This window comes from Tasmannia lanceolata, unplaced genomic scaffold (genome assembly GCF_043159265.1).
Source record: "Tasmannia lanceolata isolate RefF3 unplaced genomic scaffold, GAP_Taslan_0.1 ptg000013l, whole genome shotgun sequence".
In the NCBI taxonomy this organism is placed as follows: domain Eukaryota; kingdom Viridiplantae; phylum Streptophyta; class Magnoliopsida; order Canellales; family Winteraceae; genus Tasmannia; species Tasmannia lanceolata.
Genome location: NW_027518690.1, coordinates 50,434,645 through 50,555,356, shown reverse-complemented (window position 1 = coordinate 50,555,356; position 120,712 = coordinate 50,434,645). Strand labels below are relative to the sequence as shown.

Sequence of the window (120,712 nt, the reverse complement as noted above, 5' to 3'; positions counted from 1 at the left end):
AAATCCACAATTAAAATCCAATTCTAAATCTCACATCCATATGAGCTGCCAATGCAAATGTGACAAGGTGAATTCTAACACACCAAACATGAGCTGAAATACATGAGAGAATATAACAATGGGATGTTACAGATTTTACCTGAGTGGCGCGGATTTACCTTGCTGACAATGAAGATCGGAATTGCGAGATGGCAGAAGTAATGCTCGACGAAGATGAGTGTCACCGACAAGATTTTCGAGAAGGAGACCCGAACCTCTCTGTCTGTGGATCTCCCTATTTCTAAGTGCTCAGCTCTCTTCCCGGAGTTGTGGCTGGAGAAGAAGGAGTTGCCGGATCTCGGATCTGCAGAGGTGATCAAATGTAGATGATCGGAGAGAGATATAGTTGCTGGATTCCGGCATGAATCGCCGGAGAAGATGGAAGAGATGGAGGACGCGGCTGCCGGAAAAGGATCGGATCCGATCGGATTTGATGATCGGAGAGAGATATAGTTGCTGGATTCCGGCATGAATCGCCGGAGAAGATGGAAGAGGTGGAGGACGCGGCTGCCGGAAAAGGATCGGATCCGATCGGAAAATCCGATCGGAGAAAGATCGGATCCGATCGGAAAATCCAATCGGAGAAGATGAAGGCGAAAGGAGAAACCCGATTCCCTCTCTTTCTCTCTCTCTCTCTCAGTGCTTCTCTGCAAATCCTCTTTTCCCTCTCACTTCTCAGATCTGAAATTTCAGATCTGAGATTTCTCCTTGGCGCAGCGATGATCTATTGAAGCCTTGAGGTGGGAGAGATGGAGTTGGCCGAAGGGAGGGTTGACCGGAGATGGTGAAGAATTTGGGAAGAGGAAGAAAATAAGGCCGATCGGAGTTGCAGAGATGATGGCTAAGGTGGTGGCTGGGCGAAAATGGGGTTTGAAATGGGTTTTTGGGAAATCTGCAAAGGATGGTGGATGAAAGGAGAAGAAATGGGGTTGGGGATGATGGCTTGGTGGAAGATGGTGGCTCCGGTGATGGCGGCTTTCTGGAGATGGGTTTGGCCTCGTCGGATTCCGGCTGGCCGTGGTGGTGGAGAGGATGGTGATGGGTTTGAGGTGGTTTAATGGAGGTTGGGTGGTGGAGGCAGTGGTGGTGGTGAATGGTGGAGGTTGTTGTGGTGGAGGAGGAAGAGGGAGAGTGGCTGTGGGTTTCCCTCTCCCCTTCCCCTCTTTTTTTTTTTGGTTTTCCTTTGGTTTTTTTCTACTGGTTTCCCTCCCTCTTCCCACTGTCGTTTTTTTTTTTTTTTTTTTTCTTCCCCCTGGTTTTCTTCGCGAGAGAGATCAGAAGACCCATCATGAGTCATCATGATGGGAGAAAATGAGAATTTTTTGTCCCCCTCTTGTCCCCCCCAAATTCCCTTAAATTTTGCAAAAAAATAAATAAAAAAATAAAAAACAATTTTCAAATGGCATCGGATGCCATACGAAAACCAAAATTACTCATTACGCCCATTTTTAAAACCAAGAAAATGATGACTGTCCTTATTCTCTCTTTGACCACATAAGCGGGTCCCAAAACAGCGGGCCCCACACAAGCGGGCCCCACGCAAGCGGGCCCCACACAAGCGGGTCCCACACGAGCGGGCCCCACACGAGCGGATCCCACATCAGCGGGCCCCACACAAGCGGGTTCCACACAAGCGGGCCCCACACAATCGGGTCCCATATCAGCGGGCCCCACATTCATTCATTTTCCGCCTGACCTCGGGATTTCATTCGAATACGCGGGTTTAGGGTCCTGTCAAAATGGGGTGTCTACACTTAGCTCGTTCGCTAGGCAAACGTGGTCGGATCTTGACGAAATTTCACAAGGACCTTGGTGGGACCCTAAGCTAGCTCAGGGTGCAATTTGGGACCCTAACGCACTGATTTGGGAAAGTTAAGCACAAAACATGGAGGTGCAGGGCACGGTCAAAATGGGGTGTCTACAGATGCCCCTCTTTGGCAGAGTGTGCTTGTCACACGATTGGCAAAGCTGACAAGACAACACATTTTGGCCGACCCGATTGTCAAAACAAAATAATTTTTTTGGGTTTTGATTCTAAAATGGTATTCACAAAGGTAAAATATCAAAGTAACACTGTGAAACTCAAAGACTAAAAGCAAAGGGGAGATAACTTCTCACTGACTCTTAACTCGGTGCTTGCATTGAAGAATGAAGATTTTGATTGACAATTTAAACCAAGAATCACTTGGCTAATTATCGGGTGCTAAAACGGGTAAAAAATATTTGAGAAGACTCAAATTATCAATACCGGAATACAAGACGGGTAGAGAATGTTTGAGAAGACTCAAACTTTCAATACCGGATTACAAGACGGGTAGAGAATATTTGAGAAGACTCACATTTTCAATACCGGATACATCGAGTTTTTATCCTGGAATCGAGAGCCAGATCATTCAAAACGGGTAAAGAAATATTTGAGAAGATTCAAACTTTCGATACCGGAATACAAAACGGGTAGAGAACGTTTGAGAAGACTCAAACTTTCAATACCGGAAGGATGATGATATATCGAGTTTTTATCCTGGAATCGAGAGCCAGATCATTCAAAACGGGTAAAGAATGTTTGAGAAGACTCAAACTTTCAATACCGGATTACAAGACGGGTAGAGAATATTTGAGAAGACTCACATTTTCAATACCGGATACATCGAGTTTTTATCCTGGAATCGAGAGCCAGATCATTCAAAACGGGTAAAGAAATATTTGAGAAGATTCAAACTTTCGATACCGGAATACAAAACGGGTAGAGAACGTTTGAGAAGACTCAAACTTTCAATACCGGAATACAAGACGGGTAAAGAATATTTGAGAAGACTCAAATTTTCAATACCGGATTTCAAAACGGGTAACGAATGTTTGAGAAGACTCAAACTTTCAATACCGGAATACAAGACGGGTAGAGAATATTTGAGAAGACCCAAATTTTCAATACCGGATTTCAAAACGGGTAAAGAATGTTTGAGAAGACTCAAACCTTCAATACCGAAATACAAGACGGGTAGAGAATATTTGAGAAGACTCAAATTTTCAATACCGGATTTCAAAACGGGTAAAGAATGTTTGAGAAGACTCAAACCTTCAATACCGAAATACAAGACGGGTAGAGAATATTTGAGAAGACTCAAATTTTCAATACCGGATTTCAAAACGGGTAAAGAATGTTTGAGAAGACTCAAACTTTCAATACCGGAATACAAGACGGGTAGAGAATATTTGAGAAGACCCAAATTTTCAATACCGGATTTCAAAACGGGTAACGAATGTTTGAGAAGACTCAAACTTTCAATACCGGAATACAAGACGGGTAGAGAATATTTGAGAAGACCCAAATTTTCAATACCGGATTTCAAAACGGGTAACGAATGTTTGAGAAGACTCAAACTTTCAATACCGGAATACAAGACGGGTAGAGAATATTTGAGAAGACCCAAATTTTCAATACCGGATTTCAAAACGGGTAAAGAATGTTTGAGAAGACTCAAACCTTCAATACCGAAATACAAGACGGGTAGAGAATATTTGAGAAGACTCAAATTTTCAATACCGGATTTCAAAACGGGTAAAGAATGTTTGAGAAGACTCAAACCTTCAATACCGAAATACAAGACGGGTAGAGAATATTTGAGAAGACTCAAATTTTCAATACCGGATTTCAAAACGGGTAAAGAATGTTTGAGAAGACTCAAACTTTCAATACCGGAATACAAGACGGGTAGAGAATATTTGAGAAGACCCAAATTTTCAATACCGGATTTCAAAACGGGTAAAGAATGTTTGAGAAGACTCAAACTTTCTTTACCGGATTACAAAACGGGTAAAGAATGTTTGAGGAGACTCAAACTTTCGATACCGGATGGGGTGATGATATCTCGAATTTTTTTATTCTGAAAATGACGGTCAGATCACTCCTAACATAACCTCCTAGAGGTCAGAGAGGATGAAAAATAGTTAAAACATAGCATAGCTAGAAGCGATTAGGAAAACATGACTTTTACCCAAAGTACAACTCAAAGAAATTTGATGAAATCTTGCGGGCACTGGCCCCTTTAAACAAGTAAACCAAAAACTCTGCCTATATTTTGAAAATTGCAAATCTGAATTCCAAATTCCAATGAGGATTTTATATTTTTTTTATTTTTTTATAATTGAAAAGAAACTGGAAATCGAGGGCCCAGAGTAATAACCATGAAAAGCCGCACAGGGAATATCAAAAGTCCGTGGCATTATGCCACGAAGAGCCAAGATGACAAAAATCGAGGGTCCACGGTAATAAACCATGAAGAGCCTAGCAATAAATCTGAGGTCCATGGTAATCAACCACAAAGAGCCCAGCTGGAAAGGAATCGGGGGTTCCCAACAATAAACCGTGGAGAGCCAAGCATTAAACCCGGGGTCCGCAGCGATGAGCGACAAAGAGCCCAATAGGAACAAAGATAAGCAATGGGAATGAATGGAATGATCATGGATAGTGGGTCCATGATATACCTTAAAGGATATATAACAAAGAGCCACTCATAGAGCAAGGGTCCATGGTGTACCTGACCGGTAGACCATGAAGAGCCAAGAATGAACAAGGATAATGACAAGCACTGGAGATGGATAGAATGAGTATGGATAGTGGGTCCATGATACAACTTGAAGGGCAGATCACGAAGAGCCACTCGGGAAGCAAGGGTCCATGGTATACTTGAATGGTAGACCACGAAGAGCCAAGAATGCATAAGACCTACACAGAAGACTTACTGATTGGAGAATTGATTTTTCTGGGATTAAACGTCTCTTGCTAAGAAAAATGGGAGTACGAGTTCCTTGCTGAGGATCGGACTTAAGTACTTGACGGGGCTTTCAGGTGTTTACCCTTCTTTAACAAGTGAAAAGCATTCTGCTAAGGTTTGACGATTGTGGGAGCAAATTCTAGATTCCGCTGGGGAAATTGATTTTCTTTAGAACTTGACTCTTTTAAGAAAGAGGGCTCATCTGAAGAGTTCAAAGATTTGGCTCAAGACGTGCTCGCATCTCTCTTACTTCAACTTGTTGTAAACACTGGCACTGATTGCCTTTGTATGCTTGATATCTTTTATGACGCAAGTCATAAAAGATGCCCCTAGTGTATTGTACTTCCATGACAAGAGTCTCAAGGAAAGTAGAACAAGGATAGATAAAGAAATTTTGGATTTGCATGGGTTCTTTCTTTGGAATAAAGATGGGATAATGGCTAAGCTCAAAGACTTCTCCTCTCATTGACCACTATGTGAGGTTCGCTCTTTCCCCTACCAACTGCATGAAACTTGACATATTCAGTCTGTCAGAGTAGGATACCTAAACCAGGATCTTTCATTTTGGAAGGTATACACCCCTTCCTTCCAGTGCCATACAACTTTTTAACCTTGAAAGAAAACAAATATGAATGAGGAATAGACTCCCAAGGACTCTATCAAAGAAGGTATAGATTATTCAAGGGACTCGACTACATTTTGATTCACTTTTAGATAAAATATGTTATTTTTTTATGGTAAGGCTAGCCACTCCTACAGTAATCTCGAAAACTATGTCAAGAGGCACTTCCTTCCGTCATCGGGATTTTCGTCATGGTTATTAACCCCTTCGGATTGCTCAGTCTTAATGCCCCTAGTTTAGAAAAGTATCAAAGCAAGTCTTGCCGACACTACTCGGATTCTGGGATCCTGCCTTGTTTGAGAATGCTTCTCCGTCTCCTTGATTTCTCTCTTCAAAAGAAGTCACTACTCAAACTTTGAAAATTCTGCACAACTGAAGAACTCCTTCGGTATCTCATCAATTTTCTCTTCATGGGAATTCTTCGCCTCTGACTAGATTGCCTCTTCAAAATTTCAATCCAGCAGACCGCTACCCTTACTTTGCATAAGCCAATCCCTTTGGTTAATGACTTAGCAAGCACATGATTTCATTTAGGCCGCCCTTTCGGGTTTTCAACCTAGTGGGTCTTCAGACTCTCGTTCTTTTTTCTGTTTTTGCTTTCATTTGCCTTGAACCTTTGCTTGTTTCACCAGAAGGACTTTCTAGGTGGGCTTGGGTTCAAAAGGGGTGGGATATTTAAAGTTCAAACGATTTGGACCGAATCTGGTCTTGCCAGACTACCTACGTACCCCAAAAATGGAGGATCAGATCCGCGTAGTTCGCTGTGGGATTTTTCAAAGAATGGTTTAGCATTTAGCTTCAAAATTTTGAAAGGGATTTTATCCCAAGGTTTGACCGAACCTGAATTAATCAAGTTGCCTACGTACCCCTGAAGAGATGGGGATCAGGTCCGACGTAGTTCGGGCGCATAAATGCCCCGGGTTTATAATGTGTTTGAAAAGAAGTATTGGCTTTAAATTGTTGGCCCAAAGGGTTCTCAAAAGGCTTTTAAAACGTTAGGATTTTGGCTATTAAGGCTCAAACGTCCAATGATGGCCTCCTGATATATTTGATGTACAAGCTCTTTTGCTTAAGGTTCAAAGACTTTGATTTTTTTTTTATTTTTTTTATTTTTTTCGAGGAGTCTGGCGGTTTTCTGGCAAAACTTCAACCACTGTGCTCCACTCCCTCTGAAAATCTTCTCTCAATATTTCATCAGCTCCACAGGATGTCTGACGCTTCACTTTCTAAAATTTTCACTTTCAACTTGATGTCTAAAGATGGTGGAGCCCTGTCTTGGATCACACCAGAGCATTCACCTGGTTTATCCTTGTAGGATCAAACAAGACTTCCTTGAACCCCTCTAAATAGGTTTATCAATTCCTCACGCTCCTCGGGAGATAACGTTTTGCCAATCCATCTTTCCCGAGTTTCGGATTTCGATACCACTATCGATAACTTCGATTTCTTCTTCAAGTGGCTATGCTAGACGCTCTTCCTCTCGTTTGACCTTTTCAGATCTCGAGGGGAATTTCGTCTGCAATCTCATCCAAGAGGGCGTCTTTAGTTGTTTAAACATTAGATCTAAAGAGTGAATCACAGAACATCGAAGACTTGAAACCAAACCAAAAACTTTATTGAATCGAAGACTCTTAAGTACATCAGTAACTCTCCTTTTTTTTTCGACGCGCCTCAATGGGCTCTACATTGAACTTGACAAAGGATGAAAACAACAGACTATGAATGAACACGACTGACAAACATGACACACTTTTTTTTTTTTTTGACATTGATACTACAAGGCTCAACAACTTTCAACCTAGGAGTTGGCATAGATTCAACAAAAAGACACTCTAAAAACTGTACGAATCTTCATGAACAAAAAGGTGGCACTGAAAGTTTATGGGTAACCCGCCTTCCTTCATGATGATAGCTACTGAGTTCGATCCCGTAGTAGGAATCTCGGAAAGGGAAACCCTACAAAGTCCGGGTTAAATGGGGCAACAAAGGCTTATGTTGACAATGTGGGTAAAACAATGGACTGCCTGGATCAAATGAGTTCAGAAATGGTCAGTCTTTTGAAAGAATGGTCTTTCGCTAAATACAGACTGTTGACTTGGAAGCACACACACTAGATCAATAATCATGGGATAAAGATTCTGAACAAATAGAGATAGAGTAATCTTGAGCACATCAATGGGCATGTTAATCTAGAAAGAATCCTCAATCTACTCCTTAAGGTGTTCTTTGGGTATAACTGTTCTTCTTTTGGGAATGAAAGAGTCAGGAACGATAAACGTCCCTAATCAAAATAAGTTTCGATCTCAGCAATGATCATGCACTCAAAGAATACTGGTAAGATCAAACTTTTTCATCAATGATTTCGATATGATCCAAAGGTAAAAGATATATGATAGGTAAACATGGATCAATGAAAATCAATGGCTCAGATAATAGACCATGGCCATAAGAATGACAAAAGTAGGGTCAAAGACCAGATCTAAAATCTGAATGATGAATATCAACAACTGTATGATCAATATGATCAGAAATGATAGATCATGGTCATAAGGACAGCAAACGAGCTATCGGCCAGATCTCAAGATAAAACAGGTAAGGATCTAATCCTACTGAGCCATGTATATATGGGAATCAAGACAAAGTAGACTGACTCCAAAGGATAGCAATAATGACTGACATGTGTTGCGAAAAATTCGGCATCACAACGGCTATACAAGGAAGTCAAAGTAAGGCAAACTCATGGTTTTCCTAATTCTAAGAAATATCGGTTATGCTAAAAAATATTCTGGATAAAATCCGGCAGCATAACGACGCTAAACAAGGAAGTAAGGTAGGGTAAACTCATGGATTTCCTAACTCTAAGAGATAGCGGTCATGCTCAAAATATTCTGGATAAAATCCGGCAGCATAACGGCTAGACAAAGGATTCCCACAGCTCAACCAAAGGTACGAATAATGGTGGTAAGACAAGCTCGAATTATGGTTACCTTAGAAAGGTGACCAAATGAAGGACCGACCGAAGGTGAGAACATATGACAACGGGTCAAATCCTATAAACAACAGATCAAATGACAGATCATGGCCAAGGTAATGGCAAGCAAAAGCCACTGACTAGGATCTGAACAGAGAATGGATATAACCAACTGAAATGAATAAGGAACTCTAACTAAGAGGAGAACCCTAATATACATAATCAATATATATAGGTATATACACATACACACAAATCCTAACCAGGGGCACCAGCCCTAATCTAATCTAACGGAGTCGAGAAAGTCTCGACTCAAGACAGACTGATGAGTGTACTAGGACCGTGTTGTAGCCATATAAAATGAACTACCCTAGTCTACAAAGGGGACAAGGCTCCTAACTCTAGGCTCCACATGTGTGAGCAACACATGTTCGACCCTTTATGAATGCAATACAGATGTATATAAACACAGGTACTTCCTAGTTGGATTTCACTAGGCCAGTAAGTATATACATAATATATAAAACAAAGTAAGGCTCCGGACTCAATCTAAAGGGTACTATGCGTATGAAACATACCTAATATGTATAACACAAGTACGCCCCGTGTCATACATAGTATGCTTCATTGCTCATCGGCTGCTGTAGACAAAAGTACGCCCAATGTCTACGACTGCAGCACCGGCGCATAGCTTGGAAATAGATTCAACAGTACCATCAGGGTGTAATGACATCCCAGTCGGGCACGCATTCAATCTATCCCGTGGAGCCAATAATAATGAAAAACAATGAAATAAGTAAAGAATAAACAATATGATAACATATGATGTGCAGTGTGTGAATCCCTTGTTTTAATTACGCACCTACCTGGTGCCCCTGGATTCTAACGATAGAGTTCCCATTTAAAATGATTTTAGCTCAAATTTCTCCAAAGTTAATAAAAATGGCATTTTTAAAGAGTTAGGCAATGTTTCAAGAACTCCCCAGCAGAGTCGCCAGCCTGTGGACCCCGATCCGAGGACGGTGCCGAGGGACGCGAGATCCCTCCTGCGATCCTCTAAGATCTCCACAACGTGAAGGAGAGCTCTACCAAGGAACTCTCGAAACGGATGCCACCCTCACAGCATAGCATGAGTGGCGATATAAAAAGAAAGAGATGCATCCTGATCCGGAGCCAGGGCTCGAAACCAAGATATATCTGAAAATAACTCAGAGTCGCCATCCATGGACATGCCATGGAACCAAAACAAATGCTCTGTTTGCAATGGATAACCAGAGATACAAAAGGTCCGTGCCTGATGACGAATGGGGAAGGGGTTAGGCGCCCCCAATTCGCCCAAGTGCAAGCACCTGGTCTCTTATGCCATTTATTATTAACTCCAAAGAAGTTTGGGTAAAAATCATGTGAAATGGGAACAATCCTCAGGATTCGTCTACCTAAGCATGCATTTCCTGAGGATAAAATAATAAGCACACATAAAATAAAATGAAAGATGTGGCACCTAAGCATAGCTAGGTTATGAGTGACATGCCTAATGGGTGTCTAAGTTCTGATGTGCAATCACATGCAAGCTATAGCTAAAAGGTATAGGATCAGTACTAGAAAATAAGAAAAACACATCAAAACACACAATAACAATACAACAAATCCTAAGACTCTAAATTATTAGCCCGAGTCCTCGGATGGTCTGGTATTCATCCAAAGAAGCCTACGTATCCCCGCCTCCACGAGAATCAAGGCAACGTAGTTCTTCGCGCCTATTCTAAGCTAGGATGCCTAAGACACCTAGACCTCTATCCTAGACTCGATCTAAAAGACCGGACTAGTTATTAAAGTTTATTGTACGATTATTTAAATTCCAGTGAATTGTGAATTTTAGGACACCCTATATGCCCTAACTAAATGCAGATTAGCCCTAGGCTAATGCAGGTGGTTCCTACAACCTACGTGTAACTAGGCTGTATGCCCTAAGGAAAACAATAGGATTGCTAACGTATCCAAGACCTAGTCATCGGTCGGCGATGTGAATCGCCAACTGACCGGACGGAGGCGCTCCTATAACTCTAGGACAAACCCCTAACTCTAAAACAAGCACACAACAAACAAACAATCAAACAACCTATCAAAAGAAAAACCCTAACTCTAAAACTCTCTATCTAGGAGAAACTCCTAACTCTAGAGGAAGATCTTTTGAAAACAAGATTTTAAAGGTTTTTTGAAGAAGGTTTAAAACATTTATTTACAAAAAAAGTTTGGCTGGACTTGGGATATGGATCCCAAGCTGCACTACGTACCTCGTGAGAGAGGATCAAGCCAACGTAGTTCGAAACGAACTCTTAAACTACGCTTCTAAAAGAAACACTCACACTTCAGATTTTTTAAGGTTTTTTATATTTTCAAATGTTTTTGATATTTTTAAAGTTTTCACATGTTTTTGGATTTTAAAGCTTTTCCAATGCTCGGGACCTTTAGATGAATTCACTCTTAAAAGGAACACGCAAGAACAACCACAAACTAGGGCAAAGCCCTAAAGCAAAAGGAGAAACTCTGAATAAGCAACTAGCGTCTCAAAGAGACAAACCACAACAAGAAAGATAGCGTCCCAAGAAGAGAGAAAACGATCCAAGATCCCAAGCAAGCAAAGCTCTAATAATACTGAGTTAGTCTCAAACAAGGATGAATGACAACAAATCTAAAGGCGAACTACTAACTAACACACTAAAAAAAGGAGCACAAATGAGTCAGAGACTCACTAAAAACACTACCAAGAAAGGGGTAAAAATGAGTCAAAGACTCGCCAGGAGGAAGGGTTATTCTAACATGAGGCTAGGTAAGCCTCATAAAGGGGAAACTCTCTATAGGAGACAAGGCTTGTCTCCGAGACACAAATGACGTAAAAAGGAATAAGAGACCCTGTGCATATTTGGCAAAGGTAAAACACCCAACCGGGCCGGACAGCTACCTAGCCCTAGGGTGCAACAAATGTGCGACCCAATACCCATAAGGGTAGGGGTATGAAGCCAAGCCGAGTAGGATGTTCTCCCAAAACCAACCGGCGTACAAAGAGGAGGTTAAGCAAGAGAATGAGACTGGGCAAGTCTCCTATATACAAAGGAGGGGTATGCTACTTGGACTGAGCAAGTCCCCTAAGGATGGGCTTGGGCTAGCGCCTTCATCGCCCTCGCGATGAGAGGGGATTCTAGTATCTAAAGAAATTTAACAGAAATCTATAAGACTGTGTTAGTCTATCAAAGAGAGAAGAAAAAGATAATCGCAAACCCATTCTATTCTTATAAAAATAAAACAAGTGTTAAGCAAAGAAGAATTTTCAATTAAAAAAATACACAACCTATAGCAATCATAAAATGATAAACAACATAAATTAGTCCAGACCAGCCGCTGGATAGCCTAATAAAGCAAAAAAAATAATATCAAACACTTCTATGCCCAACCACAACCACCAATACGGGGACTCCAATGAAATCAGATGATGCCAAAGTAATCATCTGATTTCCTACACGTATAATATTTCTACAAACCGCCTTGAAATCAGACGATATTCGTGTCAAGGACATCGAATAGTGCAAATCATCTGATTTCCTTCTTCAATTAAACAATTTATAAAATTAATTAGCCCAGACCAGCCGCTGGGTAGCCTAATGAAATAAAAGAAAGTATGATAAGGTTTCAAGATAGTCTCACCTGAATAATCCATTCATCACCGTCTTCAAAACCTGACTCAAAGGCTTAGTATAAAAGACAAGCATTAAATCTTCAATATATTCCAATGTATTCAATGATATTTCCAATATATACAAATTTTAGTGCATAACAACTTGTGCAGATTCAAATGTAAACTAGGGGTAGATTTGTGCAGATTTTGGTATCAAACAGTGCTGACATGTGCCGAACAGGGAAGTTGATATGTGAACTGATTTTAATGCCAAACAGGGAGTTGATATATCAAGAAGAGTACAAGGGCTGTTTGTATCAAAGGGGTGTGAGGGCTATTCAACATGGTAGGATTAATGTCAGTTAACACAAGCATGGAAAATCATTCTATATGTTGACCCAAACCCAAACTACTATACCGAATGAGATTTAAACATCAGATCCCACACATATTAGACTATAAACATGATAAATTCAACTAGAAATTTAATCTGAGTCTAAATCCTAGTACTCAAAATGAGCTGAAATCTGAGAAATCCAAATCCACAATTAAAATCCAATTCTAAATCTCACATCCATATGAGCTGCCAATGCAAATGTGACAAGGTGAATTCTAACACACCAAACATGAGCTGAAATACATGAGAGAATATAACAATGGGATGTTACAGATTTTACCTGAGTGGCGCGGATTTACCTTGCTGACAATGAAGATCGGAATTGCGAGATGGCAGAAGTAATGCTCGACGAAGATGAGTGTCACCGACAAGATTTTCGAGAAGGAGACCCGAACCTCTCTGTCTGTGGATCTCCCTATTTCTAAGTGCTCAGCTCTCTTCCCGGAGTTGTGGCTGGAGAAGAAGGAGTTGCCGGATCTCGGATCTGCAGAGGTGATCAAATGTAGATGATCGGAGAGAGATATAGTTGCTGGATTTCGGCATGAATCGCCGGAGAAGATGGAAGAGATGGAGGACGCGGCTGCCGGAAAAGGATCGGATCCGATCGGATTTGATGATCGGAGAGAGATATAGTTGCTGGATTCCGGCATGAATCGCCGGAGAAGATGGAAGAGGTGGAGGACGCGGCTGCCGGAAAAGGATCGGATCCGATCGGAAAATCCGATCGGAGAAAGATCGGATCCGATCGGAAAATCCAATCGGAGAAGATGAAGGCGAAAGGAGAAACCCGATTCCCTCTCTTTCTCTCTCTCTCTCTCAGTGCTTCTCTGCAAATCCTCTTTTCCCTCTCACTTCTCAGATCTGAAATTTCAGATCTGAGATTTCTCCTTGGCGCAGCGATGATCTATTGAAGCCTTGAGGTGGGAGAGATGGAGTTGGCCGAAGGGAGGGTTGACCGGAGATGGTGAAGAATTTGGGAAGAGGAAGAAAATAAGGCCGATCGGAGTTGCAGAGATGATGGCTAAGGTGGTGGCTGGGCGAAAATGGGGTTTGAAATGGGTTTTTGGGAAATCTGCAAAGGATGGTGGATGAAAGGAGAAGAAATGGGGTTGGGGATGATGGCTTGGTGGAAGATGGTGGCTCCGGTGATGGCGGCTTTCTGGAGATGGGTTTGGCCTCGTCGGATTCCGGCTGGCCGTGGTGGTGGAGAGGATGGTGATGGGTTTGAGGTGGTTTAATGGAGGTTGGGTGGTGGAGGCAGTGGTGGTGGTGAATGGTGGAGGTTGTTGTGGTGGAGGAGGAAGAGGGAGAGTGGCTGTGGGTTTCCCTCTCCCCTTCCCCTCTTTTTTTTTTTGGTTTTCCTTTGGTTTTTTTCTACTGGTTTCCCTCCCTCTTCCCACTGTCGTTTTTTTTTTTTTTTTTTTTCTTCCCCCTGGTTTTCTTCGCGAGAGAGATCAGAAGACCCATCATGAGTCATCATGATGGGAGAAAATGAGAATTTTTTGTCCCCCTCTTGTCCCCCCCAAATTCCCTTAAATTTTGCAAAAAAATAAATAAAAAAATAAAAAACAATTTTCAAATGGCATCGGATGCCATACGAAAACCAAAATTACTCATTACGCCCATTTTTAAAACCAAGAAAATGATGACTGTCCTTATTCTCTCTTTGACCACATAAGCGGGTCCCAAAACAGCGGGCCCCACACAAGCGGGCCCCACGCAAGCGGGCCCCACACAAGCGGGTCCCACACGAGCGGGCCCCACACGAGCGGATCCCACATCAGCGGGCCCCACACAAGCGGGTTCCACACAAGCGGGCCCCACACAATCGGGTCCCATATCAGCGGGCCCCACATTCATTCATTTTCCGCCTGACCTCGGGATTTCATTCGAATACGCGGGTTTAGGGTCCTGTCAAAATGGGGTGTCTACACTTAGCTCGTTCGCTAGGCAAACGTGGTCGGATCTTGACGAAATTTCACAAGGACCTTGGTGGGACCCTAAGCTAGCTCAGGGTGCAATTTGGGACCCTAACGCACTGATTTGGGAAAGTTAAGCACAAAACATGGAGGTGCAGGGCACGGTCAAAATGGGGTGTCTACAATGGCTTGGATCATCCTATGATGTGGAACAATGGTTTGTGCGTGAAGAATCCTACTTGTTAGGAATAAGAAACCTATAGTAGATGACTGGAGAGGACGAATCACCATTCCATATGCTTTGTCTATCCCAAGTTTTTTGGTCTCTCACGTGTTTTGAGTTACGGATGACATCTTGTGCCTATGAACGTAGCATCTTTTTCTTTGGAATGTTAGTCTCCTAGAAACTTTGTGGGTCATTTGGAAAGAAAAAAACGATTCTTTGAAGGTGTGGCAAAATCCTTTGTGTTTTCCTTTGTGAAAGTGATTGGGTGAAATCTCTCCAATCCTTCAACTTTGTTTCGACTTTTGATCTATGGAATTGGTGGAGGGAAATCTGCTTAAGCTCGGTGGATCGTCTGGTGATTGTGAATAATTGGAAACATGCTCCCAAGGCTTTTTAAAGCTTAACTTTGACGGGCCTAGCTCGGAAAACTCGGGCCGTGCAGGTATGGGTAGAGTTCTTATAGATGATGTAGGAGCAGTCTTGTGGGCTTTTTTTGTAGGGCTACTGGAGTTGCAGATGCTAGCGAGACAGAGGTTTTAGTAATTCCGTGACACCAAGGTATTAAGTGTTTGGATTGTGGAGGGAAGCTCCCTCAATGTCATATGTTGGCTTAGAGGTTATGGTGTGTCTCTGTGGAGTTTTGCACAGTACTTGGATGAAATCCAAGATCGAGTGGCCAAATCTTTGATTGTTGTTGGCCAAGCTAGAAGATTTGCTAATAGCGTCGAGGCTAGCCTAGTAAGAGCAAGGATAGGCAAGGAAGGGCTTGAGATGTTTGATTTTCTCCCTCTTTGACCTTGTTTTTCCTTATGATGCCATTGTTATTTCTCCTTATGATGCCATTGTTGTTTCTGTCCTATGTTTATTTTATGTTGTTATTGTATTTTTCTAGGGGTTGAACATCTATATCCTCCCCACCATTTGAATGAAAAGTTTCATACAGCCAAAAAAAAGTAAAAAAAAAATAAATGCATCCCCTAACAATGTTCACACTAGCCCTTATCATTCCTTATTGTAGGAATTGACGTTTGTTTCACATGCAACTGCATAAGTAGGGACAATTTAGTCATTTTTTTATGACTAGTGTAGTATTGTAAAGACTTTTTATAGGGTTATTTACAGTTAGGTGTCAGAGAGTTGCATTATTGACTTAAAAATGTCACTTGTTGAGAAAAAACGAATAAATGCTGATTTATAAAAAATCAAAAGTTTAGGACCAAAATGCCCCTCAATACATTTATTCTGCTTCCCTTCTTCTTTTTACAGTTTTACTTTTACCCTGGTTTTAACCTAGTTGAAGTGCTTCTTCTCGGCGAAACCTACTCTTTTCTCCGGCAATACGTAAGAAGGTAAGCCTGAAATCTCATTCTCATTCTCCCTCTCTCTCTATATTTCTATTTTTTTTTCAAAACTCCATCTAAAATCATCTCCTTCTCTCTCTCTCTCTCTCTCTCATTTTTTAGGGTATTCAAAGGTTTTTTTGCTAGAAATGCACAAAATTGGACCCATCAGTCTTCTGCCTCGTCAAATCTTTCTCAAAAAGGGTTTCGAATCTCCACCTCTTCTTCTCAATGCAAAAACAGGTACTCGAAGCCAAAATAGGATATTTGAAGCCAAAAATTACTTGGTCGAAGTGAAAAATGTGTTTCCTGTAACATTCGTTGTTGTGTTTTTTGCTTCGACTAAATTTTTTTAAGCTTCGAATAACTGGGTTTTTGCTTCGACTAACATGTTTTTGGCTGCGACTAAAATTTTTGAATTCCAGTAACATTTGGAACTTTTTTCGTCTTTGACTAATATATTTTAGGTTCGAGAAATATTTGTTGGCTTCGACTATCACGTTTTGGGCTTCGACAAACTTCTTTTTTCGCTTTGACTAACACGTTTTGGCTTCGACTATATTTTTTTTATCTTCGACTTCTTTTTTTGGCTTCAACTAACATTTTTTTTGCTTCAGGTAACTTTTTCTGGCTTCGAGTAATTTGTTTTTTGGCATCGACTAGTTTTTTGGCTTAAGTAAATTTTTTTTTGGCTTCGACTATTTATTTTTTTGCTTCGACTATCATTTTTGGCTTCGAGTAACTTTTTTTTGGCTTCAACTAGCATTTTTTGGGCTTCGACTATCATTTTTGCCTTCAAATAACTTACATTTTGCTTCGAGTACCTTGCTTCTTATTTTGGCTTCAACTATCACTTTGTGGGTTTGAGCTATCGATTTTGGATTCGAGTTACATTTTTTTAGCTTCAAGTAACCTATTTTTTGGATATGAATAACCCGTGCGAATACCATTTTGGCTTCCACTACCCTTTTGCCTAGTGAGAGCTCTTTGGACAACTGATTTTGGCTACAACCACCTATTTTTGGCTTCGACTAACTTTTTTTGTATTCGAGTAATATAGCTTTTTTTCTTCGACTTACTATTTTGGATTCGAGTGACATATGTTGCCTTTGATTAAACTATTTTGGCCCTAAGCTAGGAAATTTGGAATTCAACTAATCTATATTGGAATGGATTAACAACTATTTTCTCTTCCAGTAATTAAATTTGCCTTCGAGTAACCTAAGTGTAAATTTGTTACAGGTTTGATAGGTGTGAAAAATGGTAAATGGCTTCTTTTATATTGCACTATGATGGGAATTTGAAGGATAATATTTCGTATGACAATGTCAGTGGGGAGAGGAAGTTATTAACTGTGAATCGCCCAATTAATTTATGGGAATTTCAATCTCTAATTCACCGTAAGATCAATACAGAGGAAAGTGAGGGTTCGTTAGCAATAAAATACCGATATGTTGTTGATCAATTTCAGACCACTTTGTATGATGTTGTAGACGAAGATGACCTCCAATCAATGTTTAGGCTTTTTTATAATAGTAGAGGGTTCAATTCTTTAAGTCTATATATAAGTAAGTCTAGTAGAGATGAAGGTTCTAATTCCCTGAATGTAAATTCACCTGTATTGCCCTTGAACGAAGTTTGTGTAAGTGCACCCTCTTCTCCCCCAAGCATGTCTTCTACTTCAATGCCACATCAGATAATGGTTCCGTGACACCAACGAAATGCTAATCTTTCTCCCATTTATGAAGTCGACCTAAGGAAGGATCATGAAGAATCATTTTGTGGGAAGCACGTCATAAATGAGGTCGACATTAACATTAGAGAAGATGATTCAGCTCAACAAATGAACAATGGCCGGTACTGTATTTCTTAGCTGATTGTTTTGCAACTTCTACATTTGAAATTTGAAATATTAGTTAAAGTGTACTAACTTTGAGGAGTCACAACTATGCATGTGTCAATTGGACCTAAATAATGCTACTGAAGATGACTTTTATGTGAGCCATGTCAGAGAAGGGATCAATGAAAATATTATGCAACACGAATCATCCCAACCCATGAACAGTTGCCAGTACTTATTAATAGATTGTTTTGCAACTTCTTTATTTGTAAACTAAAATTTAAATTCATTCCATCCATCTTGTTAACTTTCATGACTCTGAACTATGCAGGTATGATATGGACTTAAACAATGACATAGGAGATGATTTTGAAGATGATTTGTATGATATTCACAACTATGCAGGGGAGGGTTGGAAATAGATAATGGTTTTGAAGATGATTTGTATGTGAACCTTAACAATGATGAGGTCGATGCAAATTGTACAGAAGATGATAATGATGATGATGACAGGACGTTGGGTGCAGATGTGGCGCTGCAACCTATCAATTTGGGTGACCCATTATTTTGTAGTTTTACAAGACAACCATTGGAAGTGGATGGCATGTTTGTCGGAGCTCATGAAACAGATAATGACAATATGAACGGTGATCAGATAATTGTGGGGGCAATTTTTCCTAATATGAAAGAATTCAAGAAGATTGTCCGAGAGTATGCAATGCGAAACCAATTTATGTATGTTGCAAATACTACGTCGCCTACAAAGTATGATGTTAGATGCAAGGAAAGGAGCTGCCCTTGGCGTGTTAACGGTACTAATCAGTTGAATCATGTGAGGGTTAAGACGTTTATCCCCAATCATACATGTTCACTTAGATTGAGTGGTGACGATCATCCACTTGTCACAGCGGCCTGGTCTGCTGAAACTTGCTTAGGCTTGTTCAGTCGACCTGAAGAAATCAAGCCAAGTCTGATTATTAACCATATCAAGCTTCATTGGGGCATAATTATCAGTTATCGGAAGGCACACATGGCGAAGGAAATTATACTTGAAATTAAGTGTGGAAATGCAGAGGACTCATATCGTATCTTGCCTGCATACGCACATGAGCTGGTCAGATCAAATTATGGAAGCATTATTCATATTCTTCGAGAAAGAGAACTATTTTGGAATGGAGATGATTCATTTCTTCGGTTATTTTGGGCGTTCGGTCCTTCTATACGTTCTTTTAATCGTTCACTTAGACCACTTGTTTTTTTCTTGATGGGACACATCTACGAGGCAAGTACCATGCCATTTTGTTGGTTGCATGTGGTGTAGATGGAGACGGTGGGTTATTTCCAATATCATTTGCTGTCGTCGAAAATGAGAATGACGATAGTTGGAATTGGTTTTTAACACACTTTCATCGCAATATCATGTCATCAGAAGATAAAGTTATTACGGTTTGCTCCGATCGACAAAAGGGGTCGATAAAAGCAGTACCTACGGTGCTACCGAACTCATACAATAGCTTTTGCATGCGTCATCTCAGCGCTAACTTTTACGACAAATTTAAGGATGACATGCTTTATGCGTATTTCTGGGCTGCTTCAAAGGCGTTGCGTGAGAGCCATTTTAGAGATGAAATGGACAAAATTAAAGCAAGGAATGAACGCGCACACAAATATATAATTGAACATTGGCCAAAGGAACATTGGGCAAGTTGCAATTTCCAGGGCGGTAGGTATGATGTGTTGACAATGAATAGATCGGAATGCTTCAATGCAATTTTAAAGGATGCGAGGACATTGCTGATTGCATCGTTGGTAGAACATATTCGATGGAAAATATCTGACTTCTTCCAGCATCGTTGGAAGATGGGTCATCAGTGAAAGACAAAGTTGACTCCAAACGCAGAGACACGTTTAGATTTTTCACGTCGTAAAGGTTGTCACCATATGTGGACCCCGATCCCGAGGACGGTGCCGAGGGACGCGAGATCCCTCCTGCAATCCTCTAAGATCTCCACAATGGAAGAGAGCTCTGCCAAGGAACTCTCGAAACGGATGCCACCCTCACAGCATAGCATGAGTGGCGATATAAAAGGAAAGAGATACATCCTGATCCGGAGCCAGGGCTCGAAACCAAGATATATCCGAAAATAACTCAGAGTCGCCATCCATGGACACGCCATGGAACCAAAACAAATGCTCTGTTTGCAATGGATAACCAGAGATACAGAAGGTCCGTGCCTGATGACGAATGGAGAAGGTCCGAAGAGCGCCCCCAATTCGCCCGAGTGCGAACACTTGGTCTCTTATGCCATTTACTATTAACCTTGAAGAGTTTCAAGAGAAAATCATATGAAATGGGAACACGCATCTCCGAGAAAACGTCTATCTAATCATGCATGTCTCGGAGATGAAAATAAGCACACACAAAAGAATCGAAATAAATGGCACCTAATGATAACTAGGTTCTGAGTGACATACCTAACTGGTGTCTAAGTTCTGATGGACAAACACATGCATGCTACTGCTACAGGTATAAGGTTTGCACAAGAAAGTAAGAAAACACAACAAAATATACAATATAACAACACCACAAATCCTAAGACTCTAAACGATTTAGCCCGAGTCCTCGGATGGTCTGATATTCATCCAAAGAAGCCTACGTATCCCCGCCTCCACGAGAATCAAGGCAACGTAGTTCTTCGCACCTATTCTAAACTATGATGCCTAAGACACCTAGACCTCTATCTTAGACTCGATCTAAAAGACCGGACTAGTTCTTAAAGCTTATTGTACGATTATTTAAATTCCAGTGAATTATAGATTTTAGGACACCCTATATGCCCTAACTAAATGCATGTTAGACCTAAGCTAATGCAGGTGGTTCCTACAACCTATGTGTAACTAGGCTGTGCGTCCTAAGGAAAACAATGGGATCGCTAACGTATCCAAGTCCTAGTCATCAGTCGGCGATGTGAATCGCCAACTGACCGGACGGAGGCGCTCCTAGCTAGGACAAACTCCTAACTCTAACACAAACACACAACAAGCACACAACAAAAGACAAACTCCTAACTCTAAAACTCTCTATCTAGGACAAAGTCCTAACTCTAGAGGAAGATCTTTTTGAAAACCAGGTTTTAAAGTTGTTTATTCAAAAAAAGGTTTAAAATGCTATTTGCAAAAGTTTGGCTGGACTTGGGATAAAAATCCCGAGCTGCACTACGTACCTCGTGAGAGAGGATCAAGCCAACGTAGTTCGAAAAAATCGAACTCGCCTAATACGCTTCTAAAAGAAACACTCAACACTTTAGATTTTTAAAGGGTTTTTATGTTTTTCCAATGTTTTTGATATTTTTAAAGTTTTCAAATGTTTTTGAGTTTTAAATTTCTAATGTTTTTGGATTTTTAAAGCTTTTTCAATGCTCTAAACCTTTAAATGTTTTCAATCTTAAAGGGGACACGCAAGTAATACCATAAACTAAGGCAAAGCCTTAAAGCAAAAAGGGGAAACCCCAAACAAGCAACAAAGGTCTCAAAGAGACGAACCACAACAAGAAACCGGCGTCTCAAAGAGACAAACCACAACAAGAAAGATAGTGCCCCAAGAACAGAGAAAACAATCTAAGATCCTAAGCAGGGAAGGCTCTATATGACTGAGTTAGTCTCTAATGGAAAAACTCCTAACTAATAACACTAGGGAGGAAGTACAAATGAGTCAGAGACTCTAATAACACTACAAAGGATGAATGAGTCAAAGACTCTCTAATCAGGGCTGACTCCTATGCGAATGGACTATCGAATAAGGAGAAGCTCACAAGTAAAAAGGAATAAAAGACCCTGTGCATAGTTGGCAAAGGTGAAACACCCAGCCGGGCCGGACAGCTACCTAGCCCTAGGGTGCAACAAATGTGCAACCCAATACCCATAAGGGTAGGGGTATGCTGTCAAGCCGAGTAAGGTGTTCTCCCAAAACCAAACGACGCACAAAGAGGAGGTTTAGGAAGAGAATGAGACCGGGCGGGTCTAAAAGGAATAAGAGACCTTGTGCACATTTGGCAAAGGTAAAAACACCCAGCCGGGCCGGACAGCTACCTAGCCCCATGGTGCAACAAATGTGCAACCCAATACCCATAAGGGTAGGGGTAAGAAGCCAAGCCGAGTAGGGTGTTCTCCCAAAATAAAAAAGCACACAAAGAGGATTAACGAGAGAATGAGACCGGGCGGGTCTCCCAAACACACACAAAGATGGGCTCCAAGTAACCTTATCATTGCCCAGAGAAGGGTTCTTTTAAAAAAAATGGTTAAAAGAAATCCAAAAGGTTGGGTAGGCCTACTAAACAAAAGAGGGGGCGCTACTTGGATTGAGCGAGTCCCCTAAAGATGGGCTTGGGCTATCGCCTTCATCGCCCCCAAGACGGTCTTTCTCCTTTCAAAGTATATATTTTATGAAGGAGAGACCCTTGCGGCGCAAACCTAAAAGGTGACAAGTAAGCAACCTGAACGAGGTCCACCAAACAAGGAGACTAATATGCTGCGAACAAGAGCGAAATGCGGCATCGAGGAATAAAATGCAAGTTGGCATTAGAAACCAAAATATTGAAATCATGATATTGGAGCAAATATCTACAAAGGAGAACTAGAAAGACATAAACGGGCCATGAACACTCTGAGGGCAAGTGACCTTTGGCTTCACAGCAATGATATGAGTAATTCCCAAAGCTAAATACATATGATAGTCAACACCCCTTTGTCAAGTCATGAGAGCAACACTTGTGCAGTGCCAATTTTTCTATGAGTGGGGGGGGGGGTACCTAAAGATCCCCTTTGAGATTAAATCTCTCATGAGAATCTGAATTTCAAGAATGAGAAAATGTGCAAGAATATGCAGCCGAATTCTATTTCTTTTCTGTCATGAAAATTCAAAGCATGCACGTGACAAAGCCAGATCATATATGTATAGTTCGGACATAAGCATATAAGGTCAGGCCAAGGGTTTAAAATGACTATCGGGCAGATGGCATTAACACTATCATGCTTTGATAATTGTACAAACTCATCTTGTCTTTCCTTCTTTTGATTAAAGAGGCTTTGAAAATTATCACTACCTTGGGCAGCTATTTAAAAATAAATAAAAATAGAAGAGACAAGATGGGTTTGTGGGATTATCAAGTCGCAATACAGTCAAGATCAACTACTTCTCCTTTATGGTCTTTGGGGAATGCTTACAAACCAATTAAGGAAATGCCGAGGCAAACATTTCAGTCAATCTGCCTCCAAAAGAAAACGTACCAGGGAGATGAAGCTAATACCCATGCCAAACATTTGTACCAACTCCCCTTTGTCTTTCAATATTAACATAACCATAAGTAAAGATACTAAAAAGAATCATCAACATGCTGTCACTTTTACCAACCAATAATCACACAAAATGAGCTTAAATTTACATTTGAGATTAAAGGAATAAGATAGAATATCTTCAACCTTCCAAATACCCCGAGCTTTCAGTCACTTAACAATAAATAAAAAAATTTGACAAATTTTCAAGAAAGGAATAAACGAAAATGGCTGCAGGGTAGTCTATACAGAGAAATCAAAACATGATTGGAAAATTTGAACAAGAGCAATTAAATCAAATACCATTATGCATTAGGATGAAGAAAAAATTAATTAAAGCTCAGTAAACTTTAACGAAGCATTCTCCTAGAAAAATTGAGGTGAAAAGAGGAACAGTGGATCAGAATCAGCATACCTCAAACATACATATCACAAACACATTGCATTAGTAGGATGAAATGTTTAAAGAATTTAAGACATAGAAAACTGAATAGATAAGAAGATAAATAGCTACTTGCCTGAGCTACTACCAAGGCTTTCAGTTATAGACACACTCAGAGCTCAAAAGACAAATGAAAATACCGATGCCTCAGCCCTTGCCAGATTCATTTCTAAAGTTGGAAAGGGGTCGAGAGTTTGATTGACAAGGGTTGGAGTGGATTTAATCAAATGAAGAAGATGATGGAAGAAAGGGTTGGGGTGGAGAAATGATGGCGATGATGGTTGCAAGGGGTGGTAATGGTTGGATTCCGGCAAAGGGGTTGGTCGGAAAAAATGGTGGATATTGCAGAGGTGAGGATTTTGGGTAAGAGAGGATGGAGTTATAATGGGTAGCGAGTGGGTTTGGGGTGAACAGAAATGGGTTTGGGAATTTTTCTAAAGGGGGTTTGCAGATATTGTGGATGCCGGATTCCGGCGAGAATCCGACCGGGGAAGGTAGGAGGTTGTGGTGGGTTATGGCCGGCGGGAGGGTTGACCGGAGTTGCAGAGGAGAAAATGGGGGTTGGTTTTGGATATGAGAGGCAAGGATGGAGATGAGAGGTGGATGATGGAGGTTGCCGGAATTAATGGGGGAGGGTTTAGGGGAAGATTGTGGTGGGTGAAAGAGGCAGCAATGGCCGGTGGGTGGCTTGCCGGAGAAGGTGGCTGTGAGGAGAAGGGGTTTGCTGGAGGTGGAGGTGGCTGTGAAGGGTGAAACTGAATGAACGAGGAACCAAATGGGTTTTGGTCTGGAAAATGGTCGGTGGTGGTGGAGGTTGGGATTGTGGCTGAGATGGGATGGGAAGAAGATAGTGGATGGTTTGAGGTTGAAGAAGATGATGGGAAATGGAAGAAATACAGGAAGATGGTGGTGGTAAAAATGGGGAGGGCCGGATTCTATGGTGGTGAAGATGGGTGGCGAAGGTGGAGGTGTAGGTGTAGGTGGATTTAATGGAAATGGAGGTGGGGATCGGGTCTTGCGCGCGATGGCCGGCGGCAACGAAGAGTGCCGGAGAAGATGACCGGCTCCTCCCTCTGTCGTTCTTGCGGCTGCCCCTCTCCCCCTGCCGAGAGAAGAAAAATAGAAAATCCTCTTTCGCAAACCCTAGCTCGATGGGTTTTATTAAAAACCAGATGATGAAATTGACCCCCTCTTCTCCTTTGGACAACCCTCCTCTATGTAATTTTTAACGAATTATGACCTACAGGGGGGCGTCCAAGTTAAAAAAAAAAAATGGGGCAAAGATTCCCCTCTCTACATGATCCTAACCCTCTAATTTGATCCGATAGCCCTTACTCATTGCTTGCGAGAGAAGCAACATAAATTCCCAAAAATCCCCTTTTTTTACATGGAAAAAGACGTATTTCACCTCCGCCCTTCTGAACTTGCACCACGACACTGCCCTGGCTCGTTCGCCAGGCAAACGTGCTCGGATCTTGACGAAATTTCACAGGGACCTTGATGAGACCTAAGCTACCCTAGGGTATAATTTGAGATCTCAACTCACTGATTTGACGAGGCCTTGCCCAAACGACACGAACTTGGGTCTGGTCAAAATGGGGTGTCTACACCATATAGCACGCCCGATTGGGCAGTATTTATTTGAAGTACTGTCGTCAACAAATGTTGATATCGTGGACTTAAGGAAGAAAATCTGTACATGTGGTGTATTCCATACAATTGGACTACCATGCTCACATGCAATGGCAGCCATAAACAAGAGGAATTATGATGAATATGATTTCTGCCAACCATGGTTTCTCACCGAGAAGTATCAGGACACTTATGAAGAGGTGGTACTACCTACATTAGATCGATCCCAGTGGCAGATTCCTCCCCACTCTTTGATGATTGTATCACCTCCACACCCCAAAAGGCCACCTGGAAGACCTCGTTCAAGAAGGACCGAGCGAGAACTGCAAGTTGGTGTACATCATAATTGCAGCACATGTGGCCAACTAGGCCACAATAAAAGGTCATGTAAAAATCCTCCCAAACGAACTGAACAAGTCAACCAGACTCCCTTTGGGCCATCTGCTCCTATGTACAACAGGTATGTGACATATACGGTTTGAATTACTATATAGAGTGCCTTTTGTTCAGAAATTCAAATATTAATTGGTCGTTGTCATATTTTCGGCAGGTCCGGTGTCTCCTGTCAAGCTCCATTTTTCTTGTAGGTGCATTCGACTACCCCCATTTTGGAAAGCTTCCTTTTGAACTACCAACACTATGAGGTGTTGTGGCTGCAAGAAGTGCGCTGGCTATGCCCATCAATTGCCATTCTTTTGTTCTAAATGTTTATGTAAAACCTCTTAAGTTTTTGTGTAGCTTTTGCTCCAGACTTTACCATTGAAGATAGTATTTAATGGCTTCCAAATTGCTTGGTCGAATAACTGTTATTTAATGGCTTCCAAAAAAGCAGTTGTGTTTTTCGCTTCGACTAAATTTTTTCGGCTTCGAATAATTGTTATTCTCATTCTCGATGCAAAAACAGGTACTCGAAGCGAAAACAGGTTATTCGAAGCCAAAAAAATACTTGGTCGAAGCCAAAAAACATGTTGGTCGAAGCAAAAAAATGTGTTCAGTAACATTTGCATTTGTGTTTTTCGCTTCAACTAATTTTTTTAGGCTTCGAATAACTTTTTTTCTCATTCCCGACGCAAAAACAAGTACTCGAATGGAAAAAAGGTTATTCGAAGCCAAAAATATGTTTCCAGTAGCATTCACTGTTGTGTTTTTCACTTCGATTAAATTTTTTTAGGCTTCAAATAACTATTTTTTGCTTCGACTAACATGTTTTTGGGTGCGACTAAAACTTTTGAATTTCAGTAACATTTGGAATTAATTTTTTTTGCTTCGACCAAGCAATTTTTAGCTTCGAGAAATATTTTTTGCCTTCGATTACCACCTGTTTGGCTTCAATTAACTGTTTTTTTGTTTGACTAAGACGTTTTGGCTTCAACTAAAATTTTGAATTCCAGTAACATTCGGAACTCTTTTTGCCTTCGGTCAAGTAGACCTCGTTCAAAGATCAGACGGTGGTAAAGATCACCTACCTTGGACCTAAGACTCTTGCAATCGAAACAAGGTAGTTTTACAAATTCTAGCATGAAGATTTTGTCCTCTCTGAAAATAACTAATCATTTGATTTCCATTGGATAGCACAAAAATGATAAACATATGACGAGCCATAGCATCTCTTTTAGAAGTTTAGAAGTTAAGAGAGGTACCAGAGTTTTTCATTAGCCACAATAACACAACAAAAAATTATCAAATGGGGTTTCTCAACATGTCCATAATCCAATTTCTCCTTCTCATCTTCCCATTCTATTTTCTTCCTCTGCTCACATGACGATATAAACACCAATCGATCGGTGCTCTTGGATTTGAAGAAAGGCATAGTTGTTGATCCTCAGAATCCCTCACAAGACTTCTCTATGTACAATATGGGGCAAATGGGGGAGATCTGAAGCTTCATCCACCATTTGAAAAGAAGACATTGTGCCTGCACAAGCAATGCTTACATATTTAAGGGGAGAATTCAAAAAGCTTCGCATACACTAATGAGAAACTTAAAACACAGAATTATATATATATATATATATATATATATATATATATATATATATGAGAATACAGTTCCTGCAGGTGCCCTCATATAAGCTTACCTGCGGTGGCTCTTTCAAAACATAGGGGGCCCACATTGTTAGGATGATCTGAAGCATTCATTTGAAAGGCCACATCATAGATAGGGTGTGTACAAAAAATCAGCTCCATTGGATCATCCTAACCCCTCCAAAAGTGGGGGCAAAAATGGGCAGATTTGTGGACAAAATGTGTCTATCCATTTTTGCCCCTACTTTTGGAGGTGTTAGGATGATCCAATGGAGCTGATTTTTTGTACACACCATATCTATGATGTGGCCTTTCAAATGAATGCTTCGGATCATCCTAACAATGTGGGGCCCTTATGTTTTGAAAGAGCCACCTCATATAAGCTATATGAGGGCACCCTTAGGAACCCTTCTCTCTCTCTCTCTCTATCTATATATATATATATATATATATATATATATATATATATATATATATATATATAGAAAATTGGGTTTCTTTCTTAAAACAAAGAAAAAAAAAAAAAAGGGGGGGGATCCAGAACCCAACAAGCAAGAAAAGTGCAAGGATCAAATTGGGATTCCTTCTTTGTATAGAAAATAAAAAGAGGTGGGCTTTCTTTCTCAAAACAAAATAAATAAATAAATGGGTTTCACTCTCCTAGATTGAATAGAAAATTGGGTTCCTTTCCTTTCTTATAATATACAAATAAAAATAAAAAGGGATAAATACATTTACACCCCCTTTAGTTTCTGACACATCCACTTCGACCCCTGTAGTTTAAAAAGTGACAAAGACATCCCCTCTAGTTTCAATTTGATTAAGGTTTGCCCCCCAGCTGAAGGTTTGTCCATAGATTGAAGGGTTAGGATGATCCGATGGATCTGATTTTTTGGGCACACCCTATCTATGTCAGGACCCATCAAATGAACGCTTTGGATCATCCAAATAATGTGGGCCCATACCCGAATCCAAAGCGTTTGGTAGTGTTTGGATTCGGGTATGGGCCCACATTATTTGGATGATCCAAAGCGTTCATTTGATGGGTCCTGACATAGATAGGGTGTGCCCAAAAAATCAACTCCATCGGATCATCCTAACCCTTCAATCTATGGACGAACCTTCAGTTGGGGGGCAAACCTTAAACAAATTGAAACTAGAGGGGATGTCTTTGTCACTTTTTAAACTACAGGGTCGAAGTGGATGTGTCAGAAACTAGAGGGGGTGTAAATGTATTTATCCCAAATAAAAAAGAACAGGGATCAAAACCAATCATACATTTCTCCAAAAAACCAAGGCAAGAGGTGGGTTTCTCTCCTAGAACCCGGAAGACCAAACAATATGGTTCAAAATCCATTATGAATCATTGGATTCTCCCTTCTCCCCAAACCCACAAAATCAAGAGCCACAAATAAACTGATATTAGTTTCCTTCTGTAGAAGCCACAAGACCTCAGCATGACAAACCCAATAAAAGAAAGTGCCAAATGTCTAGATGAATGAGAAGATTATAAACCATAGAAAAATATTACAAACCCTAGACTGAGAGAGGCAAAAATATGTCCAATAAAAAATCAAAGTTATAGGATTACAAAATAGAAAAGTGGAAATACTTACAAAGATAATGAGATTTTGGATATTTGGAGGAGGAAAAAGAAAATGAGAAAGGGGCGTCTCTAGAGAACTCCTTCTACCCTCTCAAGACAAATGAGCATATGTCGGAGAAATGAAGATGTTTCGCCGGAGAAGAAGGCTTCTATCGCCGGAAAATGGGCCGTTTCACACAAAAAGGGTCGGAGTAAAACCTAGAAATGAAACTGTAAAACTTGAAAGTAAAAGTAAAAAAGTGTAAAAACAAAGAAGAGAAAGATATAGTAAGGTTAGGGGTATTTTCGTCCTAAAAAGTCAATTTTTTAATAAAATAGCATTTCTTAGAGTTTTTTCAAAAGTCAACATTTTCTCGTTATTTTTTCAAATTTGCAGCATGTAACAGTAAATAACCCCTTTTTATATGGTGCCCGACCCTCATGTACCATACTAGCGGTACCGCATATTTGATCCAACAGCAGACCACTTTTTAAGAGGCTGCTGTTGGATCAAATATCAAATATGGTACTTCCATCGTACCACCTACAAGGGACTTGACGGTCGGCCACCATATAATTTCTGGTATTGTAAATTCCACTTGCATCTGAAATTCAGCTGTAAAAAGACCTTTCCCTCTACTGGTTTCATCTCAACTTTGATTTGTTTTTCTTTTGATACTTAGGGAGAAATAAGAATTGAGAGAATTTGGAGGGTGTTAATTTTTTTTTCTCCTCTGCAGAGAGAAGAAGACCTTCTCTTTATGATTTTTGTTCCATTCAAAAAGGGATCACACATTCACACCCAAATGCCAAGCAAAACCCAAGCCATCCCGGCTTCTGTGCAACCAAACACAAGAATTATAACAAATATAGAAATAGTCCGGATTACAAAAGCTAGGCCCGAATCTTAGCCTGTGGGTTGGCCTTCAAAGCCCACTATCTATGGTCGGCCCACGAGCCCATATAAGTGCCCCACGCACACGCCATCAGCGTGCAATAGCGAACACCAGAGTCAACACTAGCAGAACACACGAGGAGATTTACAGAACCTGACTGCCATTCCCTCATCGCCACGTACTTAAGCAACAAAAGTGTAAGATATGGCCCACGTGAGGGGCGAGCAGTATGTAGTGGCTGTCACGGCTTTGCCGTCCTACTTAGCGTCCTAAACTCATTTTCTTATTTCTTTCTCAAAATAAATAGCCTTGACGATCTCTGCCACACTTACTCTCGTCTCTCCCAAAGACCCTCTGCGCAAAAAAGTCTTCATGGCAATCTCCTGCTATTCTCTCCTCCTCCTCTCCCTCCTCCTCTCCCCCTTTCTCGTCAAACCCTCTTCCTCAGAATCCGATTCCGACCGAGTCGCAGAACTCCTCCACCTCCAATCCCGATCCAAATCCGGCATAATCCACCTCGACGACCACTCCCTCAGCCGATTCCTCGCCACTCCACCTCGCTCTTACTCCCTTCTAATCTTCTTCGATGCCGAACAACTCCGCGATAAACCCGATCTCCACCTCCAAGAACTCCGCCACGAGTTTGCCCTAATCTCCCAATCCTACATCTCTCACAACCAAAATCTCCCTTCCAAATCCAAAGTATTCTTCTGCGATCTCGAATTCAAAGAATCTCAATCCTCCTTCGGCCTCTTCTCCGTCAATTCCCTCCCTCACATTCGCCATGTCGGTCCCGATGTTCAAAACCCTAAAGACTCCGATCCCATGGATCAGAGCGATTTCGCCCGACTCGCTGAGTCCATGGCCGAGTTTGTCGAGTCAAAAACTAAACAGACAGTCGGTCCGATTATTCGCCCGCCGCTTTTCTCCCGGAATCAGATTCTTTTCCTTGTCCTTTGTTTGGTGATTTCCTCGCCTTTCATTGTGAAGAGGATTATTGCAGGGGAAACTCTTTTACATGATCCGAAAATTTGGTTGTCTTTTGCGATTTTCGTTTATTTCTTCAGTGTTTCTGGTGCGATGCATAATATAATTAGGAAGATGCCTATGTTCATGACTGATCGGAACGATCCGACTAGGCTTGTGTTCTTTTATCAGGGTTCAGGGATGCAGCTTGGAGCCGAGGGGTTTGCGATAGGGTTTTTGTACACTGTTGTGGGGTTGATGTTGGGTTTTGTGACACATTTTCTGGTTTATGTGAGGAATGTGAAGGTGCAGAGGGTTTTTATGTTCGTGGCGATTTTAGTGTCTTTCTGGGCGGTGAGGAAGGTGATTTACTTGGATAATTGGAAGACGGGATACGGCGTACATGGGTTTTGGCCCAATAGTTGGAAGTGAGGTTGAATGAGTTTCTTCTCCTTTTGTATTTGATAATGTGGGCTTTCTTTTTCAGGTAAGGATTTTGAGTAATCTAAACTATTGCTGTTTACCATGTTGTCAGGAACAATTCTCTTCGTCATTTTTCTTCGTTGAGTTTTTGGATAATCTTTATTATAGGTGTTCCTGATCACGAAATATATGATGGAAAATCTTAAATGCTTTGATTTCTGAACTGTACTTGCATTCCGTTTAATTTTGCAGGAAAAGTTTTCAAAGTTGTTTCTCATATGTGTAACGGGAACATTAGAATTAAATGGATTGGTTATTAGTTAGAAAATCAAGAAGAATTGCTCTTGCGTTGTTGGTATACGAGTATTCGAGCTTGTAATTTTAGCATCAGAAGTAGTTTTGACGATATCTTGCTGCTTTTTTTGATAATTTATTGGGTATATTTTCAGCAATGATTTAGCCGACACTTTTAAATGAACCGTTAGAAGTGTCAGACTTAATGTGGGCATGTCGACACATTTTTTGTACCGTGTCATTTGCAAGGTTTATCATTTGCAGAATTCAAATGAGGAAATTAGTTGTGTTTCTTCTAATTTATCATTTGCAGAATTTCTTGAGGAAATTACTTTGAAAGGTTTGGCGCTGACAATTATTCAATGATTGGGTAAAGAAGGGGTATTGGGTTGGGAATATACATGAATAAATGGGTTAGGCCGCACTGCAGTGTGAAGGCGTTAAGATTGAAGAACTAAAGACAAAAACTCTTCTAACATCTCAGTCTGTGATGGGAGCTGAACATACACATTCATATCACAATAACGCGCAACCCCAATCACTACAAAAAGAATTTGTCTGAGTGTGATTTCAATTAAATATCCATCTATTACTATTGTCTGCATAAAACTATGTTTACTGTATGAATGTGTCAGTGTGTCAAATTTTTAATTGCTGCCATGTCGAGCATATCATCTCCTTGTATTCTATGTGATGGATGCACGAGTCCGTGTCAAGATTACATGGTCTCGGGAGAATGAGCAGCTGTTTATAATAACTGATGCTATAAAATAACCATATGAACTCTTACACCATGAGTTCTTTCTTCATCTAATTTTCCAATGAAAAGAAAAAGGCTACCAAAAAAATTGTTTTTGGTTAGATTGGGAGTTAACGATATGGACACCAGATCCAGGTTTGTCTATGGTGGAAGATACATGCGCGCTCATCATCTCCAGCATCCGTCGGCAAGTCAAATTCGTTCAAGAAATCTCACCTGACTTTTAGGTCGAAAACCTGACTGTGAGGAAATTCGTCACGCATCAGTGGGATAGACGGTGCAAAGAAACCATGAGGGGAGACAGTCTGAGAAGGTTGTGTGGAAGAAAAGGTGACTAAGGATCTGCTACAGATGCTCATTCTAGAATTTTAAATGTCGCATTAATTGCCATAGGTGTGGAAAGCTTTAGTTCTGTTCTGATTCCTCTGCTATTGGGCAAGTGGGATGTGGCCCTGGCAGACTCTGTTCAGAAGTCCAGGTTTCCCCGTGCGAGGATTCCAAGACCAACCAGGCCTATCTATCACTATGTAAGGTCCAAGACGCGATCCCTCACTAGTTCCGCATTCGGTGGCTTTGCCTACTCTATCAATGGATGATATGCTTGCTTCTTTGAGCACATCGAAGGGATGGTAGCGGTTAGGTCTTGACATGGTTTTCAAGTCGGCTTGTGGTGTATTTCCTTTAGGAATTGGCCTTCGATTCGATGCTTGGAGGAGTGGTGAGCTGAATGTAGCGGGGTGAGGGGTCGATTCCTTGTTAGACCAGTCAGCCTGAATGAGGTTTTTATTTTGCTTCCTTTGGAGTTTAGAAAGGAAGATGTGGTGCCTACGTGTTTGGAGAGTCCTGATTGCCCTTTCAACAATTCGTCGGCTAGGAACAAATTGTGCGGATCAGGACTGATTGAAATTTGGTGGGTCCCTTGCAGAGTTGGGCTTTAGATATCTTTCTGGGAATAGGAAAGAGAGTCGGTGATGTGGTCTCCTTGGATCAATCTTGCAGCTCTGGTTTTGGACGTGAAGCAAGGGTTTCTTTTCTTTTTGTTTATTTTTCCTGAAATGGTACGAGCGTGAAGCAAGGGGATTGTGTAATAGAACTTTGTAGTTCCGCCAAAGGAGCTGGTTTCTCTGATTTGGGTGGATAAGTTAGTCTTTTTGGTTAGCTATGTGATGTAGGACGATCCAAGGAAGGACTGATACTTCGCTTTGATACCAAATTTGATGCCGACAATCATAGGAAAAACTAATACTTGGCTCTAATACCACATCTGATGTAGGATGGATTTATAGAAGGGATGTTAGGGGTGAAAAAGATGGGTAAAATTTAAGTGTTTGGGTCCTAAAATTTGTGATTAAATTGGAAAAATATTTCTACTAGGTTTAGGATAGGTCCGGAGTGGTGCATACATATGCCGGGAAGCTGTCGAAGGATCTTGGAAGGTGTAAAATTAGTTTTGGGACAAAACGAAAGGCACACATGGCATGATTGGGTTTGAATGATGTTTCAAAGGTTGAAAAAATTAATTAATATTTTAGGGGTTTTGGGTTGAAGAGGCTAAAAATGATGAAAAAGAGCGATTTGGGTGAGACTAACAGAGGTTTGGGGTTTCTTGGAAGGCGGTGATCGGTGAGAGAAGTGAAATGGCTAATATCTAAGAGGGAATTGTGTCTTTATATTAGGAGCTCTACTCTTCGGATAATAGACTCCTTGCTCTTTGGGTATTTATTTGTAGTGGTTGGATGGGACCTCTAGATGTGAGCTTGAGTGTCTTTTCAATGAGGAGGAAGTTAGGATAACTCATTTGTTCTTAAAAGGATACAAAGCTTCGAGTCCAGATGGTTTTTATTTATCATGTTTCCAAAGTGTAGTGGATTCAAGGTGATTTTATGGCTTTCTTTAATGATCCTCAACTGAATGAGCACTGATGGTACGTCCATCGCCCTCGTTCCAAGTAAGGATGGCGCAAATAGGTTTATTTAGTTTTGCCCCATACCTAAGAGGGATATCTTTCGCTATCTTGGTTCAATCCTACATAAGGAAGAAGAGATTGAAGAGGATGTTAACCACAAAATAAGAGAAGGTTGGTTGAAGTGGAAGCATGCTTCAGAAGTTCTGTGCAATCGTAAAATACATACCAAGTTGAAGGGAAAGTTTTATAAGACAGCTGTGAGGCCAGCCATGTTGTATGACTCAGAATGTTGGGCCACGAAGAAGTAACATGTGCATAAGATGAGTGTAGTAGAGATGCGAATGCTTAGATCAAATTAAAAATGAAGACATTCGTAAAAAGGTGGGGATGGCACCAATTGAGGAGAAGATGAGAGAGCACAGCTTAAGATGGTTTGGGCATATCCAACGTAGGCCTTTGAATGCTCCAGTGAGAAGAAGTGACTCGTGCCAAGTTGATGGAGTAAAAAGAGGTAGGGGCAGACCGAAAACAACTTGGGTAGAACAGTGAGGAAAGACTCGAGGGCTAGGAACATAACAGAGAACATGACCCTGGATAGGATAGAAATGGAAGAAAATGATCCATGTAGACGATCCCAACTAATTTCAGGATTAGACTTAGTCAATTTGAGCTGGGTAGATCCTTTCTCCTTCTTCATGAAAATTTTCTAAAGGATTCATTAGCCGACCCCAACTAGTTTGGGACAAAGGCTTAGTTGAGTTGAGTTGAGTATCCTGTGATGAGCTAGAGAGTAGAAAGGTCTGATTGGTGTTAGAAAAGAAGAACTGCTCATGGTGATCAAGGAGCTTGATCGTAAGGAAGAGATCGATCCACCTTCTCAAAGTGAACTATTGAAAATGAGTTCTTGAAGAAAGAGTATAATATGCTAGATACTTCTGGAGTAATTAGGGTGGAGGCAACGTTTTAGATCCGAGTGACTTAAAGGGAAGGGGGGGGGGATTGACTATTTACACAATATTGCCCGTGCCAAGATATCTAATGGGATCTAGACGTTAGTGATTAACAGTGAGAGAAGTGAAATGGCTAATATCTCAGAGGGAATTGTGTCTTTATATTTGGAGTTCTACATCTTTAGCAAATGAATAGAGAACTCTTGAGCGAGAATCTGCCAGTGTCCTTTTAGCTAGTGTCCTTTTAGCTAGAATCTGCTCTTCCTTATGGTATTTATTTGTAATGGTTGGATGGGACCTCTAGATGTGAGCTTGAGTGTCCTTTCAGCGAGGAGGAAGTTAGGATAACTCATTTGTTCTTGAAAGGAGACAAAGCTTCGAGTCTATATGGTTTTTGTTTAGCGTTTTGACAAAGTGGAGGGAAATGATTCAACGTGATCTTCAGTCTTTCTTTGATGATTTCTTTGACGATCTTCAATTGAATGAGCATTGGTGCAACGTTCATCTCTCTCATTCCTAAGAAGGATGGTGAAAATAGGTTTATTGATTTCTGCCCCATTAGCCTGGTGGGAAGTGTTTATAGGATTCTTGCTAAAGTGTTGGCTAATAGATTGAGGAAGATTTTGGGAGGCCTGGTTTCAGAGAATCTAAACGCGCTCATTTTTTGAAGACAAATTTTAGATGGAGCTACAATTGCTAACAGCTGCTTGGATTCCTATCACACAAGTGGCAGAAGATGTTTGTTGTGCAAAGTAGATATGAAGAAAGCTATGTTTGAGTGGGTGAAGGTGTCTCGAATTGATCACATTATGACCATGATCGGTTTCAATGATTGGTGGAGTTGGATGGGCAATTATGTTTCATGTACTTGGGCGTTCTTGCAAATGCTTTAAATATGATTCTGGAGAAGGCTAGAAGTCTTATTTTGATTGAGGGTTTCAAACTTAGACTGGAGGGTGCGAAAAATCCTCACCTTCAGTATGCAAATGACACACTTTTGTTTTGTGAGGCTTACATTTGGAAAGTCAAAATTTTGAAGGTTGTGCTTAGATGTTGTGAATCAATCTCGGGTCAATGTATTAATTTTTCCAAATCAGTTATGATGGGGATCCATTTGAGCGAGGAGGAGAAGATCATTTTGTCAGAGGCCTTTGGTGTAGGAAGGTCCGATTTTGAATTCCCATATGTGTCTTCCTTTATGCATTATTCGGCCTCCTAGAAACCTTTGGGACCCGATTATTGAAAGAGTTGAAAGGAAGCTATCTCCTTGGAAGAAGAAATTGTTTTCTCTCGAGGTGGATTACTCCAATCAAGTCGGTGCTTCCCAATCTCCTTTATTATGTATTCGTTTCGATGTCCATCTCTGTTATTAATCGGCTAGATCAGTTGCGAAGGAATTTTTTGTGTAATGATAAAGAGGAAAGCATGAAATTTCACTTGGTCATCTCAGAGGAGGTGTGTCGCCTTAAGTTGCAAGGCAGGATTGGCATTTGGAAGCCCAGGTCTATTAATAATGCTTTACATGGTAAATGGCTTTGGAGAGTTGGAGAGGATACAAATTTTGTTTTGGAAATAGGTGATTGATGAGAAATATGAGTTGAGTTATGGGGGCTGGGAGTCTAGATAGTCTTAGATGGAAGGGCATAGCAATTTAGAGAGAGATTTTGAAAATTTCTATCTAGTTCCTATAAGTTATTCGGGTCAGAGTTGGTGTGGAAGGAGAATTAAATTTTGGATGGACCATTGCTGTGGGTCAAATGCTCGTCCATGAAGATTGCCCGATCATGTCATAGTGACTTTTGTTCAAAATGCTTTTAAGTGATTGAATGGAACGGTGGATTGAAAAAAGTTTCACAGGAATTTCTTTCCCAGAGAGATCAATAAAGTTGCAGCTTCCTTGAATAGGTTAAACTCGGTTTACATTCGAAGAAGCAGTATTGATAGGAGAATCTAGATTTGGGAGCCAAATGGGAAGTTCTAGGTTTGATCCTTCTACTAGCATCATGTTTGTTGTGCTTCCTACTCCCTCTCCTATTCAAAGAGCTTGGAAGGTTCATGTGCCTCATTGGTTTGTGTATTTTGCTGTACCATATGCCTTGACATAATCCTAACGGCGGATCATCTGTACAGCCGAAATGGCCTGATTGTTAACCATTGCGCCATATTTGTGGTGGATGGGGAATCTGTGGATCATCTTTTGTATTCATTGTCAAGTTGCTAGAAAAGATTGGTCCTTTCTACTAAACATATTTGGAATCACATGGATTTTCCGATGTCATATTGTGGAGCTGTTGATTACTGGTCTTTTGCCTCTTAACCAGCCAGGGCTCGTATTCTTTGGGGGGCTTGCGATTGTTGCAGCTATTTGGATTCTTTTTTTGGGGGCTTTCTTTGGAAGTATAGAAATGGTGGAGTTTTTTAGGGTGTCTCAAAAAATGTGCGGTCGATTCATACACTATTGCCCAGTTGGCGACAATCCTTCCCGAGTTCTGTGGCTACTCTGAATCCTTCCCATTTCAGAGATATTAGGATGGGATTTGTCTCAGCAAAGTCACTATGGATAAAGCAGCTCCTAGGCCATGTTACATGGATTCTTCTAAATGGGCGAAGAATCTGTGTCGGACACGTCTCAGATTCCATTACTTCAGGATTCTCTGAGACACTTCCGGTTCTCTTTTATCTGTTTTTTCTGCATACCACTACCACAGTTTCAATTACCTCATGTTTTGGGTTTTACCCATCCTACTAGTAAGTTTCGTAAATAGAAATAAAATATTATATCTACTTAACCAATTAAAATTTTCAATATATATATATATATATATATATATATATATATATATATATATATATATATATAGAGAGAGAGAGAGAGAGAGAGAGAGAGAGAGAGAGAGAGAAAACGGTTCCTACACATATGTGTAGAGAGTTCTCTACACACTAGCTTAAAATACAGTGGGGGCCCACATTGTTTGGGTGATCCAAGCCATCCATTTTAAAGGCCCTCACATAGATAGGGTGTCTACAAAAAATCAGATCCATAGGATCATCCCAACCCTACGATTTGTGGAGGTAAAATGGATGTCTTTAAACCTTCACAAATGAGTCCATTTTTTGCCTCCACAGTTCGAATGGTTAGGATGATCCTATGGATCTGATTTTTTGTGGACACCCTATCTATGTGAGGGCCTTAAAAATGAATGGTTTGGATCACCCAAATAATGTGGCCCCCAATGTATTTTAAGCTAGTGTGTAGATAACTTATCTACAGATGTGTAGGAACCGTTTTCTCATATATATATATATATATATATATATATATATATATATATATATATATATATATATATGAGGAAATGAAGAGATAAGCTATCTATGCATGGCTGCACAAACCATAGTGGGGGCCACATTTTTTGGGGGACCCAAAGCATTCATTTGGAAGGCCCTTCATTGGATAGGGTGTGTACCAAAAATCAGCCCTTTAGGATCATCCTAACCTTGCCATTTGGGGGGGGGGGGGGGGAGAATGGGCAGAAACAGTCCGTCCATTTTCCCCTCCAACTTCGATTGGGTTAGGATGATCCTATAGGGCTGATTTTTGGTACACACCCTATCCATGGAAGGGCCTTCCAAAGGAATGCTTTGGATCTCCCAAAAAATGTGGCACCCACTATAGTTTGTGAGCCATGCACAAATGGCTTATCTGTGCAGCTGCACATACTATATATATATATATATATATACACACACACACACACACACACACACACACACACATGAGGAAACTGTTGGTGAGCTCACCAAACTTATGGTGAGCTAGCTTGCCCAATCACATGGGGTCCCACATTTTGGGGAGTGATCCAAACCATTCATTTGCAAGGCCTTATCATAGATAGGTGGTGTACCAAAAATCAGCTCCATAGGATCATCCTAACCCCTCCATTTGTGGAGGACAAAAATGGGGCAGATTTGTGTCTGTCCATTTTTGTCCTCCACAAATGGAGGGGTTAGGATGATCCTATGGAGCTGATTTTTGGTACACCCCCCATCTATGTAAGGGATTTTCAAATGAATGGTTTGGATCATCCTAACAAAGTGGGCCCCCATGTGATTGGGCAAGCTAGCTCACCATAAGTTTGGTTAAGCTCACCAACAGTTTCCTCTCTCTCTCTCTCTCTATATATATATATATATATATATATATATATATTGTTAAAACCATAGTATTATGTAAGGAAACAAAATTTGAAAATTGATTAAAATATTTTGGCGAATCCACGAGTCGTTCTTTTTGAGGTTTGCCGAATCCGACACTCGATACCCTTGTTGGATTCCGACACTTGTATCTGTACTGATGCAATATAGCTCCTAGGTAGTCCCCTCCGCCTCCCGATTTCTTTAAGGTGAACTTTGACAGGTCCAATTTAGGAAACTTGGATCTCGCTGGCATTGGGAGTTTATTGTGCGATGCTAAGAGTGAGGTCAGTGTGGCTTTTGTCTGATCCCATTGGGGGTGAAGAATCCAATACTGCAGAAATGCAAGCTCTCCTTACAGGATCTTATGGATGACGAGTCAGTACCTTCTCGTTGCCCTTATTATTGAAGGTGATTCTCTCAATGTTATTAGGTGGGTGAAGGGAGTGACTAGTTATCTGTGCTTTTTGGATGTGGTTGGAGTAGTCAAGGATATAGTGGAGTGTCAGTTGGTGGTCATATCAGCACATGTGGCGTTTGGCTAATTCCGTGGCCGATTATCTTGCTTGCTCTGTGGTTGCTTGGATGGGGCTTGAAACTTTTGACTTACTCCTTTATGGAGGGTCTATTCTTGCCTGTTTTCTGCTTTTTTTTTTGTACAAACTATCTTGGTGGCCTTGTTGCTCATTTTAGCTTATATAATTTGCCATTCAAAAAAATATAGATGTGGCATCCTCTTGGGGTAGTCTACCTGTCCCCGCTGGGTGCTCCATGTTCGTAACCGAGGGATAGTTTGGATTAATTCACTATTTGACGATCCATCACCATGGACGTATGTTGATGAAGATATGAGTATATGATCACCACAACGGACAATATTGATCAACGGACAGTCCTATTGATAGCAGTGCTCCACCAATATTCCTAATCCTATTGGTCGACTTTTAATTCATTCGCTTGGTACTGATTCACCACCTTGTTTCTTTGATTGCTCCGATGATTTGGGTGGACCCACAAAACTTGATTTGTTTCAATGTTTCAATACTCATGTTAATTACTTTGTTTGGCAGTGTGTGAATTACATTGATCGTATTGATCACATAGCCTCGTTAGTTAGAGAGGGTTTTGGGTCTAGAAAAAGTGCATGGAATTGCATTGGTGCCCAAAAGGATAAACAGTCTTGAATGAATTGATCTCACTTTGGTATGAACCCCTGCTATACCTTGTTGAGTAAGAGGAATTGATCCTCTTGGTGGGCTGAACTGTTTCAAGTTGATTGATGTCCTCTTGGTTGGCTGAACTGTTTCAAGTTGATTGATGTTATGAGGGACACGACGGCCTGGATGATTTTGTCGATTGAAGTGGAGAGCATGAATAAGTGTTCTTCCGGAATGGATGGTGAGGCATGTGTAATGGGTGGCGAAGCATGTCTATGGATTGTGGAGAATGTTGGATACTTATTGGAGATGACACCCCTATTCCCTAGCAGTTAAATGGGAATAGCGATGGGGATGATCGATCGATCTAGCAGCCTAACCTTTTCCAGATGTTTATGTCATGGATTGAAGGCCGTGATTGCCAGATCTAAACTTTATGACCAAAGAGGGTTTGGATCTGGCTAGATATTGTTAGGTTTATCAAGATGCAGGTGATCTGAGGAGATCCTTGGTCCTTTGATTGAAAGATCGATGCTTAATCTTGAAAAAGAAAACACATGAAAAAATAGGAAAAACGGGGGGATATGGATCTTTAATGTAGATTTCATGGGGACCAAAACCTGAAAACTAGCGTCCATCGACCGCTGAGCAGTGGCACTCTCTACCACTCAAACATTGGGGGTATTGGAATTTCTAAATTTTAACTTTGCCTTTACCAGCCAATGAGTAATTTGTATTTCGCTATTTAAGCCTAGGCCCTAGCAAAGTTCCAGTTTCAGGCATCCTTGATTCTAGCCCCGCGATGAAACTTGAAATACTCATATGTTGAAGACTTTGAAGCTAGGCTGCTGATGGTTTGGGGATGCCTTAATTGAGGTTATAGAAATTGCGTGGTTAATCCTTGATTCTAGTCCAGTGATGAAACTTGAAATACTCATATGTTGGAGACTTGAAGGTAGGCTGATGGCTTGGGGATGCCTTAATTGAGGTTATAGTAATCCTTGTACGCTACTGTTCCTATGCTTCAAAGAGCTATAGTTTATTTAATTATAAGTTGGAGGATGATTCATCCTCAACTAACATTTGACCAATTTCTGCTTGTTTTGGGGTCATGACTCATGACTACTCAACAACCATTTTGCTGTAAAAACATTAAGATAAAAAACATTAAGGGGCCGTTTGGATACATGAATTTTAGAATCTTGGATTTCCTCCAAATCGTAGTTGAGACTCGAGGCCATCAATAGTTTTCTGTTTTCTCGCCCTTCTTTCCGTCAGCAAGAGAGCAGGAGATCATCCCATGTTTCCAGGTTTTAGAAATCTCAGTATGTGGGAGAGATTTCTAAAACCTGCATTTCTTACTTAAAATCCAAGATTCTAAAGAGAAGAGAAGTGAAGCAGTCGGTCTCTTTCTTCTCTTGTCTCCCAGCTACGATTTTAAGGAAATCCAAGATTCTAAAATTCGTGTATCCAAACGGCCCCTAAGATACGCAGATTTTAGAATCTTGGATTTCCTCGTGGATGAGAGACAAGAGAAGGAGGAGACTGTCCGTTTTGCTTCTCTTTAGAATCTTGGATTTTAAGTAAGAAATCCAGGTTTTAGAAATATCTCCCCCATCCTAAGATTTCTAAAACTTGGAAACATGGGATGATCTTCTAACTCTCTTGCTGGCGGAAAGAAGGGTGAGAAATCAGAAAACGACAGCTGGTTTCCTTCTTCTCTTGTCTCCCATCTACTATTTTGAGGAAATCCAAGATTCTAAAATCCTCGTATCCAAACAGCCCCTAAGATATGAATAATTTTGGAAATAATTGCTAGTAAATTTGCTTATGAAAGTGATGATCTATTAGTGCCATTATAAGGTTGTAAGGCAGCAAGGCACACACATTATTCTTCGTCACAGTCTATAAACTAATATTTTTTTCCGCAAGCCCATTAAACTTCTCAAGTTGTACTCCTGTTAAAAAGCATGCCATCTTGTGTAGATATTAGCAACTTAGCCAATAGCTAATTGAACAGCCGGGTTAATGCCCCAGTTGGAATCTTATGTCAAACGTTCTCTTACTTATCGAAGAACTGGAAACATTCCTTGTTGTTGGATATCATGGCGACAAGGTGGGCTATCTGTACATTCAACTATGATAAAAAATAAATTTTTTTTTATTTTACCGCTAATGTCTTTTTTTTGAATGGTTTTACCACTAATAAAATTAGCCATCTGTACATACAATTTCCCTCTTATTTTGTGGTAGATAGACATAATTTCTCATTAATAAGTATATGATTGTGATCGATATATTATATCATTGGGGTGGAAGACTTGAATAAACCTTGGAAGAAAATCCTAGGCATAACAGCGATTATTCTGAAAATCAACCCAATGGCAGAGCAGATGGTCCCAACATTTATTTGGCGAAGCAGTGATGGAATTTTGTACTTCTATGAGAACCTTTGTTGGAGAAAGTGAGTAGTTTCTAAGCAGCAAAGGAGATTTTGTGTTTGCGATAATATGTGTTGGCAAAGGTATAGATTAACCATGGAGGGTTAGTAACCCAATCCATGAAATTTTAGACCTTCACACATCTCTCAAGTTGTCTTCAGGATACATGTCCATCGGGTGGCAAACTCGGAGGACAATTCCCTTGGGGGGGGGGGGGGAGTAAAAGTTTGGATGCACCAAAGAGTTGGCAAGTAAAAGTTCACATTTTCCATTTCATACCTATATTTAGGTGCCATTTACTATTGAAGTGTCAGTCATCGTCGGCTGAAAAATTTCCAAATACAAACCGTTTTGAAAAGTAAACAAATGGGAATCCATATTCCTTTCTACCCTTGGGGAAGAAGGGGCTCATAGACCGCTCTGTGTTTGTCTCAGTCTCATTTGCATGTGATTAGTAAAAGAAGGCCCAGCAATGGCCCGTTGATTAATATTTGCTCCGTGATGGAGGATCTCCTTGTCATGCGACACCAAAGTATCCAGATGCTCTTCCATACTTAATAAGGATCAGGAGCTGTCTTGAAGGAGGAGACTATTGAAACACATTGAATCATGATATCTACCCATCATGTATTAAAAACCCATACTGAATAAGGATCTGTCTTGAAAATGACTATTGTCTGATATCAATACGGGATAATCTAATTCTGGATGTAAAATTGGAGACAAAAAGGGTCTGTTATCTGACTCTTTGGGCATTCAATTCTATGCGACAGTAGAAGTTATGGGCCTTCTCATAGGACTTCAACTTGCAGTTCAAGTGGGAACTTGCCCATGTATGGGTGGTGATTCTTTGTCCACTATTATAATGCTTCTCGGTAGAATCAAGTTGATTGAAAACTTACCCAGATTCTGTATTACCGCCCGGAGATTTGAGGCTAAGTCGAAGAATAGCGAGTTCAGCGGTTGTTATGCGAAGGGTATCAGGAGGTGGATTGGGTAGCAAAGTATGCGATCAAATGTGTAGAAAAAAAAGAAGCTAAGATGCGGCAAAGAAGCTTACAAAGAGGAAGAAGATTGATAGTGTCATCACTAGGGTGCGACCCTATAAAGGAAAATTTCTCTATGGCTCCGTTGGCAGTTAGGAACAGAGCTTCGCAAATAAATACCTTACACTTTTAAACTTTGGCTCTATTTACCTCCTAAATAGTTAGTTATGAAAGCCCTTTAGTTTTGCATGAATAGTGCTTGCTCACAATGCTTTGCTGTTTTGTTATTACAAATAAATGGCCTGATATTTTGGGGGTTTCATTTAGGGAGATGATATTTTCACCCCCCCCCCCCCCCCCCCGCAGTATGCATTCGCCCCCCTTTAAACGTGATTTTGATGCAAAAAGCATTAAAAGTTGCCCACTGTTCACGTTATAAGTGGGGCGACCGGGGCAGAATGAAAGACATCTTGCAACAAATAAAATTACGATTCCTCACGTTGTCGGGCAAAGAAAAGGCATTTCTGTTGGGTAATTTATATTAGGATTTCGATGTTGACATACCATCTCTTTAGTTTCTTTTATTTTTTGTAAAGGGGATGTAATAACTCTTTACCATTCTGGAGGACTGGGTAATTTTACACTACAAAGGGGTGGCCCAGGGAAGAACAAAGTGCGAATATATCATTTCGCTGTAAATATAACATTATATTACTTGAATACGTTAGTGACTGGTGTGAGAGGAGGATAGTGGTATTTAAATACAGGCTTCTCAAAGGCCAAATTACTGATTTGCCTCAAAAAATTTCTAATTCCTAGTGTCTGAATTCTGAAATCACGGAGGCAATGTGAGTCCTTCTCGCAAATGGTGAAAGCAACGAGATCCGATCACCCACCTCTGACCCGCAGCTGACTCTGAGGTGGGGCGCTTTTTGTCATTTTAAAATGGGAACAGATATATTAACCCCCTTTTCTTCCCCGGCCACCTCATTCTAGTGTACATATGAATATTATTTTTAAACTAGAAGGGGTTGACGGGGGTGGGGATTATATCATTTCTCGTTATATATTTGCCTCATTTTCTTCCACGGGCTACCCTTAGTGTAATTATGACTGCTATTTTACAGTACAAGGGCGGTGGCCTTGGGAGGAAAATGGGGTGAATGTATCATTTCCCTGAAACAACGGCAATTTTAACTAGGGGTGTAACTCAAGTCGGGTTGGGTCTTTTTCCAAAAACCCACGATTCCCAAACCTAGCCCCTACCCATGATAATTCTCCGGTCGAGTCGGGTCGGGTCAGGTTTTTTGACGTTGACGCGTTGTAGAAAGAAAAAAAAAACACAAATCTTCACACCAAAAATCACTAAATTTATGTAATTAAGTGTATAGATTTAAGAAGAAAACTATATTTCCACATCATAAACATGATCACCTCAATGAAAACAATTATATCAATGTATTGAAAATTAATTTGCTATGTTATTCAAGAGATAATTAAAAATTTTACAGTACACCTACATAAGCTGAGTCGGGTTTCGGGGTTTTTTTTCTGTAAACCTGACCTTACCCAAGACCCATGATTTCTAAACTCGACCCATGCTATTTTCGGGTCGGGTCGATGCGGGTTCGGTAAAACCCGATCCAAGTTGCACCTCTAATTTTAACTCATTGTTACTTTTTGATGCCAAAAATTATAGTCGTGCCTAAGGTAGGACCCAGTAATTAAAGGGTTAGGTTCTTTCAGAAAGTGGTTCCCACCTGTAAGGATTGTGTCGGACGCCACACAATCCCCTTCATCAATCCTTCTTAGTTTAGACTTTCACAGTTTAAAGACAAGAACACCATCGACATCGTAGAAAAATAACGGCACTGTTTATTCCGTCGAACAAAACCGTGAAGTGTGAATGCGATGGTTTTACAGAAGAGTGGCACTTTCGAAATTTTAACCAGAGAAATGGTTATTGTTGCAGTGGCAGAAGACTAGAGTGTAAGTGTGTAATACACTAATATTATAAAGAAAACCGAAAAGCGGGGACGGATTTTTCATTTTCTTTTCTTTTTATATGCAATTTTTTTTTAGTCAGTGTGAGTCGTGTGAGTGATGAGAAGTAGCTTGGAAGCAAGGTAGCAAGTTGTAAACTTGTAATCACTATTTTCTTCTATATCTCCTCCTTTCCTCAATTCTTCTGTCTCTGCAATTCTCTTCCTCGGAGCTCTCTCTCTCTCTCTCTCTCTCTCTCTCTACGAAATTCTCTTATTTTTTTGCAGAAGAGTTTCTTCTTCGCAGCTATGCCTGGTCTAGTTTCCATCAAGACCCCTCCAGACGCGCCACCGATTCAAATTCTCGTCCCAAACGACAATCCCCAGATCCGGAACCCAGAAGAAGATTCAGAGAGCCGAAATCCTAAAACAAGATCTCCAATCCCTAAGAGAACCCCTTCCCCCTCCCCCTCCACTTCCCGCACCAAACCCTCTCCAAACTCGAGTTCCGGCAAGAAAAAAACCCCGGAAAAGCCAAAACTCGACGAATCGGCGCTCGATAACCCCGATCTCGGTCCCTTCCTCCTGAAACTCGCTCGCGATACCCTAGCTGTGGGTGAAAACCCTAACAAGGCTCTCGATTTTGCGATCCGGGCTTCACGATCTTTTGAAATATGCGCCGTCGAAGGGGAACCGAGTTTGGAGTTGGCTATGAGTTTGCATGTTGTGGCTGCGATCTATTGTAGCCTTGGGCGTTTTGAGGAGGCGATCCCGGTGCTGGAACGGGCGATTAGGGTTCCGGAGGTCGGACTAGGGCCAGATCATGCTCTCGCGGTGTTTTCAGGGTATATGCAGCTTGGAGATACGCATTCGATGCTGGGGCAGCTCGATCGCTCGATTGCCTGTTATGAGGCTGGTCTCAAGATCCAGATCGAGGCGCTTGGAGAGACCGATCCTAGGGTTGGTGAGACTTGCAGGTCAGTAACACTCTCTCTCTCTCTCTGTGTGTGTGTGCGCGCGCGCGCGTACGTTAGCCACGGGAGATTAACGTACGCCGTATGCGGTCCCTATTTTCGCTCTGGGTGATCCAGGGCCGCATCGGGGAGGTTCTTTCTGTAATAGCGCACGTTAGCAACATGAAGTTCATCTCTCTGTCTCATGCGCACGTTAGCTACGGGAGGGTAACGTATACGCTGCATGTTTTCGCTCTGGTGTGTGTACACAGCTGCACAAGGGCGCCGCCTCAAGGAGGTTCTTTCTCGTAACAGCGCACGTTAGCAATACTAAGGTTAACGTGCGCTGATCCAGAGCCCCTTGTCGGCAGCTAACAATGGCGCAAATTAGTGGTATCGTTTTGGGGTAATTTAACGTGTACCGTGTACTGCTGACTGAGGCCACGTGATCCAAGGGAGGTTTGATTAGATGCCCTCGTGATTCGTGCATTTTCAATTTTATTATTGTTTTCTGTGACCGTGATTATTGGACTTGTAAATCGGGCTGTCCTGTTTTTTTGAGAGCGTGTCGCTCACGGCGCATGTTAGTAGGTTTTTGTATTCTGTCTTTCTCAAAATTGGACGGCTGCATCCAACGGCCATAGATTAGGAAAAATTTCATTTAATAGAATATCGTTTCTTCTTCTGGTTTCTCTAGCATTACTCTTTGTCCAAAGGTATCACGATTCCAAAAAAGCTCTCAGTAGCGCTTTTGAGTCATTGGCTTTTGCAATCCATCTTTATCCTCATATAACAGAAATGAGAGAAGAAAACCGGAGAGAAAATGCATAACAGAAGGGTTATCCCCTCTATTTTCCCCTTCTATTAAAAAAGTTTACGTGTAAAAAACAAACAAGGACCAATTTTGGTTGCATCCAAAGATCCCTTTAATAAACATTGGCGCCAAGATACAACTGATTTTTTAAAATGACAGGTACTTGGCGGAGGCCCATGTTCAAGCAATGCAATTTGATGAGGCGGAGAGTCTCTGCCAGAAGACCCTTGAAATCCACCGCGAGCATAGCGCCCCTGCCTCCCTTGAAGAAGCCGCTGACCGCCGGCTTATTGCCCTTATCTGTGAGGCCAAGGGCGAATTTGAAGCCGCCCTTGAGCACCTAGTCCTTGCCAGCATGGCGATGATTGCCAACGGTCAAGATAATGAGGTTGCTGCCATAGATGTCGGCATTGGTGACATCTACCTCTCCCTCTGCCGCTTTGATGAGGCTGTCTTCTCGTACCAGAAGGCTCTAACTGTTTTCAAATCCATTAAGGGTGACAACCACCCTTCAGTTGCCTCAGTCTTTATTCGACTTGCTGACCTTTACTACAAAACAGGGAAGCTTAGAGAATCCAAATCCTATTGTGAGAACGCCCTCAGGATCTATGTGAAACCTGTTCCCGGGACCACTGCTGAGGAGATTGCCAGTGGATTGACTGAGATCTCGGCCATATATGAGTCTGTGAATGAGCCCGAGGAGGCATTGAAGCTCTTGCAGAAGGCCATGAAATTGTTGGAGAATGCACCTGGGCAGAGTAGCACTATAGCGGGTATTGAGGCACAGATGGGTGTTATGCTTTACATGGTTGGGAGGTTTGGACAGGCGCACAGCTCTTTTGAGAGTGCTGTGGCAAAGCTTAGGGCTGGTGGAGAGAGGAAGTCAGCGTTCTTTGGTGTTGTGTTGAACCAGATGGGATTGGCATGTGTACAGCTTTATAAGATAGACAAGGCGGCTGAGTTGTTTGAAGAAGCGAGAGGGATTCTAGAGCAGGAATGTGGGCCATACCATCCAGACACTCTTGGTGTGTATAGCAATCTTGCAGCAACTTATGATGCCATGGGCAGGTAAGAACACTTCCGTTAAGAGCTTTCTGGATTTCATTATTTCTTTGTTGTTTGTTTGAATTCTCCCCACTTTGAGAAGTTTTATTTCTTTTTGTACTTGCCATTGTGCCTGCCTTTGTATCCTATTATTATTACATTTCCCCCTTTTCCTGTTTGCCTCAATGGAGCTGCTATGCTAGGCAGAATATTCAATTAAATGTGCTCTCCTGCTTATTGGAACCAATTCCTATGTATATGATGATTTTGTGTACAAAATATGGTTGGTGGTGCATATACAAACGGTTAGGGATCTAAAATACAGTTGGTGGTGCATATGAAAACGGTTGTATCCACTTAACTTGTACCATGTGTGATTTAGACGGTTTGTTCTGTATTTACTCAAATGCATTTGTGTTGACTACGGAACACTCATTTTTTTTTTTTTTTCAAATGGTAAGGAATACTCGTTTTCATTTTCATTAGTAATTGTTGTCATGATAGTTGTATGTGGGTTCTGTTTCTGTTTTTGTTGTGGAGTGAAACATTTAGGTATTATGCCTTTGTTTTGGTGGTTATTTCAAAAGATATGCAACATAATTTCAAATAATTAGAAAGATTAAAAACCTTGACATACAAACATAAACACATATTTTGCTGGATGCACTTTTTATTAATATCATGTTAACATCTATTTAAACTTATCGTCAACATAATTCACTTAAGGAGAGCGTTTTGATATTCGTAAACCCCCAATCTGATGGAGATGTTTCTATCAATTAAATAGGTCCTTGAGGCATCTGATTTTTTCTAGTAAAAAAAAGGTAAAAAATGTAGAAAAGGGAAAGTCAGAGCTGGCTTGAACAACCTGAAACAGATCATAACAATCCAAATGACTAGAACTCAGGTTCCATTTCAGTATTATCCTACACAAACCGGATGTTTAGGAATATTCGTCATTTTGTCTTGATCGGTGCCAAACTTCTTTTTAGGTTGTCATCTCCACACAGTTCCTACCACTCTTTGCTTGAACAATTTGTCCTACCTGCACATCATAAGATTATGGGCTTGCACAGCCAATTGATGCCAATGTCGCAGGTGTGGGGGACTAGTGTCAAACGATCATGTTGCGGTGTGCATATTTGTCATGTGCACCTCATTATGTTGTCACTTATTTGTAACAAGGTTCTTCTGGCTGGGGAGCAGAGTCTGGTTGGTGCACTAGCAGCTGACTGGTGAGAGGGTGGGTAAGGGTTGGGTCTTTAGTTTACTGTGAAGGGTGTTTGATCTAATGAGAGCGGACCTCACGTGAGGAGAGGAGTCAACAGAATGGCATTTTGGTGTCTGAATCTATTACTCTATTCTGAGTATAAAGACTTATGGTTGTGGTACATGCTTTAAACAGTATTCCTTTTTGGAAGTCAATGTTCAGTCTCTTTTATCCTATGTTACATTTTATGTTTTAAGGGAGAGCTAATCACGCTCAATATTTAATGCATCTTGCAACATGATTGAGAAATCACTGTAGAAGGTCAAGGTCTCTCCTTTCATCCCTTTTCACTTAAGGCTCTGTTTGGTTGCAAAAAGCCTGGAAGACGGCTGAGCATTTTTAGGAAATATGAAACACCAAATGTTGTTTGGTTGTCAAATTTTAGCTCAAATTCCATTGGACTACTAGACATGGAAGAGACATCATTATTAGCTTTTTGCTTAGGTGTGGCGCCTATGTGGAGATTTTGTCCCCTCTCCTACTTTTCCAATGCAAAACCTTGTTTTTGGTGGATTTTAGAGGGGAGAAGAGTAGAATATGTCTTGTCATGTGTAATCATTACTTTTTTCTCTCTTTCTCTCTCTTCTACTATTTATTTTGTTAATGACACCCCTCCATTCTCCACATGCTTTGACATCCAACCAAACACACTACCAGAATTCCCCTACTCTTCTCCAGACAACTCTACACATATCCCACCCTTGTCACCTCCTTGTTGACTACTATTTCCACTAAAATCCCAGCTAACCAAACAGAGCCTTAGGGTCTGTTCGGTTGTGCAGTGGAAAAGGAAAAGAAAAAGAAATGACGTGGCATATGGAAAAGGAAAAGGATAAGAAAACAGCACCAGAGTGCATTCAGTTGCCAGGAAAAGAAAAAGAAAATGTAATTAACAAATCTAACATAACCCTATTTCCGTTTCAAAATTCTAGCAACCAAAAGACGTAATTAACAACCATCAAATGCATTATCATCGCAAAAACCCTAACTAGGAGGCCTAAAAAATCGAATTTATCTTTGATTTCTGGTTTGGGGTTTTGATGGGGGTGCTTTGAATGGCGTTGGCTGCCATGAAAGAAGAGTGAGAGAGAGCCAAAACGAACCAAAAAGACACAAATCAGTTCTGAGAAAGAGAGATCCTAACCCCCCCAAAAAATCTGAAATCACAAATCAGAGAGGGAGATGGTGGAAATGTTGAAAACAATGGCACAAAAACCAAATAAAATTGACAGATCTGAACCCCATATGAGAAAACCCTTCTGAGAAAGAGAAAGATGGGTTAAACCCACAGATAAAACAAGAATGACAGATCTATTCACAGATCAAAACCAAAAGAGGAAGATGGGTTAAACCCACTCTAAACAACCCACAAATCACAGGTCTATTTACAGAGAGAGAGAGAGAGAGAGAGAGAGAGAGAGAGAGAGAGAGAGAGAGAAGATGGAGACCAACGAGTCTTCTCGCCCGAGATGGAGGTCTCGCCGGAGACGATGGAGGAGGAAGATGGAGGGAGATGAAATGGAAATTGCTTGCGAAGATGAAATGGGGTTTCGCCGAGGTCTCACCGGAGACGGAGAACGTCTCGCCGGAGATATGGACATCTCGCCGGAGACGATGGAGGGAGATGAAATGGGGTTTGCTTGTGAAGTTGAAATGGGGTTTGCTTGTGATTTTGTGAAGAAGCCTCGAACCTCGGTTGGTTTTTCCGCTCCCCGATAAAACAAGAATCCGAGGAATTTTTTATAAAATCCGACCATTTTGGACAGATTTTGAAACGCGGAAAGTGAGTTGACACGTCACTTGTGACGGATTCCACGTGGGATGGTGGCTTTCCAAATCCGCACAACAAAACGTTCATTTTTTCTTCTTTCCACTGAAAAAGGTGTGCTTTTCCTTTTCCTTTCCGCTAATTTGGCGACTCCAATTCAGAAAATAATGCAGCGATCATTGTTCTTCCTCTGCATTGTGCTATAAGAGGAATGATCTAATCTTTTTTTTATTTTTATCTTGGATCAAGGCTTTGTTTTTCAACCTAGAGGTTGGACATTCAATCCCAGCTTAACAACTAAAAAAATGTAAGAAGTAAATCTAAAAAGAATTTGTTAGATCTCAAACCACATGCATGTTGATTCTCTCACTTGATCACAACCCGACTTAAGCTCATGTTGTTTAGTAATGTCTATGGAAGACTGAAAGTTCCCACCAAAAAAATAGAAGAGTGAATAATTTACTGAATTATGTTGATATTCACAACAAAAAGAACTTGACATGGCTATATGGGCCTAATTCAAATGTCCGTGCAAAATAAACTTTCAAAGAAAAATCGGCGAATGAAACTGTAGGCTATGAAGTTTTCAACCTGTTGAGGAACATGGCATTTCTTTCAATAAAGATCAAGACAGTTCTCAATTAAAATCTTTACATACTGCTGTTGGATCTTCTTCATTAATATTTATCGTGTTCTTCTGACAGGGTTGAAGATGCCATTGAGATCTTGGAGTATGTCCTTAAGGTGAGAGAAGAAAAACTTGGGACTGCAAACCCCGATGTAGATGATGAAAAGAAAAGGCTAGCTGAGCTATTGAAAGAAGCTGGCAGAGCCAGGAACAGACAAACTAAATCGCTTGAAAATCTCCTCGATTCAAACTCTCAGAGGATGAAGAAAGAGGTAACAAAGAGGTGGTCTGGCTTGGGTTTCAGAACCTAACAAAATCTCTCTCTCTCTCTCTCTCTCTCTCTCTCTCTGTAACATAGAAGAAACATGTGTAAAGGTCAGGTTGGGAATTTGGTGGGTTTTCTACTATTCTTCTTCTTGTTTTTTTTTTTCGTTTGAGCTTCTAATCCTTATTTGCTTCTCGTATTCCTGATTGTTCATTTGAGTATTTGTGTTGTGATTGAAGCTCCTCATTGTGAAAAAAAAAGTTCAGGTATGTTGGTTAATAAATATTTATATCTACGCCTTATTTACCATTGTATATGTTTCTTTCCATGAATGAATGCCTACTACTTTTCAAATCCTCTGAGCAACGAGAAAAAAAATACCACATTACGTCATCCTCTTCTAACGTTACCGGTGCCATTGGATGATGTGGGTCCAGTGCCATTATAAGATCCATGTTTTCCAAACAGCATCCTTTTTATATTGAACAAATCAAAGGATTTTAGAACTTTTATAAAATTGGACCATACATTATAAGAAGGGAGATGATTTTTTCGCCCCTACAGGATAATGCGCCCCCCTGTTAATGTGAATTGTGGGCAGACTTTAACGTGGTTCTACGTCAAATCACGTTAACAGGGGGATGCATTATCCTTCGCAGGGGGGGGCGCGGGTTTGGGTGAAAAAATCATCACTCTATAAGAATTATTCAACTTCCTTACAAGATATATAAAAGACCAGTGATATCAGCATGACAATATTTTGATAATGGGGCTAACTCACCTTGTTTTACATTTTTAGCTAGCGCTGAAGGCAATTACAATTCCGACTTTTTTGGAATTTGAAGGCATTTGGTAAAGTCATTTTCCATGGAAAATTCATTCCAAATCGGAAATATCCCCTGTTTTCAAGAAAAAATTGCTTACCTACGAGACCCTTGAAATTTTGTTCCATCAAATATATTTTCCATAGAATTTTCCATAAAATTTTCCCTGCTCTCCCTAGTCAATTTATAACATCCCATGGTATTTCCTATGTGTTAGTCAAATAATTAGAGTAGGTAGTGGATCAATCATGCATCACAGAAGTTTATCTTAGTATGTGATTTACCATCGGCAAATTTTTCCAGGGTTTGCTAGGTTTGCAATTTTCCTTTCAAAACGTGGGAATTTATTTTTTCGGGAAAAAATCCATGGAAATTAATGCCGTTTTTTTTGGGTTTTTAAAACAAAAAACTAAAAAACAAGGGAATGATTTTTTCGCCCCACTCTTGGATAATTCGCCCCCAATTTTAAGATGATTTGACGTCAAAAAGCGTTAAAGTATGCCACAATTCACCTTACAAGTGGGGTACCTTATCCTACAGTGGGGCGAAAAAATCATCTTCCAAAAACAATGTTTGGCGCATGTAGCGCAATCGATTTTATCGCTTTCAATTTCGATTCTGAATCGAAAATATTGGAGTGAATTTTTTACGTTTCCCGTGGGAAAGGAAACGAAATCGGAAACCCGGGGTTGTTTCCAATAACTTCAAACCTAGGTTTTCTCCAAAGCCCAGCGCCATCGACTCCCAGGTCTCTCTCTCTCTCTTTCTCTCCCCTTAAACTGATTTAAGCTGCTGGATATCGTTCCCTTTTCTGAACTGAGAATTGAAGAAATGTTCTATGTAATGCTTCCTGCATCTTTCTTTTAATATCAAGAGCATGGTCTTGTAGCACCATGTTTTTCCTCCTCCTCTAACAGAATTTGTTGCAAGATACTGACCATGGGTCTCATCTGATACGAACATTTTCAGATTTTTTTGCACAATTTTCTTCTTCTTTTTATATATCAATCGCATTGTAGTGCCTTGTATTTCTATTTTTTTTTTAGAACAAGAGGATTGTCTGACTTTATTTCTTACATTGTTCTTATTATGCATGCATTTCTATTGATTCTCTATTATTTGAAGAGGATAAATCTTATCAATCAAACGTGATTTTGCTCAATAGTGCTTATTGGGACAAAATCACGTTTGATCATTATTGCTGATTCTCAATAACAATAGATGGTCTCTTTACACCCCTCTTGGCTACACTAACTGTTTGATCATTACTGCTTATTGGGATATGTCTAAATGATATGTCCGCAGTTCACTTGGAAACCAACAGCTTATTTTCATTGATAAATAGGAATAGGATGCTAGTCTTCTTTTCATTAAACACTGTTTTTCTCTCATTCTAAATCGTCACAAGCCATTATACTCTCCCAGTGTGTCCCAACTCTTTTAGGTTCTAGATCTTGAGAAGCTCTTTGATGGAGACCTTTCCTTTCACGGGTGAAGGCAAACTCACTATTTTCCTTTCCCAGTCCTCCCTGAACAATGCATGGGATAGAGAATCAAGGGCTTGAATCAATTCCTCTTTCTTCATAAGACCGAGTTGAATCCAGCCCAATCTTTGGGAAGGCTTGCCGACCTTGCCATCCCTTGCTGCATTGGTTCAACATTCGCATCCGACTATGGACAGCCTGATTGGGCGCAAGGAAAGTTTTTTTTCCCAATGTGGTACTTGGCCTTCCACTCCAAGTAAGATCCTTACATGAGAGGAACTTGAAAACTGTCTAGGTTTTTTTTTTTTTTTTTTTTTTTTAAATTTTTTGGGAAAGGCTGATACAATTCCTTTTATTGTCTCTGGCCTTTGAAATCTGGGGATATTAGCTGAACAAAATGATAGTATTTATAATATATATATATATATATATATATATATATATATATATATATATATATATAGAGAGAGAGAGAGAGAGAGAGAGAGAGAGAGAGAGAGAGAGAGAGAGAAATTATATGTTGAAGGGTCATATAAACACGTAAATGTGGTACGATAAAGGTACCGCGCTTGATATTTGATCCAACAGCAGCTCCTTGATATTTGATCCAACAGCAGCTCCTCAAAAAGTGAGCTGGTGTTGGATCAAATATCAAGGATGGGATGATGAGTACATATTCATAAGGCTCTTCATCATATAATCTCTCTCTTTCTCTCTCTCTCTCTCTATACACACACACACACACACACACACACACACACACACATGTATGTAAGAAAGAAAAATCATTCATTCAATCAAAACGTAACTGAAAGAATGAAAAGTATTCAAAGCAACCTCCTATGGCATGGGCTTGGTGACAAGAAGAGGAGCATTTCAATGTCTAGAATGAGGTATGGCACCCCCCAAAGGCCATAAATTAGGTAAGTTCATGATTCAAGTTTCACTCTTCTTCATAGTGGTGGTGGTGGATAACTGCAAATTCATTTGATTAGCTACTGTATCTAGTTATGTGAATGATAGACATTTATTTCAGACCGAGAAGTACTAGTTCTTGGTTAATTAAGCTTTTTGTTCAACTCCACCTATCAAACTTTCATAAGATGCAGTTTCATATTTAAGGTATAAGGCATAGCATTTCTTAAGCTGCTATGTTACCTTATTTTTTAGCTATTCTTAAATATTCTTTTGTAGGACTTCCACATAACAGGCATGGATGGAGATGTACCTAATATAAAGAGGTGGACTGTATTTTATCCTGTTTACATAAATTCAAAGAAAACATTAGCTGAAGGGCGACGAATTAGCACAAGCAAAGCATGTGAAAATCCTACTTGTGTTGAGATTGCGGACAGCTGCAACTTCCTCAAGCTTCCATTCGCAATTGAGGTCTGTTACTACTATGCTTATTTTTACTATCATGCCTGAAAGTTCAAGATGTGAATTCAAATTATTTAATATGGAAAGAGACACTAGAGGCTTAAACGTGTTGGATATGCATTGTTTTGATGATGACATTCCTCATGTTATTTAACACTTCTTTTATTGTCTGGTATATCATTTTGGAAATTGTATAATCCTTTGACGGCCAATAGAAAAGAGTAAATTCAAGAGAGGAGTGTCATTATTAAAACAGGGGTGTTTGGATATCATTTCCTTAAAGACATTGAAGCAGGTAATATTTGCTATGTTTTTAATATAATTAGGTTACAGGAACCATAGTTTTAAATTTCGGCCGAAATCCGAAATTTCGGCCGAAATCCGAAATTTTGGCCAAACTAAACCGAAATTACATTGAATTGGATGTTTACATGATTTCCCCGAAATTTCAAAAATTTCCCTGAAATTTCGGCCAAAATTTTAACCAAAATTTCTACCCGAAATGTATAAGATTTCCACCGAAATGTAAAGATTTCCACCGAAATGGCCGAAATTTTTACCGAAATTTTGTACTTTTTGGTGGAAATTTTAAGGAAACCAAAATTTTTGTCAAATTTTTACATGATTTTGGCCGAAATTTCCACCGAAATCGAAATATTTCGGTTTCCGTTGTGGCCGAAACTGACACTTAAAACCTTGACAGGAACTCTACACACATACATGCAATATAAGTACTTTTCTTATATACCAGAATATTTTAATCCACATTATGTGGCTATGAACTTATTGTTATGGGATTTTGTTGGCATAATTATAGGCTTATAGCACCCTTGTTGTCTGAGAGTCTAGTTTTTTCACATAGAAATCAATTCCCGCTTTCATCCTCTGACATATTTATGCGTTTTTTTAAAGTCTGCATCATTAGAGTTTTTCCCTGGCTTTTCATTTGCGTTGGTCTTCTCATAGGTTTCTCTAGTGCTTATGCATACTAAATGGAAATAGTATTCTTAGAGAAACTGGCTAATAATTTTGAAGCTTACACTTATGCATAGTGTGTCTTTTGTGTTTCGTGGATGCAGATTGACAAGGCATATCCACGTGATTTCATGCAGAGAGGAAGAGTGAGGGTGTCGCTGAAAAAGGAAGATGGAACTTTGTATAATCCAGCAATTAGTTCCAGTAAGTTCTTTTATGTTTGACAAGAAAAATTTTCATAACTAAACTAATAGGAAGAAACATTAGAAAATTTCCAAAGTTCTCTCATTTTTTTTTTTTCAAATGGTGAGATCTTCGCAAGATCTCTCAATTAGGTTTACAAAACATTTGCATGTTCTTCTCCTGCCTCATGAGTGGTGCCGTGGTGATCTAATGTGCAGTAAATCTGCCAAAGGCTTGCGTGATGTTGAACAACTTCAATCATTTTCCAACAGTTTTTTTGTTTCAATTTTCTGCTTCCGATTTATTTACAATTTCTTTTTTGTTGGAATTAAAGTTTTAACTAGTCATCTTGGATGCGGTAATAACTGCAGTGGGTGGATATCTAGTTCCGAGTTAAAGCAAATGGAATTTAGGACTTATATTTAAATAAAGTGTGGATGATTCTTATTTAAGGGTTGGAAGGAGATTTGTTTCAGTGTAGAGCATCGGCCTGCTATAGCACAACAGCGGCAGACTCCTCATGGGATCTTGAAACTCAACTTTGATGGCTCTAGTATGGGTAATCCGGAGCCAGCAGGCATAGTAGGCATTCTAAGAGACTCCACGGGCGATGTAATTTGGGTTTTTTTTCTGGGCTATTGGAGTAATAGATGCGAGTGAAGCGGAGGTTCGAGCTGCTCATCTGGGGATTATTCACCTCTAAGGGGAGTCTTTGGACCGTGTGATTGTGGAAGGTGATTCCCTTAATGTAATTAGATGTCTTAGAGGTTCATCGGTCCCCCCTCGAGGTTTGCTCAGTTCTTTTGATGAGATCCGTCATAGATTGAATGGTGCCTCTTTATCTTTTATGCAGGTAAGAAGATCGGCCGACGTGATTGCGGATAGGTTAGCTAGGGGAGGAGTAGATAAACAAAGTCTAGAGCTTTTTTATTTCCTTCCTCCATAATTGGGATGTATCTTCGTTTCGTTTTTTTGGTATTTTGCTTTTTATCTCGAGAAAACATTTCCTACACACTTGTGTAGGTAAGTTACCTACGCACTACCTTAAAATACAGTGGGGGCCCACATTGTTTGGGTGATCCAAACAATTCATTTGAATGGTCCTCACATAGATAGGGTGTCCACAAAAAATCAGATCCATAGGATCATCCCAACCCTACGATTTGTTGAGGTAAAATGGACGTGTATAAACCTTCACAAATTAGTCCATTTTTTGCCTCCATAGTTTTAATGGTTAGGATGATCCTATGGATCTGATTTTTTGTGGACACCCTATCTATGTGAGGACCATTCAAATGAATTGTTTGGATCACCCAAACAATGTGGGCCCCCACTGTATTTTAAGGTAGTGCGTAGGTAACTTACCTACACAAGTGTGTAGGAAATGTTCTCTCTTTTATCTTATGTAATTGTTGTTCCTATGGGGTGTACTTTCTCAGTCGCCCTTTTATTTAATGAAATCTCCTGCCATTCAAAAAAAAATGAGTGAAAGCTACAAATGAAATTTGAGACAAATAGGAGTAATTATATGTAATTGCTAATGTGATACTCCCTTTAAACAATGAAATAAAAGAACAATTTTAGCCACAGCCAAGATTATGTTAAGAAACAAGAATATCCATCCTGACATCTGCTGCCTCTCCGTCAAAACTATTTTTTCTTCTAACCATAGAAATCAAACTTCTGCAAAGAAATTGAGGTTTCATTTACAGAAGATAATCTCCAAGACGACCTTAGTCTGTCAGACATGATGGGGAGACAAGTCTCGATATACTCAACTCAACTCAACAAAGCCTTTATCCCAAACTAGTTGGGGTCGGCTAAATGAATCCTTTAGAAAAAAAAATTCATGTAGATAAAAGGAATCTGCCCATCTCTAATCCTGGTCCTCGTTGGGTTCTTCTATGTGGATCGTTTTCTTCTATTCTATCCTATCCAAGGTCATGTTCTCTGTTATGTTCCTAGCTATAAACAAGTCTCGATATCCTATAAACAAATTAGCACTTCTTAAAAAAATTAGTTCGAAGGTGCTAGGCATTCTCTAGAGATTTGTCACGGAGTGAGAAAAGGTAACTTGTGGCAACTTTCTCTTCTAAACTGATTTCCTATCAAAATTTTGTCTTCGATTGCAAGCCAAGTAAAATGGACAGCCATCACACCACACTTGCTGGAGTTGTTCCAGAATCTATATTGTCCCTATCCATAAATTTGAGTCATGGCTTGTTGGTAGATAGCTAGAAGGGTCTCATTGAGAAAACTTTTGAGTTAGGTTGTTAGGAGGGCTGTAGTCTGGGAGTTCGTGTGAGGTTTGTTGGTGATGGTCAAAGGATTATGGGTGGGCATTTGTTTCGTTGGTGGGTTGTCTTTTTAATGGGTTTATTAAATTTCTTCAGGAGAGAGCATGGGAGCGAATTAAATGATGAAGATCCTCGTTAAGTCTGAGAGACTTTTTGTCTTTCGCATATTGAGGCATTTTATTATTATTATTATTTTTTTAAATTGACAATTTTATTGAATAGTGTGGATGGGACAAGTTGTCCCCTCCATATTACAAAAGTGGATCCAAGATCCAAATACAGTCTTTTACTATGGCTGTCTCTGAGGTGAAATGATTGTTTGAGTTGCTTCATTAGAAATTCTCCGGAGGAAGTATGAGAGTGTGAATGACATGAGGTAGATCTTCACCAAGCTTCAAAGAATTTGGCCTTCACTTATTGAGGCATTGATTTGATCATGGAAGCAGTGGAGCTTATGAAACGAAGTAGATCCCCATCAGCTTGAGAGACCTTGGTCTTTCGCTTTTGGTGGCATCTTTTTGTTGAGATCATTCTTGTCCTCGGGGAGTATTGTGTTATGATGGAATGATTGATGGTTTTTTGGGGTGCTTGTTGGTTTGTTTAGATGGTTTTTTGCAGTATAAAGGGAAGGACTTAATAGTTATCTTTATTATGATAGAATTGCAAGTTACCAATAAAAAAAAATTGCAAGTAGATGGTCTAGTTTTGTTCTACCATATGGTTCAGGAGTATGCTCCTGACCATATATACTATGTAATGCAAGCTGGGACCTCTGGTCCCCAATGTAATTCTCATAGTATAAATATACTTTTGTCAACTTTAAAAAAAAAAAATGTAAATGCCCATACAATAATGCCTTTCACCAGAAGTCTTGGCACAGACCACCGCTTGCTTATGAGAAAAACCTCTTACTATTTGATCCTTTAGCATCTTACGAGACTGTTTGGTCCAAGAAGCCAAACCATTCCACCACGAGGTAGTTCAAACTTCAGAGCCTTAGCCGCCTCAAGGACAAGCGCTGCGTGCCACAACAAAACATCCTGTTAAACCTGTTACAAAGGATGTATGCATAGTAATATGGTGTAACCCCTTCTTTATTCAATTGTTTCATCTTAACTCTAGTTGCAAGAAGTGTACAAGACTTGACTGTAATTTGTACCTCAAGGGGAGAAAAAACTAGTGTATAGACGTAAAAAGTCCATCTATTATCTGAAATAATCCCAAAGCTGCTTTCGAGTAGTTCGCTAATGATCTCTTAAATATTGGATTTAACGTAGTGTAGATCATACATTTTTATGGAAAAAAGCATTATTTGTTGTTGTAGCGTAACGTGATGATATCATTCTTAAGGCAACAGTGAGGAAGGTATACATGAATTTCACCAATGTTGACAGAACGTTTATGACATCAAAGACCTTGGTATTATAGGATACTTTTTGGGGATTAAGTTGGCTAGATCTCCTCAAGGTATTTTCTTGTGTCAAAGGAAATATGTTTTACACATATTTATAGAGAAGTAATCTTGAATTTCTCTTGGCTTTTGATTCAATCATAGAACTTCAAGGTTGACTGGGTTACTTTTTTTGCTCATTTTTGTACTTCATGTATAGTAAATATTGCAATATGTAGTAAGCTTAATTCAGCAACTTTGTTAATATTTATCTGCTTCTCGTATGTTTGATTCGTATAAATCATTCAAAGAGTAGATAATTGCGTAAACATTTTAGTTAATGCTGTAAAATAGTAGCCCAACTCTTTCTTTTCCATTATATACACAGGCTTGAATACATCATTTACGCTCTGTTCGTTTTTGGATTTTGACAACTGATTAGTGGATTCAAAATTTCATATCATTTTAAGTCCAATAATCAGTTTTGGACTCATAATCAGTTCTCAAAATGAGGGTGAGCCTTGGCGCAACTATAAGGTTGCTCCATTGTGACCTGGTGGTCACGGGTTCGAGTCACGGAAACAACCTCTCTGCAAAGCAGGGGTAAGGCTGCTACATCTAGCCCTCCCCAGACCCCGCAATGGTGGGAGCCTCGTGCACTGGGCCGCCCTTTTTTTAAGCAGTTCTCAAAATCCAAAACAAATAGGGCCTCTGTGTGTGTGTGTGTGTGTGGGCTGCTTATAGTATTGTGATTTTAGATACACAAAATTTTCTTCCTGTTACATGATATATTTATTGTTTTTTTCAGTCCCACCTTGGGTTGTACAACTTAATATTTGTTTGAATGCCAGGGAAACAACTGATGCTCCAGGTTGCAGAGATGGTCCCCAGGCATCATGGGAGGATCAGGAAACAGGAGCCTTCAACTACTTCAACTGCAGCATTACCTTCCAAGTCTGGAAAGAGTGGAAGAAAGAAGAAATAATAAGATTCCTTTTGCAAATGAAGGATGCATTTTTTTTAACAGTTACTTTCTCATGCACATTGGTTTATAGACCAAATTGATCATTTTTCTCCTTTCTTTGTTTTGTTCTTCCCTTTTTAGTACTTATTTTTTCCCCTCTAGTGGAATGCTCTTGCCCCATGTCCTTTTACAAATTACAATGCAATGCCAAGATTAGAGACTGCTCCTAAAGCATGGCTGTTTAAACAGAGTGGTGTTTGCCTTAACATGTTTGTTTGGCTGAGGGCTTAACCTCGCACGGCCTCATTTTTTTTTTTTTTTTTAAAGTATTAACTCAGAAGCCCTCGCACGGCCTCATTGACACTGCAAAGAATAGGAGCACTGTACAAAATGATCTCACATTTACCTCGCGGTTATTCATGGCATTTTGAAGAGTATATATTTCAACTTCAATAAATGTTGTTACATTCAAAGCTACTTATTTTCATTAGCTTACTCTAAGAATTCAATGAATTTTGTACTTTTGATTCATGTATTTTCAGGTGATGCTTGTTGAAACCTGTGTTACAAAGTTTGCTCAATACCATGTATTGCTGCAAACCAGTGTGAAAAAAATAAAACGATATGGCTTGATGGCAGATTTAAACTACTAACTTTCAAATGTGTTTTTCAATCTTCCACTTTCGTGTATCTACCTCTCACAAGGGATTTGAAAAGGACTTAAAATGGTTTCCCTAAATATGACCAGACTTCAATAATGTACCAAGAGTGCACCTAGGCGATTTAACACATCAGGTTTTTCAGCCCCTCTTTTTCTCGTAAAATTTGTTTTATGTTCATTTTTACAGCATAAAACAAATTTTATGTTGATTTTACGTGGAAAGGAACGGAGCCTTAAATACATAACTTAAAACCAGCTATGAGCTGACTCTCCTCCAAAACCTGAATATTGTTCACAGAGCTCTAAATCCTTCATGGAGCAACTACAGAGGGCTAAAACTATCCGAAGCACGTATAAAACTTCCAGGTTTCATAATGTACTAAATCATGGTGAGTACAGGAGGGCGCCACAATAGAGGGATTTCAGTCTTTCGTTCGTTGCTTGTGATCTCTCTTAATCCCTCGATGGTCAACCTAAGGTGATATCAAATGGTCTGAAATTTTTTAATGTTGGGTTGTTGGCGGTGATAATTCTGTGTGATTCTAACTTTAGGGACTCTGAATCTAGGAATGGCCGCGACCTTCATATCTCTGCCGGCGGACTATTTTTGAGGCTACAATCGGGAGTGTTCAAGACTATACTCATACTGTTTTCCCTTTTTGGCATCCTTTCTACTTACGTAAAGCGAAGGAGAGGGACTTGTCCCCGATCTCTTGTAAATCTTGTTATTATGAATAGACTTTGTTTTTACTTGGGACAGTCGCCCCTACTCTTTTACACTAAAGAGGGCTGTCTCAAGTTAAAAAGAAGGGGGTATTTTTGTGATATTAAAAACCTACTAAAAACTTAAAACAGCATCTCCTTTTCTACAGATGGGAGGGTGAGGATTAAATTGGAGCCTAACAAATGAACAGTTTGGATCATCCTAAAACGTAGGGCCCCATCGAGGTTTTATACTTTTATTCCCCGAGTAGTCACATGTACGCGCGGACACCGTATAAAAATGCACCCTTTCCTTCCATCTTCTTTATATATATATATAGGCCTGCTCGTGTTGTTTCCCTCTTCCCATCTCTAGAGAAGAAGGAAAAAAAATGCAGGGGAAAACCAGTGGGAGTGACACCGCCACGGGAGAAGAAGAAAACCCCACGGAAACCGAAGATATCTCTGATCTCTTGCCACTAACACTCATCAAATCTCACCAAATCCCTCCATCACCCAATCGCTCTGAATCTGCCATCGATTGGTTGCCAGAGTTCCGTGGCTTCTCATGGATCGCTTATGGCGCGTCTTCATTACTCGTAATCTCACACTTCCCTTCTCCTCTATCTCAGGAGGAAACCCTAATTGGTCCTATTTTTCGTCAAGTGATTGAGCCGCCGTGCTCCGGAGGTGGCCCCGCCTTCGTAAAAGCGGTTGCCTGGTCTCCCTCGCATCTGTCCGATGGTCAGATCGCGGCGGCTTCGGAGAATTCCATTTGTTTGTATTCTATGGATCCTGGAAATGCCACAGGTATGCGACATTCAATGATTTTTGAGGATTTGTGAAACTTTATTCCATGGAGAATTGAAGTGATGGAAATGCAAATTGAATAGATGCGTTGATGATTGGTACAAAAAGGAATTCAACTGTTTAATTTTCACACACACACAAAGGAAGATTTTTTCTTTTTCTTGAGGAGTGATCAGCTGAATGAGCGATACTTATTGTTCACTTTATAGGAAATGAGTTGATGCGATTCTACATTGTTTAGGATCTCTAACTAGCATATAGAATGCGTGATAGAATATATTGAATTATGCCATATGATCACCTTATCGATCCTTGACTTGTTCGAGCCATTGGAAACTCTCCCTGATTGCTGATACAACACGTATCACTTGTTCAACTCAATAATTGCCTACGCAGCCTCGACTCACCCAGCTCATGGTCCAATTTTCTTTTTTTTTTTGGAAGAGAGTGACAGAAAGTTTTAATGGGCAGTTCACCAATGTTTAAAGTTTTTGGTGAGAGATTGCTGGGACAATGTGGTAGTTGAAGGGGACTCTTTGAACATTATCCCGTGGCTCAAAAGGGTCTCAGAAACACCTTTGGCTTTTTGACAGATTCTTCAACGAAATGTAAGATTGGATGGCTTCATCTTCAGTTGTGTTTGAGCATTTTCACTCTAGAGAAGGAGTCTCTAAAGAATCCTTGGCTCTTTTTGATTCTCTCCCACCTTGATTCTCTTATTTGTAGTAGCTCCAAGTGCTAATCTTATATTTGTATTGCATCTTTTATTTTTGACCATCTAGGTCCTTTTTAGTAATGAAATCGGCTACCATTAAAAAAAAAAAAAAAACCCAGAAAGTTTTAATAAAGAAAGTTATCAACCAGAGGTTGCCTGAATGTGTATTACAGTCCTATCAATACCGCTCTTTGTGGGCCTGTCAGCCATATCATTTGCAATTATAGGGACATGCGAAAAGCTATACCCCTTTCCTTACATCTGTCCACTCTTTCATCTATACGGGAAGCCAATTTCGAAGGGCCTCAATTCTCCTTTCCTGCCCAAGATATGACATTTTGTCAAAGCACCTTCTACTATAAGCCCCCCTTCATACATATCTTGCAAAAATAAGCAGTCCTGTTATCAGCGGACAAATCTCATATTCGTTACAATTAGTCCACCCAATTAGCCTAAAAAACTTGATAAGAACATTCCGGTCATCATCTCTTAAGGTTCTGCCAATCCTTGCAGGTTTGCGATTTCCTTTAGAGCATCCGTCAAAATTTAACTTGATATATTCAGATGGGGTAGTTTCCGTTCTCCCATAATCTTTTCATTCGAATGTTGCAGTCGAGGTAGTTCTTGCAAGTTTTTAAGAGTTCCATTACTGAGATACCCCAAAAATTCTTCTTACATCTGGCCCTATCAATCATCACCATCTTTATCTTCATTAGAAGGCAAGCTGAAAGTATCTTTTTATCTTAAAAGCAGCTGCTGCTTCGTTCTTTCCACATGGCCCAAATTACAGCAAATGTGACAGTATTTCATTAGATTCTGCGCATAGTGCCCATGCATTTTACTCTCAAGCCCTCAATTAGTACCCATGCACTTTACTTTCCATGTAAACTGAACATGGTGAAGAGCTAGCACCAGACATGAATCCTTGCATCCCAATGAGAAGACCATCTAGCCTTTTCAGACTTTTGAATATCTACTATGATTTTTCTCAAATATTTAGCAATAAGTACTCTTATAGATACTCATTCCATTTCATGATTTTATAAGGCATATTGGAATACCATATTGGCGATAGTTGATAAGCATGTATCATCCTCTTTGAAATATTTGTGCAACATAATTTTGAAACAGTATATTTTTCAAAGGAAAGATAATTTTGGAAATGTAGAGGATGCAAAGAATTATAGAATAACATTTAAGGAAAAAAAAGGATTGTGCTATTCTTTAATACTCATAAGAAGGTCTTTTGAAGGAGCGAGAAGATTACGTGGGCCTTCTGAAACATGAAAACCATCCATTGGGATATCTGCTGCATCTATGATTACTTGGTGGTTAATGTTTCCCACATGATACTAGGAGCATATCAATGAGACAGCCACTGACTAGATTTTTTATTTTTCGTTAGTGTGTGTTGGGTGATGTGCAAAATCGGCATTTCACGTGATTTAATAGTTCATTATGGAGAAAACCATACATGGGTTTGCTGATTGGTTATACTTTTTACTTTGGAAGCATTTTGAGTTGCTTTCTTATATCTTTAGATATCGTCAAACTAATTTGTGTCTCACGTTCACAGGTTCTTTTTGTTGGAGGCAGATTGCAGGACTTTTACAATCTTCCACAGTGGAGGCTATAAAATGGACAGAATCGGGGGATGGATTAATTGCAGCAGGCATTGAGGTGGTTTTGTGGAGAAAGAATAACAAATCCTGGGAAGTAGCTTGGAAGTCGAGACCAGAACTACCTCAAACTATGGTCTCTACAACCTGGTCTATTGAAGGGCCCACAGCAACAGCGGCTCATGGGTTGCTCTATTCCAGTGGACATCATTTTGAAGAAACATCCTCTCTGTCTAGGGAGGCAAGCAAACGTGTATTAGTGTGTTATGGTGGTGAAAAATCTGGATTCGCTAAAGTTGAGCTGTGCCACCCCCAGCCTGTTTCAATGGTTCAATGGAGGCCATCAATTATAACACAATCAAAGAAAGATCCTTCACATCCACGAAGGGATGTGCTGCTGACATGTTGCTTTGATGGATCTGTAAGGTTGTGGAGTGAGATTGATAGTGGGAGGGCTAAAAAATCTGGTAAGGACGTAATTGATCAGAAGATGAGGCGGTCATTCCATGTAACAGCAACAATTGAAATAAACCAGTTTTTGAAGGGTACTCTCGGCATAGATACATTTGTTACATGGGCAATGGAAATCCGGGGTCTGAGTGCTACAAGTGAAGGGGTTAAGCAGTGTTTTGCAACAGAAGATTCTGAGTATGAGACAGTTGGTAGGTGTGAGTGGCTGATTGGTGTAGGTCCAGAGACGTCACTTACTTTCTGGGCTATCCATTGCCTTGATGACATCTCCCCGTTACGGTTCCCACGGGTAACTTTATGGGAGAAACAAGATTTGCTTGATCTCAAAACTGGCCATTGTCCAAATAGCGACAATTTAAATTCTAAAAACCGACTTATTTTTGTGAAAGCTGTTATTTCGAGGAGTCGAGTCTTTGGTCCCCCAACCATATGCTCTCTGCTTGAGTTATTGCCTGATAATACCATCACCTGGTCACAATTACACAGTACATCATTAAGTAATGCGGAGGATGGATCTCTAAACCAACCTAGCAAGGAGAACTGTTTATCATCTTTAGCAGTTGGCCATCTGGATCAAGATGGGCACACCGGAAATATTTTACATGTTGCTGTGCATCCTTATGGTTATGAAGTTGAGGTTGCTGTTTCTTTGGATTCTAATGGTTTTCTTCTGTTCTGGTCTCTTTCTACCATTTCCAGTTCCATTTTGGGCATCCCAACACTGGTTCATCCTACATGGAAACTTATAGGTAAAGTCAGTACACAAGATCTGTCCCCAAGTGTTGAATATTCGACTTTGAGATGGGCACCTTCTATTCTAAATGAGGACCGGCTTCTTCTCATGGGGCATTCTGGAGGAACTGATTGTTTTATAGTTACAACTTCTGAAGGTAATAATGATAACACCTCATGCCACAAGATATGTACGATCCCCGTCACTACTCATACTCATAGAAATGGCCCTGACCATATTTTTGCTACATCTTTACCTTCCACCTGCAGCCAGAGTTTCACTTCTAATAGTTTCATATTGTTCGTTATATGGCTGAAGGAGTTTCGTGTTCTATCATGGAAAGTTGCCTTGCACTCAGATGATTTATCTGGAAGCAGTTGTGGTTGTAGTTTTGTTGCTGGAAACATTGCCACATCTAAAGCTCAGAGATACGAAAGTAATTTTGCTGGCAGAAGGTATTATGTTATTGTTGACCTTTGCTCATCAATATTTCCGGATCCTGAAATCCTTGACCAAGTTACTAGCATTGCTGTGGCCTGTCCAGATAATTTGATGCCATCTTTTCAACAGAAATGGACATCTTCCAATGGTTTGCATAGAGATGCATCTGTATATCATTTGGCCACAGGCTCCTCTGATGGTAGTGTGAAACTATGGAGGATTCCCCCTTCAGATTCTTCCACTGCACATTCTGAGCCGGTGCCCTTACCCTGGGAGCTTGTGGGTATGTTCACTCCACATCAGGGCCCTGTCTGTGCAATTTCTTTGTCTAGTTGTGGAAGTAAGATTGCATCCATTAGCATGGGGGGTCCTGGCAGGGTCCACAACCTTCAAATATGGGAATCGATATGCCTTACCAGTGCTGGGAATTTTTTGCTAGCAGATAATATATCCCTGGATGGGGTTGTTATTTCTTTGGAGTGGCTAGTTGTAGGGAATGGCCAATCACTGCTTGGGGTTTGCATGCAAAATGAGTTGCGCATATACGCCCAAAAAAGGTGCATTGGTCAGATTCCGGTAAAATCAGAGAAATCATTGGAGAGGCATACTTGGATTTGTATTGCAATTGGTCATTTCTCACCCACTGCTAGACACTTTCTATGGGGGCCCAGGGTGACTCCCATTCTTGTTCATGATACATATTTTTGTCTTTTTAGTAAGTGGGCATTCTGTACAGAGAGGAAACATCAACCTAAGTTCTACCCTAAACGTGCCAAAGGTCAGCCTGCTCATTTTATAGGTGAAATAGATGAAGATATCGATTTTGTTGTTTGTACTGACAGAGACTTGTGTAATATTAAAGAATTATCGATGGATGTGGTGAGTAATGGATGCAAGTTAACAGCTGCAAACGTCAGCATGAAAAGTGATTACGGATTCTGCAGTCTCTGCTTATCTATGTCTAAAATGCAATATGATACTGGTACAAAAGGTGGATTACACAGCATTCTAGAAATATTGGAGAAATTATGTGGATCTCTGCCCATCTATCACCCGGAGGCACTCTTTATTAGTCTGCATTCAGGTAGCCATGGATTTTTTTTATTTTTATAATACATCATAATCACAGGTCATGACATTATTAGTTTTATGGAAAGACCATACAGACACAAATTTCATGCTATAACACTAAGGACACAACATGAAAACAAAAACTACATGACATGTCTATAATTTCCTTAGAATTCCAGCTTTTAGTGCTGAGAACACAGGTATTACTGTCTGTTTGGTTCCTAGACTACAAATTAATTCTTCTATACCTTTGTAACTCTTCTTTGTTTCAGAACTATTCTAGGAAAGTTAGTGTGCAACAAAGCTTATATTTATTCATTATAGCTGTGCTTTGGATTTTTTTTTGGATGGCGTGCTTTGGACTTACAGTATCCAACTCTTGACTGTTTTCAGGGAATCGGAAACACACACATGTTGCTATGCGTCATCTTGTGGAATGTCTTAATTCTAATCAGACCTCTCGTACCTGTCGAAAGGGCTATAACTTCGGAAAAGCTTGCCATATTATTCTGCAGATCCAACTGTCCAAATATTTTGAGGATTTTTTGTCCTCAAATGTACGTGATAATAGATTACAGTGGGGTAGAGATGCATCTTCGGAGACATCTGGTACACAGTTCCAGAGGAGCTTATTCCAGCATGTGGAAACACCTGAGGATATATTCACTTCCACTTCAGGAACATCTGAGATCGCTGGCTTCATTAGGACTCTGGAGAAGTCCCATGAGATACCGGCAATAACTAACCTGGAGAGAACCCAACTTCTTGCAATACTAGATCTTCTAGGCGAAGTCAGTGATTCACACCATGCTTCTACCTATGAAAGTTTTGATGAACCTGGCAGAAGGTATTTCTAGGATTTAATCGGTTGTGAGGTGTATATGGCATGCTTTTTGTTAGTTCTATTCTTATCTTTTGATGGTATATGGAATATGATTATCTGGTTTATCGGACTTAGCATGAGAATTAAACAAGTTCTGGTTGCCAAAGGCATTTAAGCTAATATAAAATTTGAAGCTGATTTAAGTATTTTCATTCATTGGAATGTCACTGTGGCAATAGATGGAAACAGGTATGCGCAGTGTAATGTGGATTTGTCCTTTCTATTTTGGTAACTATATACTTCTTTAACATCCATTTCAAAAAACTATAGAGTTAAAAGAAATATTATGCTAGAATCTGACTTCACACTCGCTTTGCACTCAAGGCTTGGAAAGTTCATCTCAAAATTGGGATGATATGATACTTCAATTTGGTGAGCCTATTACCTTTGTGAAAGTTGTGAATATTTAACTATTATTCCCCTAAGGATCAGGATAAGTTTTCTTGCTGAGATATCTAGTACAGCCATTTGGATCACTTGACTCAAAAAATGATAGCTGGTGGTGTGGTGGTACGTGTTTTTAATAGCACAATGAGGTGATTTTCTTTTTTGGCTGATGAGTCCTTAGTTGCATGAAGTGCGTGCATGGCAGACGTAGTTGCAAGGGTCAGGAATGGAGGGGTTGGGGAGTAGTTCAAAAAAAAAAAAAAAACAAGAAAGAAAGCAAGAGTATGAGTGCCTTATGAACCATTTGTATGAAATAGTGCTAACACTCCAAAAAAAAATAAATTATGTTTAATAAAATGTAAGAGACATGCATATTTACAATAACTAGAGCTGGAAATGACAACAACTACATATGGGCATGGAATTGATTTGAGTTCCTTGGTGGAAACTGATTCATGGTAGAAGTGGATATATCTTGGCTAGATGAATGAAAATAGGTTCGAAGTGGAAGTGGTGACAGTGGGACTCTTGTGGGAGCAACATCTTAGGAGATCCCTGCTACTAATGGTGAACTGGAATCACGAACATGACTGAGATGGAGGTATTTGCTCTGTGGAACGTTTTGAACCTTCGAGAGGAGGCGTCATGACTCCATCAGCACCATCAGATGGTTGAAGGGGGGACGCCTCCCTACTTGATGTTTGCTCTATAGATACTAGGAGACACATTATATTCTTGCTAGCTTTTGAGTGGGCGAATCCGTACATATTCCACATATTCACCAGGAAGCACACTCAAAGGCAAACAAGCTTGTAAATTTGGCAAATGAGTGTCATTCTTTGTAAAGCGTTACTACATGCCTCATGTATAACTAGTCTAGCTTACACATTTCAAAACCTTTTTCGGAGTAATCTGCTTACCAATTTGACCTAAAGGTATGAAACTAGGAGAGTACTTTCAAAACCTTTTTTTTTTTTTTGAAAGGTAGCACTTTCAAAGCTTTGTACATTTGTTTCAAATAGTCCCTTTTTTTCTTCAAAATTGATATGCAAATAATATTAACTTTGTGCTATTTAGCTGCAAGTCACTTGGTTGTCTTACATATTTTCTATTATTATTATTACTTTATTAGTTATTGTATTACTAATGCACAGATAGAAAAGCCAGTTTAGAAGTAATTATTTATATACCTATGCTATGGTGATTCACCGGTCCCACGGGGAAAGGATGATCCTAACACCTCAATCACAGTCTGCAAATGCATGTAGTCGCCTTTCAGTGGGAAAACCCTAAAAAGCCTCTTTCAGGTCAAGGGGGGTTAGGAACTTGGGATCATCCATTCTTTATGAGCTGGCAGTCTTGATCTTACAGGTAGTGGCCTGCCAGATCAATGGCCTCAGTCACCATACCTAGTGTCAGTGTGGGAACTGGGAGGCCGGAAAAATGTGAAGGGTTTGGGTCCTTAGAAATTTTCATATTTCATATCAATCTCAGTATGCTCCACTTATGAAATGTAATTTATTTCTTTACTGCTGTCAAGGTTTTGGGTTGCGGTACGATTTCAACAACTATATTTTCTCCGGAAATTTGGAAGAGTGGCTGCCACAGAAGAGTTGGATGTTGACTCTTGTTTGATTGCATGGGCATCTCAATCTGATTGTCAGGACAATCTGTTTAGTTCTGTTCTATCTAACGAACCTTCTTGGATGGAAATGCGAAAATTCGGTGTCGGATATTGGTTTACCAACACAGCACAGTTGCGAACAAAGGTTAGTATATACATTACTTTTCTTTGTTATTGGTTAGTCTAAAATTGAACTTAGCATAAGGAATATAATAAGGGGCCGTTTAGATACGCGGATTTTAGAATCCAGGTTTTTAGTTTGAAAACAGTGTAAAAGATGGTTCATGATCAGGCTGCTGCATGCTGTCCTGGCAGCGTTTCTTGGATTTGAAGTAAGAAAACCAGGTTTTAGAAACCTCATTCTAAAATCCGCATATCCAAACGGCCCCTAAATATAATCTCAAAAAAAATTCATAAACCTAATATTATTTATGTAGAAGTTATCATTAGATTCGATCTATTGTACAAATTTCTATTGCATCAGCTTTGTCTTGAAGTGCCTCTTGTTTCAGTTTTTGGACACATTGTTAGGATTTGTTTATTGATGTTTAAACTTTAAAGTATCCTTAAATTTTATTGCACTTCTGGTGTGTAGTGGGTAATGTATCTTCTCATGGAATACTATTTTGCTTAATATGCTATCTCAGGCCAGTGGTTCTAGGGTATCAATGGGTCAGTTTTTATCCTTAATTGTTCTCTTGCCAATGAGTATCCACATTACAGATACACTGTTTTGTTTCTTCTGTGCAATTACTTTTTTGGATGTAAAAATATTATTATTTCATGCTGGAGCACTGTTTATTTTCTGACTAGCATTTGACCATGTAGATGGAGAAGCTAGCAAGATTACAATATTTAAAGAAAAGGGATCCAAAGGACTGTGCTCTTCTATATATTGCATTGAGTAGACTTCAAGTTTTAACTGGACTCTTTAAAATTAGCAAAGATGAAAAGGACAAGCCTTTGGTTGGATTTCTTTCACGTAATTTTCAGGTATCTCCATTGTTGTGTTTATTTACAATAAGTATCTGTTTCCACTTGTTCCATTTTGATATAGAATTTCTAATATGGGGACTATCACATCGATATTCTGCCTATGAATCTTCAAATAATCCAAAGGTACCTAGAATGATGTAACTTGGTAGTCTATTTCTTTCTTGTGTGTTTGTAAAAATGTTAGTCTGTTCCTTTTATGTCTAGATTGAGACCAGGTTTGGATCAAGACATGAATATTAACTTAATTCTTCCTACTTGGTTCTGAAAGTTGCACAGTAATCACGATTTCTCCCCTGCTGGATATGAGCAATCTCTTGATACCACTGATGAATGCTTTCAACATTATTCTTCCAGGAATAATTCAGTTTTACTTTTGTCGCAATACATTTGAATTACCTTATATTAAACTTCCTTTGCTGTTAAAGAAAAAAGTAAACCCCTACTGATATGTGTCTCAATTGAGCTCAGCAATCAGAAGTTATTCCCTTCCCATACCGCATAGTTTGGAAGGGTGTCTTATTTATATATCCTGATTTAAACTTCCCAGCAATGAACATATGAATTGGTTGGGACCATAAGTGAAAGTTCATCCTCTCCAGTTTGATGGTTGCGATTTGAATTTAGGGTTCATAATTTTAGTTTGAGTTTTTTAAGTACTGGTGATATGTGATCTGAAGGTTAGGATTTGGGCGTTGAGCGCTTGGCTCGACAGGAAGGTGATTGATGTTTTGACCTTGTGGGTCATAGGTTCGGTCCCATCTTGCCTAGAAAAATAAAAGAAAAGAAAAAAGAGTTTGTTTTGAAGCCCTTTCAGATCTCAGGTTAGAATGATAAGAAACTAATCTTCACTTCTACGACTCCAGATATTCATGGAATCTTTTTATGTTATGTTCTAGATTATTATTTCAATCAAATCAACACCAAATCACTTCAAACTCACTTTTTTTTTCTTGATAGACGTTGACAGAACCCCCACCAATTGTCTTCAATTCAATGATCACTAAAAGCTTCTGATAATTGTGGTCTGTCATGTGTTTAAGCCTCATTCGTTGGTGATGACATCAAGTATAACCACTGTTTAGAAACTCCTTCAGTCAATCATTGACTCCCTCCTAGTCTGCTTCTTTATAACTCGGTCGTGTTCTTGCCTGAGTGTGCATTTTCCCCTGCCAAGTCAATCAAAAACTCCTTTGACTTGCCTGAGTTATGACTGTCAATCATTGACTTTCCTGAGTTGCCTCCCTTTTACCTTGGCTGAGTTCTTGTCAACGTCCGATTTTTGAAACACTGCGTATAACAGTACTGACATAAGCCATATGGAGAAACTAGGAAAAAACCAGTGTTTCAAAACTCGGCGACTCGGCTCGGAACTCGGCCGAGTCAACACAGAAATGGAATGGCCTCGTTTTGGAGTCAAGAACTCGGCGAGTCCGCTTTGAGTCTGGCTGAGTCTGGCTGAGCCTGGCCGAGTTTGGCCGAGTCTTGGTGATTCCGAACATGAACCTAAGCTTTTTACTTAGATTTGAGGAATGCCAGAGAATGTCGCCGGTTCGTGACCTTAGACTCGACCATCCCGCAATCAAAAAAGGGAAAAAAAGATAAGATTTCAGGCAGAAATCATACCTGTAAATATGCTTAGGTTTCTTCATTCAAGGTAGAAAGCAAGAACCCTCACTCGAGGGGATGGGGCAGGATGGGTTGCTGATAAAAAAATATAAAATGCTTTTTTGTCTTGTTTAATGCTATTTTGATTGTTTTTCCAAAAAACCAAAGAGTGACTGTGATCTTACGGATTTCTAGAAAATGAGATGGAGATGACTGGCTCTGCCCAACAACCCCATTGTTTATTATAAAAATGAATAGTTTATTAAGAAAATGACTTTGACAGATTTTGTCTTCTTCATTTAATTCATAGGTGGCTGTTCTCACGTCCAAAAGCCAGACGCGAATTTGGGTAGCAATTCCCTTATTTACTACATGAAAGATGCAACTCATTTTCATAATAAATATGGGGAAGTGATATATACGCCCCATTTTCTTCCCTTGGCCACTCCCCTCCTGTTTATTTATGGCTACTCAGTTATACTACAAGAGGGTAGCCCAGGTAAGGAAAGGGGGCTGATATATCATTTCTACATTTGCTTTTCTCCCACTTTCCCAGGACTGTCATTCGGCTGTTTGATTGAGAGCTTCTTGGGAACTGTTATACCACTTGACGGCTAGTTAAATAATAAAGACATAAGGGAATTGTTATTAGCACAACCCTTTTTGATATTCTCCTTTCTAAATGTAGGAAAATATCAGTAAAGTAACTCAAATCTGAAGTTCTAAATTAACTATAAAGAAGAGAAGTGATATACTCGCCCACTTTTTTTTTTTCTTTGACAGTCCCCTTTAGTGTATTTATGACTACCTTTTTACACTAGAGTGGGCTGTCCTAAGAAAAAAAGGGGTTAATATATCATTTCCAAGCATACAAATTTTTTTATAAATAATTACAACTCATCTGACTAGGCCGCGTCAACCGCGTTCTTTACCTCGTCCGCTTCTAGACGACAAGGATTTTCTTTGCCCGCGTTCCGCGTCGAAACCACATTTTTAAACACTGGAAAAAACTGCAGGAAAATATGTGAAAAACTCACTTGCTCATCATGGGTGTCTACCTTCCCATCTTCGTTCTGTAGAATTTTGGGCCCTGATATTTGAGGATCTGGCTTCAAATTTGACGATGCTCTGGTACCATCTAGTTGTGCGAGGGAAGAAGAAGAAATGGATTAGATCTGTATAAATCACTCCACAAATAATCCCCTCTTTGTTAATCACTAAATCTCATAGAATTACCAAAATACCCTTAATAAGATGCAAAACACTGTTCCAAACTAAAATAAATGACAGAAAAACCCTGTATATGAATAATACGGCAGTATACTACAAGAGTAAAGAGGTATAATGTCTCCATGATTACTTTCATTGCTAAGGTGCATTAGCAGTGTGACTACAACTCTTTATCTTTTCTGATTAATAACCAATTAAACTTATTAGCTAAGTACTACAATTTTCTAATATATTCCCTGGCCCTATGGTCTATGGTCTCAATGTGACCTGAAATTGCTGATGAGCAGGATCCGAAGAGGTTTATTTCCATCACATGTTTTCTTTCACAGTGAACTCCTAAATTTGTCTTTATATCAGTTTGTATCTCTTTTAAATGGTTCCCAAGATGAATAATTTTCTAGAGTTTATTTTCTTCCTGTCAAACTACTGCATTCATCTGATACTGGCACGCTTGCCTAATCTTGAAAGTGTCTTGCAAATTAATTCCTTGTTTATCCATTTTGCGGTCTAATTTATCATTAAGCTCTTGTTTTCAGGATGAAAAAAATAAGGCTGCTGCTTTGAAGAACGCTTATGTTTTAATGGGAAAACATCAGCTGGAGCTTGCTATTGCATTTTTCCTTCTTGGATCCGATCCTTCATCTGCAGTCACTATCTGTGCTAAGAACCTTGGCGATGAGCAACTTGCTCTCGTAATTTGCCGACTTCTTGAGGGGTATGGTGGGCCTTTGGAGCGTCATCTTATATCAACTTTTCTGCTTCCAGCCGCAATTGAGAAAAAAGATTATTGGCTTGTGAGCTTTCTGGAGGTGTGTGAGAATGTGTAAAAGTTTATTCATCTTTAGTGAGGGCACTTCTTGTTTGCAATTACTGGCATGGCATCAGAAGAGCCTTTGCTTTGTTAATATTAACTTATCCTTTTAACTATTCCAAAAAAAAAAAATATTAACTTATCCTGTTATTTGCAGTGGGCATTAGGGAACTATTCTGATTCTTTCCATAATTTGCTTGGTTTCCAAATGGGTCCTACGATCAATAAGTTAGCTATTCCATTCAATCATGCTGCTTTTTCGGACCCAAATATCGGCCAATACTGTGCACTGATAGCAGCCAAAAATAGCATGAGGAATTCTGTTGGGGAATGTGCGGCTGCAAATCTGGCTAGGTGGGCAACGTTGATGACTGCAAATACATTGAACAGATGTGGACTTCCTGTGAGTTCTTACTCTTTAACTCCTGCATTTTGACAAGGATAAAAAGATAGGGTGAATTTAGCAAGATCTTAGTTTCGTCGTCCATCTTCTTCATACCCTTCAGAAATAGTAATGCTAGCTGCACGTTCAGATAATACTATGCCTTGGGAGTTTGTTCATCATTTTATTTATTTGAATCAATTACATAAATTTTGAGCCATGAGTTGTCAATGGAATGGTTGCAAACTTCTGTATGTACGTCTGTCCACATTAGCTTCTTGCAGAGAGTTGGTCACTAATTTATGGCTTCAACTCTTTATCTGGGGTAACTTTCTATATACACATCCTTGAGTAATTTACAAGGCCATATCGCAACTTGGTATTAGAGTTTTTAGATCTAGAGGACTGCTACTCCCCTTTATTTGAGTTCTGATCCTCCAATTAACATTTAGGGCCGGTATGATTGACGTCAACAGTTGTTCGACCACACCTTTAGTCTGACATGCGCTGGTTTGGAGAGGCATGGATCTTCCTCTTGACTCTAAAAGAGCTATTTCAAAGTTGGCGGAGGCCAAACTTTCTGAGAGGGTGGGCTCTTTTGGAGCATATTTCCATCCACATTATTTTGAGTTGTGTGGATTGAAAGAAACCAAAGAATGTTCTAAGGTAATAGAAGGTACCTATGACAACTATTGTGGGGTAAGTTTTTGATAGCTAACTATGGATTAAGGAACCTGAAGTTTAGAGGTGTTTCCGCTACATATTTGTTCAGAAAATATGTCATTAGGGCCATCCTAATGGTGGGTCCTATCAGACGAAGGTAAATAAACTAAAGCAAATACTTAAAGAAACACAAAACTTTAGTAGACATGTTGAAGTACATATGATGGGCCTACACTAATTTAACTCTACCCATCAACCTGGAGCATGGATAACATCATGCCCAACTTGAAACAAGCACTTTCAAACTGACTTGGGGTGCTTCATATGGGCAGATACCAACCACAGCAGTCTTCCCTGACACACACACACACATGTTCCTGTTCCAAAACTCCATGAATGTGGAAAGAAATCCACACAAAAATAGTAATTCCGTCCATGAGAATCACCATGCAGTAGCAGTTCACACCAAGGTATGAGATCGTATGGAAAGGCACAACAGCCTACATAAATAGCATAACATCCTAAAAAAATGCAATGATAACCACACAAGAAATGCATAACAACCATGGGAATGGCTTGGAAGCCACAGTAATGGATTCCAGCCACAATCTACAAAGAATGCTTCACCACAACCTGCATAAAGGCTCCACAACTGCCCACAGAAAAGTTCGACCGTAACCCACACTAGCCTACATAGAGGCTAAACAGTAGTCTGAAGCGGCCCACATAAGAATTTCTTCATGTAAAGTCTCTGTAACACATCTTTCTCTTAGAATAATCTGAGGGTGCTACAGTCCAAGAGGATCCCAACAAGGTGTTCATACACGAAGGGACTAGCTGAAGCAATAGGGATTTTGATTGATTTTGGAGCAATAAGATTTGATCTAGAGTTCTAAGGTTTAGTTCAGTGTACAGTAGTTTAGATCTAGGGTTTTAGAGTTTAGTGAGGAAGGCATGTTGAGTGTCCTTAGTTTCCTATCCCAAGGGTTATAGAATTAGGGTCCTCCACTCCATTCATATCATCTATGGTGATGTCTATTGTCCCAAGAAGTTCCAACTTTGGGCAAGTAAATAGGAATATGGGTGACTTTATTAGTGACACACTTACATTTCATCTTGATTCCATCTTGTGCAGCATTTTTTTGTCATCCAGATTATGAAATGTCCCATTGCTGGGTTCATGATTCATGAAGGTGCATGTGGATGACCATCTCGGTCTTTTCTTTTGGAATAAAATTTGCTACCATTCAAGAGAAAGGGACTCCATTAATTATTGTGTTAAAAGCTGGGTTTTCCATGGTAGAGGCTCATTTGAACTCACGGTAAGGTTCACGGTAAGGTTCATAGCCACCGAATCTGAATCATTTGATGCCTCCCATGTGAGAGGCTACTCTTTTTTTTTTTTTTAGAATGGTGAGAGGCTACTCTTGTTGTACACAAATCAGCAAAATAATAAATCCTTGGGTCCCTATCTGGGTTCCTCCATCTTGTTCACACGTCTTGAGTTCACATAGAACACTCCTTCCAGATAACTGTTCATCCATAAAGACAGGGACATCAGTATAGAACTCTCCACTGGAAACATTCTCGTTGATCTAGCACATTCATGAAATTAGAGCTTGAAGAGAGCTGCATAGAGCATGGTATTTAAATTTTCAGGCACACTTATATTACCAAACACTGATGTCAGTTCATAAAATCTGTAGATGACCATCTCGGGATTTTCTTTTGGAATAAAATTTGCTACCATTCAAAAAAAAAAGGGACTCCATTAATTATTGTGTTAAAAGCAGGGTTTTCCATGGTAGAAGCTCATTTGAACTCACGGTAAGATTCATAACCACCGAATCTGAATCATTTGATGCCTCCCATGTGAGAGGCTACTCTTGTTGTACACAAATCAGCAAAATAATAAATCCTTGGGTCCCTATCTGGTTTCCTCCAACTATACAGGCACCTATATGTTCATGCGTCTTGAGTTCTCATAGAACTCTCCTTCCAGATAACTGTTCAGCAATAACGACAGGGACAACAGTATAGAACTCTCCACTGGAAACATTCTAGTTCATCTAGCACATTCATGAAAGCTTGAAGAGAGCTGCATAGAGCATGATATTTAAATTTTCAGGCACACTTATATTACCAAACACTGATGTCAGTTCATAAAATCTGTGGATTGGCCGTCACATTAAAGGTGGTTATTTTTATCTTGAATCACATGGAAGGCCCCAAACATAGAGCGCTTTGACAATCACCATGTTAATTGTTACCATGGTCAAGATGTGCATCAATTCTAAGAGGTATAAGGAGAGATGTAGTTCTTTGCATAGTCTTTGGTGATCCTAAGGGGGTCAAATATATTCATAATATTCTCTCTTAATTCATACTTCCATAGTTGGCATAGTTGTAATATTAACATGTATACTCTGAACCTGATTTGGTACTCCCAGAAGCATGTTAACCTGATTATGACTGATCTGCTTTTATTTTTCATAAATTCTGGATATGGCTTTTGATTCTTTAGGCCATCCTTCTTTCCTTCTTGTTGTTTTGCTAACATATCTTACATCAGCTTTGAACGCAAATGAAGAACTTTATCTTATTATGGAGATGAGTTCTGTGCATGGTTTAAAATTTCGACCGAAATCTGAAATTTCGGACCGAAATTTCGGATTTCGGTGGAGACCGACACCGAAACCACACAAAACCGAAATGGTCATTTATTTCGGCCGAAATTTTGGGATTTCGGTCGAAATTTCGGTTTTTCTGAAATTTGACCCAAAAAATCTGTCTTTTTTTTAATTAATTTAATATTGGCTGAAATTAAATATTGAATAAAATATTGGTTTCGATTTGTGTACCAGATTTCGACCGAAATTTCAAAATTTCGGTCGAAATTTCGAAATTTCAAGGTCCGAAACCGGTATCGAAATTGAAATTTTAAACCTTGGGTCTGTGCACATTAGCTTTTAGGACTTACATTATACACAGACTTTGTACGGGTCATTGAATTCAAATCTATGTTGTTAATGTTTTTTAATGGACTATGTTGTTAATGTTCTGAAAGTAAGAAATCCATTGTGACTGACTCATTTATTTCAAGCTTGAAGCTTTGGAGTACCTTTCATCTTCATTGAACCTTGAGGGCAAAAATCAAGTCAGCTTATCAGATATTGGAAAGCTCGACACTCCTCGTGAAATACTAAGGCCATACCTAGGTGATGCTTCTAACTGGATGTCAGTGGATGTGGCTTGCCGTATGGAATATCATGCTAAATTAGATTTAGCTATGCAGTACATTTCAAAATTGATATTGGAACATCCAATCTTGTCAGATCCCAATTTAGCATCTTCTGTAGTACTTGTTTGCAGTAAAGAATATGAGACTCATCAATATAAGCTGCTACTGGAGAAATTTGAAGATAAGCTGAACACAGGGCTTTCAATTTTTCAGAAGAAGTATTTATTGGAGCCAGTTGATTTGATTAATATGGTACTGTAGTTCGTTTCTCTGAACAGAATGTCTCTTCCCTGCTTTTATTTCCTATGTTTTATTTGCCAAAATTTCTCATGATTGCGGCACTTGTATTTTTGTTTCCACAGATCTTGGTCTATGCTTGCAATAATGGGTTATTGTTCCTTGGATACCACATCTTACATTGTTATATTGCTCGAGGAGATCCACGAGATAAACGCCATTTTTTTGACAGTTTCGTCTTATATCCACTTTTTGCCAAGATGCTTCTGAAAGCTGGCAGAGATATCTTTTATTTACTTGCCCGATATATTGTTTCCTGCGGAATGACTTGTGCGTCCCTCAAACCGGCTTCTCCTGAAAGAAATATATTTGGTGAGAATGGATCAGTTTGGTTTCAACCTTTGGATTTCTGTGTACAGGATGTCATATACATAATGAGGACTTTAAGACCCCTCCTAGATCTTTATGGTACTGGTTTCCTCACGGAAGTTTACACCCTTAAAGCCTTTAATGTTCTTGATCTTCTTGAATATTGCATCTACTTTGCCTCAGCATGGTCTCAAAGGAATTCAAAAGGGCTTCTGATGATACATCCCATCTTGGATGCGCTTCGTGATGGGCATACTCCTTCAAAAATTACAGCTGCTGATCTGAAGAAATTATTGCATCAAACTGCAGAGTTGATGATTGATGATGGATTGAGTAATGGTGAGAGAAAAGGGGGTGGAAATATCATTTCCAAACAGTGGCAACCTGGACAAGGTGACTCAATTGTGCTTTTGTTACCAGAAGATGAAAGATGGCAAGTCATTGGGACTTGTTTGTGGCGCCGCCTTTCCGATTTCTCCAATGGTCAGTTAAACACCTTCATGACAGAAGGTCTTGACGAAGGTTGTTCTTCTACAACCAACCTCTGTGGAGTTTCTTCCTCTCCATCTAGTTCTCCAAGTTGTCAACCTAATGTAGATAGTACACTGAAGCCAGTCAAGTTGTTTCCAGAGCTCTTGGCTAGGTTGTTAAATGGGACACTTGCATACATTTCCACCTCTCTTGCAAAACAGCTCGCATCATTTCTGAGACAGAAAGTAAAGAAAGGTTTGCATGTACCTACGCTTGGTTGGTTAAAGGAATCCAGCCAGTCTCAACATAGAACCGAACAAAGTTGTCTAAGTCAGGGAACTGACAAATTGCAGATTAGCAATGAAAATGGGGCGTACTTCTTTGAAATGTTGTGGGGGATCTCTGTTGATCCCAAGGAAATATATGAAATTCTTGCACATGAAAAAATAAACTGCTTCGATTCTGTTTGCGATGATCTTTCTAAGGACTGGATTGATATACATAAAGGCATCATGCTTGAGCATGGAAATTGTGACACCATAAATCTTGATCAAGGTAGTTCTAGTAGTGAAGGTGGATCACCTGCTAGGAATCAGTCTACAGACAGCAATAGTTTCATGGGGACTAGACAGAAAGAAGCAAGCCTCCTTAGGGAGGTTACTTGTTTCCACAATCCAAAGGAGATATATAAGAGAAATGGGGAGCTTCTTGAGGTAATTATTTTCATCTTCTGCGTGACACATTGATTGTAATGGATAGAGAATCATTTTTGCAACATCCTTTCTTCTATCACATATTTTATATGATTAAAACCAACTGATACTTGTTTAGGTTGATCGTAGTTGGTTCACAGATTCTTGTTAAGTACTTAATAATCCGCTACATCTAAAATGATACGTTATTATAATCCGCTACTTCTATACTCTATTTTCCAAGGCTACTGATTTTTTTTCCTTTTATTTACTTTTTTTTTCGCAGGCAATGTGTGTCAATTCCATTGATAAACAAGAAGCTGCACTTGCCAGCAATAGAAAGGTCAGTGTTCACACACACAAAGGACATTTACTCTAAACCACTGCTATTTTTTTGCCACCTGGAAAGGAGGATGCTGGGAACAGTTGGGGGTTCTTGTCACGTTCGTGAAGCATTTCTTTCCTTGTTGACACCCAGCAGAGTTGGTCAACTTGGTTGCATTTTTAAAATAAATAGTTAATGATTCCTGTCTCTTTACCTATATTGATCATTCTCTACCCCATATTACCCATGGAAATTGAGAATTTTATTAGGATTCTTGTCAAGTTTATGCAGTATTTTTTTCCCCCTTGAAGTTAACAGATAATTTTGAAAGTTTATGCACTATTGTTGACATCCAGCAGAGGGGCCACTGGGTTTCGTTTTTGAAATAAATTTGTAAATAATGCCTATACATTTACCCATAAACAATACAATAATAATGATTCTCTTGCCTATGTTTCCTATGGAAGGTAACATTTTTTCTTTTCGAGAAAGAGACCTATCGATTAGACCTATTATCTCAAGTTTAATAGTGATCCCCGCTGCTTGCTCTAGTTATTAACAAGAGAGGATTTAATTGACAATTCAAACTTGTACTGGAAGCCATAATTTACTGTGACACATAACATTTCTTCTTAAGTTTCAGAATGACTGGGACATTTTCTATAGGTGGTATGGATGTTCAAGGAAGAACAACAGTTCCATTGTGAGAAATTGGGATAGAAAAATCCAATGAATCATGGATTTTCCCTTCTATGGTATATTTTTTAAAGTTTACTGGAATCCACAATCATTTGGTTACAAGCGCCAGGGTCTGCTACCCAAGTGGCCTTATATTGAGGAGCTAAGGCATATAAACCATATGAAGGATTACGAAAAGATGATCATAAGCCCTATAGAAGCGAAATCTGCCAGGTCAATAACTGATTCGGCTGAGTTAACTCAGTTTATACCAATTTATTCAGTCAATAACTTTAAAAACTTGGAGAACCATCCTAGTCAATGAAACTCTTTCAACTTGGGCCCAACCACTGCCATAGCTGAACAAATTTGGCAGGGGCCCATGTCCGAGTTAGGGTGTTTAAACATTGGGTGCTATACTGCTATTTCATTTTCTTTTTGTTTAATGGGTCAATGAAATTTGATAGTTAAGTATATTTTTTCTCCTTGTCATGTTAACTCAAGTTTGTTTGATTTAGGGACTAATTTTCTTTAACTGGAAAGTTGAGGAACCTATCAGAGAGCAGGCAAAGTATATTTGGTCAGAGTCTGATTGGCCAAAGAATGGGTGGGCCGGGTGCGAGTCTACTCCAATTCCTACCTTCGTTTCTCCAGGAATTGGTCTCGGTGTCAAGAAAGGGACACACCTAGGATTGGGTGGTGCAACAATTGGCCTAGGTTCTTTGGCAAGACCGGGGAGGGATATGACAGGCGGCGGAGCATTTGGAATTCCAGGTTATGCTGGTATTGGTGCCTCGGGCTTAGGCTGGGGTGAAAATGAAGATTTTGAGGAGTTTGTTGATCCTCCAGCAACAGTTGAAAACATAAGCACAAGAGCCTTGTCCAGTCATCCTTCACGGCCTTTTTTCCTGGTTGGATCTAGCAATACACATGTTTACCTTTGGAAGGTACGTAATGTGCCTTGCATATTTCTAAATCATCCATATACGCCTCTAATTTAAATAAAATTATGAAAAAATTATAAATGCATGTATTTATGCGTAAAAGCTCGTGAATTTGAATTTTCTTTTCTCTTTCTCGCTCTTGTACTTTGGGCTTGACTGTCTCGGTCTTCCCTTCTTTTAATGAATTGCTACCATTCAAAAAAAAATAAAAAAAAATCCAAATCTACACACTTATTTCCTATTTCCCTTGTATTTCATGTGTTTCCCTTGATGTTTCTGAGTTTCTCTATCATTCTAAAACGTTTCTGACACATTTCCCATATGATTTTCCATCGCTTCCCCATTTCTCATTTCACCTCTATTTATCCTGTGTTTCCTGCTTTCGTTTTTCATTTTGGTTCCCGAAGTCTTTTCCCAACAATACATTGCACAATTTGTTTTGGCGTGATTGGTTTCCTCCCACTACTCTTATTAATACAAAATTTCTACCACTCCTTTTGTCGATCTTATTCACCAAAGTTGGTGATTGGTTTCCTGTCGGAACAAGCTTCATCTTTTTCTCTTGTTCTACCATATTAGACTTTAGTTGGATCTCGCATCCAGAAAATATGTATGTTGTAGCTTCTTTTTTTTAAGATTTTGGAGATTAATACAGGACTGTAAGTTTTAGTGTAGCATTATTGGATGCGATCTTCCTTTATTCAGAACCTAAAGGACAGATACCAAATTACTAATCATGGACTAGCTGACTATGAACATTTTTGTATCAATGACTTCTGCTACAAGTTGTTTCATGTTTTCAGTTTCTTAATTATTTTCTAATGACTTTCTATATAGGGTCTGAGATCAAACATTTTTGTATCAATGACTTCTGCTTCAGTCTGGTTCTTGTTTTCGGTTTCTTAATTATTTTCTGATGATTTTCTTTGTTGGGTGTTGATCCACGTAATTGCAGACTTCTTTTCGTGATCTTTTTTTTCCGGGCTAGCATATTTTGTATCAGTTTCCACAGAAAGAAAGATCAACATTTTTATGATGTGTGCAGTTTGGTGAAGAGAGAGCTACAGCAACCTACGGTGTATTGCCCGCTGCAAATGTCCCTCCACCATATGCACTTGCATCAATATCAGCTTTGCGATTTGGACATTATGGTCACAGATTTGCTACGGCTGCATTAGATGGCACTGTATGCACATGGCAACTTGAGGTCGGAGGGAGGAGCAATGTCCACCCCACAGAGTCATCAATATGCTTTAACAGCCATGCATCGTACGTATTCTACTGAATAAAAAGTGTTTATGCCAGACGCTTCTCGTTGTTATCTTATATCACATTTTTTTTGGATTTATGGTTAAATAGCTTAAAATAATCCCCGGCACTTCGTTTCAGAGATGTTGCATACGTGTCTGGTAGTGGATCAATACTTGCTGCTGCTGGATATAGTCCAAATGGTGTCAATGTAGTTATATGGGATACATTGGCTCCACCGGCCACCTCTCAAGCTTCTCTTATATGTCACGAAGGTATGTTACTCATTTTGAAATGTCACACATCAAATTGTATGTTGTGATGTTAACTTGATAAATTTGTCCAAATGTACCTTTGAATAAACTCAACAAGGAAACTTGAGAATCCTTTGAAAAGTGCCCTTGTCATAAGGCTCAAACCAGGCCTAGAGTTCTGCATCATGGTATGCAGGTTTTAAAATGGATGACCAGATATATGCTTATGTTACTGATCAAGCCTATTGCTCACCTGGGACTGACCAGGTTTTCATTGATAACATGTGGCCTGCAGCTTTTTTTTTTATCAGTATTTTGGTTTTTAGAGTTGGTTTTGCCAAACATCTTACATCATCGCTAGACAATTGTATTCAGATTTCCAGGTTTTGTATGATGCTTGCAATAATATTTAGACAAGGCAGTTAAGTGTAAGTAGAAGTTTGTGTGTTGGGAGATGTACTTAACTAGTTTATTCTTACATTATTGAAAGCGTATGCAGGAGTTAGTTTGTGTGTTAGGAGATGTACCTAAACAATTTATTCTTGCCTGCCCTTCCATGTTTAGGAGGCACACCTTACTATTTTGAGCAGCGTTTTGGGTTTTCTTTGGTTGGTAGCGTCTAATGTCTTACATTATAGTTTGACAATGACATATCTCCATGTTCAAGTTATTCAACTAAATGATTATTTAGACTTCCAGTCTTTGTATGGCTCTTGCAAGAATGGGAGAACACATTTAAGGCAGTTAAGTGTATATGGAAGCCTATGGTCTGTGGACATGGATTTGCGTTTCAAGTGTCTACATGCACATGAGGTGCCTGACACGGCAATGGTCAACTCCTAAAGATTTAGAAAGAGACATGCTCTTTCACACGCAATAAAATTACTGATTACAGATCATAATTTGCAAGAAGATAATTCTTTTTGCTGTTTTTTCTTCGTAGAATTTGAGTGTTTATACCATTTCAAAAAAAAGAAAAGAATTTGAGTGTTTATTCTTTAGCATCACACTTGACAGAGTGCATCTTGTCTGATGGATACAATCTTCTCTACATGTGCTTATTTGTTTCTGTATGCCATGTCAAGCTTTTGATGGCTCCAATGTTTTTGCTTGTTATTGTGAAGGTGGTGCACGATCCCTTTCAGTGTTTGATAATGATATAGGAAGTGGCTCTATTTCACCCCTGATTGTCACTGGCGGAAAAGGTGGTGATGTCGGATTGCATGACTTCCGTTTCATTGCAACTGGGAGAACTAAGAGACATAAGCATTCTAGTTCAACACATGATATGAAATCAGGGACTTCAAACAAATTTGGTGAACAAAACCACAATGGAATGCTTTGGTATATACCAAAAGCTCACCTAGGTACATCCCCATGACTTATTTTATGAGCGCTTAGTTTAGCATATCATCTCAATTCCCTATAATATGATTTTAATTAAATGTGAAATATAGGAAGTGTTGTAAGGATATCAACCATTCCCAATACCAGCCTTATCTTGACGGGGAGTAAATATGGAGATGTTAAACTTTGGGATGCCAAAAGATGTGAGATGATATTCCATTGGTCAAAAATGCATGAGAGACACACATTTCTCCAACCGGGTTCGCGAGGCTTTGGTGGAGTTGTTCGGGTATTTTTTTTATAGAATTTGTCTGAAAGATATAGGTTCACCTTCTGGAAAAGTTGCAAGTCATCCATGCAGCTGCTTATGCTTTAAAAAGATGGTAAGTTTCCCTCATTGAATGGATGTCTCGTGCTTGTAATGCAGGCTGCTGTCACAGATATCCATGTCCTTTCTCATGGTTTTCTTACATGTGGTGGAGATGGTACTGTAAAACTGGTCCAGATCAGAAATTCTTGGAACAGAATATGAGAAAGGACCCTCTGAGTTTTCCAATATGAAGGGCATATTAAAATTCTGAACTGGAACAGATTAACTCCAGCTTTGTTGAATACCTTCTCGATGGAGGTTAAACTGGGCCAGAAGTTTTGTTCAGGTGACATCAAATTGCCCATACAGCAGGAGTTGAAAATTCTATGGCTTAGATTTTTGCAGGATGGTGTGGTAAGCTGTCAAAACATTGTTATGACTTGACTGTCAATGCTGAATCTTGGTTGAGGAACTGGCACTATTTAATTTTTCTTAATTTCTCGTCATTGGTGGCAGGGATGGAGAGAAAGGTAGGCATAATACTAAGTCACTGCTGTCTTGTGCTTCCCCAACTTGCTTTTGCTCAATGCTCTTTGCAAGGATTTGATTGGTTCTTCTGTTATGTGCTGTGGTACACCAACAAGTCACCCGTGCCTTCTTTGTTATTTCATTCTGGAAGTGTTGTGGACAGCCTTTCCTGCGCATCTTAAGCTTCTATAAAACCGAACCCGTCTTCATTCCACCTTCTGCTGCTATATTGAGAGAAGATGCAAGTGGAGGGAGCTTGTTTGGACCGCTATTCTCTGCTTTACGCACGAGAAAAGGCCAACCTCCATTGTCAAAGAAAAATCCAACATCTGTTATAGGGCATTCCAACCATTTAAGGCCTTAAAGTCAGCCACTTCAAGTGCAATAGATTTTTATATATTTATGCTGCCCCAAGTTGGATTCAGGTGGAGCTGAAATTGTCTAAAAAAGAGCTGCTGATGTATCATAGTTTCATTATTGTCATTCAGTGGAAATACCATGCTTTTCTTACAGAAGATGTGGATACTACATTTGTGTACTTTGAAGGAGAGTTTGAATGGGACTCAATGCAATGTACTGTCGTTCCTCAGGAACAAAGGAATTGAGCCATGTTTCCTGAACTAGCTGCCTCACCTCTGGTTATGTTTAGTGTATACAGAATTTGTTGTACATAGAAAGATTAGAGCACTTAATATATGCTTGTGTACTGGCAGGATTCCACTTTGAAGAAAAAAGTATATTGGGGCCACCTATTTGGATGATCTAAAACATTTATTTGTTGGATATATCGTGCCTAAAAAATCTTTGCAGTATCCTTACCTGGGTTACCAATGGACCGGTCCAATGAATCCGAAAAATGAACAGTATTTGGGCGCAGGATCCGAATCACGTCCATTGGATCAATGTCCTAAGATCCAGATATTTATGTACAGAAAATACCCCTCTTGTTTATACATATTCACGAGGGGTATTTTTGTAACATTAAAAACCTACACAAATGACGAACAATATTTTATGGGAATTACTAGCGTCCATCTCAAAAGGCATTTCGCGTATGGTCTGTTGCATGTGAGAGCAGCCACATGGGCTCACTTTTCAGCAGATTTTGTCTTCATTGAAGAGGTGGCTGCCCTCACATGCAACAGACCATCCGCGAAATGCCTTTTGCGATGGACGCTGTCAAATCCCATTTTTGGGATTTTTCACGCCCGGACACTGTATAATTTCACCCGTTGTTGCAAAGTGGTGCGCACTACGCACGCCGCGCATTTTAAGAGGATTCTCCTCCTCTTCCCTCCCAAAAATTGGTTAAATCAAATAACAAATCCCCAATCGAGCATTCTCCCAATGCAAGAAGTAGCAGAAGGTACTCTCACACCATTTCTAGATCTCCTTAAAATTCGGATTTACATCTTTTGCCTTTCTTCAATCTACATTTTTTCTGTTTCTTTCCCTTCTCACCTCTTCCTGCATAAGCATATGTATGCTGTTGAATATCACAGAATTTTGAGGGATTTTCCTTTCCTAGTTTTCAATTCAAGACTCTTGCAGACTAATATTCTGGTAATTCATATGCATTGTAACAAAAAATCAGAATCTCCTTCTTTTCTCACATCTAAACATTAGAATTTCATCAGAAGAAAGGGAATTACAGAGTTTTATTTCGATCTGCTTCTCAAATTTGGAGCTGATTTAGGTCAGATACTTCGTTTTTTGTAGCCATAGGAGCCTGCCAGGTTTTTTCAACGACTCTATTAATGAAATAAAATGTTAGGTTTTTTGTTTTTTTATTATCTGGATTGTGAATTAAGGAGCTGCAAGGAAATATGAATAACAAATTTTGAAAACTATAAATGCATGTGTGACCTGTTGAAATATTATGATTTGTTTTGTTTATTTTTACTATCCGGATTGCGAATTAAGGAACTGCAACGAAATAAGAATAACAAAATTTTGAAAACTAGAAGTGAGTGTATGACCTGTTTAAAAACCGCACGCCTATCAATTCATTGTTCATTGTTAGTCATGAGTTATTCTTGAACTGTTTAGAGAATTTCAAGGACAAAAAATGCTAGGTTTGGTTGTTCGATCATAATTTAGGAAAACCAATCTTATATGGATGTGAGATTTCAAAGGAAAGACTTAATATATGTCTTCTAAATGAAACTAATCTATGGTTTTGTGGTTTAACTCGCGAACTAAATCCATGATGAGGAGTTGGAAAAATTGATGCTTAAGCTGTCTATGAATATCTTTAAACAAGCTGCAGGCTACAATTCTACCACTGGTATGTGTCGCAAATTGTGGATAAGATGCTTATTCATCTCCCAAATTGATGTCTCTTTCTGCATTTTTGCAATTCTACCCTGTTTAGAATTAGATACTTGCAACATTCAACCTAGAAGAAGGAAACATCAAATGCCTTTTAACTTGAAGATATTCTTCGATTTTACATGTCAGTTTTTATTCCTCACTGAATTACATCATCCTTAGCTGCAAATTTCATGAATTTTTGCTTATTGGTTAAAAATTCTGTGCAACAAGCTATTCTTCCTCTTGGTGTTGATGGGTGATATTTTTCCTGCATTGCCTCCTTAATCTCCATTATATAAACATGTATTCATTCTTGAGATAATTTGAAATGATACGAGTTTCCATCCTCTAACTAGAGAGGAAGCTTGAACTGTAACAAATGGAGAATGCCAAAAGATGGACTGTGACCTACACAAGGCACATCAAGCAGAAAAGGAAAGTGTACCAGGATGGCGCATTGGAGCTTGGCTCAACTGGCAAGGTAATGTGGTTTGTACTCTTTTGTAACCATGTGCAAGGTTTTAAATCTCGGTTTTGGTACGAAATTTCGGGCGAAATTTTCAAAACGTTTCAGCCGAAATTTCCGAAACGTTTCGGCCGAAATTTCCGAAATGTTTCGGCGAAGTTTGGTACTTTTCCGACTCACTGTGAATTTCGTTTCGTTTTCCACCAAAACCGAAATATTTTGGCTTCGTTTCGGCCGGAATTTAAAACCATGACCATGTGCAGAAAGGATTCCAATCATGTATCTAATATTTCATTGTTTGCAAATTTTATATATTTGTAATTTGCTTTGTTTAGTTTTTTGCTCATATTAATTTTTTTTATTTTGGTGAAATACACCGTGCTTATGTTCTGCTGACTTAATACTTTTTTTTGGTCTATATTCAGGTTATGCTTTTTGATGATTGCGAGAAACTCTTACATGTCAGGTTCTTGAAGAAAGAAGAGGTGGTTGAATCTGGTGCAACACTGGAATTTGATACTTATCTTGTTGACATTGGAGATCTTGAAGGAAATTATAAGCATCTATCGAATTCAAATGTTCAAGGAAAAGATAAGGAATCAGTTGAAAAGACTAGAATGCTCCAACAAAAGGGTAGACATGATTCCTCTGTTTGGGAGCTCCATGATTTATTTATTTATTTATATATATATATATATTTTGATTTAATTTTGGAAGTTGTATTTGCATTCAATTGATACTTTTCACAAATTTTCTTTGAATTTTTTTCCAATAATTTTAAATTCAATTGCATTTTTAAGGTTGCTTACATGTATTTGATTGTCCCCTTTATAGATGACAAAAAGACTAAATTGAGAAGCACAGGGGCGCTGCAAAATCACCCAAGTGTGTTATCGAATGCTGTAAGAGGTTAGTCTGTTTGCAATCCATCTGCATCTAAATCTATTGGAAGCATCATCCTTGAATTTTTTTTCCGTTCAGAGAACAGAAAGAATGGATTGCAAAACATCGGAGCACCACAGAATCGCCCCAACATGTCACAGAGCAGTGCAAGAGGTTAGTCTGTTAGCAATTTATTTGCATCAGTATCTGTTTCAAATACTCTCTATCTCTCTCTCTCTATATATATATATACACATGTATGTATGTATGTATGTATGTATGTATGTGTGTGTGTATATGCATGCGTGTACACACACACACACGCACACGCACACGCGCGCGAGCGTACACACACACATTCAAGCTGTTTGGTGGGGGACAAAAGTCATACCACATGGGCTGATAAGGGAGAGACAAGGCAAGTAGTCTCCTAGTAGTTTAAATCAAAACGTGCAACTAAACACCACTGGTAGATGACGTGACACTCCAAAACCACCCAAAACACCTAGTAAAACCCAGAAATTGTGCAACCAAACAAGCCCTAAGCGTTTCCTCTTAATTAATAGACACTTCCTATTTAAGTGATTATTTTTTCCTAAAAAAGTGTTTTCTCATTTTGATAATGTCGAAGGAGCTTTCTTAGAAAAAATGTATTTAAAGGTTGAAAACTCATCTTATGTTTCAAATGAAACATATATGATCTTTTTCCAAAGCTTAATTTTAACTCTACTTGAATAAAACACGTGGAAAAAATAGTCCTTAAAACTTCATAATTCTAATCAGTCTCAAACTCTTCTTTGATACTTATAATCCTTACCCACATTAACCGGAACCTACTATAACACTACTCTTTCTTTTTTGTTTACTTCCAATGAGACTTATTATGCGCTTCTTGTTGACTTTCATTGACACTTCCCACACGTTTCCTCTTTACTTTTTTTGAATGGTAGATGCATTAACCAGCCAAAAGACAGCCCAATACCAAGGTGGCCTGGAGAACCAATTAAAGCAAAACAAAAAGAAGCAAAAAAACACTCAAGAAAATAAAAAAAACAAGCTACAATACAGGCTAACCAAGCTACAAACACAGGTCGGCCCCGCACAAAATCCACACCAGCCAAAAAAAACAAGGCGGGAAACTTCCTCTTTAGTTTCTTTACAGCTTTTCTCTTCCTGCATTTTTTCTTTTCTAGGCCCCTTATTTCTTGCTTCTGCTTCTTGCATCGCTTCTCACACTTGCTTCACAGTCTGGCAACAAAGTGAAATTCACAACTCTTGACCGCCACAAAGTTGGCTAAATGCAACACAGAGCACTATTCAAGGTTACTCTTTGAACATGACACTTTTGCAAGTGTTTTTCTTCGTTGCATGCAGCATTCTATCACTAGTCTCCCTCTCATTTATCTATAGCCTTTATCTCACTATGTTCATAATACTTGTACAGTTGCTGTGGCGAATTGTGTTGAAGTTTGTTTCTTCTTTTCTAGTAAAGTATTTAAGGGTATTTATCATGTTTAGTTAATCATATTATTATCAAGGACACTTTTCTCTTTTGGCATAAATGAACTTGTATTTATGTACTGGTTATTTCAGATTCAGGGAACAAACAAACAGGATTGCAGGGCATTGTTACACAACAGAATCATCCAAATGCCACTCAGACCACCGTAACAGGTTAAAAATGAATTTTCTATTTGCTTCAACCTTTTTTTCATGCAGAATTCTCTTGTCTTGAAGGAGTGAAAATCTTAAATTACCATTCAAAAAAAAAGTGAAAATCTTAAATTATTGATTCAAAAAAGTACAAAAATGTGCCAATGCTAGGATTAAGCCTGCATGTATCCCATACAAGCCAGATTCTTAGTTGAATGTATTCAATTCGAGAGTTTGCCAATTTTTTCTGTAAAGCCATTTGCTTTTCCACGGCCTATGGATATCAGATATGTGCTCATCCATGGAAGTTAGATTATGTATTGGTATTTGGAGTATTAATGCCAAAAAGAGGGGTATCCGCCTGATGGTTTTTGGTGAATTGCCATTTATCTGCAGCACCAAACTAAACATTCTACAAGTTTTCTTTCTAAAACCATTGACTAGAAAACTCTGTTAACTTACCAACTTCTCCAAAAGCTTAAGCTATTGGAGAAAGGCGTTATTTATCTTTTATACTTTAACACTCTCCCGCACGTGCGGCCCACTTGGCAAACACGTGGCACATGTGGTCCCACTTTGGGCTGACCAGCACATGTGGATTTTTTCTATCCGGGAGGTTTGAACTCGAGACCTTTGGCTTTGATACCATGTTAACTTACCAACTTCTCCAAAAGCTTAAGTTGTTGGAGAAAGGCGTTATTTATCTTTTATACTTTAACAAACTCTATTAGATATAATTTCATGATATACTTTAACAAACTTACCAACAGACATGCTTGCTAATGTTAAAAAAAAAGCAGAAGAAAATTCTATTGTCTTGAATGTGACAAAATTATATAAAAAGTTGTTGTCTCTAATTAGCATTAGGTTTTTGTGTTTTTTTTATGTTTTATGTCCTTAATCAGATTTTACTATTTAAATTACGTACGGTAGGTCTAACAAGGAATAAAGATGGTCGATGGTAGTTTGCATGGAAGCAAGAATTTGAGAATTATGTCTGTTGAGTCATTGGTCTGGAATTGGTGAAACCTAAATATAGAAACATCCAACAACCTTGTTACTACAACTTCCCTTCAATGATCCTTGAATACACAGACTTCTTATGTTATCTCTTCATCTTTGTTTTTATACTTTCTTCTAATCCCATGCAGAGTGGCATGCCTTGTACACAACGCAAATAACTCAAAAGGCCAAAAAATATCATGATGGCATCTTGCGACTTTCATTTAGTGGTTCACACAGGAAACAGGTTGATTTACACTCTACACTACTTTTACTTTCACTGTTACAAGGGTTCTTGTAATTTTCTTTTGTGAGGTCTAAACAAGCATCTGGTATCCGAGTAAGCATGGTTTTAAATTTTGGTTTCGGACTCAGCCGAAACTGAAATTTCGATAAAAGGATATGAAATTTCATTTTTTTGGGCCAAAATCACCAAAAATTCAGCCGAAATTCTGTCAACAAATTAAAAAACAGCATTTTAACAAAATTTAGTAAATTTCCAAAATTTCGGCTGAAAATTTGGTAAATTTCAGTCCTGACCGATTCGGATTTCAATCAGAATTTAAAACCATGGTTGAGAGCATGAGGCATTAGGTATTCTCCTTGACAATTGTCTAAATTTACCAGTTGCTAAATGATTTTGAATGTAGCTGTAGGAGTTTGAATGACCCCAGAAGCACGACACTTTCAAGAATAACATAATTGAAGATTGAATTCAATTATTCTTGTGAATGCATGTTTTTTTTGTGTGTGTTGGCTGATTATGGGATGTAAGCATTTATGATTTACCAAAAACTGAATTGAAGTACCAGATGCTATTTTTACTTGAACTGTTCCTTTCTAATTCATGTTGCTAGTGAAAACTTGTCCTTGAATCAACACATGTTATGAGTCCATACTAGTCAGGCTAACTAACCATTTTAGCTTACTTATTTAGGTATCAAAGCGGAACATCTCTAATCCAACTATCTAAATCTTACAATTTGTATATTAGTATCACTCTTTAAAACCATGCACATTATGATCATCAAGTCATCCTTGGAACAAGGATTTGTTGCTTTGTTTCTTGTCTATAACAACCTGACCCATGTAAGAGCTGAAAGAACCTTGATCATCTAATATTATTTACAGCTTGTTAGACTTAGAAATCTACAACTATACAGCTTTTCACATGTTTACATGTTAGCCACATGTGTACGCTAGAAAATTAGCAGGGTGCATTTGGGATTTGTTGCTTTGTCTCTTGTCTATAACAGCCTGACCATGTAAGAACTGAGAGAACCTTGATCAGCTAATATTACTTACATATTGTTAGATATCTACAACTATACAGATTTTCACATGTTTACATGTTAGCCACATCTGTACCCTAGAAAATTCACAGGGTGCTTTTGCATGTGGTAACCTCCATGTCATGACAACCACAAATTTGGCCTATTTTTTATGTAAATGATGGTGGTTACCACATGCAACAGAACCCTGCAAAATTTCAGGAAGCAAAAGTGTCAAAGACTTACCCTGAAAAACGTATGTGTATAATCAAAAGACAACCTGGTCTTTGGTGGTTGAAGGATAGACATTGACTTTGAATTTCATGAGTGAAGAGGTTGTCTCCAGGCCATGGAAATTAGCCATAGTTATTAATCAAAGTTCTCAATTCAGCAAAGAATTGACACCTTCCTTCAAATGTATTCTAGCAATGAGAATGATAGTGGAAATATTTGTGTGTGAAGGTTTAGATCAGCAAACTATAAAATCAGAAATTCCTCTAATCTACGGGATAGATTTGAGAGCATGTTACCAGCTGTTTTGTGCTGTCTTTTAGTTTTGTTGCTGATATGAAGGAGCACTTATCTGTTTCAGTCCTGAGATCACCTCAACATTTGGCTGTTCTTTGGTTTTTAATGGACTCTCTCTCTCTCTCTCTCTCTCTCTCTCTCTCTCTCTCTCTCTCTCTCTCTCTCTCTCTCTCTCAAAAGTTAAAAAAATTAACACAGACAAATGCATGTCACCTTGGTCATAGTTGGCAACAACTTTTACTATTCAAAAAAAAATAAAAATGCCACCTCTTCTCTCTTGGGATGCTTATTGCGATAAACGAGAAAGAAGCACATCTTGTCCAGAGTGTATTTCTCCCTCAATGATTGGATCTCAGATTTGTTAAATGAAGATCGAACTATCTTGGGCTGTAAGTATGTAAAGTCGTCTGAGTGTTTGTATGAATTACCAAACTACGTGATTGAAATTGGTGAGCGGGGGAATTTCCAGGCAGGTATAGTTCTTATTTAAAAACAAAGTTTTCGGGATCTCTTGCCCCATCTTTGTATCTCGAATTCTACGTCCTTAGGATTATGATCAGTTTGCGGTGTCACACTATTATTTGCTTAATAGGAGTATCAATATGCCTACTCGATTACCTTAACCTAGTCTTCGATATCCACCAACTCACTGAGAGGCCAATTGTGTGACAGTCTTCTCTTTGTAAAGGCACTAATTTCTGAGAAAACACAACCATTTACATATTTGATATTCCTTGTTTAAAAGTTCTATATATTTACAATTTGGTTTGTTTAGTTTTGCTTATGTTTATTTATCTTGTAGTATTTGGTGAAATACATGGTCTGCCAAATGGTTAACTTTTTTGGTCTATTTTCAGGTTCTGCTTTATGATGATTTTGGGAAACTCTTAGATAGCCGATTCTTGAAGAAAGAAGAGATGGTTGAATCTGGTGGAACACTGACATTTGATACCTGTCTTGTTGACATTGGAGATTTTCAAGGAAAAGATAAGGAATCAGTTGAAAAGACTAGAGCGCTCAGACAAAAGGGTAGACATGATTCATCTGTTTGGGAGCTCCATAATTTAATTTTATAACTTGTACTAGTATTCCTCTGTTCTTTGTCCAGAAATTTTCTCTGAATATTCTTTCCAAATCTTTTAAAAGTTGAATTGCATTTTAAGGTTGTTCTCATGTACTTGATTGTCCTTATCTTTATAGAGAACAAAAAAAGTGAATTGGGAAGCATAAGGTCACTAAAAAATCACCCTATCGTATTACAGAACACTGGAAGAGGTTAGCCTCCTATCAGTGTATCTGCGTCTAAATATACCGCATGCATCATCCTTAGATTTCCTTTTCTGTTCAGAGAACAACAACACTGAATTACAAAGCATTGGAGCACAACAGAATCGCCCCAACATGACACAGAACACTGCAAGAGGTTAGTCTGTTAGCAATATGTTCGCATCAGTAACCGTTTCAAGTGGGATCTGGTTGTTAATCTCTCTCTATACATACAAATATGTTGTCTGTGTGTTGTGTGTCCGTGTTAGTTAGTGTGCCTAATATGTAATGTATTTTTCTGATACAGAGTACAAAAAGAGTGAATTGCCCAACTCTGGACGCCCGCATAATTGGGTAAAGACACAGACCACTGTACAAGGTTTGTCTTTAAACATTATTTTCTTCCAGTGTTCTTCTGTGTTGCATGCAACATTTGACCATCATGCTTGAACAGTAGTTGTGGTAAATTGTGTCAATGTTTGTTTCTTCATTTCTAGTAAACTATTTAAGACTATTTATCATGTTATCATCAAAGTTACTTTTTATTTTGGCATATATGAGGTTATGAACTCACTATTTATGTATTGGCTTTTTAAATTCAGGGAACAGACAAACAGAGCTGCAAGACAGTGTTACACAACATAATCATCCAAATGCCACACAGAACACCGTAACAGGTTAGACAATGAATTCTCTATGTACTTCAACATGTGTTGAACACGGAATTCTTTCGGCTTGAACAAGTGATAGCCACGTTTCAGGACAATGCTGGAAAACCCAATCGGTATCATTTCACGAAGTGCATTACGTGTTTACTGATGTTAAAAACAAAACAAAAAAAGGAACTGTTTTGTGTTGAATGTAGCACAATTATATAAAAAAGTTCTTAGCAATTCAAAAAAAATTATATAAAAAGTTCCTGCTTCTAAGTAAAACATGGCTTCTACACTTTTTGTATGTTTTATATTCTTATTTGCTTTTTACTGTTTAAATTATATATAGTAGGGACTTCTTGTCCCCATTGTACCTTTCATAATATCAATAAATATATGTCACTTTTCAAAAAATAAATTATATATGGTAGGTCTAGCAAGGAATAAAGATGGTTATTGTAGTTTGCATTGTAAAAAGAAGTTAAGGATGATATCTGTGAAGTGATTCCTTTGGAATTGGTGCAGCCTAAATAAAGAAACACTCAACAATTAGGATAATTCAGCTTCCCTTTAATGATCTTTGAAGACACTGGTTTCATGTCTTTGTTTATTGCAGATGTGTTCTCTCTTTATCCTTGTTCTAATAGATTCTTGACTTATAATCCCATGCAGAATGGCATGCCTTGTACACCACGCAAATAACTCAAAAGGCCAAGAAGTATCATGATGGCATCTTGCGACTTTCTTTTTGTGGTTCACACAGGAAACAGGTCAATCTCCACTTATACACTACTTTTATACAAGGTTCTAAATTTTGGTTTCGGTGTCGGTTTTGGTGTCGGGCCGAAATTTCGGCCGAAATCATGTAAAAATATGATTATGATTTCGTTTTTTTTTTTTTTTAATTCGATTTTGGCTATTTTGGTGAATATTTCATAAATTTCGGTGGAAATTTTGTAAAAAAGGCTAAAACGATATTTCAACGGCAATTTCGGTGACATTTCGGCAAAATTTCAGAATTTCGGTGAAATTTCGCCGAAATCTTGTAAAGAAACGACTTCATGTAAATTTCGTTTCTGTCGTAGCCGAAACTGAAATATTTCGGCCGAAATTTAAAACCATGCTTTTACAGTTCCTGCTAAAGAGTTCTCCTGTTTTCCTTATGTGAGATCTAACCATTCATCTGGTATTCAACTAAGTTGATATCATGAGTCATTAGGTATTGTCCTTGACAATGGTTTGACTGTACCGATGGCTAAGTGCGTGTGAATATAGCTTCTGGAGTATGAGTGACTCCAGAAGCACTGCTCTTACACGAACAAAATAATTCAAGATTGAATTTGTGTTGTTCGGCTGATTTTGGTATGTATGCATCCATGATTTACCAGAACAGAATTGAAGTACCAGACGCTAATGTTACTTAGATTCTTTCTTTCTAATCCAGGTTGCAACTTGCAAGTCAGAACTTGTCCTTGAATCAACACATGTTAGATTCAATACTAGTCAAGCTAACTAACTATTTTAGCCTACTTATGAATGCATCAAAGTGGAACATCTCTAACACTCCCCCTCACGCATGGCCCCTCGTTTTAGAATTGGCCTACATGTGGCACATGTGGCCCCTCTTTTTTGGGTTTACCCTTACATGTGGATTTTAATAACAAGGAGTTTTGAACGCAAGACCTTTGCTCTAATACCATATGAAACTACCAATTACCCCAGAAGCTTAAGCCGTTGGAGAAGGCAATCTTTTATACTTTAATAGTAATCACAAGTCACTATTGGAACAATTGACAATTGTTGCTTTGTTTCTTTTATATAACAGCCTGACGTGGAGACTCTAAAAGAGAACCTTGATTATCTAATACTATTTATATTATTTACTTACAAACACACAGACATATACATCCATATATTTCCATTGTGCATGCCTGAATAATCTAATTTACCATCTAATTATAACTTACTATTACATGATCTTCAAATATAAAGATTATTACACAATTACATATTGGCCACTTTTGCACCCTGCACATTTTTGCGGGGTGCTTTTGCACATGGCAAACACCACGCCACAGAAGACACTACTCTCTCTCTCTCTCTCTCTCTCTCTCTCTCTCTCTCTCTCTCTCTCTCTCTCTCTCTCTCTCTCTCTCTCTCTCTCTCTCTCTCTCTCTCAGAAAAGAAAACACAAATGAATGTCTCACACACTCAAGCTCACACTATTCATATACTTGTACCATGCATTTGCTAATCTGTATTGGCTTCTAGTGCTTTCTATGTTTCATGTTAGAGAATTCCTATTGTGGGCAGTTAAATTAGACCATATGAGCATGAATCGAAAGTAGATGCTTTTCAATGTGTACTATTCCTACCCTGGCCAATTGAATTTGGACCAATTTTCTCTTTTCTATAGATGCTTAGTGTGACCAATGAGAAGGAATTTGATCTTGTCCAGCATGTATTTCTACCTTATTGATTCTTTGAAGAATCTCAGGTTAGTTTGTTAAATGAAGATGGAACTATCTTGGGCAGTAAGTATGTCAAGTTGTCTGAGTATCTGACAAGTGGAAGTACCTATCAGTTACCAAACTATCTGATTGAGATTGGTGAGAGGCGGACTTTTCAGATAGGTATTGTTCTTCAGAAACCAATTTTCTATGATCTTTTTCTTTTCTTTTCTCTTGTTTCTGGTAGGCCCTCGCTTAGTACATCTTAGTTTATAGTGTATAAGCACCATATTCAATTTTTAAGGCATATCTCAAAGTTTCAAGGTAGATGATGAATATATGCATAAGTTTCATCTATCGTGCTCAAATTAGAGAAAATGGCATTAAATCTATATTTTTGAAAGGTCCTGATAGGTTGATACATATATTGCTTGAATGTGCAGGAGAGAACCAAAATGATGCTTCTTCAAGGCAAATTGTGGGTTCATATTCTTGCAGATCAGATGCTGAAAAATTGAAAATTACTGGGACGGTTCCTAGAAAAAAGCTGTTACGAGATGGTTTGTCTTCCATGATATATTTAATATTGTGGTTCGTTTATATAGACTTGAGGTTCTTTTGATCTAAAGAACAATCACATCTTCAATATGTCATGCATATGAAGTTCAAACTGTATCATGTACTTATTCTGCAATCCTAATTCTTAAAATTTTATAAACAAAGATAAATTGTGGACAATGGTGTAGGGTCCAATAACCTTGATACTTTGAAACTTCTGACTGTTCAAGGATGGAGTTTTACAACTTTTACTCTCAGCTGTTCTCTTCTTGCATTTACCTTTCAAGATAGAAAAAAATTGGTAGTCTTTCTTGCCTCGGAATCTAGATTAGGTCATGTTGCATGTACCCTTGGTATTTCCTAGCATACTGGGGTTATAATTTTGCATAATTTTTGTACTTGCTATTTCCTAGGAGAACAATAGTATTGGACATGTACCACCAAAGTTAAAGGCAGACATTGCAATATGTAACAATTTAACTCTTCAAAGCTTGCTGAATGTTATTGAAGTTTACCTCACATGATGTATACATTAAGTCTTAACGACATCTTGGTGAAGAGATACTTAAGACAATCCTTCCTTATATTGCAGCAGGCAGCTTTGGCTGGCTGGGCCCCTTTTTCTTATTGCTTTGGCTTCCTTGTATTGCACTTGATTCACGACCACTCATATATGCATTCAAGCGTTAGAGATAATCCTTTTTTTTTTTTTGAGGAAAGGTGACATTTTATTAATGAAACCAAAAAAAGCAAACAGTAGAAGGGGACAAAATGTCCCCCAAATACATCAGGGGCCAAACATAAGATCAGGTACCATTACATTTCCAGTGAACCTAGCACAGTGACGATGATAGATTCGTGTTCCACCCCACCCCGCGCGAGATTATCCGCCAGTTCATTTGCCGTTCGGTGGCGATGTTGTAGTTTAGGACGTATCAGAAAAACTAGGTCCCTGATCTCGTCCAATTTATCGGCAATACGCCACGGACCGCCGGAGATATTGGAAGCCCATGCAATGGTGTTGGAGGAATCACCTTCAACGATGAGGGGATCAGTTTTGTGCTTCGCAAACCATTGAAGACCGAACAAGAGAGCCGATACCTCGGCTTCATTCACGTCACAAATCCCAGCCGGACCGGAAAAAGACATGAGTGTGTTTCCCTGATGGTCTCGTAACAATCCTCCAATACCCGCTCTCCCCGGGTTCCCACGGGAGCTCCCGTCAAAATTTAATTTCAGCCAATCTTTAGGAGGTGGCTGCCATTGTGGAGCTATGATATTTTTGTGTTTCCTCTCCCCTGCAAGTTTTGCCCAATGGCGAAGAATGTCTCCCACAGGATAGTGAATGCCACTTTTAGCTTTTGCCCATTTTATGAAGGCTAATTTAATGTCAAGGGTGACCTTCGCGGAACACCTTTCTTTGCCCACAAAAATCCGATTATTTCGTTCTGCCCATATGTGCCATACAATGGCATATGGAATTAATGACCACATGTCTTCACCTGTACAGCCGACGAAAGCGCCACACCAATTCAAGATAAGCTTGCGTATGCTTCGTGGAATAACCCACGAATAGCCAAAGGATTTGAAAATGGCCATCCACACCTGGAAAGAGAAGGGGCATAATAGAAACAAATGATTCAGGGATTCAGCAGAGTTCTTGCATAGAACGCAGCGATTGACAAGACTCAATCCTCGCCTCATTAACCTATCAATAGTGTTGATGCCTCTGTGAAGAAGAGTCCATGAGAATGCGGAAGAAAGACTTGACCGAGAATCCCCCTTGAGAATCCGGAGTCCATATCCAACGATCTTCCTTATTCACAGAAAGGTATACGGAACATAATTGGCCCAAGAGATTACCGAGCAGAGCGATCTCCAAGTCTTTTAAATTCCGTCTTAGTCGAATATCCAAAACAATATGGCCGTTGTCACTGCGCCTATTGGCGTTGGAGATAATCTTATCATGGCAGGTTTCCTCACAGGACTTATAGTTTCATTGTAATCTATCCATGGACTTAATGAAGCTTTTTGCTACCACTATTGCCATGTATCTATCTACATTTCCATTGGCATGGTGGCAAGTCCTGTGGAACAAAGTATCAACTGTGCTTCATATTGTAGAGCTTGGATTATGCCAGACTACTTGTTTTGTAATTTGATATTACTACTACTGTCTATTGGTAATCTAGGTTCCTTTTTTGCAGCGGGCCAGATCTTATCTTTTCTTAAAATTCCAACAGCTCAGGAGACTTTTGCCCCGGGGCAGGATGCACCAGAGACCAAATATTCTAAGAGGAGTATCAAACACAACTGTGAAGATGATTGCCAAATTACTACTCAAATTAGTACCTCGGGAAGTGATCTCTCACAAGTCAAAGCTGCTTTGGAATTTTCTTCTTCAGGCTTCATGAAATCAGTAGATCCTGAGCATATATGGAAATTATCGCCAGATAATTTCTTTTCTTCGTCGAAGCGTTCTCTAGGTATTATGATATATCCCAGACTGTGATCAGGGTATCTTATCATACACCACTGTGCTAATGTATGCTTCAAAGTATTTTACCCATCTGAATTATGAACAATAATGTATACACTTAAACAGAGGTTGAAATTGCATAGTAAAAACCTGATGTTGGGAATTTCGGTTTCTTTAGAAACTTCAAAACTTTTTGACTAATTAAGAAATGATCTGGATCCATAGACATCCCTGTATGAGTGCACAAGTCCAAACAAATTCTTTTATCATTTGTGGTTTTAAGGGCCACTTCTAGTATATTGAAGAGCTAGATTACTAGGTTTCTTTATTCCCCAATTTCATGGGAAGAACTCTTCTTAAAAATTCCTGTTCCTAATGAATTGAGAATTATGATTTACTTGCTCGCATAGCAGAAGTAAATCCACATTGCACGTTCACATTGATAAGTTATTTATCGTTACAATTTTATTTCAGTGCTGCACCATCTGACATATCAAAGCCTACGCTAGATTTTGTATATACTAAAGGAAGAGATGAAAGTAGCTTAACTCCTTTAAGGGTCTCAAATTACTCATGTTTCTGATATGATTGTTTCAGACTCACCTAAAAATAGTCAAAGACATGGTACACGACCAGCAAGTACTTCAAACAGCACAAACTGTGGCGATAGCTCCTCTAGAGCATCACTATTCAATAGCTTGAATGAAAATCCACAAGTTGAGGAATCTTTTGGAATTGCTTCTGAAGAGAATCATCATCCAAATGTGGTACTATGTGATACCACTGATGAAAACAAAAAGCTTCCTGGTAAGCGGTCCATATTACCCTGGTTTCCTAAGCTTGTTCAACACCATCATGTGGATTGTATTTCTATTTATGTACCTTTGTTGAGCAGCTGACATAAAGGATTATTTCAACAGGATCTAGAATCAATCTCATGAAGATTCCCAAGGTTGAAAAGGATGAAAATTCCAACCAGGTTCAAAGCTTAGTTCTCTCCACTCTTATGGTTGGACATCTTTTGGTGGCAATTTAGTTCTTTTATGATCCTTCTTTACGGTTTTCGATGTGAAATATACATTGTTGTCGTGCATATGACATTTTTATTGGACCCTTTTGGTCCGTTCCAGCAGTTGTTTTTGCCAATTGTCTGAAATTGGTGTGCAATTTCTTTTTCACCATGTAAAAAATGACGATGTATCCAATGTTCATTTCTGAATTCTTAAAGTTTGTGTTAGACTAAAATGAGTTGTTTATATGTTTGTATTGTTTGGTACAGATTTGTGTGGACAATGTAGATGCAAACACCGAGAAATGTGAGGAAGCCTCAACTTTGGATCCATCATTATGCTCGAGTGATCCGCTTACTTGTGCTGCAACTAGTTCTAAAGAGGGGAGCTTTGAGGACTTCAAGAGCTTATCAGACAAAAGCAAGGACTTCGGTGAGATCCCGCGCTTTGATCTTGGAATGTGGTAAGGGCCTTAAAATTGATAACATTTCTTACGTTGAAAAACATAGGGTGACAAGATCATAGTAGAAAATGGCAAATGATTTTGGGCGGAAGGAAAACTTTTAGGGTGTTTTGCAAAATCTGATTAGGCATACATTGTTCCTTTCAATGCTGTGAATAAAGGTATTGATGATGATGGTAGTTGTTCTACTGGTAGAAATGATAACGATGATTCTATATGGTGAGCATGTTTGAAATTCATTTATGGGTTTTTTTTTTTTTTTTTTTTGTTGCAAACGAAGTCTTTTAGTTTAAGCATATCTGTGAAAGAACAACTCTAGTTTAAGAATTTGTAAAAGGAGGGCTTTCTTTTGCTAGCAACAGTTGCTCATTTCGGTGAGATTCCTAGTAACCCTTCCTTTTTAAGCCATGTGTTTGGCAATCTCTAGTGATGAATCTACAATTTGAAGAAAACCTATAAAGACAAACAAACACCAACTTTGATACAAATGGCACCCCCTTTATTCTGATAATTTCCCCTCAGTTACAATTTACAATATTCACCATGATGGTAATAGCCAATGGAAGAGGTTCAAAATTTTGATACCATTGATCTAATGTTCAGGATTATCAGATTCTGTAGAGTCCATGGTGGGGCCCAAAATATGTAAGGTAGCAATCCGCCTGAAGTTGTGCCACCTACTCTGGTCTCTGGTCAATGTCGAGACTAGTTTAAAGTAGAGTGGGTTCCTACAACACCCTTTTTTGTCTGTTATGTTGGGTCTTATCTTTTTGCCTTCATTTAGAGAAGTAGAAGAGAACAAAATACTACCCGACAGATCACAGCCTAACCACCATAAAACAACTGAAAATGGTATTCCAAGGCTATTATAAACAAAATTTGTTTTTCTTTCATCATCTTGGCTTATGTGGGCTTTACACGGCCATGTAAAGTTAACAGCAAGGGAAACCCATTTGATGTTTTTAATGGCTAACTACTAATGTTCGAGCATTATAACCAAAGTGGGCTCTTAATCCAATCAAACTCATATCCATTTTCATTCCACGTTACTATCTGTTTGCTTTGGATTATGAGAAACGATTTTGAGTCCAAATCCAATTCTTGGCAAAATTAGACGTTTGCTTAGCAATTGTAAAAAATGCACATATATGGCCACGTTTGTATTGCAAGAATAAAAAACAGAATCAGCATCCTATTCTGTTTCCCCAAGAAACAGAATCGAAATAAGTAAAATAAAAAATTTAATTCAAAAAATTCCTATAAAAATTTCATTCTCAATGGGGTAGAATCAGAATGCCACATGTTGGGGCGGGAAACATATTCCATCTTCTTTTCCTCTTTAATTACTCTCTGCTGTCATTTCTACGCCTGTTTCTGCTCATTTTTTTAAAACCAGAATCAGGTAAGGGGAATATGGTGCCAATTCCAATGCCTGATTCACACATATATATAGATGAGATGTAGAAATGATTTGAATCGATTTTACCCATCAAACCAAACGCTCAACTTTGCCAAGAATCGGGTTTTGCTCTCAAAATCGATTCTCGATATCTACAAAAAACAAAAAGGAGGGCTTGAGGAGAAGAAGCAATAAAGAGAATGGAGAACCAAAACAGCTGCATGTACAATCCATTGCACTCTCTTTCTCACATTAATCTTTTAAATAGAAGTGGTTTGAACTTTGAAAAGACGCCCCTCTATTCGTTTCTTTACGCGGGTGAAAGGAGTTCCACTACCGTAACCGTTTTTCTGGCCCTTTTTTACGGCTTTTCCAGCTCTCAACACGTGACAGGTGGGACCCCACACGCAGCCCATGTCTCCTCGTTTTTCATTCCCGCCCATCGTTTTTTTACCTGTCAAACTTGCTTAGAAAATATTCCGCGAGTATTCCGTTGTCGGTTTCCTCTTTCTCGCCCCTGGTTTTTGCTTAAATGACCAAACTACCCTGCAATTTCATCATTTTACTGGGGTCAAGAGCAAGGTGAAATCCAAAATTTTTGGTTTGGTTTCGGTTGAGACTGAAATCGGAATGGATTATACTCGAAACGGTACTTTATTTCGATCGACATTTCACCAAATAATCTCAATTCTTGATGACTATTTAATATTATCCTGAAATTTCAGTTGAAATTACCGAAATTCTATACCCTAGAAATTAGTTGTAGAAAGATTTCGTCAGATTTCGCTGAAATTTTAATGAGGAGCAAAACGCACTCCGAAACCAAAATTTAAAACCTTGGTTGAGAGAGGGAGAGAGATACTTCATCGATAGAGGTAAGGGTAGGGAGAATGGTAGGTCATTTTTGTCATTTCACTGATAGAGGTAAGGGTAGAGAGAATGGTAGGATGTTTTGGTCATTTGCCATTGCGACCAATAACACGGGAGGAAGTTAGGTTTGGTGTATATTATAGGAGTTTTCTACAAGAGAAAAAGGTTTCTACACACAAGTGTAGATAAGCTATCTATACACTAGCTTAAAATACAATAGCCAGACTTTATAAAATGCTGCTAAGTCGTTTTTAAGTTTAGTCCCACATCAATTCTCTCATTTCTTCCTCATAAAAAAAGGAATTGAGCCTCTACCTCAACAGTCAATGTTTTGTTCTTCAACCTGGAGGTTGTAGGTTCAATACTCAGCTTACCTACCAAAAATAAATAAAAAATTGGTCTTGACTATTATTGTCGTCATCTGATAGACTATATCGTATCAATCGTGACCCAAATAGGAATCAAAGGAGTTCTCCAATTAGGTTCTAGCCGACTAAGATCCAAACGATTCATGACCCAGACATAGGAGGATCCGATCCTATCCGAATTGGGTCTAGTGATAGGCCTAGTTGGAGAACGGATAACCCAATTATGTTCTCGGCTTTAATCAGATACGAGAAGAGGCCCATGTAATTGGGCCTTTAGAATCAATTAACATTTGCCCGGATTGGATGATCGAGATAGTTTATACATCGAATTTTGGTATATGATGATGTACAAACAAGATAATTTCTATACGATACACTGAAATGTTGTTTAGATCAATCCAAGTTTCCAATTCTGTAAAATCTGAACCGAGGGGCTGTTGTTAAAATAGTTTGTAACATCCAATAATTGTGATTTTTTGGGCTACAATGGCAGTGGCAGTGGCCCTATATAGATGATGAGCATGTGGATTATTCAGATGATGAAGATAGGATACACCGAGATTCATTGTATTTATTACATTAAAAGATATGCCAATTTTCAGATATCTTGGTTAGTGAGATAATAGACAAAATAAGCAGAGAGCCGATCACACACTGTTAAACAGGAAGTCTGAAAAAGAAAGGTTTCTGTTTTTCTGAAGGGTAGGTGGAGATTTTTTTTCCAATGGTAGTTTGGGAAGTTGGTACAGACTGTATCGTCAAATATTCAATATGAATCCACAAGATCTATTTTAGTAATGGATTCTAGCCAATTGAAAGGATCTTCTAATCAATCCATAGATTTCTACAGACATAGAAAGTAAAAGGGAAAAATACATTTACACCCCGTCAACTTTTTGACATTTTCAACTCTAACTCTGACTTTTAAAAGTTACCAACTATAACCCTGATGTTTCAATTTGTACGACACAGACCCCCTCTTTTGAAATACCATCAATGTAATGAAGATCCATACCCCCCTCCAAACGCCATACCCAAATCCAAACATTACCAAAAACAAAAGCGTTCATTTGATGGGCGCCAACATAAATAGGGTGTGGCAAAAAATCAGCTTCATAGGATCACCCTAACCCTGAGGACGAACCGTAAACTAGGGGTCTACCTTATACAAATTGAAAGCTCATGGATGTAGTTGGTGGGACTTTTAAAAGTCAGGGTTATAGTTGTATTTTCCGAAAATAAATGTTGAAGATGTGGACATCTGTTTGCTTGAGTCTCTCCGTCTTGGATTCGTCTTTAGATATCAAAGAGATAAATTCGCAGAGGAAATCCAGCCACCGCTTAGATCCGTTAAATCTTATGACAATTGAATTTCTACGAATTTCTGTCATTTTTTCAGAGCCCTCTTTAGCAGGTACTTTTCCTCCAGAGCTCTCAAAATTTTGCATTTTCTGTAATTCCACGCTTTACCTTGTTCAAATCCGTTAAGTATTGTCGTTTGCTTTCTTTATTTTTATGTTATTTTCTCATTTATTTTCTGTGTTTGAAAAAGATACGGATTTTATTTTTATTTTTTTTTGCCTCAGTAGTAGTTCTATTTTCTGTTGAATGTGTGGGTTGCATGGCCTTCTTTTATCGTTACTGTATGTGGAGATTGTGTGATTTGGGGAGTTTTTTTTAGTTGTTTTTGCCCTAATTTGCTCTTCAAGGTAAATTTTTGTATCCGATTTAGTTATGTTTGAGTGGTTATTGGTGGAATTGTTGAACCGGATTTGTTTTTTTTTGTTGGTGTGGTGAATTTTGTGACTAGTTTTTTTACTTTTTTCTCTTGGGTTTTAGGATCCCTGTGTCGATTTTTTATTTTTAATTTTTTTTTTTATAGATATGGTAGTTCTGATATATTCTGTTATTATGATGTACTAGAATTGTGTATGGGTTATTTGGTGAATATGGGGGGCACTTGAGTTAGATTTCATATTTTTCTGATGATAAGGGGAGTTTCCAAACTGAAAGATGGAATTTCCTATATGAATTTTGGTTGTTTCTATGATTATTGGGTACTTGATTTGTGTGTTTTTTTTTTATGTCTCTGTGGAAATGATTGAATTTGTTATGTGTTTGTAGGTTGATGTTGAATTTCTGACTTCAATTTTGCCAATGATATGTCCTACCCTTAATGCTAAGGCTTCACCCTGCTTTTTTGGTTACTCTGAATTGAATTTTGTTTTTCGTAGAGTTGCAGTATCAGTTTAAATTAGTGGTTCGTGTTCTGTATGTTGGAATGGGTCCGTTTTTTTATCTCACAAGCTATTAATCTATGCCACCTAGATACCTTTAAGGTTCAAGGTACCTTTTCTGACACAATACATACTGATATATTAGATATTGCATGGGTACCAATCTTTGTTGAATTAACTATTAAATGCAAACTTATCAAAGTAATTATCCTCCTTTTTGTTTGTTAGTGTTTGCATTTTTTGCAATTTAATTTATAGCATGTGAGTCTTGTAGATGCTATAATCAATATATTATTAATTTTGTTTCTAAATGAAACTCGTGTTTGGTTTTCTTATATTTTTTTAGTGTCACATGTCATGGTATGAAATGCATGTATCCCTATCTAGTTTTTGGATTTTGTCAAGTGCCAAGTAGCACCCTGCTTTTCGTCTTCATATCTATGTGTATCTGGGCATCATAGGTTGGAGGAGATAATGTGTAGAGCTGACAGTGAGGTTATTTTGGTATAGACTCTAGACTGGTTAGAGATTCCTCATGGGATGCCAATTTTATTGAGCTATTTCCATTTCGTTTTTCATACAAGGATTATTCTCATAGAATTCCATTGAAGGTTTTTATGTCTATATATAAGATTTTTTTTTTGAAATGGCAGGATGAATTCAGTAAAAAAAGGAAGAGGGCCGAGGTGGACCTCAACCAAAATTACAAGAAAACAGAACAATAAGAATTTGATTTGAATGACCAATATATGAGAAATTGATTTTACTGACCTATGTCGGCACTACAATTTAGGGCTGTATGAGCTAGTGAAGTGACATGGTTGTGATCATGGAGCTGGGTAGGTAAGATCAGTTTCCTGAGTGTGCTATCGGCCTTCTTGTTCTCTCTGTTGGCAAGGATTTTTCTTTCATTTTGCAGGGGACTGATATTGCTTGTTATATATGATAAAGAAAAGGAAATTAATCCTAGTATAGGGTTCTTGTAAGGTAACTATGTTTTACTTCTTGTTCTGAAGTTTTTAAACAGAGTATCTGTACATGAATAATAGATGGTATGGTTTTATTCAACTACCTCAATAGCAAAGTGAGAGACTCAGAATATATAGAACAATAGAGAGGTTTGAGGGACGAAGTAATTTCATATGCTGACCAAAAGAAGAAATATTAACTGAATGGTGCAGTTAACATAGGTGGATTGCTCATCTATTGAAAAGAGCTTGGTATACTTGTTGGATTAAATGTCGTTTGGTTTCGAGAAAGGAGGAACTCTTGACCAAGAGGAACTTAAAGAATCCAATATATATACTTGGATGGCTGGAAGATTATGCGAACTGTAGAATTTTCTGAAGACCATATGGAGATGGAAGAGGACATCTAGTGACCAATACACTCGAAATGCATGTTCAGAAAAGGAAAAGGAGAACAAAAAGCTCAAAGTGAAGGTTAATCAGTTGCATAGAAATGCAGTGGATTCCTCATCATGCAGCTAACAATGATTGATTGGGAGCAGCATAATAGAAAGTATCAGAAAGTTTAATGCTCTTGTCAAGATGACCAATACGTGTTGATTTATAAATTTGTCAAAAATGCCTTTAAGATGTTTACTTCGTGTGTATAGTCATGCTTTTCACAAATGACTTTTGCTCGGATAAATGCAGTTGTCTACTAAGAACATATGCCAGATCTGGTTTGTGTGAGAACATGGTGAAGAGATTCTAAGGTGCGTCTGATAACTATTTCAGGAAAGCCATGACCACTGTGAACTTTAGGGGCATGGCCTTCTACATCCATCATTGTGTTGCAATATATCGGAGGCACACCCAGGCCTTCTACATCCATAATTGTGTTGCAATATATTGGAGGCACATCTAGGCTTGTCGCTATGAATGAGCATTCCCTCAACCTTATGGAATCTGATCCTCGAGAGAATGGGGAAAAAGCTGGCCAGTTCGAAAAAATTCATTTCTATCCTCAGGGGCAGACTCCACTCTTATAAGGTAGTCCTAGCCAATCTTCCAGTCTATTTCATGTCTTTATTTAAGATTCTGACATCAGTTGCAAAGAGATTTGAGAAACTACAAAGGGATTTTCTATGGGAAGGCAAGGAGGAAGGTAAGAATTAGTAAATTGGAATCAAATATGCTTGTCAAAGAAAGAAGGGGGTTTGTGATGAGGAAATCTAGTTAGAAGAAACAAGACACTTTACCAAGTACAACCTGTAGTTTCAGAGAATTAATTCCAAGAAATCAGGCTGGAATCAATGTGAAACTTCTCTAACAAAACAATTTTGCTTGCTTAGGATATAAAACCAAGACCCCTTTGTTTCCTTATGTATTGAATGAATATGTACTTCTCAATCCTTGTCTCCAATTTCTTAGTGTGCAATTTATTAACATAGGTTGCACGAATCCTGTCCACATGTGAGTGTGACCGAGTAAAGATTTCCTGCCCTTCCATATCTCATATGGGTTTTAAGAAACTGTCAATAGTCCGATTTTGCCATGTGTAATTGATTTTCTGGATATGGAAAGGCATGGAGGAAGGTAAGAAGCTGAGGCACATGGTAAATTGGAATTGTCAAAGATAGAAGGGGGTTTGGGATTAGAAAACCTGGTTAGAAGAAACAATTCCCTTTTGGGGAAATAGCTTCGATGTTTTGGAAGACAAAAAGGATGCCCTTTTGAGATAAGTTATCAAATGCAAGTATGGAGTAGCAACGGATGGGTGTGAAGTAGGGAGTTTAGGTAGAAGTCAAGGCTTGGGGGTGTGGAAAACTGGAAATTCATTTTTGCCCTTTATAAAAGTTTTACCCAAGGGATTAGATTTAGTGTAGGGGATGTAAAAAGAACAGTCTTATGGAGAGATAGATGGTTAGGCAATTTTCCGTTATCCCACAATTTGCTGAGCCACTTTAGGATAGCCAAGAATAAAAGTGTGGGTCTGATAGTGTTTCCAAAGCGTGGGTGGAAGGGTGTTTGGGGGGTAGAGTTGTATATGAACCTGTCCAACCCTGAATTTGTTAGCTATACCAACCTTCTTTGCAGATTGGAGGATTATTACATCCCAAGGGATCGACTTGATCAGTGGGTATGGACCCCGGACTATAGTGGCGTCTTTTTGGTCAGATCATTTTTCAGATTCTTTCACCTCCCCAGGGCTACTTTTCCTTGGCAGAAATTTGGTGACCCTTAGTCCACCCACCCACACCCCTAGAGTTCAATTTCATGCTTGACGACAACTCTCAGGAAGATTAACACTCAGGGCAGTCTAAAAGATCGACATTTTCAATTGGCGAATAGATGCAACCTTTGCACAGTGGATGAAGAATCCATCATTCATACCTTCATTCATTGCAAAGTGACCTCCTTTACTTGGAATTAGGTGGTCAGATGGCATGGGGTCAGTTGGGTTTTTCCCAATATGATTCATGATCTGATTTGGAGTTGAGAGACTCGTTTGGACTCCTTGGGTCTGATAATCCGGCAACCCCCACATTTTGTAGTTTTATGTATCATTAGATAGAGGAAATGTTGACTATTTGTGGATAAAGGATCTACCTTAAGATGGTTGGACTGGAAAGTTAGATTTACAGTGGCTTCTTGGGCTCATCAACACCATTTCTTCGTGGGTTATTCAGTGGACAGCATCATTAGGAATCGGGATTCAATTTTGATTGGAAGCATCCTCAAAACAAAACTGGTAGCTATCTGGAAATCCCCTCCTAGGCATGTTATTAAACTCAATGTCGACGGTTGCTCCCTTGGCAACCCAGGATGGGAGGGATTGGAGGCGTTTTCAGAAATTCGGAGATCGGCATCATCTACTCTTTTGTGGGCTCAATTGGTTATACTGATTCTGTTGAAGCCGAGGTAAGTGCTCTGAATTGTGGTTTGTGTATTTTCTTTAGTCAAATGGAGGAGGACCTAGAAGTGGATAGTGACTCGTACAATTCATTACGGTGGCCAAAAGGGACTAGCGACAGCCCGTGGAGAGTAGCCAAGTTCGTTGGTGAGATTAGAGACCTGAGTTTGACCAGAGCTATATCTATTTTGCTTATTCCTAGAAGCACCATTGATATGCCCGATTGTCTAGCCAAATCGGGGGCTTCATGTGCGCTCTCTTTTATGAGTGGTCTTCGTACAATTCATTACGGTGGCCAAAAGTGACTAGCGACAGCCCATGGAGAGTAGCCAAGTTCGTTGATGAGATTAGAGACCTGAGTTTGACCAGAGCTATATCTATTTTGCTTATTCCTAGAAGCACCAGTGATATGCCTGATTTTCTAGCCAAATCGGGGGGGCTTCATGTCCGCTCTCTTTTATGAGTGGTCTTCATTACCCCCCTGACGTTCACTTGTAATCCTATTTAATTAATCATAATCGTTATCTTTCTCAAAAATGGAACTAAAGATGTTCCTGACATCATCTTTGAGAAATTTGTTTGCCATTATGAGCTTAACTTCCATCTCCAGCTCATCTTAGCAAGCTGGCTTGTTTCATGTCCCACATAGCTCGATTAAGACTGTTTTAATAGCATTTCTTTTTAGAGATATCGTGAATGAAATGCTCATAATCTGGACTGTTTATCCCATCATATTTTTTCACTGCCTAAATTTGGAACTCAAGATTGTTGAAATAGGGCTGAGTGACAGTCTGATGAAAATCTGCTATTTTGGTTTTCAGCCTGTCTTAGTTCCACCTGTTCTTGCTCAGACTTGTAGTGTATTTAATTACACTTTGCTGCACAAGGGTGTGTCCTAGGGAAGTGAAGGGATAAAAAAGGAAAATGATATATTTGTCCCCCCTTCCTTTCTCTTTCTTTGGGCAGCCCCTCTTTGAGTATTTTATGACTACTTGTTTATACTACAAGGGGTAAATTCATCATATCCATAATTTTGGCCCACAGGCCCACCTTGCCTAGAAAATTAAATCGTTTTTTTTTTTTTTTTTTTGAATGATAATCTGGTACTTGTTCTTATCTATTGTACTTTTTTCGGACCACTTAATGCACACAGAAATTGGATTTATCTAAATTCCATTGCAATTACGTAACTTGCCACCCCTGTTTGTCTTAATGCATACTAGTGTTCGAATGTAGGATTTGTTTTTAGTATGTGAGGTTGATTAATGCAAATTTCTGGGAACTTTTTTATGAGTTCTTTGCATTGCATCTATATTTTAATATGGGAATACTTAATTCTGCAGCTCCTCGAAGCAATTTAATTACCTGATGCATATTACTTAGTAAAGAGCCCTGTTTTACTTTTAAAGATCTAGTTAAAAGTTGGTCCGTTTTGTAAGGATTCACAATTGACTTTCGGGTAATTTCTTTCACATTCAAATGTGTATATACACATTTAGAAGGGATGGGGCTCAACAGTTTTTACTTTCTACCCAGATGCCTGACTAGTGTTTCCTGTACAGCAATAAAATGTACCATAGAATGAGAAAGTGATGGCGGCGGCAGAAGCAAGGGCTGCTTGGCACCGTACTGTAAACCGTTGCGTTGTTCAAGAAGATGCCAAAAGAGCTCCAAAATTACCATATTCCCCATCATCATCGTCGTGGAAAGTGCAATCTGAAGCCAGCAATGGTGATTCAGCAGATAGGCCAGGTCATCCTGCTGCTAGTTTCATGCCTCTTAACTGGAATCCTGCAAATTCCAGTCTACCACCTGACACAAAATGGTGGCTCCAGCTACAATCCAATTTTACACACCAGAAAGACTTCACTTGTGACCAACTAAATGCTTTAGAGACTGAGCTCGAAGGCATGAGAGAAGGGGATGTAGTCTCTACTGCTAAACTTGGGGAGCCACTGCCAACTAAAGAGAATTCTTGCTCCTCTCTAGATTCACAATGGAGGGTGTCGGCCACTTGTGTGAAGCATGATGCTGAAGCAAGAATGCAAGAGTTGAAGGCTGTTAACAGTAATATGCAGCAGCCACTTAAGCCTAAGGCTGAAATGGCTGAATTCTGGTACCAGGAAGAGGGGTTAATGGATTGGGAGCCCGTTGATCGGTTAATTTCAAACCAACCTGAAAAGGGTTGTTTTGACTTGGAAACCCCTTGGATGGGAGGTGACAAGATGGAACCCTGGTGGCGCATTGCTGATAAAGATGAGCTGGCTTCCTTGGTTGCACAGAAGTCACTAGAGCATATTGAGAACTGTGATCTTCCACGACCCCAAAGCATGCATGTTAGGAGAGGTCCGTTTTCTTGTCTTGAGAGTTTACCATATGATGACATATTCTCTTCATCATTAGACCAGAAGATACACACTGGCCAAAGCAACCCAGTTGACTATGCGCGGCTTAGTCCTGCTTCTGGAAGCACGGATGGAAAATGTTGGCCTTCCGGTGGAGGCCATTTTCTGTATGATTCTGAGAAACTCTGCAGGTATTAATTTAGATTGTATTTCATTATGTCCTACAATGACCTTATTCTCTAATGGTCGGTCGTTAGGCATGAAAATATGCATGCACCCTAATGTTGATATCTTTTTATGTTAGCCCATTCACAGTTGCTTGCCCTTAGTTCCTGGTCACAATCACAACACATAGTACTAGTAATCTGGATCCGGGTTTGTTAAGTATAAAAGATTAAATAACGCCATCTCCATCAGCTTGAGCTTTTGGAGTAATTGGTAGTTTCACATGGTATCGGAGCCAAAGGTCCTGAGTTCAAACCTCCTTGATAGCAAAAATCAACATGCAATGGCCAAACCCAAAAAGAGGGGCCACATCTGCCACGTGTAGGCCAACCCTAGAAAGAGGGGCCGCACGTGAGGGGGAGTGTTAAAATATAAAAGATTAAATAACGCCATCTCCATCAGCTTAAGCTTTTGGAGTAATTGGTAGTTTCACAAGGTTAGTTGAATAAATCACCAAAACGACCTGCGAATTCAGTCATTCTGTGGAATCTTGAGATAATCATACATCCTAGATATTTAAAAAAAAAAACAGTAAGTGTTTTGTGCTTCAGCTTTTTCCTCTGGTAATTCTTGCATATGGGTTCTTTGGGTATTTGGGCATCAAGTTTTAATTTACTTGTATGTGCTCAAAATCCGTTTCAGTATTTCAATCTGAAATGACTGTTCATTCTATCTACTTCTGTTTGGATATAGCTTAAATTTAATATTGTGGCATTATTCAGCAGCACCAACAGTTACAGTACTTCCATCAAGAATCCAACAGCAAGCAGCACGGTCTCTGAGAATGATCCAAGCAAGGCACAGCTGTTGGAAGCACTTCGCCATTCGCAGACCCGTGCAAGGGAAGCTGAAAAGGCAGCCCAACAGGCCTACACCGAGAAGGAACATATCGTCAAACTCTTCTTAAGACAAGCATCTCAGCTCTTTGCATATAAGCAATGGCTACAACTCTTACAGCTGGAGAACCTGTGCCTCCAGCTCAAGAACAATGACCATAAGATCTCTACACTATTTCCTGTTTTACCTTGGATGCCATCGAAGGCTAAGTGGTTAAGAAAGGCTGGACATAAGGTGAGAAGAACAAAGTGGGGGCAACCGAAATGCGACTTTAGTAAGTATGCAGTCACGTTTGCAGTTGGGTTAAGCCTGGCAGGTGCTGGATTGCTCTTGGGCTGGACCATGGCGTGGTTGCTTCCAACCTTCTAGATTGCTTCATGTCAGGTAAATGTTATTCTAGATCTATTGAAAATTCTTACGGCTGTGAAGAGTGGGTTCCAGAGAATATGGTGGTGTTGTTTATGTTGGTTTTTTTTTCTCTGTATTAGGTTGGGTATCTTTTGTGTACATATATAATGTGTAGTGTACATGTGTATATTATGAGATGAGTGAACATACTGTGGAACAGTTGCTTCCTCTACCATTTATTTGATGTTGTGGGAGGCCTGCTTCTTTGAAGATGAGGCTTATTGGAAGAATGCAATAAGGCTTATGGGAGGCCTGCTTCTTTATCTTTATTCGCGTTTGATTGTAATTTTTTTTTATCTTGACCTCCTCGGTCAGTTTTTTTAATAAAATTATCTACTGTTCAAAAAAAGAAAAAAAGAATGCAAGAATTGCTATACAAATCACTCGTCAGGTGAAAACCCTATTCGCTTCTCATGTCCTTGGAACGGGCCACTTCGCCCCCTCGACCTCAACTCCGGTCCTCCCCTCACATTAGAAAGTGCCCGCTCTTTTGAGGGCTTTCCTTTCTTAATAAAATTTTCTGTCATTCAAAGAAAAAAAAGAGATGAAAGATGCATTTACTTTCATTTCTCCTTCCTTTTATTCAGCCTACTACACCTGACCTGCAAGCCAACTCGTAGAGATATCTTGGACTACTAACATAGATATTAGATACATCTTGGAGTCTTAATAATAATACAGCTAAAGTTGAAGATGAAGACATGGAGGAAACCAAGGACAAATGGTCTCACTGCCTGGTGGGACACCTTATGGGAAAAAGGCCATACTTCCTAGCTTTTAGGAACTTCTTGCAGAGAAAGCGGACACAGAGAGTTTCAAATGTATGCTCTTGCAAATGGATTCTTCTTTCCAAGTTTGCAAACGAAGAAGATTGTGTTCAAGCTCTTGAATCCACCACAAATACTAATGGTGGCAAACCAATTGGTCTGCAAAAATGGAGTCCCGAATGCTTGTTGGAAAGATTAAAGCTATCCTCTACTCCAATCTGGGTTAAATTCCCAGGACTACACCTGAAGTTCTGGACATCCAAATGCCTCCCCAAGATTGCCAGCTTGATAGGTCGGCCACTATACATGGACTCTCCAACCACAGAGGCGACTAGATTGAGCTACACAAGAGTTTGTGTCGAAGTGGATGCAGACAAGGATCTCCCAAGCACAGTCCGGATTCAAGCTCCTCAGCTACTGTCTTGCAATCGCTCGATTTCGATTGGAAGCCTACTCCCCACAAGCGATTCAAAGACTTCAGCCACACACCAGATAGATGTCCTGCAGCTCCACCTCCTCCTAGAGATGCCAATCAACATCAAGTGAAACAAAATGGATTCAGAAAAAAGAATACTTCTGAACTGAATGAGGAAGAGACCGTTCCAAAGGAGCTTGATCAAAAGGCGACTTGTGAAATAGGAGATACATCAAGGAAAGAAATCCAATACAAGAAGGAAGTATCAACATCAAACAACTTCAGAATTCTTGAGACTTTGGATCAAGATATGGAAAATACTCTTCAAATTGTGGAACCTGCGGAGGAAAAACAAATGGTCGAGGCAATTCCAACTATGGAAGATGGCTATGCTATATGCGAAGGAGAAGGAATAGAGAGTGAGGAGTATACTGAATCAGAGGACTACTCCGGCCCTAAAAAGGTTCCCTCCTCTTTAGAATCCTTCTCAGAAAAGAAAGACAATCCAACAAACACAAAAGGTCCCAAAGAATCCAAAATAAAAAAAGAAAGTAGTCTGGACAGATGAATGCAATCACAAGAAAAATAAGCCAAGAGGGGATAGTTGTGAAGAAGAGAATCCAGAACTTGAGGAATCAAATGAATCACGGGAGGAAGTTCACAAGAAAAATAAGCGAAGATGCTCACAAAGAGCCCAACATAACACCTACAATAATAACTAAATTTGCAATTCTCAAGTATTGAGCGTTAGATATGTTAGGCTTAATTTTGTCGCTCATATGTGCTGGGCCTCGGTTTCTACCTCTCTCACATGTTCCGAGTTAGGGATGGTTTTGTGCCTACTATTCTCTTCATCAAATAAACAGGTGGGGTCCCCGTCAAACCCCAGCTTACCCATAAAAAAATAACAACTAAAGATACTGTGAAATGTCTTGGATGCATTTTGGATATGACAACTCCCAACTCATAGCAACTAACAACTCTTTAAAGATATCGATACCACGGAAACGCAACAGAAGAAACCCCAGTTGGGATGTATCTGTCACCAACAAGTCTCCGTCTTCTTGTGGAATTTCCAAACAAGAGGCTTTCTTTGGAAACACCCATCTAATCTTACCAGATCAAATTCAGTTTTTGGAACAGGAGCAATCTGAGGTAGGACCCACCATGTGGACGCTCCAAGATATAGATCAGAGACGGGGGTCCACAAACATTCATCTGCTTGGCCCCACTATGCGTACCCAAAGAGGAATAACACCAAGTGGAACGGTTGATGCACTGGAAGTTGGTGTATGTACCATCGATTGTAATCAGTTGGCACAAGAATAGCCGTTTGATCCATAGTCTGCTTCTGGACCCACTAAACGGATGAATGGGTATTTTATATGCTGGGCCCCATATACTTGACAATTCATCTGCTTTGGCCCCACTATGGGTGTTCATAATTCTTCGATTTGTGGATTTGTAAGTAAATTGGAGGGTTAGGATCGTCCAGCACAGAGATGTTTGGTTCATGGATCTTCTAGA

General features: G+C 39.2%; 6 protein-coding genes across 13 annotated transcripts; all 6 read left to right on the top strand.

Annotated features, from left to right (window-relative positions):
- The first annotated feature begins 30,031 nt into the window (after positions 1-30,031).
- LOC143890507 (Oligosaccharyltransferase complex/magnesium transporter family protein) lies at positions 30,032-31,317 on the top strand. Its single transcript, XM_077395222.1, has one exon. It carries the CDS (start codon positions 30,086-30,088, stop codon positions 31,109-31,111), a length of 1,026 nt encoding a protein of 341 aa, XP_077251337.1. The 5' UTR covers positions 30,032-30,085; the 3' UTR covers positions 31,112-31,317.
- A 14,557-nt stretch (positions 31,318-45,874) lies between these two features.
- Positions 45,875-52,828, top strand: KLCR1 (Tetratricopeptide repeat (TPR)-like superfamily protein). Its single transcript, XM_077395221.1, has 3 exons — positions 45,875-46,749; positions 47,699-48,607; positions 52,326-52,828. The coding sequence occupies exons 1-3, from the start codon at positions 46,082-46,084 to the stop codon at positions 52,558-52,560; spliced, it is 1,812 nt and encodes a 603-aa protein (XP_077251336.1). The 5' UTR covers positions 45,875-46,081; the 3' UTR covers positions 52,561-52,828.
- Positions 52,829-53,929: 1,101 nt separating this feature from the next.
- On the top strand, positions 53,930-62,294 carry LOC143890505 (signal recognition particle 19 kDa protein-like). Of its 3 annotated transcripts, none has more exons than XM_077395219.1 (4): positions 53,930-54,086; positions 56,017-56,211; positions 57,282-57,381; positions 61,899-62,294. In XM_077395219.1, the coding sequence occupies exons 2-4, from the start codon at positions 56,035-56,037 to the stop codon at positions 62,030-62,032; spliced, it is 411 nt and encodes a 136-aa protein (XP_077251334.1). In that variant the 5' UTR covers positions 53,930-54,086; positions 56,017-56,034; the 3' UTR covers positions 62,033-62,294. The 3 variants fall into 3 exon arrangements, with proteins under 3 accessions (XP_077251334.1, XP_077251335.1, XP_077251333.1); XM_077395220.1 differs by having other exon boundaries at positions 53,940-54,086; positions 56,033-56,211; XM_077395218.1 differs by having other exon boundaries at positions 54,084-54,178.
- Positions 62,295-63,745: 1,451 nt separating this feature from the next.
- On the top strand, positions 63,746-89,079 carry LOC143890504 (transducin family protein / WD-40 repeat family protein). Its single transcript, XM_077395217.1, has 17 exons — positions 63,746-64,184; positions 66,476-69,247; positions 69,628-70,081; positions 72,045-72,273; positions 72,957-73,121; positions 76,496-76,768; positions 76,928-77,173; positions 80,919-81,308; positions 81,419-82,846; positions 83,112-83,168; positions 84,347-84,775; positions 85,818-86,041; positions 86,162-86,295; positions 87,399-87,641; positions 87,732-87,910; positions 88,049-88,345; positions 88,448-89,079. The coding sequence occupies exons 1-16, from the start codon at positions 63,767-63,769 to the stop codon at positions 88,151-88,153; spliced, it is 7,746 nt and encodes a 2,581-aa protein (XP_077251332.1). The 5' UTR covers positions 63,746-63,766; the 3' UTR covers positions 88,154-88,345; positions 88,448-89,079.
- A 616-nt stretch (positions 89,080-89,695) lies between these two features.
- Positions 89,696-105,766, top strand: LOC143890503 (uncharacterized). Of its 3 annotated transcripts, none has more exons than XM_077395215.1 (19): positions 89,696-89,825; positions 91,129-91,253; positions 91,664-91,871; positions 92,073-92,147; positions 92,220-92,294; positions 93,714-93,794; positions 94,925-95,022; positions 97,432-97,603; positions 97,775-97,849; positions 97,923-97,997; positions 98,148-98,219; positions 98,443-98,517; positions 99,166-99,263; positions 100,991-101,126; positions 101,387-101,503; positions 103,709-103,987; positions 104,578-104,787; positions 104,901-104,959; positions 105,260-105,766. In XM_077395215.1, the coding sequence occupies exons 2-19, from the start codon at positions 91,152-91,154 to the stop codon at positions 105,455-105,457; spliced, it is 2,205 nt and encodes a 734-aa protein (XP_077251330.1). In that variant the 5' UTR covers positions 89,696-89,825; positions 91,129-91,151; the 3' UTR covers positions 105,458-105,766. The 3 variants fall into 3 exon arrangements, with proteins under 3 accessions (XP_077251330.1, XP_077251329.1, XP_077251331.1); XM_077395214.1 differs by having other exon boundaries at positions 104,901-104,989; XM_077395216.1 differs by lacking the exon at positions 97,775-97,849 and having other exon boundaries at positions 104,901-104,989.
- A 3,391-nt stretch (positions 105,767-109,157) lies between these two features.
- LOC143890502 (uncharacterized) lies at positions 109,158-118,266 on the top strand. 4 transcript variants are annotated; one of them, XM_077395210.1, is made up of 4 exons: positions 109,160-109,504; positions 110,981-111,170; positions 115,751-116,724; positions 117,481-118,266. In XM_077395210.1, the coding sequence occupies exons 3-4, from the start codon at positions 115,781-115,783 to the stop codon at positions 117,962-117,964; spliced, it is 1,428 nt and encodes a 475-aa protein (XP_077251325.1). In that variant the 5' UTR covers positions 109,160-109,504; positions 110,981-111,170; positions 115,751-115,780; the 3' UTR covers positions 117,965-118,266. The 4 variants fall into 4 exon arrangements, with proteins under 4 accessions (XP_077251328.1, XP_077251325.1, XP_077251324.1 ...); XM_077395213.1 differs by lacking the exon at positions 110,981-111,170 and having other exon boundaries at positions 109,158-109,504; positions 117,484-118,266; XM_077395209.1 differs by lacking the exon at positions 110,981-111,170 and having other exon boundaries at positions 109,174-109,504.
- The last annotated feature ends 2,446 nt before the right edge of the window (positions 118,267-120,712 follow it).

Coding starts and splice junctions, on each gene's coding strand:
- LOC143890507 (XM_077395222.1), top strand. CDS start 30,086: ATGGCAATCTCCTGCTATTCTCTCCTCCTCCTCTCCCTCCTCCTCTCC.
- KLCR1 (XM_077395221.1), top strand. CDS start 46,082: ATGCCTGGTCTAGTTTCCATCAAGACCCCTCCAGACGCGCCACCGATT. Junction 46,750..47,698: donor AGGGTTGGTGAGACTTGCAG/GTCAGTAACACT, acceptor TTAAAATGACAG/GTACTTGGCGGAGGCCCATG. Junction 48,608..52,325: donor ACTTATGATGCCATGGGCAG/GTAAGAACACTT, acceptor TTCTTCTGACAG/GGTTGAAGATGCCATTGAGA.
- LOC143890505 (XM_077395218.1), top strand. Junction 56,212..57,281: donor AGCTTCCATTCGCAATTGAG/GTCTGTTACTAC, acceptor TCGTGGATGCAG/ATTGACAAGGCATATCCACG. Junction 57,382..61,898: donor TAATCCAGCAATTAGTTCCA/GTAAGTTCTTTT, acceptor TTTGAATGCCAG/GGAAACAACTGATGCTCCAG.
- LOC143890504 (XM_077395217.1), top strand. CDS start 63,767: ATGCAGGGGAAAACCAGTGGGAGTGACACCGCCACGGGAGAAGAAGAA. Junction 84,776..85,817: donor CACATGTTTACCTTTGGAAG/GTACGTAATGTG, acceptor TGATGTGTGCAG/TTTGGTGAAGAGAGAGCTAC. Junction 87,911..88,048: donor GCTTTGGTGGAGTTGTTCGG/GTATTTTTTTTA, acceptor CTTGTAATGCAG/GCTGCTGTCACAGATATCCA.
- LOC143890503 (XM_077395214.1), top strand. CDS start 91,152: ATGGAGAATGCCAAAAGATGGACTGTGACCTACACAAGGCACATCAAG. Junction 91,254..91,663: donor AGCTTGGCTCAACTGGCAAG/GTAATGTGGTTT, acceptor GTCTATATTCAG/GTTATGCTTTTTGATGATTG. Junction 93,795..94,924: donor CACTCAGACCACCGTAACAG/GTTAAAAATGAA, acceptor AATCCCATGCAG/AGTGGCATGCCTTGTACACA.
- LOC143890502 (XM_077395210.1), top strand. CDS start 115,781: ATGGCGGCGGCAGAAGCAAGGGCTGCTTGGCACCGTACTGTAAACCGT. Junction 116,725..117,480: donor GATTCTGAGAAACTCTGCAG/GTATTAATTTAG, acceptor GGCATTATTCAG/CAGCACCAACAGTTACAGTA.